General features: G+C 54.3%; 4 protein-coding genes across 8 annotated transcripts; 2 read left to right on the top strand and 2 right to left on the bottom strand.

Annotated features, from left to right (window-relative positions):
* The first annotated feature begins 2,284 nt into the window (after positions 1–2,284).
* CDX1 (caudal type homeobox 1) lies at positions 2,285–18,091 on the top strand. The gene is made up of 3 exons (XM_036315265.1): positions 2,285–2,723; positions 16,398–16,543; positions 17,103–18,091. Exons 1-3 carry the CDS (start codon positions 2,285–2,287, stop codon positions 17,328–17,330), a joined length of 813 nt encoding a protein of 270 aa, XP_036171158.1. The 3' UTR covers positions 17,331–18,091.
* A 5,567-nt stretch (positions 18,092–23,658) lies between these two features.
* On the top strand, positions 23,659–42,419 carry SLC6A7 (solute carrier family 6 member 7). The gene is made up of 14 exons (XM_036315489.1): positions 23,659–24,023; positions 28,571–28,754; positions 30,627–30,758; positions 30,916–31,150; positions 32,634–32,772; positions 34,281–34,415; positions 35,300–35,403; positions 35,541–35,665; positions 36,236–36,348; positions 36,766–36,897; positions 37,362–37,461; positions 37,668–37,768; positions 38,331–38,498; positions 40,949–42,419. The coding sequence occupies exons 1-14, from the start codon at positions 23,991–23,993 to the stop codon at positions 41,156–41,158; spliced, it is 1,911 nt and encodes a 636-aa protein (XP_036171382.1). The 5' UTR covers positions 23,659–23,990; the 3' UTR covers positions 41,159–42,419.
* A 7,127-nt stretch (positions 42,420–49,546) lies between these two features.
* CAMK2A (calcium/calmodulin dependent protein kinase II alpha) lies at positions 49,547–109,945 on the bottom strand. 5 transcript variants are annotated; one of them, XM_036314292.1, is made up of 19 exons: positions 109,710–109,942; positions 95,591–95,685; positions 88,694–88,753; positions 83,379–83,433; positions 82,556–82,621; positions 82,390–82,462; positions 79,397–79,499; positions 78,083–78,166; positions 77,854–77,948; positions 76,503–76,625; positions 76,090–76,173; positions 74,697–74,739; positions 72,196–72,236; positions 67,528–67,560; positions 66,503–66,551; positions 59,426–59,501; positions 56,784–56,878; positions 52,875–53,103; positions 49,547–52,641 (listed from the first exon to the last, which is right to left on the bottom strand). In XM_036314292.1, exons 1-19 carry the CDS (start codon positions 109,769–109,771, stop codon positions 52,638–52,640), a joined length of 1,470 nt encoding a protein of 489 aa, XP_036170185.1. In that variant the 5' UTR covers positions 109,772–109,942; the 3' UTR covers positions 49,547–52,637. The 5 variants fall into 5 exon arrangements, with proteins under 5 accessions (XP_036170185.1, XP_036170186.1, XP_036170188.1 ...); XM_036314293.1 differs by lacking the exon at positions 67,528–67,560 and having other exon boundaries at positions 109,710–109,940; XM_036314295.1 differs by lacking the exons at positions 56,784–56,878; positions 59,426–59,501 and having other exon boundaries at positions 109,710–109,945.
* A 7,532-nt stretch (positions 109,946–117,477) lies between these two features.
* ARSI (arylsulfatase family member I) lies at positions 117,478–123,798 on the bottom strand. The gene is made up of 2 exons (XM_036315082.1): positions 122,905–123,798; positions 117,478–119,084 (listed from the first exon to the last, which is right to left on the bottom strand). The coding sequence occupies exons 1-2, from the start codon at positions 123,213–123,215 to the stop codon at positions 117,680–117,682; spliced, it is 1,716 nt and encodes a 571-aa protein (XP_036170975.1). The 5' UTR covers positions 123,216–123,798; the 3' UTR covers positions 117,478–117,679.
* Between the last annotated feature and the right edge of the window lie 15,679 nt (positions 123,799–139,477).

The following is a 139,477-nucleotide window of genomic DNA, read 5'->3' as shown; positions in this document are numbered from 1 at the left end:
CCATTTCCTGATGGATGGCCCTTTAGAGAGCACTTTATTATGGGTGGGTTGAAATCTATTTCTGTGCCTGCAGCTTTCCCTTTCTTTCTTTCTCTCTTTCTTTCTTTCTTTCTTCTTTCTTAGGTCCCAGTTCTGCCCTGTCCCATTCCCCACACTCAGACCTTCAAGTCCCACTCCAGGTTTTCTCTTCCTCCAGCCGCAGCAGTCCCAGTTACCTCAGATCAGAGAGGAGAGCCCAGTCCTCCTTTCTCTGTACCTTTCCAGTTTCTCACTGACCCTGTGAAAGATTTTACATGACTTCTGAGTAAAATGTTACCAACACGTCCAATTCCTGACACGGGAAGGGGGCCTTCCCTGCTGAGGCAGCCATGTCTGCATCCATGTCAGCCACAACCCAGGCAGTCTCTGCTCCCCTCTCCAAGAGCAACCTTCATTTTAGCACATAAACTTGGGCACAGCCTCTTTCCTTTCTAGACCTCAGTGTTTCCACCTGTATAATGGAAAGAGTTCCTCTGAGCAGGAAGGGGAGCCCTGGGCCTACTGTCCCTGCTCTGTGTCCATCAGAGCCCCAGAACAAGATCCTGACTGGGGCCAGCTTCATGGGTGGGTCACCTGTGCAGTCATACAGGGCCCGGTGTTTAGAAGGGCCCTGTGCTTGGTTGAACGCTCTGCTTTTGCCATCTTGAAATTCTTAATACTTTTCTTTCTTTGTTTTAAATAATACTTTTTTTCTTTATTGATTAAGGTATTACATATGTGTCCTTATCCCCCCATTGCCTCCCCCTGACTCATGCCCTCACCGCCCTGGTGTCTGTGTCCATTGGTTAGGCTTATATGCCTGCATACAAGTCCTTTGGTTGATCTTTCCCCCTTAATAATTTTTGAATGAGGGATCTCACGTTGTCACTTTTCACTGGGCCCCGTCAATGGTGTCCTGATCCTGACACATCTGTCTAGCCCTGAGGTATGCCGACCTGCCCCAGGCCCATGTGGCGACTCAGGGGAGAGACAGGCTGCATAGATAAGACTCTGTCTCATTCTGTTTAATTCTGGGGGCCACATGTCCCTGCACATTTGGGGGCCCCAAGAAATGTCAGAGGTCAAACCCCATAGGGGGCTTCTCAGCAGCTCCTTGGCTCTGACCCTCCTTCTGCAGCCTTTCCCACCCAAAGCCCTGCCCTTCAGGAGTTCTTCCTCCACTCCCTCAGCCTTGTTCCCCACTCCCAGCTCACTCATGGCCCCTCAACCGCCCACCCGCCCCTCCACTTGGGTTGCGGTGAAATGCTCGCCAGTCTGGGAGTGGTGGGTGCTAGATAATACCCAGCAGTTTGTGTTAATTTTATTAGATGTGACAATGGCAAATTATGTAAGAAAATGCCCATGTGTTGCAGCTGAAGTATGTGGGGGTAAAATGACAGGCTGTTTAAAATTTGTTTTAAAATACGTTAGCAAAAAAAAAAAAAGAAGGGGAGGAGATGAAAGGAATCTTGATAATGGCTGGAGCTGGGTGACGGGTATCTAGCGGTTCACTATACCATTCTACATTCGCATAACCTCTCATTAAAACAAAGGGGGCAGGGGATCGCCAAGAGAATTGTGAGAAGTTCCTTAGAACGTCCCTCCCGAAGATGCCCCTACCCCACCTCTTGAAAGAACTTGTGTATGTGCATATGTGCATTTTCCCCGGCAAAAACATCCACAGCTTTCATCGGAGACTCAGAAGGGTCGTGACCCTTGCCCCCCAAAGATGAAGAATTCCACTACCTTCCAGACAGGAGCCCTGTTTGAAGTCAGGTTGCGCCCTCCCCTCGGGCTGGTCACTGCGGAGTGTGCCGCAGGCCTGGTGGCTGTGTGCCCCGGGCCTGGAGTCCCGGTGCGGCCCCGGATCCCTGTCCTCCTCGGGGAGATGGAGGTGCCAGGCCAGCCGCTGGGCCGCCGGCCTCTCCGGAGGCTCCTCCACTTCGCGCGCCTCGACGCGGGCCCGGGAGGCGCCTCCGCGTCCCCACCTCTTCAGGCCCCGGCCCGTCCGCCTCCCGCTTGGGGTGGCAATTTGTCTCCTTTTGAACCCCCCGCCCCCGACGGGTTTCCCCCTTTGATTCGCGGCCCTGAGGCTCCCCCCGCTTTGAAATGCAAACCCGCCCCAGCTGGGGCCGCGGGCCCGGGGCTATAAAAGGCTGGGTGGGGCGCCGGCCGCGGGCGGCGAGTTCAGGTGAGCTGTGCTCGCCGGGGCGGCCCGCAGCCGCGGCTCCCGGGCCCAGCATGCGCGGGGGTCCCTGCGGCCACCATGTACGTGGGCTATGTGCTGGACAAGGACTCGCCCGTGTATCCCGGCCCCGCCAGGCCCCCGAGCCTCGGCCTGGGCCCGCAAGCCTACGGGCCGCCACCCCCGGGGCCCCCGCAGTACCCCGACTTCACCGGCTACTCGCATGTGGAACCGGCCCCCGCGCCTCCTGCGGCCTGGAGCGCGCCCTTTTCGGTGCCCAAGGACGACTGGGCCGCCGCCTATGGCCCGGGCCCCGCGGCCCCGGCTGCCAGCCCGGTCCCGCTGGCTTTCGGGCCCCCTCCGGACTTTAGCGCGGTGCCCGCGCCCCCTGGGCCTGGCCCGGGCCTCCTGGCGCAGCCCCTTGGCGGCCCGGGCGCACCGTCCTCGCCCGGAGCGCAAAGGCGGACTCCCTACGAGTGGATGCGGCGCAGCGTGGCGGCCGGAGGCAGCGGTGGCAGCGGTAAGGACCCCTCCCTGGCCGTGCGCCTCCAACAAACGGCTCTGCTGGGCACCGGCAGGTGCTAGGGCGAGGCCCGGCTGCCCCCTGCCTGACCCCCTGTCTGCCCCCAGCTGACCTCTGTTCTGGCCCTGCTGGGGTCCCTGGAGTGCAGCCTCCGACCACTCTGGCCCTGGCGACTGCTCTCTCAGCTCCCCCTTCCCATCCCAGCCTGCGGAAGCACAGCCTGTCTGTCTAGATAGGGAAACTGAGCCCTGAGAAGCGGAGATGCGTGCAGTGTGGGTGCTGGCAAGGCTGGAACTAGAACGCTGCCCAGACTTTTATCCCAGGGCTCTGTTAGCCACACCGGTTTCTTCTACTCCCATCCCAACCCCAAGCGGAGGCTGCACACCCACCCCAGAAGGGAAGGTGCCCTGCTGGTAAGGATGCGGCCAGGCACTTCCCTTTCCCGGTCTCAATCCCCCCGACAGTGAAGAGATGGGTGAGTCATATCATCTGGACTGAAAAAGAGTCTCTTTGGTTAGATTGGCGCTTGGGGGGCTCCCTACCTTCCCATCCAGGGTCCTTCCTGAACTCTTGACCCTGGGGGAGGGGAAAGCAGGAGCAGTTGGGAAGGTGGCTGCTGTTTGGCTCCTGAGCCTGTGAACCTCCTGCCCCCAGGCAGGCCTCTCTGATCCACCCTCTTCAAAGGCAGGGGAGGGGGCAGGACAAAGGCCCAGCTTTAATGAGGGGCGGCCTGACCTCCTTTATAGGCCCCCCCTTTGTCATGTAACAGGCTGCGCCTTGGCTCGGTAGTGACTCCTGTTGGCCGGAAAGTGAACACGATACCCCATTGTCCTGACTGTGTCGGGCCTGTCCTGACAAAGGCCACCTGGCCTGGTGGGCGGGAAGTTGGCCTGCCCACCCTTTGATGTCCAGCCCCTCCTCCCCTTCCCCCAGCTGGGAGGGAGCCTGGGACTTCCCCACCTCCTCTCTCTCTTCACCCCCAAGTCTCCACACATGCCCAGCTCACCCAGGGGGCAGATGCTGGGGAAGGCTTGATCGGTAGCTACAGGTCTGGCTGCAATCAGACCACCTTCTTGGGAGGCTCAGGGACACATAACCTCCTAGCTGCCTCCAGAGGCCTCCGAGGACTGGGACTGGAGGCCCAGCTTTGCCCCTTGTCTCAGTGACCTTGGCTAACATTTATAGACACTTACTAATGGACCAGGCACTGACCCAAGGTCTTGCATGTGTTAACTCATTTAATTCTTACACTATTGTAGGTACTGTTATCACCCCCAGTGTTAAGATGAAGAAAGGATGCCATAGAGAGGTTAAATACTTGGACAAAGCGGTACAACCAGCAAATGGTGAGGCTGGGGCTTGAAACCTGGCAGACTGACCACCAAGCCTCTGGGCTAATTCTCTAAACAGCTTCTCTTAAGTCAGTCATCTTTTTCTGAGTCTCAGTTTTACCATTGACAGGAAAGGGAAGGGCCTTGTATCTTTGTTTGAGTTACAAAAGGACCTCTTTGAAAAATTAATGGAAAGCACAATTCTTCTCTCTAGAAAAGAGTGTTGCCTAATTTGGTAGACAGTTTCAGGAGTTCTAGGGGCCCCAGAAGCTTTATCCATAAACCCCTGTTGAGATCCTCGCATTAGATTATATGAGAGAGGGTTGTGGGGCCACACCCTCAGGGTCCTGCAGTTCTGTGTGTGTTCCCTGGAGAAGGAAGCCTGCATTTCCTGTTCCACTATTCCAGTTGTTGCTTCCTGCTGATTGGGTGGCTTTGGAGATGGATGGGGAGGTTCTGTAGGGGCGGGACTTGCAGAGAGGCCCTCACTGTGTGAAGCGGAGAGAGTGAGCCAGTGGGGGTCAGAGGCCTGGGGAGCTTGCAGGCCCTGTGATGTCAGTCAGGTAAATCACCTCTTCTCTCGCACAGGAGCTGAGAGCCCAACCCAGCCTCTGGTCTCAAAAGTCATTTGGACACAGTTGTTCTCAGGCATAAAAGGGCCTAGGAATAACTCTGCTGTTCTCCCTTTGCTCCCAGACAGTAGAAGGAAGGGCTAAGGGAGGCAAGGGGGCTCCCGAGGAAAGTGGCTGCCCCGAGGAGTCAGGTAGGACCCATTCTGCCAAGGAGGCAAGAGCTGTGGCCTTCTGAAAGCTAGACACTCTGCCTGACGGCCCAGTGGGCATCTGGCTCTTGACCAGTGCTCCTGAGATTCAGGCAGAATTGGGGTGGGGTTACAGATCCTCCCTGAGAAAGAGGCCGAGTCCCTCCCCTATTTGGCCTCAGTTTTTCCTTCTGGGCAAGGAAGATACAGGCTCTCTCAGGGGTGTTCGCTGTGTCCATGCTGTTGTCTCAGATGGCAGAGGGAAGGTCATGCATGCTTCCCCTCCCCCCCCCCCCCCCGCCATTCCCCCCCGCCCTCCCGCACCACCTCCACCCCCCCTCCCTACCTCCCCTGCTGGATCTCCTGCAAATGTGGCTCCCTGGTCACCATGTCTCCCGGTCCATTTGGGCCAGCCCATTTTCCCTCCCTTGTGAGGCTCTAGCATTTTACAATATCTGAACTGGACATTTAGAGACCAGACATACAGATGGAGAACTGAAGCCCAGAGTCTGGAAGGAATGTTCTAGTTTCACACAAGTGGAAGTTGGACTAGAATAGATGCTGGATGAGTCAGTTAAAAATTTTCCAAAGGTTTTCCATCATTTTTAGGGCAAAATCTTCACTCCTTCCTGAGAGCTCTGAGACTGTAGAGCATCAGCACCTGGTCCCTTCCTGCCATCCTGACCTCAACCTAGGCCACTCTCCCTTCAGCCACCAAACTAGCCGCTCCAGCCTTCCTTTAGCTTTTCAGACATGCCATGTCCTACTGCAGGTCTTGTGCATGTGTTGTTCTTTCTTTCCAGAAACCTCTTTTCCTTGACTTTTTGCAGGCCTATCTCCTTCTCACCCTTCCAGTCTCAGCTTAATGGTCACCTCCTCAGAGATGCCCTCCATGATTTCTCAAGGAAGCCTCCTCCTATACCAGTGATGGCGAACCTTTTGAGCTCAGCGTGTCAGCATTTTGAAAAACCCTAACTTAACTCTGGTGCCGTGTCACATATAGAAATTTTTTGATATTTGCAATCATAGTAAAACAAAGATTTATATTTTTGATATTTATTTTATATAGTTAAATGCCATTTAACAAAGAAAAATCAACCAAAAAAATGAGTTCGCGTGTCATAGGTTCGCCATCACTGTCCTGTACCCACCAATAATCTTTACCATGTTTCCTTTAGAGCATTAACCCCAACTGCAGTGTATTCACTTATTGGTGTGTTTGTGTGTGGTCTGTTCCCCTACCCAGCCACCAAAGTAAACACCTATGAGGTCTAGAGCCATGTCTATTTGGCCTGTCACTACATTCCAGACACCCAGCTCTGTGTATGGCATTTAACAGGTGCTCAATACATTTTGTTGAATGAATGAACAGGGCAAGTGTGAAATCTTGGCTTTGACATAGATTTCTGAGGTCCCGACCCTGGAGATGGGACCTATGACTGTCCAGGCAAGCAGCTCATGCCAATGGTTGCTCTTCTCTCCCTGCTGGGACTAAGTCCTGGCCTTATTCTAAGGAGGTGCCAGTGAAAATGGGGAAGCTAAGGGAGAGGCTGTTGGCCTTCATTCCACAATCAAAATATTAAACAGTTCCAAGTGATTATTGTCACCCGATTGAGGCCAGGGTAGGAAGTGACTACAAGGGGTTCTATTTGTTTGCCTTCCCCCTTGGCATCTATAAATACCAGCGTTTTCGCCAAGAGGGTCCTACTTCAGCCTTCTGTCAAATAAACAGGGCTTCACGGGTTAACGGCCCATGAGGGTGGCTGAGGTCCCACACAACCAGGGAGATGTTCACTAAGATGATGAGACGGCTGCAACAGGGTGTAGATCTTGGTCCAACCCCTTCAGCTTTCCGATGGAGAAACTGAGGTCCATGGAGGGATGAGCCACTCCTTTCCCCACCACATTCCAGACCCTCCCCCTGGGCCCATTGCCACAGCCACCACACTGGCCTCGCAACTCCAGCCTCTCTGATGCCCCAGCTGCCTTCTAAACCATTAACAGATTTACCTCTTCCAGACACATCCCCTGCTCAAGAGCATTGCATAGCTCCCCACTGCCATGGAATCGCCATTGCATTTTATGCCATTTCGTTGCTGTAAAATCCAGCTCCATTTTTGTGCCATTTGAAGCCCTTTTGAGAACTGGCCCCCAACCCACTATTGAAGCTACTCTCCCACTGGTTTGCCCAGAGAAGAGATGCTTATTTGCAACAGTTAAGATCTGGGCCTTAACTGTGAATGAATTTCTGTTAGAAGCTGTGTGAGCATCAGGAAAGCTAATTTGGATCATTTCTCCGAGCTTCCTATGCTTCCACTTAACATAAGGATAACAATAGGATTGCACCTTGAAGCAATGGTACCTAGATCCCTGAGCCTGGCAGAGTAGGTGCTCACTGACCATCGGTACCTCTGACCATCTCTTCTCGTCCTTAGCAGGTGCATTCAAGCACACACCCTGCCTCCCCAGTCTGGGTCTCTCAACTGGAACTACCCTCCCTTTCCTCTTCTACATTTTCAACCTGTTCAAATGCTGCTCCTTCTCCCAGGTCACCTCCTCTAGTAAGCCCTCCTTGGTTCCCCCCTCCTGGCACTCCATCAGGCCCTTGTATTAACAACATTTACCACTGGCTGTATTTATCTCTATCAGTTCCGTCCTTCTCACCGTCCCTTGCCCATAGTAGGAGCTCATGATAAACCTGATAACTGTGGTTTTGGCTGAGTCCTTACCGTGTGCCAGGCACTGCGCCAAGAACTTTGCCTGAGTGATTCCACCTAAGCCTCATAACAACCCTCAGAGGTGTGAGGTTCTATTATTAGCCTCATTTTACAGATAAAGTTAATGAGGCTCAGAGAGGGTAAGGTGGCTGGCCAAGCTCACACAGCTGAGACACAGGGTTCCAGTCTGGACACTACGGCCTAAGGAGCGCCTATCGGATAAAGCAACACCCTGGGCACAGGAGCCCAAGCCTCCTTCATGTGTGTCCTGGCCCAGGTGGGGAAAAAGGAGGCCGGTCAGGGAGGAGCTATAGGAGGCTGGAGGGGGAGGGTGGGCACAGCAGGGGCCGAGCTGTTTAAAACTGGTTCTCAAGGCAGGAGCTCCATGTGACACCTCATCTCTCAGATGTAGCTGGGAAGGGGGATGACCCAGTTAGGAGGTGGCAGAAAGCTGTTTTTGGTCGAGTGTTTTCTCGCCCCCGTTTTGGCAGATACTGCTGCTGAGAGCCGAGGGAGTCTTTCTGAAGGTCCAAAACGGCTTTGTTAGCAGTCGTGTCTGGCTTGTCAGGAGGAAGTTATCTTAATGGGCTGACCCCTCAGATGTCTGTCTGGGAGCTCCTGGGACTTGGAAACAATTGCATCTGGCGTCAGGTCCATCATTGTGTTAACAAGCTAAGCCCTCTTTCCACACTCACCCCTTCAGTTTGTGAAGGGGCGGCTAGATCCCTCCGCATGACAGAGAGGGAGCAGGTGTTCCTGAAAGTCCAGGCTGATGCTCTAAGGCTCAACACCCTCCGGTGACTTCCCATTGCTCTTGAAATCAAATCCAAACCCCTTATCCCAGGGCTCAGCTCTGCTAGCCTCTCCAGACTCATTATGTGCCTCATTCATTCATTCATTCAGGCAGGCAGGCTGGCCTGTGGGCAATAATCTTCTCCAAGTGTCTCTTCTGTGCCAAACATTCTTCTAGGTGCTGGGGGTTCCATCCAGAACAAGGCAGACAGGGTCCCCTCAGAGAGCTGGCACTGTCTGCCCCCGACTCTGCTTACTTCTGCGTTGGGGCCTTTGTAGATGCTCTTCTCCCTTCCCAGAATATTCGTCCCCATCAGTGACATGGAAACCTCCTTCTCAACCTTTAAGTCTTGGCTTAAATGCTGCCTCCTCCAGGAGACCTCACCCAAACTAAACGAAGTGTGCCTCCCACCTCCCACCACTGAACCCAGCTCTCAGCTCTGTGCTCGCTTTCCTTCATACTAATCGCAGTTTGTAATTATTTCATTTGTTTGTTTTTAATCAGTGCCGCCCCCCAGTGAGAGAGGGGAATGAATTATTTAACAAATGAATACCAAGCATCTACCATAGTAATAAAGGCACTAGCATCTATTGACTGCTCAGCTTTTTTTCAAATGCAGGTATTTCTGACCCCAGAACCGGCATTTGTGCATTAGATTAGCGGCTTTGAGGACTGCTGTGGGAGCAGTGCAGGTGGACAGAGAGGAGGTTGAGCTGCCCAGCTGATGGATTGGATGTGGGGAGTGGGGAAGTGCCAGCAAGGCCTTTGGCCTGAGTGGCTGAAGAATGGGGCTATTCCCTTAGGTCAGGAAGACCAGGACAGCAGGTTTGTGTTAGGTACTCAACGAGATCCAGCAAGTACTTGCAGGGTACGGACTGGGCGAACAAGGTGGCATGGTGCCTGCCCTCACAGAGCATAGGAGGGGCCGGGCACGGGGGAAGCGGGTTGCCATGGGCACACAGTGAGCTAGAAAAGGGCAGGGTTGTCCAATAGAACTTCCTGTGCGATGAGCATGCTGTCTCTCTGTGCTGTCCAGAATGCTAGCCACTCGCTGCGTGTGTCTTTCCAGCACTTGAAATATGGCTGATGTGACTAAAGACCTGGCTTTCAATTCTGTTTTATTACTTTAAGTATGAAATAGCCACGTGTGGCTGGTAGCTGTCCCAGGGGACAGTGCAGGAAAGCCCCTCTCAAGAGTTCTGAGGGCGGTAATCCACTCCAGATGGGCCCCTTGCTCTCCGTTGCGGAATCTCTCCGGCCTCTTCCGTCTCGAAGTGCTCTTCATCGTTATCTTCCTCGTCACAGCTAGCTTTCAGTAATTGCCTGTTAAGTAGATTGTCACATCTAATCTCCGCAACTACGGTGTATAAGGAGGAACTCATGTCCCCGCTTCACAGATGAGTAAACTGGGGTTCAAAGCGGTTCAGTGACTTGCCTGGGTTCACACAGCCGGCCCGTGGCCGGGCGGGTGAGAGCCACCGGGTCTGTCTGACCCTGAAGGCTCTGTCCTCTTCGCTGCCTCCCAGAGCCAAGCCAGGCTGTGGACTGCCAGGAAGAAGATAGGGCAGGGGATGGCACACAGGTGGCCTGGGGGGAGGAGGGTGACAGTGGGGAGGAGAGCCTTGCCCGAGGCTGCAAGGATCCTGGTGTGGCTGGCCAGGCCATTTCCCCCCATCCCATGCCAGCCTCACCCCTGCTCCGGGGCTTGAATGAGGAACTATGATAGAGCATCAGCAGGAACAAGGACCCAGTCGAGAGCCCAAAAGAAAGCTTCACGGCCCACGAGACACGTCTGTCCATCATGGAACTGGCCGGGTCAGGGCTGCCACAGCAGAGGTCCCGCCCCTGGCAGCACAGATGAGGAAACGGACCCAAACCGAACATCACATGTGCAGTCGGTGACCCAGCCAGATCTCCCCACACCCAGGCCAGCGTGTTCTTTGCCCTGCTGCTCCCCATCAGGCGGCATTCCTCCGGCTCCCAGGGGAGCCTCCAACATCCGCTTCTACAAATAGCTCAGTTCTCCTGGTCGTCTCCATAGCTCTTTGCCCTTTACAAACTGCTTTCACATCCATCTGTTCCCCAGGGGGAAGGAAGCCCAAAGAGGTTCAGCCACTTGTCAGCTCCTGCAGCTAAGGGTGGTCAGACAGCGGCCAGCCAGGTCTGGGGACCACTCCCCTTAGGCCCTCCCTCCTCCCCCCTGTGTAGCGAGCCTTCCCCAAATCTCAGGACAGTGGCAAAGCTGCTAGGATCAGGCCTCAGCAGAAGCGCCACCACCTCAGGGCTACCCTGCCACCTTTGCAGCCTTCTTATATATGTTATCTGGGTAGCACCTCACATGTTTTATATTAAAGTTTTTTGCATGCTCAACATATATGTAATTCTTTCCTCCTCCTCAGTATACCTTCCCCACTCCAGTTTCAGGACTCCTAGTGGTTCGATTCCATGGCCACTCCGTCCTTCCCCCTTCCCCGAGCTCCCTCCTGCCAAAGGTCCCTAAGCTTGCATTTCTCTTTGTCCTCCCCAGACCAGCGCTACAGACAGGTGCCTCTTGCCCCTCATGTGTCTGAGGCACTTGGCTGGAGGATGTGCAGGCCATGCCCTCCCTGTGGGTGCTGCCCGGGTAGTGGACAGTGAGGGGGTGAGGGCGATGTGTGTCTGGTTCTTATGGGAGGGCTCAGAGCTGCACAGAACTTCGGAAACTACAGGGCCCTGAAAGGGGACACCCCAACCCTCTTCTGATGCACAAGAGAAACTGAGGCCCAGAGAGGGAAAGGGACTCACTCAAGGCCATACAGATGACACAGAACTGGGCCGAGGTCCTGCTGACTCCCACTGACAGGCCAGATGCAGTAGATCAGGGGTGGAGCGCCTGTGTGTTGGGGGAATTAGGTGCACAGCCAGGGCTGGACCACACAGGGAGGGGTGACAGAGGGTCCAGGGCTGGATTTGTGTCCCAGGCTCTGAGAGCCAGAGCCGGCAGTGTCATCCCTCAGGGCCACAAGAGGGCAAAGGAAGTGCTGACCCAGAGTCCACTCGGTTTTCCTGGCGCTACCCACCCCGCCCTTGAGGCAGAGTCTGGACTCTGTCCTCCCCTGGCCCAGGCTGGATGGGGAGGCCCCGCTGAAGGCTGTGTGGCTCTTGCCCCCTGTCCTCCAGCTGGGCAGGCTCTGCATCTAGACTCTCAGACAGGGAAATCAGTCTTAGAATTCTTTCAGCAACAATAACAAACACAATCAGAGAATCAACAAACATTGGGAGCTTCGCATTTCCAAGTTGGAAGGGACCTTATAAATAAACAGTCTCGTCTAACACACCACCCATTGCACAAATCATTCCACAACATTCCTGCCATATGGTTGTCCTGCCACTATTGGAAATGAATGCGATCTACCCTTCCCCACACACCCACTGCATGCCAGGGACTGTGCGAGGCGTCCTCCATCCATCTCCAGTGATCCCCTGGACATACCACGGTTGGGTGGTTGCAGGAGAACTTACACTTTGTGGTAGGTGCTAGTGCTGATCTGAGGCTGGACAGACCTGGGTTTAAATCCCACCTGCCAGATGTGTGGACTTCTCTGAGCCTCATTTCCCCGTCTATAAAATAGGGATAATAGTTGCACAACTTCATAGGTTGTTGAGAGGTATATACAAGCTGCCTGACCTGTGGACATGTTGGCCCTTATTAGAATAATAATGATCCCCATTTTATAGTAAAGAAAGTAAGGCTCAGAGAGGTGGGGTGACGGTTGTGGGTCCCGCAGCCAGTGAGAAGCTGTACTGCACAGCCACGTGTCAGGGTCACCAGAGAGCTCTTCAACTATCAAATCCCTGAGCCCTATTCCAACCCCACTGAGTCTGAATGTCTGGGCTAGAATCTGTGCTTTCTAAAAAGCTCCAGCCAGTTCTGAGGCTGCTGGCCAGGCGTTTGTGCCATTCGCCTGTAGCTTCCAGGGCCTCTGCTGTGCACACTGAGGGGATGGGGAACTTGACCTCCACGGTGGTCTGGTGCACAGGGGTGGCCATTCCTCAAGTCCCAAAGCCAGAGCAGAGAGAGAGCCTCTCAGTTGGGTGAGTTACCCAAGGCTCTCCCTGCCATGCTCACCCCTGAAGATCTGGGGGCTCCCCACCCTCCCCCTGCCCACTCACACTGGCATCTGGCCCAGAGAGTTATTTATTAGGTGGCTGGGCGCGGAGGCCCCCCATCAGACACCTGTTACTGGAGCCTGGACTTCCCCCTCAGCCCCAGCATCCCAGCGGCCTGTAAATCATTGATCCTGGGCCCTCTCCCCGCCCCGCCACTCTCACGCACCTCCCTGTTCCCTCCCTCCTGGGCTTCAGGGTGGCACAGGTGCTCCTAGGAGGGGGGAGGGAGGGAGGGTAGCTTCGGGCATTCGGGAGTTCTGGCCCAGAGCTGTGACTGGAGCCCAGGGATCCTGTCATTAAAAACAAGTTCACATCTGCACATGGTAAAAAATGTAAGCACCCCTAAAACTCCCTCCTACCTGGGGCTCCCCAGTTCTCTCTCCAGAGGCAGTTCCTGCTAATGGCTTCTTGTATATTCTTTCAGAAAGAGCCCTATGGGTGCACAAACATGTGATGGGGTATATGTGAGTGTGTACCCCCTTTTTTATACCAAAACCAGTAACATTATTCACAGCATTCAATATCTTGCTTTTATTTTTGCTCAACAAAATATCTTAGGCATTGCTCCATGTTGGTACAGATGGAGCTTTACAGTCTCTTCCGAATGATTGCATAAAGCTCGTCTCCATGGATGTGCCATCTTTTATTTAACATGTTCCCTACCTGTAGCATATACAGTGATTTTAGTCTTATGTCGCCTCAAACAGCTGCAGCTTTGGACATTTCTCTGTGGGACCTGCTCCTGGAGGTGAGATGATTTGGTGAGGGCGATGTGGTGCTCAATGAGGCGACGCATCACTGAGCTGGGCTCCTGTGGAACTCCCTGGCTCCTGGACCACACGGTGTGAGAGCAAACATTCTGTTCTTTAGCAGAGCCAGTCCTAGCAATGAAACTCTGTTTTGATCTCTATCAGTGGACGTTGGTCAGTAGGTTCCTGAGCCCACCAGCCCCTCTCCTGGGCCCAGAGGGGAAAGGGGGATGGGGAAGACCAGGTCTATGGGCTGTGTCTTCACTGGCAGCCTTGCTAGAACAGAGAGGACTAATTATGCAGATAGAGTCCTACCTCCCAACTGGTCTCACCCCCTACCCCCAACCCGGACTCTGGGAAGAGCTGGGCTAGAGGTCAGGAACCTGAGCCCGGGTTCATACCACTACCAGGCAGAATAGCCCTAAGCAAGGGCCCCTTTTTAAGCCTTAATTTCCCCCATCTATGAAATGGGTGTGATGGATCCCTGCTTGCTCCTGAGAAAGGATGGGAGTGAGAGCTGGGTGTCTTGGGGGACAGGTAACTGCATAACCACTGCTTGGAATCTCAGGCTGAGGTTTGGGTGGGCAGGGAGCCTCATTCCCCACCTCAGGCTGTGAGTCTTCTGGGCATTTCCAAGGCCCCCAGAAGTACCAGTAGATGGGTGGTCTGCTGTTTGAGCTTCTGCTGTCAATGCTGAGGTGGGCTCCATGGTGAGTCCTGCAGCCCCTAAACCTGGTGGGTGGGGAGTCGTGAATGAGAACGGAGAGTGAGAGCTCTAGGCCACGGGACGTGGTCTTGGGCGAGTCTGACTGCCAGGGCCTTCAGTGACCCTGACCACACAGGGAGGCTGGACTGGAAGGACCCACCAGGCCTCTTTTATTTGGATCTCTGGCAGCTGTATAACCATCCTGAACCGTGGTCTCTTCATTTATAAAACGGGAGGAGATGAAACTCCCATGACCCCTTCTGGGTTTAGCCCTGCGAGCCCAGTGGGCTGTGGGTGCAGAGCTCTGGGCTCTGGGGGTGGTGGCATTAGGCAGAACTGATTTTGAGCTGCGTTGAATTTTCTAGGCCAAGGAGGGGCTCTATCTGGACCAAAGCCTTAGCAGCCACTCCCTTGTCCCTTTCCTGGGCCAGGCCGGGCGGCGAGCCAAGGCTGTCCCGTGCTGCGTCGGGCAGTGAGCTGAGGGCAGTGGATGTGGGAGCGTCCAGCGCGGTTCCGCTGCTCTGGCAGGAAACCAGGGAAAAGAGCCCAGTAATATCTGTTGTCTCCCATTCTCCACAAAACCATTTGGCTCTGGAGGAGCCCAGTGCTGTCCTGCCAAGTTGCGTGGGCTTGGTGGAGGGGGTGGGGCCTGGATCGGGGTATGGGGTAGTTAGGACAGGGGTGCTGAAGGCAGGGGAGACCAGAGCTGTGACCCAGACAGAGGTGAAGGCTGGGGTGTTATGGGCGCACTTGCATGAGGGAGGGGGGATTGATGGAGATTCAGAGACCCACCGTGCCCTGGTGGGACGCATGTGTAGGTCTGAGTGCTTGCATGTGCCTCCTGTTTATAGCCATGTGCTCAGCTTTTTACAAAGAAAACTCATGTTTGGTCAGGCCTCCACACCAGCCCAGGCCAAGCATGACTCTTAATATTCTCTCCAGACAGACCTCTGATCCCAGCCCCAAAATAAGCCCTGACATTAACCCCAGTCAGTCCTCCTATCCAGTTCCTGGCCCCAGGCTGAGTCCCATGTAGAAGCCAACCCACCACCGTCTCTCTCCTGGGTTATTGCAGGTCTCTGTGTGCTTCCTGCTTCTTCTTGCCAATCTGTTCTCCATGCAGCAGCTATTGAAACGTACTTCAGACCTCGTGTCTCCTCTACGCAGAACCCTACAATGGTTCCCATCCCAGACACAGGAAAACCCGGAGTCCTTTCAATGGCCTGTAAGGCTCTGAGCAGCAACCCCTCCACCCTCCTTCAGTGCATTCCAGCCACGCCTCACTGTTTCTTACACACGTCAGATGTCAGGCATGTTTCTGCCTCAGGGCCTTTGCACTTGCTGTTCACTCTGCCTGGAGCCCTGAATCTTTCAGTTTTGCTTTTCCTGATGTACCCCAGTGCCTGGCTCACAGCAGGAGCTCAGTAAGTACTTGTGAGCTGAGCAGTCATTCCTGCTCTGTGCCCGGACACAGGCAGAAGGGTGGATGGCTTCAGGAAGATCAACCCCTATTCACCCCTAGCTCAGGGCTTGGTGTTCAGGGCTAGGGCCTCTTTTTTAAAAATATATATATATTTTTTTATTAATTTCAGAGAGGAAGGAAGAGGAAGAGAGAGATAGAAACATCAATGATGAGAGAGAATCATTGATTGGTATCTCATGTACGCCCCGCATTGGGGATCAAGCCGGCAACCTGGCCAATTGAACCGTGACCTCCTGGTTCATAGGTTGATGCTCAACCACTGAGCCACGCTGGCTGGGCAGGGCTAGGGCCTCTTAAGGTAACTTCTAGGTCCTCAAGGGTCACCAGCAGCCACGTTCAACAGGAATCGAGGTGCCTTACACCCAGGACAGTCCAGAAAGCGTCCGCCCTGCCTACAGTGGCTCTTCCCTGCTCTCCTCTGCACAGGAGAAAGGAACAGCTGCCATCATTAGCCTCCACCTGCCTTTGCCTGCCAGATGTCCCTCCAGCTCACTAGTGTTCACACCTGTGGTCTGAGGACCTGGAATGGAACCACCTGGGGAACATATTAAACATGCAGATTGTACGCCGAGGCTTTCTGACTCACATGGTCAGGGATGCCCTGGAAGCTGCTTTCCAAAGGCTCCCGGACTTCCTGTCATGCAGCCACGTCCAAAGCTGCTGGGTTAAAGCTGGAGGAGCTGGTGGTCAGAGTAGGGCTCTGGGTCAGGAGACCAGGATTGAAACCCACCTCCACCAGCAGCTTGCTGTGTAACCCTGAGAGGGTTGTTTTCCCTCTCTGTGCCTCAGCGCCTCCCCAAAGTTCTTGCCTCTCAGGAAGTCGTCAAGCCTGAGCCTGGGGGGAATGGTTGTCAACCCCAGGGCTGGGGTGTACCTCCCTCCCCACCTCAGGGTCCTTCTTCTAAGGGCTGGGGACCCTGCCTGTGCCTTTTGCAGGCTGCCCCTCCACACTCACCTCCCCTCCTGGTCCCTCTGCTTCTCAGGAAAGACCCGGACCAAAGACAAGTACCGCGTGGTCTACACCGACCACCAGCGCCTGGAGCTGGAAAAGGAGTTCCACTACAGCCGTTATATCACCATCCGGCGGAAATCAGAGCTGGCTGCCAACCTGGGGCTAACTGAACGGCAGGTGTGTGGGACCCCCCCCCCCCCTCAGCCACAGGAGCAGCACTGAGAGTCTGGCCTCCAGGCTGTCAGGCAGATTACGGAGCTCAGTCAAAGGAGGAGAACAGAGAGGTTGAGCCTCCTGACCATGGTCACACAGCACAGCAGAAACTGAGCCACTGCCAAATCCTCTCCTGCCTCAACAAAACCCAATATCCCTAACTCCCAATAGGGAAATAGGGGATCTGATTAGCTATAGACCAAAGCCGGCTATGATCAGTGCTGTTTAAATCCAGACAAGGGAGTAGTCACAGGCAGAACAGGGAGGGCTTCGTGGAAGAGGGGTGTTAGAGTATGGCCTTGGGAGATGGGGAGGAAGAAGGCTACAGGAGAGCTTGTCATGAGAGTAGGGGAGCACGTTTTAGAAAGGAGAATGTGCTCAGGGTCCACGAATGGTCTGGGTGTTGAGAGCAGGAGGGAGTCCACAAACGCCACATCAAGAAGTGAGAGCTCAGCTGTCCTCCCTCCCTTCCTCTCACTGTCACCGGGTCTCCGCACCACCCACCTCTGTTCTCCAACCACAGGTGAAAATCTGGTTCCAAAACCGGAGGGCAAAGGAGCGCAAAGTGAACAAGAAACAGCAGCAGCAGCAGCAGCAGCAGCAGCAGCAGCAGCCCCCACAGCCACCACTGCCAGCCCACGAAGTCACCCCCACTGCCGCTGGGCCGCCCCTGGGGGGCCTGTGCCCCAGCTCCGCTAGCCTCCTGGGTGCCTCCTCCCCAATGCCTGTCAAGGAGGAGTATCTGCCTTAGCCCCCCGCCCAGCCTTGTGGGCTGGGGGCCTGGGGACTCAGATGCTGGGAATGTGTCTCCCATTGGGGCTCAGGAGGCCTGGTCTGAGTCCCAGCCCTGTCACTGACCTTCTGAGTCACCTTGGACAAGTCACCCACCCAGCCCCTGTGTGCCCTTGGCCAATCTGTGCAGCGAGCTCTTTGGATAAGGACATTTTCCTTTTCTAGGCTTCAGGGGGATAAAGGAACCCAGGGTGGGAGGTCTCCATCCCTAGAGGGCTGGGTGAGGGAGTCAAGATAAGTCCCCATCCCGATCTCCTTCTCCGTAGGTTCAAGGGCAGAAGGCTGCTATAGGGACTAGACTGATCCTGGAGAAAGGAGATGGAGCTGAGGGAAGATGGAATGTTGGCCTGTGGGGAGGAATGTGACCAGCTCCTACCTGCCTGGTCCCGCAGCCTCGCCTCCACCTGCCCCCATCCAACACACCCTGAACCTCTCCAGGCTGACGCAGAGCAAAAGCCCACAGGAATGGGCCTGAGAGGCTCTGATGACTGTCCCCTCCGGGTTGCAGAGCCATGTCCCCTCACCAGTATTCTCAATGGGGCTCCAGGGTGGGGGAGGCCCTTGGAGGGGGACAGAGGTCAGAGCCCTCCCTGCCAAGTCCCACCTCACCAGGCTGTCCCTGGGCCCTGAGAGGACTTTTCTGGACCAAGTAGAGCTCACAGCTGGGCAAGTGTTGTACATAGAGTGGAACCTCTTGGATACAACTTTAAGAATAAACTTTGTTTCCTCTTTTTAAAGGTGTATAAAAATCATTTTACGTAGCATTAAAGGAAATGTTAAGTATAAATCACCCTCCCCCTTTCCTGACAGTTGCATAAGCCCTTACAGCCTCCGTCGGCCTACAACAAGGTCACCTTTAAATTTGAACGATTAAAACATGACATTGTTAGAGTAAGTCTATGAGACCCTGTAAAATTTTAAGTCCATTTTGTCAGCAGAATCATCAGACTCAATAGAGCAGTCTTTTGAATTTTTCAAACACTTTCAGCTCAGGATTTTACAAAATTCATTGGGCACCCTCATGTGCCCGGTATGGCCGTGTCCCCCAGAAGCCCCCAGTCTGAGTATGCTCTGGGCTTCAGAGAGCAGAGAATTCAGGGACTGCGCTTCTCCTGGAGGGCCTGGAAGGCTTCCTGGAGGAGGTGAGGTCTGAACAGGTGCCTAAAGGACTAGTGGGTGCTGTCAGGCCAAGAAGGGAGGAATGATAATAACGAATCTGAGCTGTATGAACGTAATGTATAATTTTTTTAACTCCTGAGAAAAGCTGCTGTTCTCAACTCCCTTTCAGAGGTGACCAGGAGTCTGCTACCTGGAGGGCTCCAGTGCCAGCTGCCTGCCCCTCTGTTTACTGTTCTGGGAGGTGGCCCAGCCATAAAAGGTGTGCACAGCCTGCCCTTTGCTCCTGGGGAACATGACAACAAGGCACGGGGTGGATCCCTCCCACACACAAGCCCCTGCAAGGCAGCAGGCACTCCTCTCTCTCCTCCTGGTGGTGACGTGGGAGAGGCGGCCTCACTGAAGGTGCTGGGCATCTAAAGCACGGGAACCAGGAGTACCAGGGGAAGGACCAGGGTTCCAGGAGCAGAAGACGGTTGGTGGGAGGGTGGCTGGCAGTGAATATAGTTTTCTGATCATCAAAAACATTTGCTGTGTGACCTGAGGTAACTACTTCCCTTCTCTGGGCCTTGTGCCTCATCTAAAACTGGGGAGCTGGTTTACCAAAAACAAATGGCTCTGGTCAGGTAAGTTCGGAAAGTCCTACAGACGCGACCCTTCTGGAGAGTCACGATGGAGCATCAGCACAGCAAAGGCTCTGACAAGTCCCACAGCAAAGACACCCCTTGAATCTTCTTTAGTCCAGCATTCCCCATGCTTCACTACCCAGGAGCCCCCTACTAGCACCTGCCGGCACCCCAGGTGTGTGGACACCCTGCGCTCTGGAGTGGGGGGTTCTGTGGGCTGGAGGGCCACACTTGAGCTGTGACTCAGTGTTTAGTAGCAGGTTTTGTCAGGTGCCCTGGGCTCCAGCCTAACTACGTCCAAGCTGTGAGAGTTCAGGTAAGTTAATTAGCTTCTCTGAGTCACAGCCTCCTCATTTGTCAAATGGGGGGAAAAAATACTCTAACCTATCTCCGAACAGGGCCCAGCACATAGTAAGTTCTGGGTTTCTGCCACCTGCTCATAGAGCTGCTGCATCCTCGTGTGACAGGCTGCCAGGCCTGACTGATGTTTCAACTACCCCACGCCCAATGCTGAGGACAGATGGTGGCTGGAAAGATCTGAGGCCGGACGAGCCTGTCCCCAGCTACCGGAAGACCTTCCTGGCAGGAGGTCAGTGGCCAGGCCTGGCAGGCTGGGTGAGCCGCAGCTGCTACCTACATGGGAGACCAGGGGTTGGGTGGGGCCCTCAGGTTGGGTTGGTGATCACCTGTCAAGTGAGGTGAACGCTGTGAAAAAGGAAACTTCTCTAAAACAACTTCCAAGCCGTGCCACGGACTGGCTTGTGAGGCAGTGAGTTCCCTGTCGCCTGGAGAGTTCCACCAGGTGCTGTAAGACTCAGGAAAGGGCCCTCTCATGTCCTCATAGACCCCAGTGCTGAGGGATGTTCCAGCTGGTTGGCAGGCTCATTGATACTGGAGACCCGGGGGCCAGACAAAAGTCAGATCTGGCCTCGCCTGAAGGCCGTGGGCCTGGTCACGGCCTCTACTGACCCAGAAACATGCCCATCAGCACCACGACTTCCCTTCTAGACCCTTCATGCCATGCTGAGAACATCAGTCTAGTGGAGGCCATCACTGACTGCCCAGAGGTTGGTGTGGGCTGAGCAGAGAGGGTCACTCCACTCCCAGCCCTGGGAGTGGAGTGTTCTCACACAGGAAGTCTCCAGCAGCCCGGCTGTGTGTGTGTGTGTGTGTGTGTGTGTGTGTGTGTGTGTGTGTGTAACAGGTTACAATGGGGGGAGAGAGGACTGTGGGGCTCCAAGAAAACCAGCCTGGCTCTGGGTGGCTGAGAGGCCCAGCTAATGGGATGCAGAGCCTGGGGCCCAGCAGGCCTGGGACAGGGCAATGTTGGAGGGCAAGCCTCTCCTAGCCTGGCTGCTCCAGAACCACTTCCTCGGAACCACACCAGATGGGCTAGCAATCTGGATCCCCATTCTTCACAGTCGCCACTCACGGGGATAACAAAACACATGCTCTGCAGCTATAAAGCCTGAACATTAAAGTAAATTAAAAATGTTTATTTATATGCATTTAAAAATATCTCCCTATATAATAACAGGAAGTGCATTTTCATCTGGCACTTTCCTTAAATTAGCACACATCTCCATCTCTCTTTTGATGTGAGACCAGAGGAGAGAGGAGGGGAGAAGGGGAGGAGATAGATTGAGCATTCCCCGGTTTGGTTTCCTCAGTAGTTCCTTTGCCAGGTAGTACCCCGACTTCCTCTGAGATGGTAGCAATGGTCCACCATGCTTGGTAGCTGACTGCGTGGTCAGTTGTATGATCATAAAACCGGGGCTTCAGTGGGTAGATTGACTTATGTGGACCATGTCTTCCGATGCTGGGGTTTTGTTTGTTTTATAAAGTACAGATTTCCCCCACAGCAGCTGTGGTGGGGAGAGGGAGGACAGCAGAAAGGTGTGATCTGAGGGCCCAGCCTGGGTGGGGTCGGACTCCTAGATTCCAGGCCTCACCCTGCCTCTACTCCACAGAGTGATTTTGCAAAGTCCTACCTCTTCTGGGCCTCAGTTTCCCCATATGGAAGGTGTGGGCCCAGGACCGTGTGCGCCCAGTGACTACGGCTGATGCTCGGGAGTCACCCCGTGATGCGTTTGCTGCAGGAAGGCTGAAGCCGCGGCCCTGTTCCTTCCCGGTCCCCCAGGGCTGGCTCCCTCCAGGGCTGGATCTAGAGAGAGCAGGTGCTGCTGGGAAGGGGCCATAAGAGGCTCTGGAGCTCGTGCCTTGCTACTGTTTCCTGTTCCTATGGTTCTCTGTGCCTTCCATGGGGTCTAATGAAACCAGGGTGCCAATGGGAGGGGGTGGTTCAGTGAAGCTGCCTCCAGGGAGGGGGAAGGAGGGTACTGGCTGGGCCTCCTTGGGATCCCCAGGCACAGCCCATGACACCCTTGTTTTATCTCAGAACTCAGAGATTCAGTGACATCACTCCTCTGAGACGGTGTCCTCAGGTGCCAAATGGGGCTGCACAAACCTGTCCTCCCAGGCTGCTAGAAAGAGTTGGAAATCAATATTGGATAGGAGTTCATCTAATACACACAGTAGGGCTGGGTGAATGCTCCTTCCCTTCACACTCATGGCCAAGGGGCTCCTTCCTCCTGGCCGGCCCTGGGAGGCCGGGTTCAAGGAAGGAGCAGCTGGTGGAACTGGGGGAAGAGAGGTGGCCCCGGGGTGGACCAGACTAGGCCTTTCCCCAAGCTTTCGCTTTGATTTAACTCTTCCCACCTCCTGCCGGCTCCAGGGTGTAAACAGCGGCTCCCATCTTCACTCTCCTCAAGGCCTCCCCATGCTGGCTGATGGCAGGATGACCCTGTGAAATAGTGTCTGAGCTGGGACACTTTTAAGAGTGAAAGGGGCCCAGCCAGCAAGGCTTAGTGGTTGAACATCGACCTACGTTTCCTCCCGGTCAGGGCACATGCCCAGGTTGCAGGCTCCATCCCCAGCACACTGGCGTATGCAGGAGGCAGCTGATCAATGATTCCCTCTCACAACTGATGTTTCTATATCTCTCTCTCCCTCTCCCTTCCTCTCTGAAATCAATAAAAAAAAAAAAAAAATTTTTTTTCAAGAGTGAAACGGGAACAATTTTTAATGCATATGCCGGGTTCACTAGCATATACTGGTTCAGTCCCACAAACCAATGCATATATTCACTCTAGCTAATAATTTTCCATCCTAGCCACAGGCTCTCTGGAACCTTATAACACTCTAAGTCAGCAATTTTCAACCGGTGTGCTGCAAGAATTTTTTAAACATGTAATACCTGACTGTTTAGTCAGGGGCACTGACCTCTTTTCCCTTAGATTGTCAAATAAAAAAAATGACAACAGCCAACACAACAATAGCCATCTTATGTGAATGTATCAAAATTATACTTATTTTTGGTCAGATTGGCAAAAAATAATATATTTTTTGGTGTGCCGCAGACTTTTAGTAATGCATTTATGTGTGCCATGAGATGAAGAAAGGTTGAAAATCGCTGCTGTATGAGGTCAGCCAGGCAAGGGCTGGTTGGTGGCCCATTTGAGTATTTGACAGATGTGCAATCATAACATTCTGCTGTTGGTGGACAGGAGCCCAGGTGCTCATGATCTAAGTCACAAACCATCACAATGACCTAGTGGCGCTTGCCCTGTTTCTTCTGGCCCAAACCTCCCTGTTTCACTTTCAGCTCAAGGGAAAAGGGAGTGTTCAGGACCACTACTCGCCTGGAATCTGCATGAGGCCTGACTCTGGCACTGGTGTCATTCACCAGCTGTGTGACCTTGAGTGAGAAATTTAGCCTCTCTGTGCTTCAGGTTCCTCATTTGTAAAATAGGGATAATACCATCTGCCTCCCCAGGTCACTGTGTTGATGAAATAAGACCTAGCCTAGGATCTGATACACGTTAGGTACTCAATAAATATTGGTGGATTGAATGATTGGGTAAATATCTGACTAATGGCTGTTTTTCTTTTGTTGGCAGGAGTGGTCAGTTAAACGTTACTGAGCCCTTACTATGTCCCTGGCCCCCTGCTAAATGTTTTCCATGCACCATCTCCCTGAGTTCCTCATAAGGGAAGTAAGATTCTTTTATTTTTTTATTTTTATTGATTTCAGAGAGGAAGGGAGAGAGAGATAGAAACATCAATGATGAGAGAGAATCATTGATCTGCTGCCTCCTGCACGCCCCCTACTGGGGATGGAGCCCACAATCCAAGCATGTGCCCTTGACAGGAATCGAACCCAGGACCCTTCAGTCCATAGCCTGGCGCTCTATCCACTGAGCCAAACCGGCTAGGGCAGGGAAGTAAGATTCTTATTCCCATTTTCCAGATGCAGAAGTGGCAGTGCAGGGAAGTTAAGCAATGTGGGAAGGTCACACAGCCAAAAGGAGGAGGCACTGGGATGCTGGAACCCACAACGGACTGTTAGTGCCCAGCTGAGGAAAGAGAGGCCCAGAGAGGGGAGGTTACTTGCCCAAGGTCACGCAGGAGACTGTGGCGGAGGCCTCCAGACCTCCTAGGATTTCCATCGCAGACACCCCCACCTTACGCGCTTGGCCCCGCCAATCCTAGCTCTGCGCGAGGGGACGCGCATCCCCCCATCCCTACCCCTCCGCGGTCTGTCCATTTGGGTGTCTACGCGGGCGCAGCCGTGCACCCCTCCCCAGCCTCCGGCCCTGCGTAGAGAGAGACTGGCGTTCGCAGCTCCGCTCTGCGCCCCACACCCGCAGCCGACAGACGGCAGCGCCTGCGCTCGCGCCCCCAAAGCCGGTGCACGGAGCCGCCGGGGCAAAGGCGCGGCGCTGGCCGGCGGCGCATCTCCCGTTCTCCCGCTCGCTCCCTGCTCTCTGCGCTGAAGGGAAGGCAAGCCGGGAAGCTCCAACAACCTGCCCTCCAAGATGAAGAAGCTCCAGGAAGCTCAACTCCGAAAGGTAGGGCACGAGGGCGGGCTGGGGGCGCACCTGAGAGGGGAGTGCGGAGGCCCGCCCCCAGCGAGGCCGGGGAAGGCAGGGGGGCACCAGGACCCAGTTCAGAGCTCCGGGGAAGGCCGGGCTGAGTTGGATAGCAGGGAGGGACGGGTCACGGCCTGTGCCACCCCATACCACCCCACCCCCGGCTGAGGTTCGGGAGGTAGCGTGTTTAGGCCTGGGGTTCATTGGGCCAGGTCCTGGAACAGGTGTCTGCAGCCCAGGAGGCAGGAAGTAGGGGTGGCTAGGGCCAGGCACCCACCCCTCTCCAATCGCCCTACCCCGGGGAGGGGGTGGGGAGGGGGGATGATGGCGGAAGGTGGAGAGGAATTGCTGAGCACCAGCCTTGAACTTGACTAATTTCAGGGGTGGGGGTGGCGGGGAAGTGGCCTGGGCCTGGTCCTCCCCTGTGCACTCTAAGCGGAAGCAGCCTGTGCCATCCAGCCCCTGCTCCTGCCTGCCAGGCCCACCACCTGCTTCCTCCCGCTCCCTTCCTTCCCCAGGCAGTTTAGTGTCCCTGCTAAGACCCCATGCTGCCCCTCAGCAGGGCAGAAGGAGGCAAAGGCAAGGAGTGAGGAACGTGGAGATCCAAGGGATATGGGGGTGAGAGCTGGCATGAGAGAGGCAGCCAAATCTATGTGTTCCTGGGCCCTGGGCCCTGGGCCCTGGGCCCAGCCCTCAGCCCCTCCCCACCTTGTCCTATGGGATCAGACCTCCCAGCCAAGTGGCACAGGCCTGGGGAGGGAGAGTATTGGCCATGTTTCCTGGCTTTGGGCTTAAAACTACCAGTCCCAGCCAAGGCATCAGAACTCCAGGGCACTATTTCTGCAGATGCCCCTTACCCGGTGGCTTTGGGCAAGTCCATGCTCTCTAACCTAGACCATTGCCTGCCCATCCCCCATGTCAGCACCAAAGCAGGACCCTGGTCGAAGGTGCTAGTAGATGCGAGACAATTGCCCATCGGGGCCGGTGTTATTGACCACTCTCTTCCTCCAAGGGTCTCCCCTATTTTACAAGCTCTCTGCCCTTGGCCAGCAGCGTGGGACCACTGATAAATGGGTCCTTTTTCTTCCTGACATGAGTAACTTCTTTGGGCCATTTGAGGGTCTCTTGGGTCTTGAGTTCTGCCTGGCTATTTTCTATTCTCTTCTTCTCTTCCCTCCCCTCCCCTCCCCACAAGAATCCCTCCCCTCATTGCCCTAGGACCACACATTATGTAAATAGCCATGTTTTGTGAAGCCGTATCTCCTGTAATCCCCCAGCAATTCTGGGAGCTACGGCTTATTATCCCCATTTTATAGACAAGGAACCCAAGGCAGAGAGGGGTGTAGCTTAGTGCTTTCCTGAAGGTGGGCTAAGCAACCTAGGACCAGCAGAGCAGGGGTGGGGCCACCTAGCCGCAGGGTCCCCTCCCTTGGTCTGAAGGAGAAGGGGGCAGGGAGGCAGGAAATGCCAGGAGCAACAATGTTCAGAAATGAGTACTGAGCTGAGAGTCAGGGATCTGGGTCCTGGTCTTGCTCTGCCCTTAACTTGCTGTTTGACCTTGGGCTCATCCCTTCCCCTCCCTGAAACTCATCTGCACACTGATGAACGTGGGTTAAGGATTCCTATTGCCTCTCATCCTGAACAAGGTATGAGAACCTTGGCGTAGGCGGTCCTACCTCTCCCAGCCCCTGGCACTGCCGGTGACCTATACTGCTGGTCCCTAAAAGAGGAGGTGTAGGCCTGCCAAACTCAGGGGTGTTCCTTCTGACTCTGGGTGGGGAATTGGGGGGGGGGGGTGATCTGGAGAGGGAGCCTCACACGCAGTGGAAGTGTAAACGGACTCATTAAGCTTCCAGTCCTGCCCCATTGATGTGGTTGCTTCCCTCTGTCTCCCAACTGGTTCCATCCCCTGTTCCAGCCCCTGGGATTCACTCCATGGTGGAGTTGGGGGCTCCTCCAGCGATGGAGGACCCCATTCCCTGCCCCTGGAGCAGAAGCAGGCTTCCCTCTGATTGGGGGAAGAGAGGGATTGAGAGCTGGCAGCATCCAGCTCTTGGAACTCTTGTCACCATGGAAACAGAGAGCCGGGCCGCTCTGTGAACATAGAAAGGGCAGCAGCTTCTCAGAAGGGATCAGAGGAACCTCATTATCGGGCCTTCCTGCCAGCTGGCCGGGATGGGGCTGGGGGGCTCTCAGGGTGACAGGCCTGCCTCACCACTCAGTATCCGTCGGTGTCATCTGGCGTTACCCATCCCTCCTGGAGCTTACCTAGGAGGGCGTGGTTCCAGCTGGTGAGGGAGCCTTGAGGGGAAAGGCGTCCGGGGGAAGGGGCAGTTTTCAGATAGGTCTGAGAGCTGCTGCCCCCCTAACCCCAGCCGAGGTCGCAGCTAAAGAACCGCCAGGCATATATTTCAACCCTGGGAGCCCATTTTCTTAAAAAGCAGCTGTTCATGTTCTTCATTATTGTCACCATCACCCATAATCATGCCAGGCTGTCCCGGTCACCACTACCCTTCCTCAGGCAGGATCACCCCCATGCTCGTCACTATCACTGAGAGTCAACCCAACATTGTTACCCCATTTCTGCCACCTGAGCCTAATGCACCAACCCTGTCACCACAGCCGGACACATCCAGTCCTCTGACACGTGCACCCTTCATCCCAGCAATGCTCATGTGACAAATCCCCAGCAAAGCCTCCTCTGTCGCCAGCTGATTTGTGTGTAGACACTTTCTTGGTCTGGTGGCAGGAAGGGCAATTTTAGGGGAAAACACAACCCTGATTAGTAGGTCGTCCTGAGCCCCCGTGTGTGAATATGATATGATCCAGCGAAGAATCTTGCCTCACACATCAGAGCCAGAGACTGTTAGGTAGAGATTGTCTAGACCTGTATTTCCCCAAGTATATCGTGGCAGGCCAGCTCCTTGAAACCCTTTTCTTAAATAGGATTGGGAAATACTGTCTACTCCAGTCCCTATTTGACAAGTCCTGTGAAAAGAAACCTGTCTTGCCTGTGTTAACTCAGCTTTTCCCAAGTTCTTTGAAATCAAGAATCATTTTTCCACGGAATACCAAGGGATGTGTTTTTGGAAACATTCGCCTATCTAATCCTCCCAGTGTCCAGATGGGGAAACTGAGGACTGGAAGACCCTTTCCTAAAGTCATACAGTGAATTGGCACAGACCTGGGACTAGAATTGTGGTCTCCTGACTCCCAGTCCAGTGGCATCACTGTTTCCCCACAACCAGTCCTCAGTGGGAAGCAGGGGGTTCTTTCTCTCTGAGAACCATGGATGTCTTTCACAATTGGCCTTCTTTGCAGTTCCATCTTTTCTGCCATAAGGTGAGACTTTCACAGGCAAGCAGGAAAGGTAGGATTGCCCCCTTTCTCCTGACCCATTCCTGGAGTCACATATGGAAACTGCTCTCTGGATTTTAGGCGGCCATCCTGGTATCTTTGAGCTTACTTCCAGGCCCTAAGCCCAGGCAGTCCATGGACATGCTAACTCACATTCCTTGGAGCCAGGATTTCAAGCAGCTGATCCATCTCCTAGCCCCAGCCTGAAGGGAGAATGCCGGGTGGACTTCCCCGCCCTCCTTGAATCACAAGGGGAGCCCTTAGGGACAGCTGGCCTCCATTCCCTCTGTATACATCTGCCCTTCAGTGACAAGAAGATTATGACTTCTGAGACAGATTGGTGCCTAAATAGCAACTTCCTGCTGCTCGTGAACTAAAATTCACAGTCCTCTGTAGGCCCCCTTGAGCATAAATCTACTCCCTTCCTCAGGGGAGCTTGAGTCCCTCTGAGCCCTCTCCTTTCTATGCTCAGCTTTCCCAATTCCTTCCTCTTGTCCTCAAGTAACCGCTTTTCCTGAGCAACCTCCAGTCTGGCCACCCGCCCTTTGGACACCCTCCAAACTGTCTGTGTCTTTCTAAAATATGGTGCCCAGAATGGAGTAGCTAAACTTCAGCACTGTGTCTGAAGACATGGGCTTGAACTTCAGGAAGCTCTCCCACTCCCAGCCTTGTAAAAACCTCAGGTATGGCAGGACTCCCCTTTGACCTTCAGTTTTCCCCGTCATTGAAATGGAGCTTAGGTGAATACTTAGCTCACAGGGTTGCTTTGAGAATGAAATCCAGTAATGGGAGTAAAATGTTTATTGCATAATCATAGTAAGTGCTCAATGCATGGTGATTGTTGTAAGTTCACCATCATTATCATCGTTGTTGTCATCTTCAAAATAGGACCATCCCTTGATTTGACCGCTGTGTTAGCCAAGCGAAGACTGTGGTGGCTTTCTTAGTGCCTGAGAAACCCTGCTGGTCTCATAAGTTTGCAGTCACCCAAAACCTCGAGGAGCTCCTGCTTATGGGCCATGTTAGCCCAGATGAGAGGAATTGATCACCTGAACCAATAGAATGTCTTTCTTGCAGCCCTATTCAAGGCTATATTCTTGTATTGGTGGTCACAGATCCATCCTAGCCTCACCTTTCTCTTTCACCCTTTTGGTTTCTCTTATTGGCAGCCCGTCACTCCAGACCTGCTGATGACCCCCAGTGACCAGGGTGACGTAGACCTGGATGTGGACTTTGCCGCAGACCGGGGGAACTGGACAGGCAAACTGGACTTCCTGCTGTCCTGCATTGGCTACTGTGTGGGCCTGGGGAACGTCTGGCGTTTCCCCTATAGAGCCTACACCAACGGAGGAGGTATGGGCCTGAGCTCCTGCCTGAGGAGCAGCCGAGTGATGGGTCAAGGCTCCGGGTGGACTGAGGTTTGAAGTGGCCTTAGCTACCGTCTCCTATTGGACCCTGAGCAGAATTAGTTGAAAGTGGTTTTATAGCAACCTGGGACTGGAAAGAGGGAGTTGTCTGTCTTGTTCCTTTTCATCACCCAGGCCCCTCTTTCCTCTCTCTCGACCCCAGCATGGGTATGACACAGTAAGCCCTAAGCCTTGGCATTTCCTGGGCCCTGAGTGATGGGCAGAGGGCTGCCTCTACTTCATGAGGAAGAGCTGAATCTGCCTGTCAGTGGTCACTGCACTCTCAATATTCTCACCACACCACCGCCACACCTCCTCCAGAACCTTACCCTATCAATAATTCCTGCTCGTGAATCCTCTATCTCTCTTCCTCTCCTGGTTCCTTCCATTCTGACTGTGAACACAGAGTCTCTGCCATCTTAAACAAATTATCTGTTGTCCTTTCTTCTCCATCAAGTGACTGTTCTTAGTCTTTTTTTTTAAAATATATTTTATTGATTTTTTACCGAGAAGAAGGGAGAGGGATAGAGAGTTAGAAACATCAATGAGAGAAATCAATCAGCTGCCTCCTGCACACCCCTTACAGGGGATGTGCCCGCAACCAAGGTACATGCCCTTGACCGGAATCGAACCTGGGACCCTTCAGTCCGTAGGCCGACGCTCTATCCATTGAGCCAAACCGGTTCGGCCTGTTCTTAGTCTTATTACAATAGCTGGGGTTGAGCACTCACAATCTGCCAGCCCCAGGGCGGATGCTCTCCATGCCTGTCTCATCTAACCCTGATGACAGCCCTCCTGGGTGGGCACCTTTGTCCTGACGAGGACGCCTGGGCTTGGAGAGGCCAGTTCCTTGCCCAGGGTCCCACAGTGGCCGACCCAACATCCCACCCAGAACTATCTTCCGCAGAGCCAGTGCACGCCCACCAGCAATCCATATCTCCTCCCATCTCTACCAAACCCATTAAAGAAGCTCACATTGTCAGGGCGACAGAAATCCAAATAAACCTACACGAAGCAATGACAGATGAATGATATGACTGGGAAGAGGTCTGGAGCTGGGCTCTGAAGCTCCAGGAACTTCACAGTATCCACAGTTCTCTCTGCACCTTCCCTCCCCCCACCCCATCCCCCGGTTCCGACTCTTTTCCCCTCTGTATGCTGGCCTCCTTTTCTCCCGGGACAGGCTTCTTCCTTGCAGTTGGGTGGCCAGAGACAACTCTGGAATGACTTCCTCCTCAGAACTGCCATCCGAATGAATCTATATAGAATTGCAGAGAAGGTCTCTAATTGGCCTGGCTTGGGATATGTGCCCATGAGGAGGTGGGCAGGGGTTGGCTGCTGTCACTGGCAGCCCCTCCAGAGCCATATGGTGGTGGGAAGTTCTCTAAGGAGTTGGCTGCCAATATGTGAAGAAAGGGGGGAGAGATGTTGGGCACATGGGACCACAGGTGGCAGCCACGAGCATCTGAGGTGGCAAAGTGGGGGTTGGGGTGTGGGGACAGGTAAATGGGAGGCTTGATTTCGGCACTGAGGAGTTTGCCCTTTCTTCAGCAGGGAATTCACTCGTTTATTCATGTATTTGTTCATTCAGTGTCTGCTCTGAGCCCAGCCTTTAGGCACTGGGGCTATAGAGGTGAGTGAATCTCTGTCCAACCCTTGGCTCTCAGTGATTGATGGTAGAAAAGAAGACAGCCCCAAGCCACAGGAGAAGTGTTCCCTCAGGTCACAGGTGGTGTCCACTGGTCAGGGGTGGGGCAGGGCTAGAGCTGTGCTTTGGGGGAGCTGACCCCCTGCGACCTGCCCCCACCCCTCCCCACAGGTGCCTTCCTCGTGCCCTACTTCCTCATGCTGGCCATCTGCGGCATCCCTCTCTTCTTCCTTGAGCTTTCTCTGGGCCAGTTCTCCAGCCTGGGACCCCTGGCCGTCTGGAAAATCAGCCCCCTTTTCAAAGGTGAGGCCTCAGGGGTCCCCGGAGTGGTCTGGGCCTGAGGGAGGCCAGGTGATTGCCCCCTTACTCTTTAACCTCCAGAAAGGGAGGGCTTCCCGGAGGAAACACAGCCGGCCCCAAGGAGGGCATGGCCTAAGGGCAGCCCCTGTCGCCACGCCAGGTGCCGGCGCGGCCATGCTGCTCATTGTGGGCCTGGTGGCCATCTACTACAATATGATCATCGCCTACGTCCTCTTCTACCTCTTCGCCTCCCTCACCAGCGACCTGCCCTGGGAGCACTGCGGCAACTGGTGGAACACAGACCTCTGCCTTGAGCACAGAGGCTCCAAGGATGGCAACGGGGCCCTGCCCCTCAACCTCACCAGCACCGTCAGCCCCAGCGAGGAGTACTGGAGGTCTGGGAGGGCCCATGCCCTGGGGGGTTGGGGGAGGGCAGGAATGAGCCTGAGTCCCCAAGGGGCCCAGTGTTCACTTCAGATGCTAGTATTAGGTGGACTCTAGGTTCTAATCTTAGATATTCACCTGACCGGCTATGTGACCTTAAACAACTTATTTGGCTTGTGATGCTTTATCTTTTATATATATATATATATATTGATTTCAGAGAGGAAGGGAGAGGGAGAGATAGAAACATCAATGATGAGAGAGAATCATTGATTGGCTGCCTCCTGCACGCTCCCTACTGGGGATCAAGCCCGCAATTCAGGCATGTGCCCTTGACTGGAATCGAACCCAGGACCCTTCAGTCCACAGGCCAACACTCTATCCACTGAGAAAAACCAGCTATGGCCTGATACTGTATCTTTAAGTGGGTGTAATAGTATTTCAGAGGGTTGCCATGAGGAGTAAAGGAAAGAGGGCATATAAATTTTGCCATCCAGTCTGGTGGATAGCAAGTGCTCAATAAATGCTAGCTGATCATACTGACAATGATGAAGGTACTAACAGTAATAGTAACCTTTTGGAGCCTTAGTTTCTGCCTCTGTAAAAGGGGATGAACATAGTCCCTCCTCCATAGGATGTCACCCATTGGCTGACCAGAGGACACAGACCAGGTACCCCCAACCCTTCATCTGCCGAGGGCTGCTCTTAGGAATCTGCCCCCAGATGGACCCCATGTCTGGAAATATTTTGGTCTCCAACCTACATGTATTATGCGGTTCCCCGTTTGTCCGTGTAAAGTCCACCCAGAGTGTGTGCACCTGCTGAGGAGTATGTCTGGTCAGTGGGAAAGGCGAAGCTTCAGTCTGCAGCTTAAAGCCAAAGAATGCGACATGGGGGTCCAGCAGCTGCTGGGGTCTCCATGGAAGCATTGGGAGGGGTGCAGGCAGAAAGCAGACAGCACTCTCCCAAGACGTTAGCAAAGGGAGTTCAGTGGAGGGAGGTGACAGTGTGAGGGAATCCACACAGAATAGTGAGGCACCAGGAACTAGCAAGGGGGCCGGCTGTAACACCCCTGAGCCAAGGAGCAAGAGGGGGGACCCAGTGAACTGGAGCCAGAGAGATTGGGAGCCTTGGAGGAAAGGCTGCCCACCAAAGCTTGCTATGGAAGAAGGCAGTCACAGCCCGGCCTTCTCATGCATGTGTACGTGCGTGCGTAAGCATGTGCACACGTGTGTGTGCAAGTACCCCAACCCCTCACTCCTCCCACCCTCCAGTCTCCTACTGTTGCCTCCCCTCACCAAATCCAAATGGCAATCAAAGGGGATGGCAGCCTGGGCGATGTGGCCTGTAGAGGCAGCCTCCAGGTGCAGAGCTGGTCTGGGGACAGACCAAATCAAGTGGACGCTAGCCAGGATCGCCTCGCAGGCTGGCCACGGCTTTCCTCCATGTCAGTGGAGCGTGACCAGCAGACACTCAGACCTTCGTCTCCCACAGCCGCTACGTTCTCCACATCCAAGGCAGCCAGGGCATCGGCAGCCCCGGGGGGATCCGCTGGAACCTCTGCCTCTGCCTGCTGCTCGCCTGGGTCATCGTGTTCCTCTGTATCCTCAAGGGTGTGAAGTCCTCAGGCAAGGTGAGGCCCGAGGGCCGGGAGGGGTGAGGGCTTCTGGGAGGAGGCAGGGCATGGACTGAACCTAAGAGGTGAGGGAGAGGGAAAGGGCACAGAGCTGGGGAAGATGTGGAGGCAAGGACGGGCTAGGAACTTGCCGAGGGCAGGACCTATTTGTTATTCAGGTTTGTGTCCTGACCGGCGCTGGCACTCTGAAGCGGCTAGGCAGGTGTTTCTTGGAAGCTCGGAGGGTGGCTGTGAATCAGAGCCCTTTGAGATGCAAGTGGCCAGAACCCAGTTGTCACAATTGGAAAATCCAGAGTGTGTGCTGGATTGACTGGGTCCAGGAGGCAAGTGGAGGGAACATCCCGCCCACAGGCCCCATAAGGCTGGAGAAATTATTTGGTCCGGCCCTGCCAAAGCACTAGGGGTGAGTTAATGAAATGTTTGACCAAGCAGAGCAGGCTCATTTTAAGTTGGTAATTTTGTGTGGCCTACAAATGATGTTATAAATAGCCAATGGGCCTCGGCAGAACAGAGGTCTAGGGGTTCAATTAGTGTTATCAGGACTGGTTCTCCCGTCTCTCAGCAGTCTTCTCGGGCTTCATTCCGTATGCGGTCGCCCAGAAGCTCTGGGCTACACTTTACATGCTTAGGGAAGGGTTCTCCCTTCCCCAGTTTGCAGAATCCTAGACGTGAGTCTTACTGGGTAAGCTGGGTCGCCATACCCATCCCTGAACCAGCCACTGTGGCCAGGAGGGGGGCGTGCTGGGCCCACCCCAGGAGCCAGGAATGGAGTCAGCCCCAGCTGGGGAGAGTCGGGGGCTGTTCTCTGAAGAAGGTCAATGAGATGCTGGTCAGACTAAGCCACAGGTGTCCACTTTAGGTGATGAAGGGCGAGAAGGCCGTAAAGCAGTTTGGAAGGACTTGGAAACCTGAACGGTTTACTTAATCATTTATAAATCAGAACTGGTCCCTCTGCAAAGTACTCAGAAGTGATGTCCATTTGGAAGAGAACCATTAAAAGAAACACTAGGAAGCCAGAGAAGGAAGCCTTTAGAAAGAGAGGAGAGGTCATCGGGTGCAAGCCAACACAGCGGGGAGCCTGGGACTCAATGGTGTCTGCTGAGGGCGGAGGCAGGGCAGCGGGGAGTCTGGGAATGTCCAGCTGATGATCATGCTGGCTGGGATGGGTTTGCCGGGGGGAGGGGACATGTGGGGCAGGAGGCTCTTCTGACCTTCAGGGGAGGGGTGATGGTGGCCTGGACTGGGCCACAGTAGACCTGGAGGGGGTGGATGGATTTGGGCAGCCTTGGGAAGCAGTGACAGGACTTTGCTGATGGTATCGGTGTGAGGAGAGAGGGAGGAAGGGAGAGGGGTAAAGAGGGAGGGAAGGAGGGAGAGAGGGAGAGGAAAAGAAGCATCATAGGTTGATGGCTGTTTCCCACCTTGGGATTAAGGTGGGGCTTTCTAGAAGAGGAGCAGGGCAGAGGAAGTCACCCTGCATTCCATTCCCACTTAACGCCTCTCAGGTGGTGTATTTCACGGCCACGTTCCCCTACCTCATTCTGGTCATGCTGCTGATCCGTGGAGTCACTCTCCCAGGGGCCTGGCAGGGCATCCAGTTCTATCTCACCCCCCAGTTCCACTACCTGTTGTCTTCCAAGGTGAGGCCATCGGGACTAGGGTGCGGAGGGAGGGGGCAGGCCTGACCTGGGAAGTGGAAATAGGGATCCCTGGGCAGGGGGTGGGAATCCCTCACGCGGTCAGCCTCCAGTACCAGGCACTGTGCTCAGTCCTGTCTTCTTCATTTATTGTTCTCGACAATTCTATGAAGTAGACATTATTCTCCCATTTCACAGATGAAAAAAACAGGCCTGAAAGAGTCAGTGATCAGCTTACGGTTACATAGGGAGTGGCAAAGCTGGGATTCTAACCTCGATCTGTTTGATTCCAAACCCCACGGAGGGCATTTTGTAATATTAGTCACAACAATGTTACTGATGGCTATCATTTCTTATTTATTGACAACTGACTGTGCCTAACCACGCTCTCAGCACTTTGCATATATGTAGTCATTTAATCCTCATCACCACCCTACTCCCATTACCTTATTGCAGAGGGACCTGAGGCCCAGAGAGGTGATGTGGCTTTCCCACGCGATACAGCCAGAGAGTGGTAGAGCTGGAGTCCAAACCCAGGTCCCTCTGGCTCCAGGAAGGAAGTTTAAGGGTTACATGGGCTTGTTGTCCACATGACTTTCCTGAAAATCTTACATGAAGAACTACTTCCTTCAGAACGAGGCCAAACTTAGAGGTTGCCTTCTAGATCCTGGATGGGGAAACTGGGGCCCTGAGAGGCACAGTGTGAGTGTTGGAGCTGGGTTTGCTCCCAGCCCAAGTCACTTGTGGGCCAGGCCCTTCCCCACGCCATCCCTGGACCTATTGGCTGGCTCTCTCCCCACCTCCTTCCTCCTGTTTCCCTGGCCCTCTGACACCACGGTGTGCCAGCTGCTTCTCCTTGTGCTCCGTCTGCATCCTTCTTGCCACAGGTGTGGATCGAAGCTGCCCTTCAGATCTTCTACTCTCTGGGTGTGGGCTTCGGGGGTCTCCTCACCTTTGCCTCCTATAACACATTTCACCAGAACATCTATCGGTCAGTGCAGCCTCCTGGACCCCAGGGCCGCAGCTGGGAGGAGGGGGCGGGGGGACGGGGGGGTGGGGAGCGGGGGGGCCAGGGAGGACTTCTCCGGGCGAGGTTCACCCGGCCTGCGCCTGGACTTCTCCTGGCAGAGACACCTTCATCGTCACTCTGGGCAACGCCATCACCAGCATCCTGGCCGGCTTCGCCATCTTCTCCGTGCTGGGCTACATGTCTCAGGAGCTGGATGTGCCTGTGGACCAAGTTGCCAAAGCAGGTGGGTAGGCTGCCCGGCCCTGGTAGGCAAGGGTGTGTGTTGGGCACAGCTGGGGCTGGAAAGTGAACCTGTGTGTGGACCAGCAAGGATGTGGATGGGCGTGTGGAGTGTGTGTACGCACATGCATGCATGTGCACAGAGATGAATGTGTCTCGGCTGGTCTCTGGGTAGCCATGTGCAAGTGAGTGTGCATTAACCTGTGTCCGGAGATATAGGAACTTCTGTATGAGACTGTCTTATATTTGTCACATTAGTAACTCTCCTTGCTTGTCCAAATGAGTGTTAGTGGGAATGTTTGTGCAAATGGTTGTGTACATAAGTGTATTCAAAGGAGGTATTACTAATTTATTCATTATTCATTACTAATTCATTTATTCTATCAACTTACGTTTACTGAGCACTGACAATGTGCTGGCATGTGTCCTAGGAGTTAATAGAGTATCAGAAGTGTGCAGTTAGTGGACATCTTTGGGTTTGCTCAGGTGGGTGTAAGCGACCATGAGTGTGTGAGTATGGATGTGGGGCCTGCCACGTGCCCCAGGCTGCTGACCCCGTGTGCCCTTGGCCCAGGCCCCGGCCTGGCCTTTGTCGTCTACCCACAGGCCATGACCATGCTGCCTCTGTCGCCCTTCTGGTCCTTTCTCTTCTTCTTCATGCTGCTGACTCTCGGTTTGGACAGTCAGGTGAGCCTTGTCCATACCACTAGGTGCCTCAGGGCACGTGCGCTGTGTGTATCTGTGTGTGCGTGAGATGTGTGACTGTGTGTGTGATCTGGGTGTGTCTGTGATGTCTGTGGGTGTGATATGTGTGTCTGTGTCTCTGTGTGTGTCTGTGATGCGTGTGATGTTTGTGTGTGTCTGTGTATTGTGTCTGTCTGTGTGTCTATGTGTAATGTGTCTGGAGTGTGATATATGTGTGTGTCTGTGATGTGTGTGATGTGTGTGTGTGTGTGTGTCTGTGTATTGTGTCTGTTTGTGTGTCTATGTGTAATGTGTCTGGAGTGTGATATATGTGTGTGTCTGTGTGGTGTGTGTCCGTGTCTGTGTGAGTGTATGTGTGTGGCGGAGACAGAACTCAGAAACCCCCCTCCTTCCCCGCAGTTTGCCTTTCTGGAGACCATTGTGACAGCTGTGACGGATGAGTTCCCCTACTACCTGCGACCCAAGAAGGTGGTGTTCTCAGGGCTCATCTGCGTGGCCATGTACCTGATGGGGCTGGTCCTCACCACTGACGTGAGTGGCTTTGGGGACAGGTGGCTGGTGGGAGAGGCTGGGAGGACACTCTGGCAGTGTCTGTGGCCAGGCTGTGCACTCCCTGAACCACCCACTTTCTTGACCTCTTTGGGAGGAGCCTAGACCACCTCAGACCCTCTCTCCCAAGGGGCACCTTGGCCTATGATGCAGGGTCGTGGCTTTGGAGTCTGAAAGACCTGGTTCAAGCCTCAATCCTGCACTTGCTGAGTGAGCTCAGGACAAGTGGCTTCACCTCCCTGAGTCTGTTTTCCCATCGGTTAAATGGGGGGCCTGCACCTAAGGCTGCTGCCAGACTCAAATAGGGCGTGGCGGGTGGACAGGGGGTGTGCTGACATCAGCTGGCTCTCCCCGCCGGCCTGGCTGCTTCCTGCCTAGAGAAGGGGCTGCAGCAGGGAGCCTGGCCGTGGTGAGGGGGGACCCCAGAGCTGTGACTTGTATTCCAGGGGGGCATGTACTGGCTGGTCCTTCTAGACGATTACAGCGCCAGCTTCGGGCTCATGGTGGTGGTGATCACCACATGCCTCGCTGTCACCCGGGTATATGGTGAGAGGGGCCGGGAGAGGTGGAGTTGAGGCTCCCCCTGTGGGAGAGGGGAGTCCCCCAGCAATTGGGTGCCTGTTCCCAAGTGCCCATGTTTTGGGTGGGGGCCACTGGGGTGGAGGAGGGGCTGCTGGCACTTGTGGGGCCTCTGGGAGGGACCTGTGGGAGGGACCTGTGGGTGGGGCCATGCTCCTCTCCTCCCGGTGCAGGCATCCAGAGGTTCTGCCGGGACATCCATATGATGCTGGGCTTCAAGCCGGGCCTCTACTTCAGGGCCTGCTGGCTGTTCCTGACCCCGGCCACCCTCTTGGTAATTGGGGTGGGTGGGAGGGCTGCTGGCTGGGGCCCAGGGCTGAAAGCAGGGCCCCTCTGGGCATTCAGTCTGGTAGGGCTGAGGGGGTGGGCTGGGCACCAGGATCGGGTCTACTCTCCTCCCCCAAGATGCCCCCAGCCTTTGTGTCTGTGCTGGGCCTAGTCCTCAGTTTGGTTGGCAAAATGAATGCGGCTTTCTCAGGCCTCTGGGTCTTAGGCTGGGCCTTGAGGCTCTCCTTTCTCAGCCATGGGGTGGGAGCAGGTCAGAGATAGACCATCTCAGCAATTGGGGTTCTTCAGAGCTGGGCTGTCTCAGGCCTGGGCATCGGTGAGCTTGAGCAGGGCTAGCTCAGGCTCCAAAACAAAGATGGACCATCGCAGGTTCTGGCACCACGTAGGACTGGGCTATCTCAGACACTGGGTGTCTCGGCTGGGCGGTCTCAGGCTTTGGGATGGCCCTGGGCTGGGCTTTCTCCGGCCTTAAGGTAGCTGAGACCCGGGCTATTCTAAGCCCTGGGGCCAGAAGGCGCACTGTGATGCTGGGAGCCCCCTCCCTGCAGGCCCTGCTGGTGTATAGCATCGTCAAGTACCAGCCCTCTGAGTACGGCAGCTACCGCTTCCCAGCCTGGGCGGAGCTGCTGGGCATCCTGATGGGCCTGCTGTCCTGCCTCCTGATCCCAGCCGGCATGCTGGTGGCTGTGCTTCGAGAGGAGGGCTCGCTCTGGGAGGTGAGTCGGCCGCCACCTTGCCTGCCCTCAGCCTCCTCGGCCTGTGGCCTGGCCCTGGATCACCTGCTAAAACAGAAAAGATTTGTACCAATACCTGCCCCAGGGCTTTGCAGGGTTCTTTTAAGAGCAGTTTTTCTAACCAGTACCCTGAGCTCTGAATCAGCTCAAACCTGTTTGGGTGGAGGTAGGCTTGCAGGCCTGCCCTGCGGCCCCTCATATCACACAGGGACTCAGGGGGCCACAATCCTAAGACCACCAATGTCAGCCAACGACTGCTTGTCTTGGGGAGAGGACAAGGGACTTACCCCACAGTGAGTCAGGCAGGGTCAGGACGTGAACTCTGGTCGCCAGCCCAGAGCTTCCCTAAGGGACTCAGGGGCAGAAGGCAACACTGAGGGACCCCAGAGGGGGGCTGTCTCCCTCCTCCTGTGTCCAGGAGCCCTGCTGTGGGGCTCCTGGGAAAGGGAGGATGGCGTGAGCCCTCCTCATGGCCAGGGCTTTGTGGAGAGACCCACGGGGATCTGCAAACTGCAGAAGAGGGGGGTAGTGACCCTTTGTGGGCGCATGGGCTTGCTGTGATGCTGTGTGGTCACGGAGAGATCCCACCCCCCTCTGAGCCTCAGGGTGCCCTCTTTATACTGAGCCCTTCACCGCTGAGGCCATGGGCGCAGAGTCCTCTGGTGGCAAGAGGCTGTCATAGAGAGCAGAGCTGAATGAGCCTGCAGGCCAGCAGAGAGAGCCTGGGAACCCCACCTCCTACCCCCGCACCCCATCAGAGATGTGTGGGTCCAGCTAGTACTGCCTCATGAGAGCCAATTGTGAAATATTCGGGAATGTCGTTAGCCACTTGTCAAAGCATTGATAGCTTGAGGACACTGGTGGGAATATTTGCACCACTGAACTTGACTACACATCAGGCCTTCTGTACCCTCACCCTCCTCCCCAGCCTGCTTACCAGCACACTACTCCCCACTCCCCAAACAGCTGCACTGCCCTTCAGCTGTCCCTCAGGGGGCTCAGAGCCCTTTCCTGGCAGAAGGGGGTTGTGGCCGCTCTGCCCAGACCACAGGGGTCCTGGAGTCCAGCCACTGCTCTGCCTCCAGCTGCTGTGTGACTGGAAGCAAACCCCTTGCCTTCTCTGAACCTCAGGAGCCCCACTTGTGCTACTACAGAAAATGCGTCTCCTTGCTTGAGAGCCAGGGTGTCTGTAAAGGGAAGGAGGAAGAGGGGTTGCTCAGGTGAAGGGCTCCAGTCCCCCTGGAAGGTTATGGTTCCCAAGCCTTGCTCTGCTGCCCCAGCTGCCCACAGCCGGTTGGAGAGGCATGTCGTTGGGGGGTGGGGGTGGGGCAGCAGAAGAGTCATTGTCCAGCTCCAGAGTGAGGCCTTCAAAGACCAGGGCTTCTGGCCCTGACAGACACCTGCCTAACTTGACAAGGTGATCGGGATGGAAGATAAGGGGAGATCGTTCCAGGCAGAAAAACCATTAGTGCAGAGGCCAGAGGCAGGAGGGGCAAGGAGGTCAGTGTGACTGGACCAGAGAGGGTAGAGGGAGAGTGGCAGGAGGAAGTCAGGGAGGAAGACAGGGGCCAGGACACGGAGGCCGTGACGAGCACTTAGGATTTCATTCCAAGTGAGGTGCCAAGCCATTGGCAGGTTTCTGAGCAGCGGGGTGACATGCTCTTCCTAGATTTTAATAAGTGTCGCCATGTTTGAGTGCAGAGCCGTGCTAGGCCCTGGGCTGAGGGCATGGTGTACATTCTAGCCCCTGACCTGAATCCCCTGGGCTCCACTTACTGTCGGCTGTCTTTCCGTCTTGGAGAGTCTGGGGCCCTTTTTCCTGGCAGGGCAGTGGGCTTCCGAAATGTGGTTTGAGGAAGAAGGAACCTAGAATGTCCAGGCTTACTCATCCCTGTAGTCAGCTTCCTCCTTCTATGGAAATGGGGCCTCAGAGAGGGAAAGGTCGGACACCAGAGTCGGAATGAGGCCGAGTGGAAGGTCAGAGCTAATTCCTGCCTCAGTTCTCCAAGTCCACGGCTCTTTCCCCAAAGCTGCCAGCTCCTTAGGTCGGAGCATTTTAGGGAAAGGGACCCAGAATGGGCTCCTGTATTGGCTGCCACACAGCCATAACCAGAGCCACCGTTTCCTGGGCCTTACCCTGCACAGCAACCCTAACCGGCATCCTGAGTCCCAGTTACGAGGAAACAGCTTACATTCTGTGCCCAAAGGCCACCCAGCCTGAAAGTGGCAGGCAGCGCACGAGTCTCATCCAGGCATGTGACTCAGTCCCCAGGGCGGGTAACAGTTCCCCCACCCCCGGGCTGTTGCAAGGACTAACCCAGGGGATGTGGAAGGTCTTTGCTGGGTGCTGGGTGCCGGGTGCCGGGTGCTGGGCCCCAGGACGCACTGCTTGAGCTCGGGCTGTTCCCACCGCTGTCTTTGGTCCGCTGCAGAGGCTCCAGCAGGCCAGCCGGCCGGCCATGGACTGGGGCCCGTCGTTGGAGGAGAACCGGACAGGCATGTACGTGGCCACGCTGCCAGGTAGCCAGTCGCCCAAGCCGCTGATGGTGCACATGCGCAAGTACGGGGGCATCACCAGCTTCGAGAACACCGCCATCGAGGTGGACCGAGAGATTGCCGAGGAGGAGGAATCTATCATGTGAGGCAGGAAGCAGGTGGACAGGAGGTCCTGCCCCAGTGCAAAGGCAGCCGCGACCTCTGGGGTTCTGGGAGGCCTGAGGCTGTGGGAGGTTGCCATGGTGTTGCCAGTCCTCAATGCAAGTCCTTCTTTGTGGTCTCTGCCTCCCCTGAAACCTCCATCTACCCCCTACACACACACACACACACACACACACACACACACACACACACTCCAAGCTGAGAATGATCTAGCTCAGCCCTCACTTCACAGATGGATAAACCAAGGCCAGGGAGGAGGACTTGCCTGAGGTCTCATGGCAGAGGGGACTGAACTCCAGGCCTCCCGACCAGCCAGCTCCCTTTCTCTTGTGGCAGCTGGCACTACCCTCTCATCTGTGTCCAGGGCACAGGCCCCTCCCTTTTCTCAGGGAGCCTGCCCCCAAGCCTTCCACACAGCCAGAACCTTGAGCAGGTAGACACTCAGAGTGTCTGGAGGCCCATCGGGCCCCGGGCATTGAGGGTTAACAAGTCGAGTAGGAGAAAGATCCTTCCTGGTTCGTGTGTGCAGGTCAGGTTTCCTGGAGGGTGGGCAAGTTGGAAAGAGAGGAAGAGGAAGGCAGGGTGGGGAAGGCCTCTGGGCAAGGGGCTGACCCTGCCGAAGTAGAGATCAGCCTGTAGCCTCTTCCTCCTGCCCTGGGTCCAAGAGGACGTCAAGAGCTGAGGAGCAGGAAGAGTGGTGGGAGAAGAAGGTACTAGGTAACAACAAGGTCTAAGTAAGGATGAGGAATATTGGGGAGGGGATACGGGGTGGGCATGGGATTGGCACGATCTGTGTGTGCTTTAGAAAGAATGTTGTTCTGGGTCAGTGTGCAGAGTGGTTAGAGGGGACGGGGTGGAGGTGAGAGGCCTGTGGAGGACAGGCAAGAGGGGCTGGTGGCCACAGGCAAGGGTGATGGAGGTCACCCGAGCATGAGGGTGGAGATAGCAGAAGGCAGCTGACACCCCAGGCCTGGGGCCAGAAGCCTTGGTATCTTCAATCCCCAGGCACGGAGGGGCTGCCCTGGGTCCCTCCTTCCCTGAGAGAGGAGGGTGGGGGGTGAAAACGCCTGAGCAGGTCTGCACACGGCGAGCTCCCCACCAGCGGGGCACGGCCCCCACGTGCAGCTACACCAGCCTCCGCGCCCGTCTCTCTCCCGGTGTCTCCCCGACCCATCTGTGTTCTGTTGGTTACTTGTTAATAAAACCCAATGAGGTCACCCTCCTTACCCTGCCTCCTTATTGCAGAGCCAGGAGGTGGGCAGCACAGGCCTTCCAGCTCCATTGCTCAGATGAGGAGACGGACGCCCAGCTGCCTCCTGCCCTGGCTCTCCTGGCTTCTCTCCTGACACACAGTTTCTCTATGGCAGTGGTGGGTGGGTGGGGCTGACGAAGGATGATGAAAAAGGTGAGGAAAGCCCCGAAAGACCACTTGGCTCCCCATTATACACACGAACAAGCCCAGCCCCCGGTCAGGGTTACTCAGCTGAGGCCGGCAGAGCTGGGGCCGAACCAGGGCCTGCTGCATGCCCTCTCCCTCCAGCTGCTCTGCCTTCCCGGCAGAGGAAGCTGGAGCTGGGAGACCAGGGTCAGAAGGAGCCAAGAGTTTCCCAGGCTGGAAGAATGTCCTGGCTCCCCCCCACCCCCCACCCCTGGCGGGACCTGCCATATAAAAGAGCCCAAAGCCTTTCAAATGCGAGGCCCAGGTGTTCTCAAAGACTTTGATTGGGGTGGACAGGAAGGGCTTGCATGCTGCATGTTTCGGATATTAATAAATTTCCCCTAACAAAGGGCCAGGCCCCCCTCCCACTCCTCTTTGTTTGGGGCTTTAGGTGGGGGAGAGAGATGGGTTTGCTAATTTGCAGAGGATGTAAGAGTGGACTTCACAATTCAGCGGGCTTCTCCCCACACCCAGGGGGTAGGCTCCGGCCTTGCTGACAGAGCCCCTGGCGTCAGCCCTGAGAGCGACCCTGTCCCGGTGCCTGTCCCAGGCCCTCCCCACCAGCTCTCAGACAGACTCTCGGCTGCCACGGCCTTGCTTGTACTCCTTACACAGATGCATATTGGGAGTCAGGAACGGAAGCTCCTAGAAGTCTAGGCTTCACCCTGGATTCTGAGTCTGCAATTGGAGCACCCTAGGCGTCTGGACCACTCCCAGCTTCACCTCCCCCTGCCTCATCTCCCTGCCTCGCTTCCTCCTGCCTCCCTTCCCCCTGCTCACTACCCTGTGCTGGGCCTGTGGTTCCTGGACTGCCCTCCCTGGCCCAGTCCTCCAGGCCGTCCTGCTTTTCCCATTTCCGCTGCTCCCAGACAGCCCGGCCTACCGCACTACCCTTCCCTCCCTCTGCCGCCCGCACCATCTCCCAGCTGCACCCCTCCCAGTCCTCAGTGGGAGCTGACTAGGGACCAGGGACCCGCAGCTAGGGGACTCCATGCAGCATAGTGGGCACCTGAAAGGAAACACAGCCCTGTCTGGAGTGGAAGCTCAGCCAGGGATCCTGGACGGTCCTAACGGGATGAAACCCAGTGCCTTCGGGGCCAGGCGGGGAGCCCAGGGGAGCAAGGCTCTAGGTGTGAGCACGTGAGGGAGGCCTGCCTCTCTTAAGAGAGAGGTTACCCTCAGAAGTGTGGGCCCAGGTTGTAAGATATCAAGGCTTTTAAAGGGAAGTTGGAAGTCTGAAGTTTTATGAGAAATTTCCCATCTTTAAACAGGAGCAACTGATCCAAAAGATGTACAGCGGCATGGCTCAGCTAGAGCCTGCTGTCGGCCACTCTGCAGTCTTGGGGGATCAGCAGCCAGAGGGGCGGGGCTTGTGCCAGGGCTCCCCACCCAATTCAGTGCTCCGGTCTCCTCGGCTAATCTCTGCGATCATAGTCCCTTGACTTTGAGAGGCTGGTGGGGCCCTGTGAGGCAGCGTCTGGGCCTGCTGGGTGTGGTGGAGGGTGCCCTGGGCCCTTCATTCCTGTTCTGGGGCTCGTCAGAGAAGGTGGTCTCTTGGACGGTGTTGGAAAGCGCTGAGATCCGAAATCACTTCCAGCCCATGATCTGAGAGCAACGTGGGGGGAGGGGAGAGAGGGGAGGAGCACCTTATCATTAGGGCCAGCCACATTCCCAAGATCAAGTGAGGGTCAACAGACAAAACCAGGGGTCACAAGGGTTAGTGTTTGATCCTCAGTAGGCTCTGCCCCAGGTGTTCCTCTCCACGGCCTGGCCAAGTTCATCTGCATGGTGTCCTGAGCAGGCCTAGGCTCCTGACCCAGGGTCTTCCCCATCCACCCATGGGAATCCTACCATTCTTGTAGGTCTTGAGTCCATATACCCTCCATTCCCACCAGTTGTGAGCATGGACTCCTAGAGTCTTGGGCTGGGGCAGGGGGAGCGGGCTGGCTCAGTCCTCCCTCTGGTGAGCCCTGACAGCCCCGCCAGCCTGCACAGGGCGCTGGAACTCACCACCTTCTGAGACGACCCATTTTATTTCCAGGCAGTTAAGGCTCTTATCATGCTCCTTGGACCCCACAGGGCTTGGGGGCAGGGAGCGCAGGCTGCTCAGCCACACAGACCCCGGTTCATTCCCGCTCTGCCCCTCCCTGCCTGTGTGTCCTTGGAGACCCACAATGCCAGTTCACAGCTTCGCACACAGCCCCATCACGCTGAAAGCAGCTTGCTGGTGGCTCTAGAGACAGCCAGCAAAGAGTTAAGATGTTCCCAGTCCCTCCGAATTCCACGTGACCCTGGGTTGCTGAGCCTTCAGGTCTGCGGTGGACGCTCTTCTCCAGACTCATTTTTTGCTGGTGGCTCATGGAAAGTTTGGCTCCTTGAGCTTCAGGCCACTCCCTCTGGGGCTGAGGCCTCGCTGACGCTGGCCCTGCCCTGGGAGGGCGTCCATGGCCGCCCTCCCGCCCTCCCTCCAGCACCCCCTTGCTCATCTCCGCCTGACCTTCTCCCCCAGGACAGAGCAGCAGCCTGCCCCACTGGCCACTCGAAGGCCTCCTCCCAACACCCCCTCCAAGATTACTTTTATCTGGGGGAAAGGATGCCTTTTCCCATAAAGTCCACAGTATCTCTGAGCTGCATCTCTTCGAGAGTTGTAGCAGGTAGGTGCCGAGGCAACTTGGACATCGCCTGTCTGGGATCCACTGCTCAAAAACTGATCAGAGTGCTGAGAGAAAAACACGGCATATAGAAACCCTCCGGGTGGGTTTCTCATCAGCCTGCTGGCCCTTGTTTAGATAAGGAAACGATCACAGCCCATTTTGCTCAGTGGTTAGAGTGGCAACTCTCGGACTGAAGGGTCGAGGGTTCCATTCCGGCTGAGGGTACATACCTCCATTGCCGGCTCCATCCCCGGCTCCTATCGGGGTGTGTGTGGGAGGCAGCCAGTCGATGTGTCTGTCTCACATCAATGTTTCTCTCTCCCTGTCTCTTCTCCTCCCTTCCACTTTCTCTAAAAATCAATGGGGAAAAATATATATCTTTGGGTGAGGATTAACAACAAGAAAGAAGAAGAAGAAAAAAGTAAGAAACAGGTCCACCTCCTGCCTCCAGCCAACCCAGCAGAAGGAGGTTGAGCCAGAAACAGCCAAGATAGAGAGGCCCAGGGCTTGCCGGCACCTTTCGGTTCCATGACAAGGAAGCAGGGCCTCAGTGTGTCCATCTGTAATGAATGGACAGAAACAGTGTGCCCCATAGAGGTGCCTGGGCGGAGAGCCGTGGACAGAGGGAGCCGCCTGCCCAATTCAGCCTTCTGCTAGAGCCCACCATGGAGGGCTGCAAGGGGAGCAGAGCCCCTTCTCTGAAGCTGGACTCGGGGCTTGGCTCCTCTTGCCAGATGAAGTTAATGGTTAGGGGCCCCGTGGTTTCTCCAGGGAGCCTGGACGTCCTGCCAAACCAGGAGGAGATGGGAGTGGGACAGCAATAAAACCCTCTGGGCCCCAAGCGTTACTTTGACCTTGACTCTGCTGACCTGAGGTCAGGGTCTCAGCTATGGGGCTTTGGGGTGACTCAGGAGTCAGAGGCAGGGGAGGGGCCTATGGTCAATATTGACCCAGCTGAGTCAGGAGAGCGCCATGGGGAAGAGGGAAGGCTGGGGTGGGGCTTGCCGATAACTGGATCTTCCAGCTCCAGTGTGACTGTGGGAACTGGGGAAGGGGGTGCTTAGAATTCCCAAACAGGGTGCTTACTAAAACTACAGCTGCCTGGAGTCCTGCCCAGCCGTCACATAGCCTACTCTCTAAGGGTAGGGCCTAAAACATCTGTATTTTTAGCAAACTCCTGGGACAACTCTGTGGCAGCCAGCCCAGTTCCCGTATTTGGGGACACAGGTTCAACCCCATTGTAGTAATAATGAGGAAACTGAGATGCAGAGAGGGAAAGTGACTCACCCAAGGGCACACGGTGGGGGGCGGGGGTTGGTGATAATTCCCCCCTTTTCTTGAGGGGAAGGAATAGTCTACCTCTAGACAGCTCTATCCACCCCCAGCTGTGGCGCAGGGCCCAGGAAGGGATGGCGGGCCAGGCTGCCCAGGGGGAAGTGGCCTCTGAGACCTTGGCAGGCCCAGGTGGAGAAGGAAGGGTGGGGCTTGGCCCCAGGGAAGGACAGGAGAGGAGGCCATTCCCACAGGACTGGGCCTGCTCGGCCTTGCCCTGTGCAAACACTCCCAGAACCTGCTGGGGGGTGTTTCCTAAAAGATTTACTAGGGCCTCAGGGTGGGGAAGGCCGTCTCCATTGCTGGGGACCCACCTGTGCCCTGGAAAGGCATGCCCTCAGCACAGTAGGTTGGGCACACTTCTGGCCTTCCTCAGCCTCCTCCCCAGCCCCTTCTCCCTGACCCCTCAGCCTTTGCCTCCACTCTCCCCCACATGCCAACCTATCCAGCACCTGCACCAAGCCCCCCCAGGACCCCCAGCTGCTGCCACGCGCTTCCTGCTGCTTCTGGCTTCCACACACTTTGCACCTCCAGGTCCAGCCCCCGTCCCTACCTGCCCTGAGTTCTGGGCTCTGCATGGCTCATGCTTACTGGGGTGGGGTCAGGGATTTCTGGGACAGGGGCCCAGTTGGCTGCAGCCCGGAACTTAGAGTGGCCAAGAGTCAGAATCTCACTTCCCTCCCTCACATGTGGGGCCATCTTGGGCTGGTTCCTTCACCGTCTGCACCACAGGCTCCTCATTCATGGGGTGAAGAGAAAAGTCACGCCCAGTAGAGGGTGAGGGCTCACATAAAGGAGGGAGGGTGTGCAGATGTTATTGCAGAGGTGGGTGTAAAGCTCAAGCCCCCACAGCAGCCAGTTCTCCTTCATTCCAGCAGCAGAGATCTGCCAGGGCTCTCCTCCGTGTAAGAGTGACGACACCTGCTGCATGTGGCCTGAGCCTGGATGAGACGCTGTCAAGACTTCAAGGAGTGCATAGGTTTGCAGATGCTTGCTAAGGTGACTTCAAACCAGAGGGCTGTGCCCTAACCGGTTTGGCTCAGTGGATAGAGCGTCGGCCTGCGGACTGAAGGGTCCCAGGTTCGATTCCGGTCAAGGGCATGTACCTTGGCTGCGGGCACATCCCCAGTAGGAGGTGTGAGGAGGCAGCTGATCGATGTTTCTCTCTCATCGATGTTTTTGGCTCTCTATCCCTCTCCCTTCCTCTCTGTAAAAAGTCAATAAAATATTAAAAACAAACAAACAAAAATACAGAGGGCTGTGTGAGGTGGTAGAGGAGCCATGGAAGCCCATAGAAGGACCTACCCTGGTGTGTGCTGGGAGAGAAGGGGAGACTTCCCCAAGGAGATACCAGAGCTGTGTCCTGAGGGCAAGAAGGTGTTGGGCTGAGCAGGAGAACGAGGGGTAACCAGCCATCCGCAGTGGGTTTTGGAGCACATGGGCAGTGAGGAGGTGGAGACGGCGAGTGTAGACAACTGAGACATGAGGCAATAGCTGGAAGGGACAAATGAGTTCCTAAGAACCCAGTCAGTATGTGCTGGCTGCCCGGAGACGAGCCCAGGAAACGGGCCAGGGCAGGGAGATCCTGGAGGAAGCGGAACCCAGCCCTGGAGCCCTGACGGTCTTGAGAGAAGCCTTTGCCTCTGAGTCTCATTGTCTTCATCTTCAGAACAGGGCTGTTGTGGCTGGGACAAGAGGTGTGGTGAGAGGCCTGTGAACTATAAAAGGTCATGCTCCATTAGCTAATAATAGTGTTTTAAGTGGAGCTGGCACTGTCGGAGAGTTAAAGGTCAACTGGGAGCGCCCAGAGCACAGTAGCCCCATGGGGCCCAGGACATCCTGTAACCTGCTCCTGTGCTTCCACCTGCTGGCAAGTGTCTGCAATGGCAGCCCCAGACTCAAGCCCTGCCTTCTGCCCAGGCGGCAGATGCAGGGCTCATGAAGGCAGAGCTGGGCAGCCTGGCACTAAGATTTGCAGGCTCCAGGACAAGAGTGTCAGTAGAAGCCCCCAGGCCCCTCTGCAATCAGCCTTGGCCTCTGCTCTCACTGAGAAGGTCCTCACGTGTGTGCTGGGGGCACATGCCCATGACACGCCCCCTGGCCACCCCACATAGCAGCAGTGAGGATAGACCCAGAAAGTGGCTGGTGCAAACATTCTGGAACCCCAGGACACCAGGAGCAAGATCAAGAGGGGACTTTGGGCTCCAGAAGGCACATTCCCTGGTCCTGTGGAATCTACACCTCTTAGGGGACATGGCTTAGAGCTACCAACCCATCTGGTTTGCCCAAGACTGTCCCAGGCTTAGCACTGAAAATCCCTGCCTGCAAACCAGGATGGTGGGTCACCAAAGCCTCTGCATTACCCCCTGGCTCAGTCTGGGCATCTTGGGCTCAAGAAACCGAACTGGCCTCAAATGTGGCTTCAAATGGGCCAGTGGAACCTCTCACGCCTTCCCTCTGTCCAGCCCCAAGGCCCCTGTCCCCATGCACTCTTTCCACAGATAGTTTGTGGGTAAAAAGACCCTTGTCCAATTCAGTCTCCAGGGGCTCTGAGGTCTGGGGCTTGTCTGTGAAGTTGGGCTGAGGGAACAGAATGGGTGGGGAGGGACTTCTGGAACAACCTCCTCGTTATACAAAGAACCAAGGAACCCAGGCCTGGAAGAGAAGAGCCTCGCCCCAGGGCCCCGAGGGAGACTTCGCTGTTGGCTCCTTAGAGCAACCCCTTTGCTTTTGTTAAGGGCCCCCAGGTGCCTGAGAGCCCCATCCCTGTCTCTAAGGGTGTGGCAGGTGGTCCAGGCATAATGTCACAGTGATTGGCTCAGCCTTGAGTATGTGACCAAGTTGGTCCAATCACAATGAAGGCCTGGGCTTTCATTTTGCATCTAGGAAGATCCAGAACAGGAAACAACCTGCCGGCGTGTGCTTGACTCAGACAGGGAGACAGCCTGCACAGAAGTTTGTAGCTATTTATTGCACTGAAAACACCAAGAATAAAACAGACGCCCCTCCTTTCCCCCCTCCCCCCAGTAGCAGAAAGTTTGAGCAGTGGTCATTCAAGTTCACAGCCACATATTTTTTAAAAACAGAAAAGAAAAAAGAAAGAACTGAAACAAAACCCCAAACAAATAGTAACAAAGAAACCAGCATGGGGAGCCTGGCAAACACATCCCCCCAGAGGGTCTTCCCGTGAAGGGTGACGGGAGGCCATGGTCAGGGTTAGCGCCACGTGGGCACCAACCCGGGAGAATGCTTTCCTGTAAACGTGTTTGCATGCTGGGACCTAGGCCTTGTCTTAGGTCTGGATTTTTTGCATCTATAGGATGTTTGGAAGGAGCACAGAGTTGACTGTGTTTGGGGGAGGGAGGGGCATGGGCTCTGGGCTGCGTGGTCCGTCCGTCTCCCCTGCCTGCTGCCTCAGGATCACACGGGTGCCAGTGCCGGTGCCTTGCAGTCCACACCGGCTGGCTGCCCGCCCACCCGCAGGCGAGGCCTTCACACTGGGGCCATCTCAGCCTGGGGTAGGGACCTGCCTCCACTTCCCTGATACTTGGAGAGGGACATGGTGGGCAGGAAGTGTGTCAGCAAATGGGAGGCAGGACCTGGGCGTCCTCCAGCTCAGTTTCCTCTGCTGGGAAAGTGAGGACCAGAACGGGGAAAGGGTTTGCCCGGGGTCACACAGCAAGTCTGGCCAGAGCTGGGCATGGAATCCCAATGACCCCCAAACCACAGCTCTTGCCCCAGTTGACAGGCACGAACGAGGAGAATGAGCGGGCAGGCGGGGGAGGGGACCGGCCAGGCTCAGAACGAAACGGGAGTCCAGCCAGTGCCTAACCCCGTCAATTGTGCTACCCCATTTGATTCTCCCATCAGCCCTTGCAACACAGGCCGGGCAGGAATACTTAACTCCTATCACTGATGGGGAAACCAAGCCTGAGGAAGGGACCAGACTTGGCCTTGTTGGCTGCAGCACCCCCGGGGAAGGCCACACCTCTGGCTTGGGCATGGCTGTGGGAGCTGGCAGCTCACAGGGAGGCAGGCCTCTTTGCTGCTGGGATGCTGGGATCAGCGGGCCTTACTGGGAAACCCTCTGGGCCTGGGGCAAGCCAGTGCCCACCCCTGGGCCTCGGCAGCAGGGTCTCTACCAAGAATAGAGGCTAGTGATCGACCAGTTTGGAAACCAGGAGGCCTGGGCAGCCTCTTGACTGGCCTGTGGCCCCAGCCTGCCTGCCTCACCTGTCCCCAGGGCGTCAGCAACTGAGAGAAGAGCCCACCATTGGGGAAAATGCAGAAAGGTCTGGATCAAATATCCCCATCAGTCCTGCTCCACCCACCACCCAGGACTCCCGGGAGGTTTGGGGGAATCAGTGCCTCCGCCAAGCCTTGGGGATGCGGCTCTTCCTCCCCTAAATCCTCCAGAGGGGACAATATCTCATGCTGGCAAAACACGGCCACACAGAGGCCAGAAGCACAGAGAGGCAGCAACATATTTCCGAGTCGGACACTGAGAATACAACCTCTATTTTTTTTTTTTTTGTCCAAAACATGTAGATTGGTTTTGCTGTGATTTTTTCTTCTTTTCTGTTTTTTTTTTCAACATACTTACTGCATATAAAGTCATGCAAAGAAAATAGTGCAGACAGTAGATCCTAGTGGGTGTGCCAAGGCCTTCCACATCAGAGTCAGTCCCAGGGAAGAGGGCAAGAGCAAGGAAAAGAAAAAAGGAGGGAGCGATGCGAACCCGCGGCTGCAGGATGAGGCGTGGAGAGTAGACATTCCGGTGCCCTGCGTGGACCAGCAGACACCGAGGGGGTGGGTGATGAAGACACGTGCTCAGGGTCCTCCGCCAGAGACGGGTGAGGACGCTGGGGATGGCACACAGATGAGCTGGGATGAAAGCTTGGGAATCGTGGTCATGAGGACTCCCGTTTGGGAGGCAAGCAAAGAAAAGTCCAGCTATTTCCATCCTGAAAACCTCCCCCAGGCTCTCGGCCCCCATTCACCGTGTCTTAGCACTGACATCTGATTCCATCTTGAAAAGAACCTTGGGACCAAAACCTGGGGAACCACTGGTGACAAAGTCCATCTCAGAGGTGACATTGAAAAATAAATAAATAAACGAATAGGAAAAAAGCTACCCCTCTGTCCTCTTCCCACCTCCCTTCCCAACCCAACCCAACCCTCTTACAATAATGGAGAGGTCTAGTTATTACATAAATATCAGTGAACGTGAGATCCATTTATGAAACACACGGGAGTTTGGCTATAAAAAGGCATGCGGTCCAAGTAGAAGTGATAACCTAGATGTTGCTTTCTTTTGCCCCCAAGAAGCAATCAGGTTTTCTCCCTCAGCTATGATGGAGCTGGAATCCCCCGGGCCGATGGAGGGTGGAATGAGTGGTGAGCGATGGAGGTAAACATCAGAGAAGGAAGAAGGAGAGAGTGGGGGCACCCTGAGAGGATCGCGCTCCCCACACTGAGGGTAAGTGTCAGGCGGGGGCCTGGAGGCCGGGACGGGAGGCGAGTTAGGGAGGCAGTCTGAGGCCGGAGGCTCCTGGCATCGGCTCCTCTCTCACTCTCTCCCATGGGGCAGGAGTGGGCAGGGGTGGCGGGTTCATCTGCCTTTCCCAGAGGAATCCTGGAAGAGGAGAGATCAGGGATCTCCTGACTCCCCAGCCCCTGGGTGAACACACAGCTGGGCACTCTGCAGCCAAGGTAAGTCAGGCCAATGGCAGCCGGGGGGGCGGGGGGGGGGGGAGGGGCTGGGGTGTCCTCAGGGCCAGCACCCAAGGCACCCGGGCCTGAGGAAGCTCCACCCTGGCTGGGGACAGGCGGCAGGGAGATGTGGCCGTTTGCTCTGAAGACGCGATGGCTTTGTGGGTAGGTTTTCTTGATGCAGGTATGAAAGTGACGGTGGTGGTGGTGGGATGATGTGAGTGGGGGAATTCCAGCAAAATCCAAGGTGGGAGAACCAGCAGCGACATTCCACGGACAGACGAACGAGGAGCAGATATCTGCAGTACAGCGCCCCCGCCTGGCCCTTCAACTGTAAGACACAACAATGCCGTGGGTCATGCAGGTGCATCTGAGGTGCCCCATTCTCCTCCGGCACCCGCCCTGGCCTACCTCCTCAGATGGAGGTAGCTACCACCTAAGGGACCCGCCCAGCTCTTCCCCTGGGACCTGCAGGCCTGGTCTCCTCCCACGGTCCACCCGCCCCCATCCCATGGCCTCCCTTTAGATGGTCCTAATGACGAGGCAGGAAGGAGGGGCTCTTACTGGGGCAGGACAGAGGGCGCCCCAGATCTGTGGAAGTGGACAATCTGCCATTTGCCATCCCGGCGGTGCCAGACGCGGGTCTCCTCCGACTGGGCCGTGCGCGGGATGCCGCCGGCGTCCAGGTACTGAGTGATACGGATGTAGGCGATGCAGGCTGACTCGTCGCCCATCAGATGGATGTGGGGGTTCAAAATGGTGGTGTGCACAGGCTTACTGTTCCGGGACCACACTGCAGGCGGGGACGGGAGTGAGCAGAGCAGATGCAACTGAGGGACTTCTGCTTCGTGTCCTTCTCTCCCCCAACTCCCAGCACATTCCCAGGGGAGCCCCTCTGCCTGCCTCATCTCTGTGACAGGGCGCAGCCACCTGGGTGTCGAGGCAGAACTCCTAGGTGACTAGGCCACATCCCCGCTTAGGGATGATGGATTTCAGACACCCTGACGTCTTCAAGCACAGGGAAATGGAATTTTAGAATCACAGTGTCTCAGACACAGAAAAAGAGAACTTAGATGATTATAGAATCAAATCATCTGAGACCAGAGTCTCGAACCCAGATCCCTACAGAGGCCAGGCAAGTACATAAGTGAGGGGCTGAGCTGGGTACAAAATGCTAAATGACAACTGACCCCTTGCCTCTGGGTGAGGGAGACAATAGCGAGTGGTGGACACTGGTGAATGGCTGACCACATTCCATCCACAGGGGGCGCCCTGTACACAGCTCCCCTAGTGGTTGCTATGTGAGTAACTGGGACCCCTGGTGCCACACTTTCTGACTTTTCAAGAGAATCAGGAAATCTGGATTTTTATGTGGAAATGTCTCCTTTTTAATTATTGGCATCTAATTCAAGTTTAAAACATCATGCAGGCCACATAAAACATGTGTGCAGTCCAGGTATGGCTTGTGGGCCCCTCATTGGACACCACTGCTCTCAACATGTAGAATGAAGGAAACTTGGGGAATATTAAGATTGTAGAACCTTAGACTCTTGGGGTTGTAAGGATGGTATTTGCGGTTCATAGGGTGAGGTCACGGAGCTTTCCAGAGTTAGGGAGAAATGCATAGCTCTTACAATCATAGGACTGACAAATGCATCGTTTGAAAGATCTGAAACATCTTTCTCTATGGAAAATATTAGCTATCATAATTATTATTATTATTATTATTATTTATTTTGATTCTAGGAATTCTTAATTTTTTTCCAGCAAAACAAAAGCACAGAAAGATGATGATGACCCAGGGAGGGACTGGACAGGGTCTCGGGAATAACCCTTAGCTTTCCCTTCGTATAGCCCAAAGGTAGGCCCAAACCCCACAGAAAGCACACGTCCACCCTTGGAGATGCCAGTTCAAGAATCTGTAGTATTAAGAAGCCCCTGTCCCCTTCCCCACCCTCTCTGATTCTGAAGCCCAGCCAGGTTTGTGAGTCACTGATTTCTGGAAAAATGCCTCCCTCCCCCCCCTCCCGCCCCCGTGACTGTAGAAAGCCTCCAATAGTATCCACCCCTAATATTATAATCACACGCTACCCAGGCTTTGGATAAAGGACTCAAAATCACTGAGTCTTAGGTATGTAGACTAATGTAGTTTTACAATTCTGGGCTCGTAGAGAGAATGTACAGCTTTTGTGTTGTAGGCTTGGGAGTGACTTCAGAGGTCAGAGGTCACCAGTGGCCCTCCTCCAAATGCAAGGAAGCTTCTGTAAGCATCCTTGACAGCATCCAGAGCTGAAGGCAGTCCATTGCACAGATCTGGAAACTGAGGTCCAGAGAAGCAACCTGACTTGTTCTAAGCTGGGCCAGGTTTTGAAAGAAAAGCAGTAGAACCTAAAAGAAGTCCGTGTCTCTGTGGGACTGAATTAGAGCAATCTAGAACAATCCCAGGGGGGCAGACAGGGCTTCGCATTGCTGAGGGCACTGGGCCTTGCTGTTGGTGACGAGGGCAGGGGTCCTGAGGGGCCTTTCTGAAGCAGACACCCGATGTGGTGTCTCTTGAACAGACTGGAGGCTTTCAACATCTGCCGTGGTGGAGAGCATGGGAGAAAGCCGCCGGGGCCTCCAGCAGGAAAAGGCAGGGAGTACAGTGGGGCTCGGCCACAAGCAGGCAGATACTCTGGGTCTTGCTCTCAGGGGTCCTGTGACGTGACCAGATGGTCAAGCTTAGAGTTTAGGGGGCTGGGGCGATGCCGCAGGCCAAGGGCTAGCACGAGCTTCTCTCTGTGTTCTTTTCCCTTGGCTCCCCAAGCCCTTAGAGTCAGCTCAGCCTGGTCTCTGCTCTGTGAAGGCTGGAGTACACACTGGGGAACCAGCACCCCCAGAGGACACACCAGTAGAGAGATGGCCTCAGTGACCAGCCAGGGAGCTCTAGGGTGATGGGGACCGATTGGAGGGGGAGGGCAGGGTCCAGCCACCTCTCTTTACATGAAAATTAAACTGCCATTGCTAGCCTTAAAGAATCAGAGTTTGACTGATCACGGAAAATGCAACTTTTCTTCACAGCTTTCTGGGGTGCTCTTGAGCCCCTGTACCCTGTAAGACTCAGTCGGAGTGGGTGCAGGCAGCAGTGTCCAGCTGATGGCCACTGGTGCACAGAGGAGAGGGGCAGCACGTGGAAGGGAAGGGAAGGGAAGGGAAGGGAAGGGAAGGGAAGGGAAGGGAAGGGAAGGGAAGGGAAGAGAAGGGCGCTGCAGTGAGTCGGGACTGGGGTCTGCCACCGACTTTCTGGGTTCCTTTGGACACGTCACTTCCCCTCTCTGAGCCTCAGTTTCCCCTTCTGTGTGATGAAGAGCTGGACTAGCTCCTACTTCAGCCACTTAAATACCTCCTTTATTTTAACCTACAACTGCCACCTTAAAGTATTTCCTTAAATCGATTCCCTTTAGTAATGGATATTTTAAAAGAAAACTTTCTAGCGCAGCCATTCGTGACAACAGTATCACAGAACACAATTTTAATAAGTCCAGCGGAAATGAAATGAAGCGCTGTAATCCTAGCTCCGCACTCCTGCCTGCAAGAGATCTGAGCCACTCTCTTTGATGAAGAGGGAAATTAGAAAGTGTTACGGGGCGTTCAAGACAGACTAGCACCCAACTGAGCCTTTCCCCTTGATGGAGCCAGATGTACTGAAGGAGAATTTAGAATGGGACCAACTTTCTCACTGTGAGGACCAATGTGGCTTGGAGCGGTGCCCACGTGCCCCGGAAATCATCTGGTGAAGCCTCAGTGGTCCCTGCCTTCCCTTTGGAAGACCCTGGACATGTCACCTCCAAGGCCTTCCTCCGAGCCCCGAGCTGCGTGATCCTAGCCTGCATGCGCTTTGGTTCATCCCTGTCTGACCCCTGGCCAAGGTGAGACACGGACACAGGCAGAAAGCACCCTGGGTCAGGCCCAGCCTCAGCCCCGACAGCCCCTGGTTGCAAAGCTGCCGGGTCTCTCCTGCAGGGGAGAGGCCCAGAGAGGACAGACATGCGGACAGAGACCCAGACAAACAGGCAGGGCACAGCAGTGTGAGCTCGGGGCCTCTCCGCTTCCCCACCCAGAGGGGGCACCTGCATAACAACCCACAAGCCAGCTTGTGACCAGGTGGGCAGCTGGGGTGGTCCCAGGTGTCAAGATGACTCTCAGTTGGATGTGTGCCCTCATGGGAAGGGTTGCGGGCAGGAGAGGGCTGGGAGGGCTTGCCATGCTTTTCCCAGATCCCCATCCTCAGCCACAGGAGGGGCAGCTGGCAGTCGGGCGGACCAGGGTTAGGAGAGGGAACCAAGGTGGTACCCACCCCTGTCCACACGGGATCTTCCTCTTCGCTGGCTCCTGAGCCGCCCCGGGGGCCCTGCCCGTCACCCTGCTGTGCCATCCGGCAGGACACGGAACGAGAGCAGACAACAGGCACCCCAGACAGAAGGAATTGCTCACGGTTTTCAAAATAGAATCGATGGAAGTCCAGGCCCTCGACCAGGTTCCCCAGGGCCTCGGGTTCGAAGGCTGTCATCCCGGGGTCACACATCTTCCTGGGGGGAGGAAGTCAGAGGAAAGAGGGGCTGGGGCGGCCTCCCAGAGCCACCCTCTCATCCAGGGGCCTGGACCCACAGAGGGTGAGCCTGTCAAATTGGAGTAATTGCACCCGCCTCGCAAGATCAGTGAGGCTGATGGATGGGGAAGGGGCTTGCGAACTGTGTGGTGTGGGGGCATCACTGACTGGCTGGTGCCATTTAGAACTGGGCAGCCTGGGTTTAGGTCCTGGCTCTGCCATTTTACCAGCAGGCAGCTTAACCTCTCCAAGCAAGAGCCCCATGAATGCGTGCAGAGCTGTGCCCTGCACAGCCCAGCCTGGAGGCTACTCTCCAAATTGCACCCCAGGCAGTAGATCCACAGGGTGGGGAGTTCCTACTTTGTCCTGGGTTCCTGGGAAGGGGACCTTTCCACTCACATTAAAGTGACTTGCGCTCACCAAGCAGGTCTGCCCTGGAGAGGGTGCGTTTTGCTACTTTAAACAGAGGTGTCCTGTTGAACAGCAGCCCTCACTATGAGATGAGGAAAACAGCATTCCACAAAGCAATGCCTGGGAGGAGGGCGCCCGGGGCATGGCCAGGGAGGCCCTCACTGTGTATTTTCAGGGCAATGCTCCCTGCCTGTTCTCAGTTTTCTGAGAGACCCTGACAGCTGGGAGGTGTGTGTGTGGGGGGGGGGGGGGGGCGGGTAATGGTCTCTCCCACCCCCAGGTCTCTGCGGCATAACATGGACTCCTGTGACAATGACAGTGAAGCCAGGGACAGAAAGTACCCCAGGAAAAGCAGAGGTCCCAGTGGGGGGTGGGGAGGGACAGGCGGGACTGAAGACAACTGGAGGAGGGGGTCAGGTCCAGCATTTTCCAGCAAGTGCAGGGCGCTCTGTCCCTGGCTGCCCTGACTGCCCTGTTGCTGTGACCCCAGGCAACTGGCTTTTCCACTCAGAACCTCAGATTCTTCAGGTGGATTAACCAGGGGCCAGGGGCTGTGCTCAGACCACATGGGAGTCTGAGCTGTAAACATCGGGGAGACTGAGCACCTTTGGGGCAGCCCCTCTCCAGGAGGTCTCTGGGCATCCCTGCCTCTGAAGGAGACCATCTGCTTCAGCCTCATTGTACATGTAGAGAAACCAAGGCTCACGACATGAAGGGACTTATCCAGGGGCACACAGGGCCAGACTCAGGGCCCCACGGGCACCAAAGGGCATGGCACGGGGTCAAAACCTAGAGTACACTACAGATGCCAGAGAAAGTGACAGTGACATCACAGAGTGGGGGAGTCCCAGAAATGGCACTGAGAGACTTGGGGTCCACAGGTGCCACCTCTCTTTCCCCCCTTTCCTGGCTGTGTCCTCCCGGCGCCATTCTCTGGCTCTCCCATGGCTGACTGAATTCTTTCTAGGGCCGCTGCAAAACCGATTTAACAGCGCATTTCCATGCTTTTGTGCAACACCCCTGTGCACACAATCGCAAACCTACATGCATGAACAAGTGCATGCACACACATGTACCTGTGGCCTCAGTCTAACACCTGCACCTTCCAAGGTCCTGTTCCTCCAGAGATAACCAATATATTTCTGAGGCTTTGCCACCTGTCGCTGTGGAAACCCCCTCCCCCCCCCCCCCCCCCCCCACAGCGACTGCCAGGCCTTTGGGAAACCTACTTCAGCTCCTGGGCACAGTGGAAACCAAGAACAGGCTGCCCAAGGAGCAAACCTAGCCAGGTTGCTCTCCCCTCACTGAACCCAACAGGCAAGGGTTTTTCTGCCTTAGCTGGCAGTTTCTGTCCACTGAAAGCATATGTGGGGTCTCCGGGCCCAGGCCTTAACAATCCTTGCCAAGAGATTGAGTCCTCAGCCTGGAATCCTGGCTCTCCCTGGAGCAGCTGAAGACAGGCTCAGGGCCGGCTTCTGGGCCAGACCAGGAAGGGTGTCTGGGTGACCACCAGGGGGCGCATCAGCTCAGCTTTTGCACACAGCTGCCCCTCTGAGGGCTGGCCGTGACAGGTAGGTGTGCAGAGAACATCTTATACCACCTGTTTCCTTTCATGTTATTTTTGCACACTGCCTTATTCCCTAGAGAGTTTTAGGTTCCGTTTTGAGGTTCTTTTGCTCACCCTTGCTCACTGGAGGTACACACCCTGTGGATTCCTGCCCACTCCTGCCCAGCTGAGAAGGTCCAGGGTGAAGACCCAGGCCCACAAGGCAAGACTAAGGAGGGACCTGCCTCCCTCTCCTCCTTCCCAGCGCATTTCCTGAGGAGGCCCGTGCTGCAGTGGAGATCACCCCCTCTTTCCTCAGGGAAGCAAAAGAGTCCTGGGGAACGAGAATGAGGAGCAGGAGGAGCAGGACTAAGGTATAGAGAAGCATTTTGGACAGAAAGCTTAATAAAAGCATAAAGTCTGAACGCAAAACAGAAACTCGAGTTCATTCTGATTCACAGCACATGCAGAGTGAGTGACTGAGGGTCAGAGACGAGACCCCAAAGTTAGCCATCAGCCCCCCGAACAACAATCCAGGCAGGACATGCAGGATGGGCCCAGCCGACTCACGTGTAGGACTCAAAATCTCCATTGCTTATGGCTTCAATCAGCTGCTCTGTCACTTTTATAATTTCCTGTTTCCGCACTGTAAGGCAGGAGGGGACACAGAAATAGTAGCAATTGTGACAGTAATGAAGCACCAACTACCATTTCCTGAGTCCTCATCATGTGCCAGACCCTGTACTGGGACCTGAGGGCCTCATATACATCGTCTCATTTATCCTCACAGTAGCCATGACAGGTAGGTATCATTACTCCCATTTCACAGAGGAAGAAACTGAGGCCCAGAAAGGTGGGAATGGTATGAAAGTTCCCTCAGCTACAAAAGACAGAGCCAGTGTCTTAGCTGCCAGCCTTTGCCTCCAAAAAGCAGCCATGGAGGGCATTCCGACCCTAGGCCTGTTTTGACTCCAAATACAATTTCCTGTCAAAACAAGGTCAACTGTCATGGTTGTCACTAGCAGCCATGCCCAAACTGGGGCCGCTAACAAATGTCTCAGGGCTTATTCATCCCTTAGGTATGGGGAGCTTTATGCTCCATTTGGGTGCCTGTAGGGAACAGGTTCTGAGCTTTCCAGAACTTTCTAGGCATAATGAGACTCGGCCTCCCCTGCCGCCACCGAAACAATACAAACAGCTGCTGTCTTTCTGGTAGAGGCTTAGACATCACTTTTCTTATATGTGTGATTTCTGAGCTCCAGTTTTCCCATCTGTAAAATGGGGACAACACCGCTCATTCATTCAGTGCCAAAAGTATCGTGGAAAGAACCCAGGCTTCAGTACCAGACAGGCTTCATCTAAATTCCAACCCAGGCCCTGGCCAGTGTGGCTCAGTTAATTGGGCATCATCCCATGCACCGAAAGGTTGCCAGTTCGATTCCCTGTCAGGGCACATGCCTGGGTTGTGGGCTCGATTCCCGGTCGGGTGTGTGAGGGAGGACACCAATCAATGTTTCGCTCTCTCTCCTTCTCCCTTCCTCTCTCTCCAAAAATTGATAAAGAAAAAAAAAAAGCTTGGGAGCAATTATAGGTAGAAGGACCTTTCATTCTAGGCTGTATTCTTTTAAAAAAGAAAATAAATACATTCCAACCAAGGCCCTTACAAGGTGTGCAAATGTGGGCCACAGGCAGTTCTCTGGTCTGTGCGATGAGATAGTGCTCCCCTCCTCGGCATGAAGCTGGGAGGAGGCGATGAGCACGAAGCACTCAAACCAAAGCCTGGCACACAGTAGGTACACGGTGTAAGTACCCTTTCCTGCATCCTCCCACATGGTTGCCACATCTGCTCCTCACAGACACCCTGGGAGCTTGGCGGGGCCGGTTTCCCCCAGCCGACACCTGAGGAGACTAAGCCTCAGTAATGCAGGACTTTGAGGCCAGGTCTCTTGGTCCCAGAAGGACAGCTCTAGCAGAAGCTTTGCATGGTTTCCCAAAGGTACGCCCTCTCCCACTCCTCCCCCAGGTTCAAGCTCAGCTCCAAATCCGGTCAGTTCATTGGCCTATGGAGCAGCCTCAGGTGAGGTAGATGGACACGCAGCCCATTTCTCAGTTTGGAATGTGGGAGGGAGAGAGAGAGAGAGAGAGAGAGAGAGAGAGAGAGAGAGAGAGAGAGACCATGCCTGGCTGAGGCTGTCCCTGCCCTTTTCCTCATCACTGCCCAAGTCACCCCACCCCATCTCACACCAGATGCTCACCTCAGAGCCAGAGGACACAGAGTCACAGAACAGCCAGGCTGGAAGAACCCCTGGAGACAGGGACTCAGCCTTCTTATCACGCTACTGGGGAAACGGAGGCCCGGGAGGGGTTGCGACTTGCCCAGGGACATAGAGCAGACAGGGTGCAGTTTGGCTCCCAGGCCAGGACCCTTCCACCGGGCCCCAGCACCCCACCATGTTTCCTGACGCTCGGGGCCTGTATGCCGTCTATTCCCCAACTCAAATACAAGTTCATGGAGGCTGGGCTGTGGCTGCCCTTAGCTGCTAGATCCCAGGAGCTTGGAGCAGGCCTGCCCCCAGGGGAACTCATTATTAAATAAATGAGCGCACCAGGCCTTGTGCTGTGTGCTCAACCTACAGGATCTTGAAAGCTCACAGCACAGCTTCATGTGGCTATCACTTCCACATCACAGGTAAGCAATCTGGAGGTGAGAGAAGTTAAATTGTCTGCACCATGGACCAACGGCCCAGAGTTTGCAGCTCCAAAGCCCATCACACTCTCCCCCACAACACATGCCCCTCAGGGCAGAGGCCCCTGCCCAGCACAGCTCTTGGCACATGGTGGGTGCTCAGCAGATATAGCAATGTTCATCTTCAAAGTCTGTTACCACCATGAACAACAAATTAGTTTTGAATAATCACCAGGGCTGGGAATGAGTCCATCTGAGACCATGAGCTCTGTCAGGTCACTCTGGGGCCTTGCCTGAGGTTGGGGCAGAGGCAGTAAGAATGAATGAATGAGTGGATGGCACCAAACCAGGGTCTAGGGCTGCTGTTTTTGCCCTGTTTCCTGGAATTGCCCAAGTCGCCTAGTGGCCTGTCTCTGGGAGTCCAAGAGCCTGGCCTCCTGGTCAACTTTGCCCTCTTGCATAGAAGCTGGAGACTGAGGGTGGAAAAAAGCCACTGCTGCCAGGAGACACCTCATCCCAGCCTCTCCCACGCGGAACCAAGGTGATGACCCAGAGCGAGTCCATGTGCTCACGGCAGGCATGGGGCCAGTGCCACCTCCCTTGCCTCCTCCATCTGGACTTTAAGAATGCATCCAGCTTGACATCCCAGGAGCCTGTGCTTAATGCCCTGTCCCTGTGGGCTGCTTCTCATGCCATCTCAGAGAGGCTAGCAAAGTGGTCAAAGGCATGAATTCTATAGCCAGAATCCCAGTGTTTGGATCCTGGCTCTGGGACCTTGGGCAAGGGACTTCCCCATGCCTCAGTTTCCCCATATGTATAATGGAGCTACCAATAGCACTTACCTTATAGGGTGGTTCTAAGGATTATGTGAGTTAAGACTATATAAAAAAAAAAAAATAGCTGATACATATGTGGTCCTCACTAGGAACCAGCTACTGTTCCCAGCCCTTTATAACAACTTCTTTATGTAAATAATGATGCAATATGTAAAGCACTTAGAGCAGAACCTGGCACTCCCTACATGAGAGCTGTGGTTAGTTTCTTTTTTAAAACATAAATTTATTTTTATTGATTTCAGAGAGGAAGGGAGAGGGAGAGAGAGATTGAAACATCAATGATGAGAGAGAATCATCGATTGTCTGCCTCCTCCACGCCCCCCAGTGGGGATCAAGCCCACAACCCAGGAATGTGCCCTGATCGGGAATCGAACTGTGACCTCCTGGCTCAGGGGTCGATGCTCAACCACCGAGCCACACCAGCCGGGCCTGTGGTTATTATCGTGTGCAAGTCTCTGAATTGGAAGCTGCTCCTGAGGATGGTCTCTAAACTCAGCGAGGACGCCTCCCAGCAGCCTATATGTGAGGCTTTCGTCTTGGTTGACATTTTGGGGCTTGCAGCCTACTGGGCAGCCCACTGCACTGTGGGACAGCTCTCACCATTGGTGCCAGCTTCCCTCTTCTTTCAAGTTGAAATCTGTCGCCCTGAAGGCCCCTAGCTATAGTTCTGGTTCCTTTCTGCCGTCTGGGGCCCTGCACTGAGTTGTCTGCTGCCTGGATTTATGCCTTTTCCCTTGACAGTCTTCTCTCCTTGGGGCTGAAGGCCTCCAGGATATGGTTTGCAGGATCTGACTCAAGCGGGCCATCTACTCATCAACGCCTCACTGAGTGTAAGCATATAATCCCAGGTGTGGCTTGGATTTTACACAATGTCAAGTCTGGAGTAGCATTCTCTCTCCCCTCCCCATTTTGGACACTATACCTCTATTAATGTAGCCTGAGATAGTACCTAACTTGGTTTTGCCTCCAGCCACTCAGGACACCAATTATACCAACAGCCAATGCCTAGTGGGCAGGAATCTCCCTAGCTTCATTCTCTGGGACAAAAAAATCTGGGAGTCTAGTGTTCCTTAAATCTGGATAAATTCACTCTGGTTCTGGCCCCTCTCGTGCCCTCAGCAATCCCATTGCTGTGTGAGGGGTTCATTCAGCAGCTGCTCAGGAGCAAGCTGTGCACTTCCACCTGCCAGGTATTCACCCAGACAGTCAGGAGTGCTCCCCTACAGATGGGAAAGCTGGGGCCCCAGAGAGGCTAAGGCACTCTCTCAAGGTCACACAGCATGCCAAGGCTGAGATGGGATCAGCATTCCTGGCTGATATTCCCCAGAATGTCTCTGCTGAGATTCTGAGGCAGCTCTTTGGGCTGTAGAGGAAATTAATTTTTCATGGAGCTGACCAGGAGGAGGTAGGGGAATGAGGAGAAAGCCTGGCAGAGCCCAGTGAAATTTGGAGGGTGAGAGTCCTGTGCATGAGGCCTGAGGTGCTCTGAAATATTAATGTCCCTTCCTTTGCTCATGGGAAAATGTTCCCTGGAGGATGACATTTCTAATTAATTTTAATGTTAGGTCGGAATCCACCCCACCAGCTGCTATTCTCACTTAGGAAGAAGACTTAGCAGATCAACACCAGGAAATGGTTCTCTGGAAAGTTTCTCTGAGGCCTGGAGAAGCTGTGGGAGGCACAGGGCTCCTCTTTCCTGCCAAACGCGGGAGAAGCTCCTGGCTGAGCCAGTGTCTCTCCCATCAGACAGGGCCTTCTGCGTGTGGGGAAATGAGGCAGGGGATGGGTCCCAGTTCTGCCATCAATACCCCGATGTGCCCTTCCTCCTCCTTGAGCTCAGACTTCCTCCTGTAAGAGGGCCTAGCCCTGGCTGGGGTTTCTCAGTTGGTTGGAGCACTGTCGGGTGCACTGGAAGGTCACAGGTTCGATTCCCGGTCAGGGCACATACCTAAGTTGCAGTTTCGATCCTCTGTCAGGGCATATACGGGAGGCAACCAATCAACATCTCTCTCTCACATTGATGTTTCTTTCTCTCCCCCTTCTTCCCTCTCTAAAATCAATAACATTTGTAAAAAAGAAGGGGGAAAAAAGTGGGGACTAGATGAACTAAATAAAATTCAAGGCTTCACAAAATTTCCCATGGTGCTCTAAAGCAGAGAATGATGACTGTAAATGTGGGGCCTTGGGGGTGCAACCCAGAGCCATTCCCCCACGTGGGAAATGTCTTTGGCAGCTCATATTTTACATGTACAGCGCACACGAATTTTGCATTCTCTTCCAAATATTTCTCTGTCTGTTTAATATATAAATATTTGCCTTAAAATAATCTTTCAATAAAATTGATGTTCCAAAAATGGCATGTGGCTTCCTGTCAACCACAAGCTCTAGCTTCACAAAGAATTTAAGATTCACTAAACAATTTCCATGTGCCAAGCACCATGTAAGCACTTTACATGCAGCCTCTCATTTCACCTTTACAGCAGTCCTCTGAGGTTGGAACTATTATCATCAACTCTTTATTTTTAAGGAGACTCAGAGAGGTTGAGTAAGTTGTCCAAGGTCCACCAGCAAATGGACCCCAGTGAAGAAGCACAGAGCTAGCTCGCCTCCATGGTCCCTAACTGCTCTGAGACCAGAATTATGAGGCCACGGCAAGTCTCCTGAAAAATCCCAATCTTACTATCAGGACAGTGAGCCCTCAACTATGGGGCTGGTCACAGAAACACCATGTCTCAGCCCAATGCAAAACCATAGAATCGGAATCCACAGGGGCAGGGCCAGGCATGGGTGGAGAATTATACTTGAGGGACTTAGAAGGCTGATTTGACCCTAACGAGGAATTCTTCTTCAAGATCATATATTTTTAAAGGTTGGCACTAGTGCCATCATGGAAAACGGATTTGCTCTAGTGCCAGGCTATGGCGTTAGTGAGTCCCTCCCCACCCACCCCCGGCGCCCCCACAGCTGGGACCTATCAGAGAGGGCCATACACGGGTGGGGCTGATCTTCCAGGGTATCCTGGCAGAGTCAAGAGCTAGTCATGGCATTTATTGTATCAAAGCTGTCTTAAAACCTGAATTACAATTGTGCAAAAATATTTATTGCATAATGAAATGCTCTTTTCCCCATCATTATATTCTTTTAGAGGAAAATCACCTAAACTACTGAAAAATGGCTAAACTGGTCCAGCTGCGATCTCTCCAGGTCAACGGTGTTTTCCTAGATTTCAAGGGCTCCCAGGCGTCTCTGACACGTGCCCAAGTGTGGGAACCCTGAGCTCTCTGGTCTCCCTGTCCCAGGGGGATGAGGAGGGCCAGGTGCAGACAGCACAGAACGTCACCAACTCATCCAACAATTTGGTGTCCCCTGGCCAGAAGATGCACGCTTTCCACACACCAAGGCCCCCAGCGTGGTGGTTACGAGCCAGGCCCTGGAGTCACACCGCCTGGATTCAAATCCTGACTTCACCCTTGGGAGCTATAGGACCTGAAGACACTCCTCTGTTTCTGGGGCTGTGGAACGAATGGGGTTAATTACAGCACCTCCCCAGAGGGTTGTGATGAAGTTCAGGTCAATATAAAGCACTTCCAGGTTAGCCCACAGCACAGCCATTGTTTCTGTTACTGTCCTTAATACTTCCTCTCTTACTATCCGATCACAATTATATGCGGTTTGCTCCCTCCCTGCTAGTTGCTTCTGGGCAGGGATTCCCATACTTCCCATACAAATGCTTCCCATTCTGCACTTTTGCTTTCCCTTTCCTTACAATTATTCATGTTTTAAAAATCAGCACACTTAAAAAAATTCAAAAATGCTTATTTCAAAAGGCAAATGCATACCACTGTGATACATTTATGACATGAATGTGTTACATTGATTTTTTCTAACACATATGAGAGTTAATGCATAACCCCTACAATAAGAAAAGTCCAGCTGTGTACCACCAGTGGGCTGAGTATCCCACACCGGGAACAGTGTACTCAGCCTGGAAGGAACCAAAGGGAGGTTCGTTGCAGAGCAGTAGGATACCAGGTTGGCACTGGGGTCCTTTCAAACCAGGGGCTGTCAGTGAAGGGGGTCTGAGGAGGCCTTGGGGCCCAGACGCCAAAGGCAAGGCCCCCCTACCTTTGGTGTCTTCGTCCTCAATGGTGGTGTTGGTGCTCTCTGAAGATTCCTGCCAGAGAGAACAGGGAGGCATTGAGGCCTGCCTGGCCAGCAGGAGGGGGCACGGCCAGTGGGGGGCTGCCCCGGCTGCCTGATGCTGCGGCCCGGTTTCTGTAAGCCTCATTGGCTCTGCCATCCGGATGCTCCCCTGAAAACCTGTCAGTCTTCTGAACCTAACGGGGGGAAGGGCCCAGCTAAGCAGGTGGCTGGTGGTTGGGGCATGGATGGAGGGATGGATGCAAGGAGAACCCTGGACTTTTTGGAGGGGCTGGGAGGGGTTCCTGGGCCCTTTCTGCTTAAGGGATCATAGAGGGGGTGTAGAGGGGCAGAGAGGCACATGGTGGCCACAGAATGGGGAAGGAATACACACATTGGCAGGAGAGGAAGAGAGAGAGAGAGGGAGGCCCAGTGTGAGAGAGCTGGGCTTTTCAGGGAGAGAAAAACCACACAACTGAGGGAGATAACAATGGAATCAGAAGAAGAGGGACATGGGCCACCATGCCACCACTGGAACGTTTAGACAGAGGCAGGGCTGGTGGCTCCTCTGCCACCGGCAGGCCCTGTATAGCCTTGCTCAAGAAGGGCCTCTACGGCGCCCACTATATTGGCCAAACCAAGCCCCTCCACCCTTCGTCACAACTGGCACAAACCAAGCCCTGAGATGAGTTCCAGAGCAGAGGGTGGGAAGAAGCGAGAAGCCAAGGGCTGGATGTGGTATGGGGTTCAAATCAACCTTCATACCCAACAGAGTTCTCAGGTCTACTGTCAGGCTACTGGTCTGGTTCATGGAGTTGGAGGTGTCAACAGAAACACGCCAACAACACGCACACGCAACACACATATTTGTCACACGAGGCACACGTACCAAGCACGCCCTGAGCACCCTCTCCCCGCCCCGGGTTCCCAGTGCAGCCTGCAGGAGGGAGGCAGGAGCAAGGGGTCGAGGCCCAGCATTTACCGGCGTTGGGGAGACGGCAGACACTCACCATTAACTGAACGCTGGAACTGGACTTTCTTTTCTGGAAAAACAAGGAGAAGAGATGGGACAGGAAAAGACACAGCGTGAAAACGGCAGAGAGCAGAGGGATGGACGACAGGGGAGGTTCGGAAGGAGGATGGGCCTCAGGGTCATCCTCAGTGGGCCTGTGCCGGCAGGGCATGGGGGCAAGGAGTCAGGGCCACCAACAACAGCTGACCTGGTGGGACCAGTCCTCTCTCAGCCTAAAGTTCTGGGGCCTCACGCACAGCTGCCTGGGTCTCACAGTCTAATCACCAAGCTCCAGGCCAGGCCTCCCCTGGACCAGGGCTCCTTCTACGCTCCGCTCTGCTGGGGGAAGTCAACCTGGGTCTCGGATGCCAGTTGCCTAAGGCCTCCAGAATCCACAGCTCTTGAAGGACAAAGGGGTGCTCGGGTCTCAGGATGAGGCCCAATCTCTCCTCCTAGACTCCCATGCATCTCTGCTGAAAGGCTCCCAAGTGTCCTAGTCACACATAGCCAGGCCCCTTCGAGGAGTCTGGGAACTCAGCCTAGGGTGGGACCAAGGGATCTCCGTTTAAAACAATATCTCCAGGAGATTCCAGAGCAGGGCCCAGCGTGGGAACCAGTCCTCTCAAATGGCCTTCGAACTTCCGCTTGTGTTCACAGCTTCCCAGCGACTGGCCTAGCCAACTCCTTTATGCTGAGAGAGAAACTGAGGCACAGCCAGAGATAGAGCGGAGCCCAGAATTTGAGCCGTCGGGCCCTGCCATTCAGCCTACTCTACCTTGTGGGAGTTTGTAGCTTTCCCTGTATTACTGGCTATGGAACCAAGGGAAGGAAGGAGAAAGTTCAAAGGTAGATTATCTTCTTCTCTCAGCTCTAAGCCAAGAGTCCTAAAGACTCATACAGAGGGTTGCAGCTCAAGACTGACACTGGATTGCACAGATGAGAAACTGGGGCCCAAAGATGGGCAGTGATCTGCCCGGGTCTCTCAGCTGGCCGCTAGCAGAGCAGAGGCCAGAACCCCTGAGTGCCACTCTCTCCTCTGTCCAGACCTCAGGCACCCACAGCCTGGCCACTCTTCAAAGGTTTATCCTTCCCAAACCATTCACTTCTGAGGCCATGAGGCTGCTCTCCTCGCTGCACTGCAGGGGGTGGGAGGGGGAGCTGAGGAGGGAATACAGATGCCCTTAGGGTGGGTCCTCCAGGGAGAAGCACAATGTTCTGAGGGTCTAATTCTGGGCTGAGATCCTGTGCTCTCTCTCCAGGGCTTCTGCAGACATGGCAGGGGTGGCTCACTGGGCACAGCCCCTGCACCTGCTCCAGCTGGGCTGGACAGCATGACTTCCAAAGCCAGCAGCCTACAAACAGCCCTTCCTCTCCTCTCCTCTCCTCTCCTCTCCTCTCCTCTCCTCTCCTCTCCTCTCCTCTCCTCTCCTCTCCTCTCTTCTCCTCTCCCCTCCTCTCCTCCTAGAGTCAGCCTCACTCCTGGATGGAGCCAAGCCAGGCACAGTGTTTGTGGGAGGGCACAGGCCCTCTCAGCTTGGCTGACAGCAGAAACCTGAGGACTGGCCCGGGGGGCCAGGAGGTTCCAGGCAGGACACGAGGAGGGAACACAGAGCAGAGACTGCATCAGATTCGGACGTACAGTGACAGGATGGGACATGGGAGAGAGAAGTCACAACGGCACGGATGGGACACCAACAGGGGCAGTGAGTGGACTAAGGGGTGGGAGCAGGCGGCTCCTCCTCATAGCAGTGGAGGCCTCGGGGTGGTTGGAGGGGGGCATCGCTTCTTGATAATAGGAAGACTCAGTTTCCCTGAGTCACAAATGATGATACTAACAATAATCCCACACTGACCGGCACGTTAGCGTCTAATTTACAAGTCTTTCACCAAAAGTAGAGTCACATCTCTTAGAACCACCTGGAAGAAAGCATGGTTCTAAGGTTAGCAAGGATGATAGAAATGAGAAGTGTGGTCGAAATTAGCCTCAAAAGCCCTTAAAAGCCCTTACAGTACAGTATTGTGCCATGTCTCTAACTCCAGCTGGCCGGCTGGCCTCCAGCGGCAGGACCAATCCCTGCTTCTTCGTCAAAGCCCCGGGTGGAACCGGTGGTTTGTCTCTAGGACAGTGTTGTAGGAAGATTTCCTCACTTGGGCTGAACGTGTGTCAGTGGAAGAAGCACAGGATGACCACCAGGCTCGCAAGCCACTGCCATCTTCCTTTGCACGGATGACAGAAGCGATGGCCCAGGTCCCCAAGGGAGGGACAGCGGGGCCCAGAGTCAAACCCTTGGCTTCTTGAGTAGAGCCAGTTTCACTCACGGTGAAAACATGACTGGACCCCGGAGAGACACACGGCAGGCAGGGTGCCCCGAATCCTGGGCGAGGCCCCGGGAGACTTGTCTTCCAGCTGGACCTCCCCCTTGGCCAACCCCCAGGAGGGGAAGGAGGCTGCACTACAGAGGGACGGTCGGGCCAGGAATAGCCTTTGAGCTTCTGTTCAACCACCCAGGCTGCCCTGAGAAGTCACTCAGGGTCTGTCTTAGCTGCCAGGAGGAGGGGCACTTTCCTCAGCTGCACCCACTGTGACTAGCGAGAGCCCCACCATGCCATGGCCTTGCCCTCCGGCAGGCTCCGCCTCCTGGCTTTGCCTGGGAAGAGCCAGACCAGAGCTTTGTCCCAAGACCCTGCCTGAGGGAGGCCTTGACTTCACAGCAGTGGCTCTGAGCTAGCCTTTGCCAGGGCCACACCAGGAGCCAAGCAGACCCTCCCTCTGCTGCCGCCTCCTCCTCCACTGACCTGGGCCACAGCATGCCAGCACCTGTGGCCTCTGCCCCCTATCTCCCAAATACAATTTTCCCCAGGGAACCCCGTGCCCCAGTGTCTACCAACCAGGGCCAGTGAGAGCTCCAGCGGCTCCAAACCGGCCACCCCCACATTGTACATCCCCCCATTTCCCTCTCAAATGGTGAGCCAAACAGCAGGTGAGCCAAAACTCAATTCTGAGTTCCACTACGGGACTCGGGATGCGTGCATGACAACTTTAGAAATGGTGCCGGCTTTAGGTCTGTGGATTACCAAATATTCTCTTGAGCAAACTCTGTTTTCAAGACAAATCTGAACCCGGAAGTCCAATAGATAAAACAGAAAAGATAATAACTCTGGCCGGCACCTCATGAACATGTGTCGCACGCCCTGCACCGTGCTAAGCCCTCGACACACGTGATCTTGGCTCATCCTCACAAACAGCCCTGCGAGGTGGACACCCCTGTGAGCCTCTCTGCTTGAACGAGGAAACACAGGCTCAGGGGACTCAAATAGCCAGCCAAGGTCTGCGGCTGCTAAGCCCGCCCAGGCTCTCTTAACCACGGTGCTGGCTGTAACATGGAGCCGTTCCGGCTGAAGTGGGCATGGGAAGCCCAGAACCTTCTCTGCTTGCCGCTTCCAATCCCACCCCACCCCATCTGCTGCTGGAGGTGCTTCCCCAGAACCTTTGGGTTCCAAGGACTTCAGTTTGAAAACCACGGACTTCAACTGATAACCAAATACTTAGGTATCCCTCAAGCACCCAAGACGAGAGGGAGAGTGATTAGATAGGGTTTTGTCGGTTTGTTTTGTTTGTTTGTTTGTTTGCTGGTATGTTTTTAAAGCTGAAATCCTGGAAATCATGGAGTCCACACCCTTCCACCTGCCCATTGTACCTATGGGAAAACTCAAGCCTGCAGAGGGCTAAGAGCAGAGGGGAGGCCCGAACGCTGGCCTCTGAGAGCCAGCCCAGATCCCTCCCATGTAACCGTGACAGACCAAAACCTGCGACCTGAGACTGTAAATGCCACTACAAATGAAGCCACAGAGCCACCAGCCTGCCTGGTGGCTGTGCTTGGACAACATCCCACACCTTCCAGTGTCCTGGGCACAGCCCAGCCCTGGGGCCCTGGCCAGGCAGGGCTCTGAGCCCAGAGAAAGGCAGGGTCTCAAGAAAGGAGAACCCACAAGGCGAGCCAGTGGCAGGGAGAAGGGGGCTGCAGAGAGTGGGACCAGGCCCCAGAGAGCAGAGGGAGAAGAGAGAGGAGGGGAGCGGGGTCAGGGGTGTGTGTGGAAGTAGCTCAGGCTTCAGGACTGGGAGGGAGGACAGAGGGCAGGCCTGGGTCGGGGGAGGCCGGGATGCTTAGCATTGAACCGCAGGTCTTCAGGGGGAAAGGGCACCTCTGGACCCCAAAGTGGAGAGAAATTGCTGTCCATCCTCTTGGACTGCGGTGTATTGGGTCAGGGATCCATTCCTGCCAGCCCACACTTGGGAAAAGGGAAGTTACTCCTCATGGTCATCTCTATCCCTTCCTGGTACCCCCTGCTCACCAGTCCTCCAGCCCCAGAGAACCCCAGAAACCTCCTTCTGATCTGCCCCTTTCCTTGTGCCCACTCCAACCCCAGGCCATCTGCGTCTCCCACCGGCTTTCAACACCCCCCCCCCCAGCTTCCTCCCCTGATCCTGGTGAGAGGTGGGCACCGAAGCCCAGGTCTCTGGGTCTGGGGATGGCCCGGCTGCAGGAGAGACCGCATCTGCCCAGAACACCACCAGCAGGGCCTGGGTCTTCGCCAGGCCTGAAAGCCGGGCCTTCCTGAAGGAAACGCTGCCAGAGCAGGCCCTGGTGTCTCCCGGGGGGCTTACCTTCACACCATCGTTCTTCTTGTTTCCTCCACTCTTCCCTCCTATGGAGGAGAGAAAGTAGAGGGTTACCAACACCAGGCAGGGCACCAGGGCCCAGAGGGCAAGGAAGAGCAGCATCCACGGGCAGCCGGAGGGCAGGGAGCCGGCTCAGCGATCTGGGAGACCTCCTCCTGCTTCTCCTCCCTCCTTGGAGCCTGGGACTGCCAGTGGCCCCCTAGGTGGGCCTGGGCTCCCACAGTTCTCAGCGATCGCAAGTGTGACCCCCCAGCCCCATGGGTTGAGGTTGAGGAAGGTATCCAGTGCGTCCCAGGACTGTGAGTTACTGTTTGAGCCCGGGGATTCCCTCTGGATCCTGGTCACCACCCGTGCTGGTGTGGCCAACCCGGAGGCTCGGCTGCCCGGCCGGGGCAGGATGCTCCCTCCCCAACCCAGCCCGCTCTAATTTTAGCCCCATGCTGCTGCAGAGGTCATGTGTCAGCCCTGCCTACTCACGCCGGACAGCTGCGAGCCGTGTTTTGCCAGTGACAAGAAGCAGATGCCCCCTTGTGGGGCCCACCGCTGCCAGAGCACCCATCCTGGCGGAGGCCTCCCACCCTCAAACTCCAGAGCTCCAGGCTGGGGCTGGCTCTGCCCCCGGTAGCCAGGAAAAGCAGAGCAACAGATCTCAGGGCGGCTCCACCTCTGTCACTTCCCTTTCCCTCCCCCTCACCTCCTGGCCAGAGCCCAGGGAGAGGGAGGGCATCAGCCAGGAAGTGGCATGAGTGCCCAGCCTTGCCCAACCCGACAACCGGCTGCTCAGACCTCAAGCGAATGCGTTACGTTGAAGGAGATGGGGTGTCTATAAAGAGCTTACTTAGCACTGCGCTTGACCTCTGTGCAGTAGATGCTCAATAAATGGTGCCACTTGTGCGTCTCCTGGTGGCCTGCAGAGTGAGCCGGCCACAAGGGGCGTACAAGACGTTGCAGCCCCAGAGGCTTTGAAGGATGGGGCTCCTGGTCTGTCCAGCTTCCCAATCACCCTCACATTTCCAATGACCCCTACCTGGCTCTCGTCCAAAATTTACCCTCTTGTAAGCAAGTGGGTACCGCTGGATCCGAAGCCGAAAGGAATGGCTGTCCCTGCCCCACAGGCCTGTGGCCTGAACCAGGGGCCGGGAGTGCTTGCCCCTCCAGCCTCCAGGGGGCCCTCTCAGCTCCAGCCACTATGGCAAGACTGTGGGGGTCTGTGAGGCCACATATTCTGATTTTCAAGAGAAGACAGAGATCTGGGCTTTTCTGGGAAATCTCCTGATGTTTAAGTGCTGGGAACACTTTGCAAAAAATTTTTAAACACCCTTGCCCCCACCCCACCCCCACCCCCAAGCACACCTAGAGATTGGAAGTAACCCCATGGGCACCATCTTTTAAGTTCTGGATTAGAGTTCTCTAGGGGCACCTCAGTTGTTAAAAAAAGACTCTGTTTGGGTGGCTCATGTTTCAGTTTGAGGAGCTGCAGGATCCTTGTCTGGGGAGAGGATGGGAAGGCAGTTCAGGCAGTGGCAAAAGCTCAGACCCGAAGTCCCAGGTTTTCCCACGCTGGGTCTCATTCTCCCAGCTCATGAAATGGGCAGGGGGACCCTCTCGCGAGGCCTGGGCTGTAGCCGCCCAGAGTTGACCCCTTGCTGCGGAGCCAGCCACGTGACCACAGCAACCTTCTCAGGCTGGCTCCAGCCCCAGGCAGAGGGCCCCTCGGGTGAGCTTTGCCATATCTGCTCGGCTGCCCACTCAGCCTCCGGGCTCCCAGAGAGAAGCCTCTGGCAGCCCTGGTCCTAGAACTCTCCAGTGTGCCAGGGGGAGCTTCTTGTTAAACCCTGACACTAATCCCTTCCCCTTCTCTCTTCGGGGGCCACATGCCACAGGTCAGCGGGCACTCCCTGCCCTAACCAGCCTGGCTCTGGCCAAGGCCGAAGGCTCCTGCCCTGGCTACGGGCACTTGCACTGAGGTTGGTCAAACCTGTGCTGATCACAGGCTCTGCCTCCCCCTAGTGATGCCACCGGGGCCTCCCACGTCCAGCCCCCTGAGCTTCAGTTTCCTCCTTCAGAAAGCAGGGATGGCGATGGCCCCCACTGCCTTGTCATAAAGGCCATGGAGACTGCTCAGCACAGGGCTCTGTAACCACGGGGAGCAGGAATACTGCTCAGTCCCACCCGGACCTGGACCCACCTTTGAGAGGCCTTCCCTCTGGCTGGCCCAGCCTGAGAACCCAGCACTCCTGTGAGGCAGGGGACACAGGCTGAACCGCTGACCCTTCCCTTCCTCGTGGGCCCATAGCTTGCCAACCTCTGACCCTTCTCCACTTCTGGGTGCAGGTTTGCACCACGTGAGCAAAGCCCCCAGTCACGGGGTCCTCTGCAGCTCCCGCTCTCCCAAGCCCCCGGGCCTGTGGGTACCCAGGTATCCGACATGGCAATGTTCCCACTCCTACAGGATGTGTTTGGGGCTTTGAGGTCCTACTACCTACCAGAGAAGTTCCTGGTGGCCAGCATCGTGGTGAGGATGGCTCCCTGCACAGGTTAGAGGAGAGGGTGTGGTGGGGAGAGAAGCCAGAGGTGAGTGGGGAGAGGAGAGACAGAGAAATGGGTGATGAGTGGGGAAGGAGAGGCAGGTGTTCCACTCATACACAAAGCCAAAGCCGCTGCCCCTCATTAGTCCCCCATTCCACAGCCCAGGGACCAACCCCCACCTCCCTGGAGAAACCAGGGTGAACTCAACCTTAGCTGGCACCACTCCAGGGACAGGGCCATTCTAGAAGCAGATATTAATAGGTCCCACCGGCCTGGCCAGAGCTGGTGGATGGGCCCAGGGACACCTGTCAGGGGGCTGCTAAAGGCCACGGAGGTGTCCTGCCTGGGCAAGGACAGTAGACCCTGCACCCCAGGGCCCCTCCTGTGTCCACCCTCCACCCGGGGCACTCAGCACCCACTCTAGTACTAGTACATCCCTGGGCTTGAAACCCTGGAAGGTTAATACAGAAAAGCCCTTTCTGTCAGCAAGGGGGCTGGGGGGCAGTGGCCCTTCTAGTCTGATGCTCTCTGACTTGGACACTCTCTGAGTCCGACAGCCCCTGGTTTTAAGAATCCCTGATTCTGACACTTTGAGACTTCTTCTGTGACAGCTCCCACTAGAGGCTGGGGGTGATACTCAGTTTTCCTGGCATCATGCTGGCCGCCTTGGACCCTTGGCCCAGGTCCCCATCCTGAGCCACCGTGCCAAGCTTGGGAGCAGTTGGTGAGAAGGTTCCCAATGAGCCGGGGCCTCAGTATCTGTCACTCAGCATGCTGATGGCTTCTCTCCTCCGACCAGATGGGGACCCCTCGGTCACTCTTCCTACCTGCTCATGGGGTCCCTGGCAAGGTCTAGGCCATTGTCATGGCCCCGAGAACACACAGGACCTGCTGAGAGGCTGCAGCTCAGGGCCCACCTGGGTCTCCATGTAATTTCCTTGGGGTCACGACCCCTACCCAAGTCTCTGGGCCATTCCTCACCAGTGGTTGGCAGCTGGGGCCTCACCCCCATCGTGGCTTAATGCCTGCTTCTCCTCTGGGGCCTCAGCTCATATGCTGCTTGCCCAGGCAGGCTTCCTGGGTCCTTCCCTGGTCCTTCTAGACCTGGCTCATGGCCCTGCTGTGTACACCCACAGCCTCAGGGCGTGCAAGCACAGCACTCACCACGGCCCCATCATGTCCTGGTTATGTGTCTGTCTCCACTGCTCACCGCCCTGCCCAGACAGCAGGTGTTCAATAAATGTTTGTTGACTCAGTGAAGGAAAGAACAGTGAGTGATTTCCTGGGCACTGTTACTCCCAGGCCACGCTACTCCCATGTCTGGGGGCATGGAGGGTGAGGACCTGTTACCTTCAGTTTTCTCCTGGCGTTGAACTTCTTCAGGCAGTCCACGGTCTCCTGTCTGTGCATGCAGGAGGCCACGGTGGACCGGTGCTGGGGGGAGTAGGGAAGAGGTCTATGAGTAGAAGGCAGGCCTACCCAAGGGCCCCTCAGCAGGGTGTCTTATGGGTGTGGTTGGCATCTTGGGGGAATAATTCTTTGTTCTAGGGGATGTTGTAAACATTCTGTTGTAGCATTTGGTGCACTAGACATTCAATGCCAATAGCACCCCCGTCCTGATGCACTTTCCCCTGAGAACCACAGCAGGGTCAGTATCTCTTGGATAAAGCCCCTCACTCCAGGGACAGGGACAGGACTCCATGAAGGCCTTAACCCTGAGGTCTGGCAGGGTCCTGGGGAGGGTCTTGCTGAGGAAGGCTCACCGAGATCCAGGGGTGCTTGAGGGCCTCAGCGGCCGTGATTCGTTTGGACGGGTTGATGGTCAACATCTTATTGATGAGATCCTTGGCTTCTGGGGTGACGGTGTCCCATTCTGGTGATGGGAACTGAAAGGGGCAGAGGGGCCAGGTTTGCCCAGCCTACCCCAGGCCACCCCTGCGATCCCCCAGCCCCTGACTGGCAGGGGAGCAGGCAGGGGTCCTACTGCCCATCCACTTGGGTATCCATAACCAGGAGGAGTTGGGGCAGGGTGCCCTCACCCAGGAAAAATCAGAACTATGGGCATAGGAAAAGGGGGCCTCCCTCTGCTATTCTGAGGATGTGCCTTATCTGGAAAGCAGCAGGCCTGTGGTTATAGCCCAGACTTCAGGATCACCAGGCTGGGTTCAAGTCTGCTTCCTGGGCTGAGTGACCCTGGGCGAGTCATGTGACCTGGAGGTGTTGTGAGGATTAAGTATGTATAAAACACAGGGCTGATAGAAATCAGCCATGTAAGAAAGCAGTATAGTTTGTAGTTAGAAGCTTAGACACGAGAGCCAGACTGCCTGAGTTCAAATCCCAGCTCTACCATTTCTTAGCTATAGGATCTGGACAGTTATTGAACCTCTCAGTGCCTATACCAGCCGTGGGCAAACTACAGCCCACGGGCCGGATCCGGCCCGTTTGAAATGAATAAAACTAAAAAAAAAAAAAAAAAAGACTGTACCCTTTTATGTAATGATGTTTACTTTGAATTTATATTAGTTCACACAAACACTCCATCCATGCTTTTGTTCCGGCCCTCCGGTCCAGTTTAAGAACCCATTGTGGCCCTCGAGTCAAAAAGTTTGCCCACCCCTAGCCTATACCATAGATTGGTGTGAGGACTAACTATAATAATATATAGAAAGCATTAGAAGAGTGCTATATAGGTGTCAGCTATCATTATTTGTGTGTATATAGATCTATCTATCTATCTATCTATCTCTATAAATCTATACCTAGAAAGAGAAAGAGAAGTTGGATCTAAGGCCTGCCCCCGCCCCCACCCCCGCCCCCCAGCCTCTCGCCTCATTTTGCTGCTGCTTCTGCCTTCTGGAGCCCCATGGGCTAGACCCCATCCCTTAGAGGCCCCCAGTCGTTAGACACAGGCAGCTCATCGCCTGGCCTCAGTCAGCCCTCGAGCTCCACCTGCCATTCACCCCCTGGCCCACAGCTAGAGAGTGGCAAGGAGACCTAGAAGGACTGGGAGGCCAGGAGGGGGGCATCCTCGGGTCCTGGCCTCACTGGCCATTGGCTCTCACTGGAAGGGGCTCAGGGGAAGGCAGGGAGGCTGGAGAGAAGAGTGACACTCACATCATAGGCGCCGGCTTTGATCTGCTGGTACAAGCGGTGCTGGTCCTCATCCCAGAACGGGGGATAGCCCACGAGCAGGATGTACAGGATGACTCCTGGGGAGAGTGCCAGGAGGAACTTCAGCCCCTTGTGAGGAGAAGCAATGGGGAGGGGAATGATGGGAAAGAGGAGAGCGGGCACCAGAGGTGCCAGTGACCAGGGGGATAGAGGGGCCTTTGGAAGGACTCACCGCAGGCCCACAGGTCCACGGGCTTCCCGTACGGGTCCTTCCGCAGCACTTCTGGAGAGAGGTATCCAGGTGTCCCGGCAAACCCTGCTCCCCAGACACACAGACAGGCAGACACACAGAGGGTGCACATAAGTAAACCAATGCAAGGTCCTGCTGGAGGAGGGATGAGGGCTGCCCTGGAGATGGCAACAGCACCTCCTGCCCTCAGATGGGGCCAGCAACACCTCTAGACCAGGGGGGACAAGTACAAAGGACACTGGGCACCGCCCCCACTCCAGAGCCTAGAGCAGAAGTCACTGATCAACCCCAGAGCCCTTCCCATGGGCTCCTGACTCAGCTCCATGAACTAGCACACCCTCCCAGCAGCCACTACCAATCAATTGCTGGTGGCACTCAAGATAAAATGTCCTTGCCAGTCAGCCCCATGCTGAGCTGGGGCCCACTTCTACCCTGTGAGGAGCTGGTCCTGGGATGGCAGGAGGCTGTCCCTCACTCTGCCTTTACCCTCAGTCCCTTGGGTAGGTCTCTTTTCTAGGCTTCATTTTCCTCATCTGTCAAATGAGGGCTTAGGGATTCCTATTTTAAATACCTTCCAGCATTGTTGGGAGGATCGATTGAAATAATGGACAAGTAATCATAAGAATGGTTCCTATTTATTGAGTAGTGTGCTAAGCAGGGCTGAACACTTTCTATGCCTGATCACATTTAACCCTCACCCAACCCTGAGGAACATTCTATTATTGTCCCCATTTTCCAGATGAGAAAATAGGCTAGGAGAGGTGCAAGGAGGCCCAATCACACACCCCATATGTAGCAGAAGCGGAACTGGAACCTGGAGCTCTGGCTCTTAACCACTGGGCAATATTGCCCACTAAAAAGGGTCCCCGGATAGCGGGAAAGACTCAGTTATGCCCAAATCTCAGAGCATGCTGGATCATCTGAGCTTAAAACCTTGCTCTGCCCCTTGTAATCTCCTTTGACCTTTTCCAGGTTTCGTAGCCTGTTTCTCATCTGTAACGTCAGGATAATAATCTCCAGCACTCAGGATGTGGGGGAAAACCCTGGAAGCCTCTAGCCAACAGTGTAGGTATTTATGCATGTGAAGAAGCTATGTTCTGTTTGATTGGTAACCATGTCCCTGTGCCTAGCCCTACCCACTGACCCAGAGCCTGGGTGGGGAGGGACCTCTAACTCTGCTACCTGAGCCCTGGCTGGTCCAACACCTTCTCCAACCTGCCCCTGTTCGGGCGGAGGTTCCTAGAGGCCAACATATCAACACAAGGCTGACCCCCAACACCCCCTGCCCCCACTCACCGAACCATGCCTGCTGCTCCCCCTCCACCTCTATGGCCAGGCCAAAGTCTGCCAGTTTCACCGCAGCGCCCTTGAGCTTGGAGGCCAGCAGCAGGTTCTCCGGCTTCCCAGGACCAGAGAGAAGAGGGGACGGTGGGGAAGAAAGGGCCAGAGGACATGAGCAGGTTCGGGACCTCATCTCCAGGGGCCTACGCTTACAGGCGGAGCAACTGGATAATCCAGAGGCACCCTGCCCCCACCTCCAGCTCCACCCCCAGGGCCCTGAGTTTAGTCCCCAGAGAAAGGACTACCCCACTGCAAGTCTGCAACAGTAAGAACCTTCCTCCACCAGCCATCCATCCCCTCCTTCCCCTCCCCTCAGGGTCTGGACCTGGGGCTGAGGGGAGGGCAGGAGGTGGGGGGAGGGGACAGCCACCACCACAATAAGAAAAAAGAAGCAACATCTACTGTGTTCCTACAATGTGCCAGCCACTAGGTGAAGGGCTTTGCACACATAACCTCATTTGTCATCTCAACAACTCTTTGGGATAGGCATAATTATTCCTATTCTTATAGCCCTGAAATAGTCAGCTAGTTGTCATGTCAGGGCCTTTGCACTTCCTGTTCCCCCTGCCTAATTTGTTCTCCCTCTGAGCTTCACAGGGCTGGCCTCTTCTCTTCATCTGGCTCTACCTTCATGCCACCCCTTCCAGGAAGCCCTCCATGACTACTCTATGAGGAGCCCCCAGGTATCTTCTATCTTAGCTTCTTGTTACCTTCATAGATCTCATTGTGATTTGTACTGTTTTTCCCCATCTGTCTATGTGCTTGTACATTATCTGTCGCCCTGTAGTATGTGAATTATCTGTTTTGTCCACCACAGCATCGCCAGCACCTAAGACAGGCCCGCACATATCAGGTACTTAGTAAGCATTTGTCGTAGAAAGAGGAGGAAACTGAGGCTCAGAGAGGTAAAGTGACTTGACAAAGATCACAGAGCTGATAAGAGACAGATCCAGAATCACGGCACAGTCTGGCTCCCAAGCCAGGCTCTTAACCACTCTAAGCTGAGAGACAGGGATGGGGAACGGAGGTCATGGGGGCCTCAGACAGGCCTCCTGGCCTCTGGGGTGTTGAGGCTGCTGTCTCCTGCTGGGTCTAGAAGAAAGGAAATCGCCCTAGTTAGGACGGAGAGGAGTTAAGAGCGTGGACTTTCCAGTTAGATAGCCCTAGCTTCTGATCCCAGCTGTGGAATTTGGATAATTATTTCACCTCTCTAAGCTTTACTTGCCTCCCAGAACATGGGGCTAGTGCCTATCATTGGGTGGCAGGCGAGTTAATTTCAATCATCCTCGTAAAGTACTTCACAGTGGCAACAGCAAGTGCCTGATAAGCATCAGTACTCATTTCCTGCATGGGGAGGGGCTGGGCTCCAAGTCTCTGGGGACAGCTGGCTTCCTCTGACCCCTTCTCCACTTGGATTTCCAAGAGGGTCCCACAGCTGACCTTTCACTGCCCACAGCTAGATGGGCCACAAACAAATATAGCTCATTACGGCCCCTTTTGTCCTCTGGGGACTGTGTTCCCAACATGTCCTGGGTCTCAGCAGCCGTCCTGCCCTGATTTGATGAATGTGCCACTAATTATTCCATCCAGAGTGGCCTAAATTTGTGCTGCCTCTCCCCCCCACCTCCTCCCGTGCAGGGGCTGCAGCTATAATGGGAACAGGCCTTCGGGGAGAGCCACCCGGCCGTCTGGCCAGAGACCTTCCTACCTATGAGTCTCTGAGCCGCAGGGAGCTCACCTGCGTTCAGGTGAGGAGCCATGGACTACTCATGGCAGTCAGAGGTGGGCAGGGGTTCTGCTCAGAGCATTTCAGCCCAAAGAGGAACCTGGCCTGACTAGAGAGTGCCCAGGGTGAGAAGGGCCTAGAAGTCCTATCCTGAGTGGGAGGACAGCCTGCGGTGACTCAGGAGCTACCACAACGCCACCCAAGTGCCTCCAGGGCTGCTCTGAGCTGGAGGCTTGATCTGTGTGGCCCCAGAGGGTAGAACTGGGGAAACCCCCATAGCAGGGAAGAATGAAGGAGCATTTCCCAATGGTACAGGGGCTACTCTGTAAGAAGTGACTTTGTAGTCACTGAAGACCAAAAAGCAGAAGTTTGATGGATATCCAGAAGTTTGATGGTCGCCTAGAAGGGGCTACTGCAGAAGCAGGAGCTGGATTGAGTGGTTTTTGGCCTTAGAACACCCAGGGCCTGGGATCTAAGGCCAGGGTTCCAGTCTTAGCTCAGACACGACTGAACTGCATGTTCTCAGGCAAAGCCCTGGGACTCTTTAGGCCTAGTTTCCTGCTCTGCACAAAAGGAGTGATGTTATGAGCTACCAGCTGCTGAGGCCATGAGGTCCAGCAGAGGAGAGCTGTGAAGTCTGTGCTGACCCAGCAAGACCGTGCGCTGATGCCACCCCAGGACTCCGCATCTGCTTGTCCTGCCCATCTCCTTCTTCAGGTGGGAAAAGAGAGAGGGCCCGAGGGCCTCAAGACCTGTTTTCATTCTCCTTCCCGCCCCCCTTCCCCCAGCTGCCAGAGACCTGGAAAGAGTAACCGCATCTGTGTACCAGGCACTGTGCTCTCTCCTTTGACATTCTCGCCAACCTGTGCAGAGGTTGCTATGGCAACACCCACTATAAAGAAGCTGACACTGTGAAGCTAGAAAGTGGCCCAGCTGGGATTTGGACCAGGCCATCGCCACGCTTGGCATTCTAGCCATGTCTCACCTGCTTGGCACAAAGCACGCGGGGCTGGGAGCCGGGAGGCCTGGGTCCCGAGCCCAGATGCTCCACCTCCCTAAGCCCAGTTTCCTTATCTGAACAGTGAGGGGAATATTCTCCCTCCAGCCCAACAAGGGGAAATTAAAGGGAACCTGACACCACCGGTGGCTCTGCAGGTGGAAGGAAGGACAGGGGGCGGAGGAGCAGTCCCTGGGGAGCTGCACCCTCGGGCTAGGGGCTCACCTTCAGGTCCCGGTGCACCACCCCCATCTGGTGGCAGTGCAGCACGGCCTCCAGGATCTGCTGGATACAGTGACTGGGGAGAGAAAGGCAGGCGTCACCACGTGAAGACGGGCCCCCCCTGGGAAGCTGGCAGGCGAGATGCCCTGTCAGGCCACATGGAACTCACCTGGCATCAGCCTCGCTGTAATACTCCCGGGCCACGATGTCCTCAAACAGCTCCCCGCCGGTGACCCTGGGGACACAGGCGCCGTCACCCTCCCACAGAGGCCCCAGGTGCCGCCTCTGCTGGAAGAGTCTCCAGGGAGCTAAGGGCGGGGCCTGGGGACTTCAGAACCTCAGCCCCAAAGGGAGGGACTCACAGGGATGTCCCCTGCTGCAACCCCCTTCCTGGCTTCCAGCCCACCCTTCCACTAACTTCCCTCCCTCCCACTCCTGGCTCTTCCCCGACCAAGCCCAGGTGGGCGCTAGGGTGGGGCCCTCAGAACACATCACTAGGATTCATTAGGTTCCTAGAAGCCCAAGGGCCAGGTCTTGGTTTTGTTGTTCAATAGACTTTATTTTTAGAGTAGAGTTAGGTTCCCAGCAAAGCTGAGAGGAAGGCGCTGTCCCTGCCACATGCACAGTCTCCTCCATTATCAACATCTCAAGGGCTGCTGGGGTTTTTTACAAATGAGACCAGTGTCATCACAGAGTCGCTGCCAGCCCGGGAACCACCAGGCCTCTCATTTAATTATGGTTTTTCACTCAATCGACTGGCATTCAAAACTTTAACATTATTCCAAAAGAGAACTTTCTATCGCCGGTAGCCACAAATAGAGACAAAGCTAATATGCTGGCGTTTCAGGATCACCAACTTGCAGCCACTTCTAGGAAAGTCTATCAGGAGAGGGAGTTCAGCCCAGTCTGGGGGCATTTGAGACCCAGAGAAGTCCTCCCTGCTCGGGCCGCCCTGATGTGCCCTGTACATCCCAGAATGGGCCCAAACTCACAGGTCGAAGATCAGGTAATGGTGCCCCTCCTCGGAGATGCTGTCGTGGAGCCGGACTGTGGGAGGAGCCAAGGAAGCCGGTTACAGGAGAGCACACTGCTCCCTACCCCTGCCCCCCCTCCGGCAGCAACACTGCTATTTCTCAGTCACTGAGCACAGTGAGGTACGAGATGCTTTGACAAATGCAGGTGAACAGGGGCTCCCTCACTTCAGGCACTGCCAAGAGGGCCTGGGCTTAAGGACAACAGATTCCCCCCCCCCCTTTTTAATATAATATATTTTGATTGATTTCGGAGAAGAAGGGAGAGGGAGAGAGATATAGAAACATCAATAATGAGAGAGAATCATTGATTGGCTGCCTCCTGCACCCCAAACGGAGGATCAAGCCCACAACCCTGCATGTGCCCTGACTGGGAATTGAATCGTGACCTCCTGGTTCATAGGTCGACACACTCAACTGCTGAGCCACACTGGCTGGGCCAGACCCCTTTTTGGGTCAAAGTTTGGTTTCCTCCACGCCCTACCTCTCCATTTCCTTTCTGGGCAGACAAGCATCATGGAATGATCCTATAGCTCCAACCTCTGCCACTTGCTGGCTGTGTGCCTTTGGGCAAATTTGCTACACCTTTCTGAGCCTCTCGTTCCTTGCCTGGACAATGAGAATGAGACTCTTGGGCTTGGAAGCATACAGTCGGTGCTCGCTCAGCGCTGGCCCTGGCCAAGTGAATATCCCCAATCTGCTTCCAGGTCTGAGCAGATGATAGAGTATGTGGAGGCGGCAGTGACAGCAGTCCCCGAGTTCTGGCATGCTGAAAAACTGTCCTCCCTTCATACCTCATTTACCAAGAACAGAGCCAGGCTCCCAGAAGCCCAGAGCTCCTGAAAATAACGCCTGGGCCCGAAGCCTGGGGCTGACTCCGGGGCCTGCACCCTGCCAGCCAAGTGCAGGTTCTCCCCAGACAGGTTCACACCCTCCCCTGTGCCACAACCTAGAAATGTGCACCGAGCGGGTGTGGGCCGGAGGATTATGATGGATCGCACGATGGGAAATTACACAGCTGTGAAGATCACGCGGTGGTTATCTATTCACTCGTTTGGAATCAGCTCTCAATTATGTTGTTTGGTGAAAAGCAAAATGCAAAACTGTGTGCGTTGTCCTTTTCTCAAGGATACATTTAAGCTTGTATATGTCATACGTCTTCCTGGAGGAGATGGAGATGTGGGCATTGGGGTGCCCTGGGGAGGGGAATTGGAGGAACAAGGGTCATGGATAGGTGAGACTTACTGTTCACTGTTCCTAATGCCATTGGAATTTTTGCTATGTGCATGAATTTCTGACTCAATACTGAATCCCCTAAATTCTTTATGGCTCTCATATCTGCACATAAAAGTTTGGAGAAACACGCATCAAATACCCCAGACTGGGTGCCTACTCCGGGGAAAGGGAAGATGGGGACCAGAGATGGAGGAGGAGGAAAGGGACACAAGATTAAATTTTAAAAATGTTTAATTCTTAAATGATGATATATGTTTATAAATAATGCCTGAAAGATGTTTTAAATCTATTTCAAAACAAAGCTAAAAAGCAGGTTGCCTCCGAGGACATATAATATAATCCTGTTTTGATTTTTTAATCAACATTTTATTATAAAAATTTTAAATGTATAGTCAAGTTGACACCCATGTGCCTACCACCTGGGTTCTACCATTAATGTTTCCTTATACTTGCCAAACTACATTTATATCCCTTCCTCCATCCATTCACTGATTTTAATTTTTGAATGCACGTCAAAGCAAACGCAGGCTTCATTTTTAGAAGGTAAATGTGTTTTTAACTAAGCATTCTGCATTTTTTGTGTGCAGACTGTAGCAACCCTGCACTGGAGCTCTGCCCGGCCCCCCTCGGTAAGAGGGTGCAGCCACCTGCCGCTGCTGGGAAGGCGGCCTGCTCACAGCTGCCTTTCCTTTCTGGAGAACTGCCCACTGCTGAGGGAGCCACCTTGCCCAGCAGGTGACCTGCAGCTTCCAGCCAATGACTGAGGAACGTGAGGAGGCAAGGTCGCTGCAAAGGTCCAGTCTCCTTGCCTTAAGGAGGGACAACTCCAAGATGGAACTTATGCTCCGGAGGCCCCACTGCACCCCTCACCTGGGATTAAGTCAGTTAGACTTGACCTCAGGCCATTCCTTCCCCTTCTCCTTCCTGCTCCCCCATCCCCATCCCTTACAGGTCTCTGCTGGGAGTACAAGTACCCAAATCCCTGCCTCGGGCTATGCTTCAAGGAAACCAGACCCAAGGAGAGATGTATAGGTGACCTTGAGAGGTACAGGCATTAGCTATCATATGGAAGCATAATCATACAGTCTTAGCCCTAGCTGCTGAGGTTATAGGAGATACTTTTAAAATTATTTGTCTTCTCACTTATGGACAATAAACTTGCATTGTTAGTGTATCAAGGCCAAGGATGGGAAAAGACCCTTTTCACCCTGGCCAGTGTGCTCAGTTGTTAAAGTGTCAGCTCACACACCAAAGGGTTTCCGGTTCGATTCCCAGTCAAGGGCATGTACCTAAGTTGCGGGTTCCATCCCTGGCCCCATCAAGGCGAGAGACAACCAATTGATGTGCCTCTCTCACATCAATATTTCTCTTTCTCTCTCTCCCCCCCTCCCACCCCTCCTCTCCACTCTCTCTAAAAATCAATGGAAAAAATATCCTCAGGTGAGGATTAACAACCAAAAAAAAGACCCTTTTCTCTCCCACCTTCCTCTGGGTAGACCAGAATCACCTGGGAATCTTTTTAATCCCAGGTGATTCTAATGTGCAGCCAAGGTTGCGAACCACTGGGGTAGACTCTCGGCGATAGACTCCTTCCTACCTCCTCTGCTCCAGCAGGTGGGAGACGTTTTGACTTTCCTTTCCTGAGCGTGAGAAGCTCTAAGAAGCCAAGTTGCAGCCAGAACCATCTCAGAAAGGCCTTCTGGGGCCTGCCCCACAGCCATTTGCGGGGAGCTCCAAAGAGACGGGGTTCCAGGTCCACCCTCTCACTAGGAGCCTCAGCCCCTTGAGAGAGGGTCCTCGAGGTTCGAGGGAACGGACAGAGCTGGATGGGGGTGTTGTTCCTGAAGAGCTGACTTCAGCTCAGACGGTGCCTTTGTGCTGATTGTAAAAGGCTGCCCCTCTGAGCAGCCAGGCGAGCAGTGGGGGCTGGACTCCAGCCCGATCCAGGGAGAACTCTGGAGTCAGCTTCGGTCCCTGGGGGGTGGCCGACACTGCTCGGAGCCCAGCAGACAGGGCCTCTTCTCACTGCGGTTCTCACATCCAAAACCTCCCCTCCACCTCCCCTCCCATTGGAAGAGGCCTCCCTGACGACAAGCTCAGCCCAGCGCCCAGGAGGACAGCAGAATCCAAGGACCACGGGCTACATGTCAGTCCCACCCCCGGTGCGGAGATCGGCATGTCTGTGCCCAGTGAATTTTGCTGTCACTTTTTTGAATTTTTAAAACACTGTCATAGAACAAACATTCTGTAACCTAGTTTTCATTTATGTGGCTGAACTCACGAATCTCTGACATTCCTGTCATAGTTCTAACAGTTATCATTTTTCTCTTAGAAGTTGAAGGGAAGTCCTTTTCCCCCTATCCACATGCCCCCCTTGACAGCACACCCCTGAGGTCCACTTGGGACGCTAAATAGAATGATTGAGAAGGGCCCTGGAGTCGGACTTGCTGGGTTCACCTCCCAGCAACACCTCTTACAAGCTGTGTAACTTCGGGTGAATTCCATAACCTCTCTGAGCCTCCTCTCCTAACAGAAAGGGAGCTGGCAAGGTATTCAACCCAGTGCCTGGCATCCCAAATGACCTGCTAAACCCTCAGGGTGTCCCCTGCTCCTTGGGGTGGTCTTCTGGGGTCTGCAGGTGGTCATGATACAGAGAGCTACAGTCTGTCAACCCCAGAACCCATACTTACTGCTCCCCGTTATAGCTAGGAATGAGAGGGAGATGGGGTGCAAATCTGAGGAGGCAGCATTGACCTGAGACGGCGGCAATGAAGTAGCAAAACACATACGCGCGTGTACACACACACTCACACCTCCTTTATAGGAACTGTGGGATGTTGTAGTCGGAGATCACTCACAACCTCCTCCGAGATACCGCTGGGGAGTTGGAGCCTGGGAGGGCGCCGCACCGTGAGGCCCGGAGCAGACCAGGGACCAGAGTCCAATCAGAGTTCCTCCCACCGGCCGCCCCTTCTCTGGTTCTGGCGCTGGAGCCTCCACGCTGCTGCTGTTTGTGCTTGTGCGGCCCTGCTCCCCTTCCCAGGCCCAGGGAAGGGGAAGTGCTTTCTGGGTATAAATAGCAGATGGAGATGCTTCTCTCCAGCAGAAGAGTTAACCCTTGGGGCCCTGGGCACAGAGAAACACTTCCCTGGAGGGAGAAGGTGTGGTGGCTGTCAGAATGGGAATAGTCCTTAGAGGGCACCAAGGCCTTGCTCCTCAGCGTGTGGTCTGAACCAGCAGCCTTGGCATTGCCTCCGAGCACGTTAGAAATGCTAAGTGTTGGGCCCCACCCAGACCCAGATCTGCCGAACCAGAATCTACTTGTTAACACGATGCTCAGGTGGGTCCGACAGCACTCTCCTTGTGAAGGTGAGAGAAAGTGGCTCAGAGAGGGTAGTGCTCCTACCCAAGGTCACACAGCCATTTCCTGCAGAACTATATCTAGAATCTGTACTTCTTTCCCTCAGGACTCCGAACCCTGATGGGCAGGGACACAACCCCTCAGACTGTGCAGGGGTGGGGAGGCGAGTCCGGCCTGCCCTGGGCCCCGCCCCTCCACACAGCCTCTGCATGCATTCTATCCCTGGGCAGGGGCCACCTTGCTGCTAGCCTTGAAGGGGCAGGCCAGCCACAGGGCTAGGCAGGTGGGCAGGACCACCGTGCCAGGCTGACTCAGCATGGGGGTGGGTTAGGGAAGTGGGCTGCACTGGCCAAGGCCAAGCTCGGCCTATTTTTGTCTCTCTGGAGAGATGAAAGGCTTCGGGAGTTTTCCTGAAACAGCTTTTCTGAAGGAGGCTGCCGGCAGCGTGGGCTGCAAGGAAGGGCCCCTTCTTCACCTTCCCCCCAACCAAGCTGGTCTCTGAAGAATGTGGAAACCATCAAAGACACCCCTTTTTCCCATCTCCCTTGCCGCCATCCCCAGAAAAGAGAGCAGCTGCCTCCTCACCCTATCAGCAAAACACACACACACACACCAAGATGGGCAGGGGAGCAGGGCCAAGCCCCACCCTGAACCCCTCACTTGTCCCCCAAGAACTTACCGATGTTGGGGTGCTTCAGCAGGCGGCAGATGCGGGCTTCACGCTCCAGCTTCTGATGGTCTGAAACAGGGATAGAGAGACGCCCAGGTGAGTCCCAGGTGAGGAGGAGCCTCCACCCTCTCCATGTCTCCCTCCTACAGCCTCTTATGATCACCATCTCCCAGGGCAGCCCCGGGCCCTTCCAGGCACGGCTCTGGGTTATCTGGGCAGTGAGAGGCAGCAGAAGACGGAGAGGCTGGGTTGCAATGATGCAGAAGTCCCTTCCCTTCTGTGGGCCTCAGGCTCTAGGGCCTCAAAGGAAGAGTGTCCTTGAGCCCCTCCCTGTATTGGACCCAAACTCCATGAAGCCAGGCCAGGCTCCTGCTGCCCCTTCTCCAGCGCTGCCCCTCACACTACGCTCCCTCCAGACGAACCAACCGCTGAGGTTCCCTTCTCTGGGCACATTCTGTTCAGTCCTCTCACTTTCCGGCCCTCACACAGCGATTCTCTTGGCTTGGAACACTCCCCCTCAACCTCCCACTGGTCCTTCACTGGCCATCACTCACTCCTACCCGCCCTTAATGTCGCCCTCTCCTGGCAGCCTGCCCTGATTGCCAGGCTGGTGGGCCCCTCCTCTGTGCTCTCCGGGCCCCTGGATAGCACATCTCACTCTGTCTCGTTGATATCTCTACCCTTGAGTGCGGGGACTTGGTCTCTGTTGCACTCCTGGCATCTACCCAAATGCCTGGCACATAGTAGGTGCTCAAAAAATAACTGAGTGAAAAAACAAATGATGAAATGAGTGAACCTTTCTGAGGGAGTGGGTATTCTCTGCAGAAGAGCTGTATTAATTTGCAGAAGACACCTCCTGAGCAGAGGACACAGAGAGCCCCCCAAAAAATGCAGGGTAGAACTTGTATGTGGCTGAGCCAGAGCTCTCACACCTGCCTTCTAGGACTTTTGTCCAAACCCCTGGGTCTCCCCACTCACCTGGGAGAGAGGCCTGGTTCAGGATCTGCCCCCTGAGGCTGCTGGGCAAGTCATACCCCATTCAGTCCTCCCAACACCCTGGCCGTGGGCATCACTGACCCCACTTTACAGATGAGGAAACTGCAGCCCGAGAAGCCGGGGCCTCATCAGTGGCAGAACTGGGACTGGAAATGTATTTTCTAATTCCTTTCCCGGTGCTTTACGCACAATTCGGTCGTTAATGCCTTAATTAAAAAAACACCACCAATAAAACGGAGCCAATTACAAATGTAGAATATTTACCATGTGCTAGGCACTGTGCAGAGAGCTTTATATGCTTGTCAAGCCCTCACTGCAACCCTTTGAGGGGGTGTAATTACTATTCTGCCTTTTAAGGGGAAGAAACAGAGGTTCAGAGAGGTAAGGACCTGCCCAAAGTCACACCCGTGGTGAGTGGTGGAGCCATGTGTGGTACCCGGGCAGCCAGACTCCAGGAGGGAGCTTTAAAGCCCTGCGCCATACTGTTCTCCACGCCCTGACAAATCCCCACCACCTCTGCCTGCCCCCCAATCTCAAAGGGGAAAATCGAGCCCCACAGGAGGGCTCTCACAAAGACACTCAGAGGTGGAGCCAGGACTAGAACCCTGGTCTCCCAAGGGCCTCTTCAGAGCAGGTAAGCACCAGGGAGGGTGATGAGGATGGAGTCCCAGCCCTTGCCCCCTGGCAGCCAGCCCCCCTTTCCCCGCCCCCTCCATGAGAACAATCACTGGCCATCCTCCAAGGGCTGCAGAAGCCAAGATCAATACTGAAATGTGGCTTTTCCATCAGCAAAGCAATTAAATCCAATCAAGTTTTCATAGAGTATAAGCTCAACTCCCCAGCTAACGACCAGCTGCAGGCTAAGGAGGGGAGGTGGACCCAGGGGCATCGCCCCAACTCCCCTTCCCTCCCAGCCTCCTTCTTTACCCTTTAGGGTGGGGGAAGGGCAATGCCAAGGCAAAGGAGGGGAATCCCCATCTACCCAGGAGGGCTGGGCCCACCCCCTGCTCCATACTCTGTCCCTTCATCCCTCCATCTCCAGCAGAACCAGAAATCAGACAGGTCAACGCTGGGCCTATCAGAGGGGCTGGGGGCCTTCTGGCTCAGGCTACACATGGGGAGGGGCAATTCAGAATTCCGGTGTTTCCTCCATGTGAGCTTAGCCAGGAACAGAATCATACCCAGGGATGAAGAAGAAACGGTTGGTCAGGCAGCTAACTTGTGCCTGGTCACCAGACCTCACTGCAGGAAATGCTAGGGACTAATCGTTTTTATAAATCTTGTAATCATCTTGTGTGTAGGACAGTTACACTGCATTGCCACTTGCTAAAAGCATTAACTTGAATAGAAACACACATGTTACACAATAATTTTTGTAACTCTGTTGGAAAATGTTCTCATTTTCTAATGCTATACAGAAAACTTCAAGAAATGTAGGGATTGTATGTCTCTTGACCTCTGAGGCCTCATTCTGTTATGTAGATGGGGAAACTGAGGCACAGTGATAAAGAAGCAGTCACTTTATCAAACTCACTCAGCTAGATGGTCCAGCCTTATTAGAACTCAGAGCTCTGAGAATCCGCTCCTGGACACACCCTCTAACCCTAACCTGTCAAAAGTCCTTAGCAGCCAAGGAGCTCTTACCTATATATATAAAAGCCAAGTGACCGGAATGACCAGAACGACCAGAACCCAGAACAAGTGGCTGCTATGACATGCACTGTGGCCAGCCAACTGGCCCGATCAGGGCTGGAGCAGGCTGGCCAACCTCCTCTGGCCCCTCCCCCTCACTGTCCTGGCCCCAATTGGCCTCGATCAGGGCGGGCCAGCCGGACCCCACCCATGCACAAATCTGTGCACCCGGCCTCTAGTTAAAATATAAAACAGATCCTGTCATTGCCAGGCTTCAAACTCCCCAACAGCTTCCTAATGTCCTTATAATACAGTCCAAACTCCTCACTACAGCCAAGACCCTGCTGGGTCCTGCCTCATCTTGGCCTTGAAGTTCCAGCCACCTTGGTCTCCTTTTGAGCCTCAAGCACACCAAACCCTTCCCACCTCAGGGCCTTTGCACTTGCTGTGCCCTCTGCCTGGAATGCTCGTATCCTGGGCCTTCTCGTGGCTACATCCTTCTTTTTTTCTGAGTGTCCCTCCTGCCCCATCACTTCCCCGTTACCTTGTCTTATTTTCTTCACAACACTCGTAGCTTCCTGAGATTGCCCAGCTTATCTGTCTGTGTTTAATGCTCTTTTCGGTCCCCCTTCCTGAAAACAGGTGCCATGAAAGCAAGAGCTTGTCCGTCAGTCACTACCGCGTTCCCAGGGCTTAGAGCCCAGCTGGCCGAAGATTCCAGAACTAAGAATTGGCCGAACTCGGACCTCAATCCATGTTCACAAAGACTACACCATCTTGCCTCCCATGCTAATAATTAATTCAGTGCTAAATCTACTCATCCAGCTCAGTAGAGTCCCACGATGGTGAGAGGTCTGAGGGAAGCAAGTCTGCAGCCCTGGAAGGGTCGCCCCCCAATGCCCACAACATGCCTTGTGAACCTTCCCCCTCCCTCCCTGGGGGAAGGCCTCCAGGATGTTGGGGTTGTGGGGACCAGCCCTGCGCAGAGCTCAGCAGGCAGGGGTGGGTGGGGGCAGGTTACGGGGGCCAGCAGGGTGCGGTGGGACAGAGCAGAGGTGGGGGGGCTGCGGGGATACAATCAGGCAGCTCCAGGCTCTCTGCCTGCAGAGGGGCAGGTTCCTGCTGAGGTGGGCTCCAGGGGTAGATGGGCTCCAGAGGCAGGTGGGTGGCAGGATTGGGACCAGAGGCACGGGCACCAGGAGGAAAATAGGCCTCGGAGTCTGGGACAGGACGTGTCCCACCCGCCATGGGCCTCAGCAGGGCTCCTGATCCTGGGAGGTTGGAGAAATAATCCCCAGGACTGAGTGCCAGGCAGGGTGGGAGGAAGATGAGGAGGACAGGAGAGATGCTCCCTCACGTGGGCCTGCAGCTCTGGGGCAGCTGAATGAGCACAGGCCCTGCTTCCCACCCCATGTCCGGAGGCTGGTCACCAGGGAGCTGACAAGTGGCCCCTCAGTGCCAAGGTGGACAGTGAGGCCTATGGAGGTCGCTGTGCCCAGGCCAGTCACCTCTGGCTGCACCAGCCGGGCCCACGTGCCCAGCCATGGTAATGAACCCTTTCTGGGTGTGCCCGGCAAGCTGGGGCTGGAAAGCACACAGAGCCCCTGGCAGGGACTTCGCCGAGCAGATACTCGCTGACAGGGTTTTGTCAACGCGGAGCCCGGGCCTCACCTACTGAATCCAAGTCCGGGGGTGGAACCGCCCAGGGCAGCTGCAATTTTATAAAGGCTCCCAGGGGATTTGGCAGGGGGCCGGACAGGCAACATTTTTACTTCTCATTTCATGTCTATATGGTTTCTTGGAATTGTCTGTCCTATGAGCATTTTATTGAAAAAACTAGTTTAAAAATACATACAACAAATATCTCCTGAGTTTTGGAACCACTGGATGGAAGAGGCTGCCCCAGTGAAGGGGAAGCCGTAGCTCCATGGGGGTTGGACAGACACCCCAGGTGGACACAGTCCCCTGCCGGGAGCTGCCAAGGAGAAGCTTAGCGTGCATTGCCGAATAGTCTCAAACCGTTGCCGGCTCCAGGCACCTTGAGTAGCAAACAAAGAAATCAGCAAAAAGGAGCCCTGCTCTCCTCCCGCTGGGGAGAAAGCATTGGCAGCTGGCAGGCTCCTTTGGAAAGGTTCCCCCAAGAACATCCCCACTCCCACCCTCCATGCTCCCTCAGACCTGGGCCACCTTCCTCCCAGGAGGTCAAAGGTTCAACAAATCAAAAGAGGGGGCATGGAGGTTACTGCCTGGCACAGCCCATTGCATACACTGCCCAGGAATGTTTAGTCACCTTCTAAAAAAGAGGCAATTTCTCTTTATTCTCCCCCATACGTGTGTGTGTGTGTGTGTGTGTGTGTGTGTGTGTGTGTGTGTGCACGCATATGTTGAACCCACTCAAGACCCCCAGCATCCAGGAAGGACCTTGGTTCCTGATCCTCCCTTGTTTCAAGGCAACGTCAACCTGTCACCCCAAGTCATAACTCTGGTCCTGCCTCCACTATTTTTCAGGGATTGGGACAGCTCCCTTGATTGTCAGAGACACAAAACACAGGGGGCACCAACCAGGTTGCCACTAGTCACCCAGCAACAGCAAGGCCAGTTCCACCATCTGGACAGGAGGCAGCGCTCTGGCTGGCCCTCCTGCCTGTCCTGGCCCCTCCCCCCCGCTCTGGCTACAGACCTTCCATTGGACAGGTCTCTCCCTTCCTTCCACATGGGCTTTCATGCTGACCATGTGCCACCGGGGGCCCTGGGCTTCCAAAGAATGCCGCCCACCCCACCCCCAGCCTCTTCTCCCTGCAGGACACTGGTTTGCCTATAGGAGAGCTTGGTAACTAGGAGAAAGTGCTGGGCTCTCAAGCACACTGAGTCGGAGAGATGAAAAGCAGCAACACGAGGTCTAACACGGGCCTGCTGGAAGGCCTGCGGGGGACTGCGGGAACATCCTGATCCAGCCTCCATGACCCCCACACCTGCTGGGCCCCAGCCCAGACACAGCTGCCGCCTGCGCCAGGCAAACACCTGGACTCTGCCAGCCCTAACCCAGCACACGGTGTCTCCCACACCACACAAGCCATGGCTGCACAGCCCACACCTGCACCGTGCCACCCGCCAGAATTCCCTCCACCACCCAGTGATCCCCCCCAGGTAGCTGTTCAGACCAGGGATGGAATCTTTGAAGGGAACCCTCACCAACACCCAACACCCAACACCCTGACCGTGGCCACCACCATGACTGCCCTAGTCACCTGCTACAGTGAAGAAGCAAGACTTCTAGGCAGGCTCCCCAAGTTTTACCATCTACGTGAATCGCCCAGATGTTAAAATGCAGACTCTGATTGCTTAAGTCTGGAATCAAGAATTTGCATTTTTAACAATCTCCTAGTGATGCTGCTGCTGGTCTAGGATCGCTTCCAAATTAGAATTACCTGGGGGTCTTTCCCAGGTCACACATCCCAAGCTAATTAAATCACGACCCCCCCCCCCCCCCCGGGAGTGCCCAGGCATCAGGAGTGTTTGAAACTCTCCAGGAGATTCCATGGTGAGCACAGGTTTGGAAGCCACTGTCCCGGGGAGCATCAGGGACCGGAGATCAGACTGGTGTGGTTGACGCCCAGCACCTGGAATTTGATGGACACTAGCGGAGCACCTTGGCTGTACAGGGCGCTGTCCTAGGTACTGAGCATGTCACAGGGAATGAGACCCGTCCTTACCCTCTTAGAACTTAGAGTCAGGAGGAAAGATGGATGTTAAACAAGGAACCAAGACAGTAAATGGATTAAGTCCAGGTGTGTGTTGGGGGGTGGGGGAAGCCACAGAAAAGTAAACAGTAATGAGAGATATAAAATGGGGGAGACGCCCTCAGATTTGGGGGTCAGGGAAGTCTCTCAAAGTATGTGACCTGAAGCCAACCTTGTAAGGAGCCAGGTAAGGGCATCCGGGCAGAGGAAACAGTGGGTGCAGAGGTCTGGAGGTGAGAATGGAGGCGAGAGGCAGAAAAGAAGGGAAAGGAAGTCCCGCTTGGCATCGTCGCCTTCACCTGGATGTTCAGGCAGAGAGCTTGGCCTATCAGAAAGGCTGCGGCCTCCAGCCTAGACCCCATAAGGATGGAAAACGGAAGGATCTGTTTTCATAGCACCCACCAGAAGAGCTCTCATCCCTGCCCGCAGCATTGCCCCTGGGGACAGACTGCGGTCCTGGTTCTAAGCCAAGGGGTAGAGGGAGGGGTGAAGGGAAGGAGACCCCCCCAACGTGGGAAGGCGTGGATCTCCCACCTACCTCTGGCCGAGAGTTTCTTGGTGTTGATGATCTTGGCAGCATACTCCTGGCCAGCCAGCACCTTCACACACCTGCGCACCACCGAGAAGGCTCCCCTAGGAGGACAGAGAAGCCAAAGGGGGTGAGGGAAGGCCCAGGAGATGCTGGTGTTGTTGCAGCTTCACCGTGGTGGGTAAGGAGCCCTCCTTCGGGACTGCTCGAGCTCAGAGGGGATGCTGTGGCCGCTCCAGGGACATAGCAGGGACAGAGACCCAGGAGAACCATGGCTGATGAGCCTTTTAGAGGCCTAGTAAGTTAGACTCACCAAATTATAAAACATTAGAATCACGTAGTGTTAGAATCACAGAATCTAGGTTCCTGAAAGTATTTAGTGTGTTTTTTTTTTCTTTGAATAGGTAACACATTGACATGCTTCAAAGCTCAAAAAATACAAAAGTGTAGATAGTGAAAAGACTCCCTCTCACCCCTGGACCCAACTCCGAGGTCCCCTCCCCAGAGACAGCCAGTGTTACCAGAGCATCTTTCCAAACACTCTCCCCCATGCAAATGCTACTGGGTCTTGCAAGCTGTTCTGCATCCTCCATTTTCCATTAGATGGTTAGGTGAGCCTCCTTTCATATCACAAAGAGCTCCTCACGAGATTGTATTTAATCATATGGCTGTAGTTTACCTAGCCAATCTCTGCTGACGGGCCATCAGGTTAGCTCCAACCTGTAGCGATTACAAACACCGCTGCAACCACTAACCTTCCACGTGTGTGTTATAATTACTTTTCCCATGTGTGCAAGTGTTTGTGGTTAAATTTCTAGAACCTGTGTTGTTTGGTCAAAGGGTGGGTGTTGTTTGGTAATTCTGATAATAATGAGGGATTTTTCCGTCTTAGAGATTGTACCGACTTATGGTGAGGGGCCCATTTTCCTCCACTCTTGCCCACGTGGTGTGCTATCAAACTTTCTTATCTTTGTTCACGAGACCGGTAACAAACGGCAACTCAATGTAGATCTGATTGGTAATTCTCATACTAAGAGTAAAGCTGGGCATCTTTTTCTATGTTTTAGGAGGTTCCTGGGATTTTATCTTCTAAGTATTGGTGGTTTGAAGAGAACTTGAAGTATTTATGTGAAATCTCAATTTTTAAATACTGGTACCTTATTCTTTTTAAGTGTAAACATAGTCTCTGGCCAAACAAAACTAGTTGGAAGCTAGAGCTGGCACCTCGGTGCCGTGTTGCACCCTCCACCACAAAGGTCATCTGCCCCAACCCCTTCCCATCACAGAGGCGGCGGCTGGGGGGCTGGGACGGACAGTGGTCACCAGCATTACCACCCTGAACACAGGCTGACTAACGGCAAGAAGCCAGTCTGCGGGCCAGGCTTCCCCATTTTTAAGGTTCATACAAAGGACCCGGGTGTGTTGCTAAAATGCAGATTCTGATGCCTTCAGTCTGGAGTGGGACTCAGAGCTTCAGCTTCCGTGCAGCTCAGTGTAGATTGCACGAGGTCACACAGCGAGTGCCAGGCAGGGCCGCATCAAGAACTCAGCTATTTGCGTTCCCAGGTTTTTGGCTTTTCCCCCATCACTGAGCCTGCCGCTTCCTGGCCTGCATGTCCAGGCTCCTGCCATGGGCGCACCCCGTCATATCCTCCAAATGTTGATCCCCCTCCTAAGCATACGAGCAGGTCCCAGCCACCAAGGTGTGGCTGGCGGGGACAGAGAAGGACGCTGCAGGCACCGAGGAAGCCAGCAGGCCAGTACAGATGCCCTCTCTGCACAGACCCTGGGCATTGTGTCACTGGCTTTGTGTCTGGGCAGCATGAGGGAGCCTGCAGGGAGTGGTGGGACGCTGTGGAGAAAGATGGGAAGAAAGAGCTGGGAGGGAACTGGAGACTAGGGCGCATGACCTGGGAGGGAGCTGGAGAAAGCCAGAACTCACGGGCAGATGGAGAGTCTCGCACAGCAACAGGCCCTCCCCGGGGTGTGCAGCCCCTGCCTGTCCTGCACCCAGAGTAAAGCAGCAGGACCCAGTCACCCTCCCTGGGAAGCCTCCTGTGACAGAGCCTCTGGTTTGCTCTCCCAGACACCGAGACCCCTGCCCCCCTACTTCCCCTCTAGCTCAGGTGTGTGGCTGCTGGTCAGGTTGTCTTCCCCAGCTGACAGTGAGCTCCCGCGGGCCAGGGCCTGAATGAGCTTTTCCACACCCCCATGCCCAGGTACCCAGTGGCTGCTACCCAAAGATGTCACTTGCAGGAACAGGAGGTAGATTTGAGCAACAGTGAGACGGACTGGAATGCGCTAGGGAGAGGATTCTCAGTCACGGGTGTCAGGACTAGGAACAGGCGCCTGAGGAACATAGGGCCCAACGTGCCTCCCAAAGGTACCCATGCTCCCCAGGCAGGGGCTGGACTCATAGACCTTCAGGTCCCTTCTCGGGTCCCCTGCTCAGCCACCATTTTCAAAGGCCCCAGGAGAGAGACTGGTGCAAATGGCCACTTCTGGGAAAGGTTCTGAGATCTCCAGGGGGAGACAGGGCCGTGAGGGAGGAGGCTCTAAGCTCCCAAGCAGGGCCGGGTTCAGTGCTGCTCACCAGCACGCAGGCCCTGCGTGGTCCGAGCGGGAGTTCAGTTCCTATGGGAGGGAGGGAGGGAATTTCCCCACCAGAGAAAGAAAGCCCCATTCTAGATAAAGACCTGAAATCAGTGGTCCTCCAACTGGCTGCTTCAGAACCCCTTGGGGGTGTTTTAAAAATGTGTATTCTAAGGCCCCGTTCAGACCTCTGAGTGGGGCCCCAGGAATCTGTATTTTATTCTAACATGTTGTCCCAGCCAGCTTGGCACTGTCTTGCCCACCTTCTGGGGAAGTTCCGCCTGATGCCCGCCCCGTCCTGGAAACGAGCATTGGTGGGCGTCACAGGGGGCTCTGAGCACGGAGGCCCCAAAGAACCTGCGTCCAGAGTGGGAAGGCTCCTCCGTGCCTGCCCAGGGGCTGGGGCCAGGAAGAGGAGGGGCAGGGGAAAATCTGTAGGAAGAATGAGAGCGGGGGCAGCGAGCCTGCTGCCCTAACCTCCTCCTCTTTTATCTTCTGCATCAGAAGGGTATGCTTCTGCATTCTGGTCCAGCCTGAGAGAGTGGCCACAGCGCAGCTGCCTTGGCAAACAGAAGAGCCAGCCCACTCCTCCCCCAGGCCTGAGCTGAGCAGGTGGCCAGCAAGTGGGTGGGCAGGAGCTTGGAAACAGGACAGAGAGGGAGAGAGGGGAGGAGGCCTAGGTGGGGAGGGCAGGGTAGAGGAAGTGACCAGGGCTCCCAAGAGGAAGGGATGAGGCCTGCACGTGAGGGCTCTGTGTGAGTGCAGGGTGTCATGGGAGGGTCCTGGGAGTGCCTGGGAACGTGTCCTGGGTGTAAAAGGGTCGAGGAAACGTGTCTGCTCACAGGTGTGTGTCGGCAGCCCTGTCAGTGCCCTGATGTCCGTGATGCCATGTGGCTCTGGGTGGGACAGAGCACAGATGCATCACCCTTGGGTCTGAAGTGTGTATCCACGTTATTAAGAGGGTCACAGAATGTGGGCAGGGAGGGGTGCGTGTGAGACAGAGAGACACTGGGGGTCAGAATCTCAGGCCTCCGTCGTGCTGGGAGGTCTTGGGCAGGGGAATGGCATCAATGGGCCTCAGTGTCTTCATCTGCAGCATGGGGGTGGGGTCTGGAGGAGGCGAACTAGCAGAGGCCTTTCCATCTTTAATATTCCACACCAGCGCCGCCCAGCAGAACGTGCTGTGTGTGATGATGGAATGAGTCTGCGTTGTCCGATGGGCAGTCGCTAGCTTCCTATGACTGTGGCACCTGCCATGGGGCTAGAGGACTGAAGATCTGAGTGTTTCATTCTATCTCACAGAAATAACTGTATGTGGCGAATGATCCCGTGTTGGGTAGTGAAGTTCTATGTGGATGACAGGCTCTTCAGAACCAGAGCAAGCAGAGTTCAAATCGTGCTTCAGCTGCTTACTGGCAAGCGCCTTAACCTCGGTGAGCCCCTTTCTGCCCTGTGAAATTCGCTGAGAGCAGTGCCCACCCTGTGCAGCTTTCTCAATGACTCATGGTAATAAGGTATGCGATGGGTTAGCACAGTCCCTGGAGTACAGTAAATGCTCAGGAAACAACGCCTTTTATAGGCATCATTACCTATGAGGTGCTGCGAACAGCTGGCATCATCAGAAACAAAATGGACCTTGTTTGCCAGGCCCAGGGAAGAAGCAAGCTAGGAGAGGAGGTGGGGGCCATGGTGAGGAGGGGCTGCTCCCCAAAACACAGCAGCCTGCCCCGGGGTGGGGGGTGTGGGCATGAATGTGCGCGGGAAGGAGGCCGTGCCGGGCTGCCCAACCTCTCCCACTGACAGATGGAGAAGGCGTGCGGTGAGAGTGGGTCCAGCATGGCCGAGAATGTGGGAACGTGCTAATGGGCTGTGAAAAGCAAGAATCACACTGGGAAATTGCTTTCTGGCTGCCTGGCAGGCGTGTGTCCTGGGACTCGCTGGCTGCCAGCCCACAGGGGCTCATCACCCTCTCCGGCCTGAAACACCCTGAAATGCTCACATGGCAGTTAGGTGCAGCACCAGGAGCATTGCATGGGGAGTGGAAAGACCTGGGTCCTCACACAGCTCAGTTACCAGCTCGCTTATCCTTCTGGGCCTCAGTTTCCCTGTTTGAAAGATGGAGACGAGGAGCCCCAGCCCCACTTCCTTCTGAGCCATTTGTGGGAGCCTCTACTCCGCAGGGATGGGGAGAGATGCCTGCTACCCAAGACTGGTCACTGCCAACACCCTCTAGAGCAGCGGTTCTCAACCTGTGGGTCGCGACCCCTTGGGGGTCGAACGACCCTTTCACAGGGGTCGCCTAAGACCATCGGAAAACACATATATAATTACATATTGTTTTTGTGATTAATCACTATGCTTTAATTATGTTCAATTTGTACCACTGAAAATACATCCTGCATAACAGGTACTTACATTATGATTCATAACAGAAGCAAAATTACAGTTATGAAGTAGCAATGAAAATAATTTTATGGTTGGGGGTCACCACAACATGAGGAACTATTAAAGGGTCACGTCATTAGAAAGGTTGAGAACCACTGCTCTAGAGGACCCACCCGTCCCCCCCCCCCCGACCTTCCCCCAAGTACTCAGAGCCTGCAGGTCTCAGCAGACAGGGACACTGTTAATGAGCCTGTGGAGACCACACAGTCACCAACCCCTCCCTCCACTCTGTACTCCTTGGAGGTCTGGTTGCCAGGGGTCCTGACAATCTTTAGGGTCTTCACTTCACTGGCTACTTCCTCCAACACACCCAGGTCTCCCTCATTCTGGAAAAATAAACAACCACCCTGCCCCCAATATTTAAAAATAAATAAATTTAAAACGAAGAACCTTTCTCTCGACTCAGCAGCCTGGGCCACTTCCTTCCTCCCTTCCTTGCTGCCAAACTTCCAGAACAAGTGTCCGACATCCGCCGCCTCCTCTTCCCACCTCCCACACTCCGTGAACCCACCACAATCTGGCTCCCACCCCCGGGCTCCCTGGGAGAAAAGCTGTGCCAGGCCCGCCCACCCAGTGCCCCCCCAGCCTCAGCCCCACTGCTGCTGATCGGCCTTGCCTGCCCATATCAGGTGGTTGGCCCCATTGACCACCCAGCTTCAAGCCCCCCTCTACTTTTGGTTTCTGGGTCACGGCATCTCCCTGGCACCCCCCTCGCTGACATTGTGTTCACTTCATCCTCTTCCTCCCAACATCGCTGTTGCCCATTCTCTCTCCATCATTCTCTTACCATTTCCCCTTCATCCCATCAACCCAGGCCATTAGCTGGGGTCTCTGGGGAGGCTCTGGGCAATCGTGAACACACGTGCAATTTTAATAAAATTATTCTGTGTCTGTGCATTGTTCCGAGCAGAGGATGCATATTTTTCATCAGCTTCACAAAGGATTCTGTGAGCCCCTTCGCCCCCCAAAAAATGGTGGAAGCCATTGGCCATCATCCAAGATGGAAAGTTGCTTCTAGCTAGCCCCCCTCTCTCCAGAATTCTAGTCCTAGATTCCTAGCTACTCCATCTTGTCTGGATGTTGGTGACAGGCACTGGACAATCGAAGTCCAGTCTTCTCCCCAAAGGCCTCCCCACTGTCAGTGAAGACACCTAAGCATTCTCCCTGAGATGAGGGTGGTTTCAGAAGTGCCTGGTCAAATGCAGACAGACCTACTATCTGTGGGAGGATTCGCATCCAAAACCTCTTGGTGGCCAGCAACTCATAGCCCAAGTCAGCGGATCTGATCACTCAGCACAGAGCACGGCCTGGGCATGTGGAACCCAGAGCAGACAGGGTTAGAATGTCTGGGGAAAGGGACAGAGCTAGGGTAGGCCATGGGAGCAGCTCCTCAGGAGCCAGTGTGGGCCACATGTGGCTGCATCAGAAGCTTGTATGCCTTGTAATATCTTACCATAGAGGTCTACCATCTCCCCATTCCACAGATGGAGAAACTGAGGCCAAGACCTTGAACCCAGTATTCCTGCTTCATCTTCCAGTGCTCTTTCCAAGACCCATACTCTCAGATCAGAAGGGCCCCTCCCTTGGGGGTCCACAGGTAGGCTTTAGACTAGGGGGACCTGTGAGACGTAATATACAACATTCTGTGTGAGTCACAGTGAGGTGCATTTTTCTGGGGAGAGTGGCCGTGGCTCATAGGAGATTCTGTGAGGGCTCCTAGATTCCCAAAACAATTAAAAAACTGGTGTCAGATTTGTTCGGAAACAAAAGGATTACCCTGTTCCCACAACATCCACCTCTATGTATTTTAAGCAAATCCCTTCACCTCTGTGGGTCTCAGCTTACTCATCTGTGAAATCACCTGTTGATCAGTCATTTTTAAGCCCCCTCTCTTTTTATTTCTTTTTAAGCAATAGTACCCTTTCTTTATAACAAACAAAACATAGCTGTGCAAGTCCCCGAATGCCAACAGAGCAGAGGAAATAGGTGTTGGGGGCTCAGGATCCCCTCTGCTTGGTTTTCTCTCTCTTCTCCCCAGCTCACCACAGCAGCTCTGCCCAGAACTCCATAAATGACAGCATTTTACAGCCAGAAAATCCTAGGCCCTGTTACAGAAACCGCGCATCCCTCCTCCCAGCCGGGCTGCAGCCGCCCACTCTCAGACGCCAGAAGATGCCGCAGGGACATTGTGTGTTGGAGCTGTCCCGCACCCCCGGGCCTGCCCCACGCCAACCCAGCAGAAGTCTTGTGGGGGACACAGAAGGCCTGGGGACCGGAAGATTCTGTTTGCTGCAGGGAACATTGAACCAACAGAAGTTCCTTGTTTGGGCTGTGCCTGGGTTTTCTTGAATGGGTTACCAAAAGGGAACTGAAAAATTATTCACAGAACTTGGAGACAGGGCCAGAGCGGGCAAAGCAGGGAGGTGCTGAGGGGCTGTTTGCTCCTCAGCCTCAGCTGGCCTCCTGGCTGGCTCTGTCCACCTGCACACCCCCAAGGCTCCCAGAGGCTCAGAGAGGTGCCCCAAGGGCCAAACACCAGACTGGAAAGAGGCGAATAATGTGCCCAAGTCTCCTGTGTTACTGGCTTGTGTGACCTCAGGCAAGCATCTGGCCCTCTCTGGGCCTCAGTTTTCCATCCGTAAGTCAGGGCGCACTCCTCACTCCACTATTCTGAGTGGGACCGAGGATATTCTGGCCCCTAAACCATCTCCACATCACACATGCAGCAAAACATCTCACTGGGCGAGGGCAGGGAGGTGAGCATGAGGGGACAGAGGCACGGGGGTGGGACAGGGCTATGAGTGTGCATATCCCTGCTGCCAGAGTGCCCACTGTCTCCTGAGGGCATGTCCATCCAGGGGGCAGAGGAGCAGTTCTGACCATTAGAAGGTTCTTTGTTTCGTTGAGCTGAAATCCACCTCCCTGTTCCTCTACACATTTGGTCCTGCTCTGCCTTCCTGGGCCACATGGAGCAGTCTGCTCTCTGCCCTAGGGCCCCAGGACATCCCTGCAGAGATGAGGGAAAAGGACACCCCCCACCTCAGGGTCCCTTCTTCCTGCTGAAGTCCCCCAGCTCCTTAGCCCTCTCTCACTTGATGTGGCTTTCAGACCTTCGACGCCCTGCCTGCCCTCTCTTCTAGACAATCAACAGGCTTTTCACATTCCTTCTAGGCTCCCGGAATCCAAAGGTTGGGGGCAGGCTGAGCAGGTCTAAGAAGAGGGAGACCCTCCATTCCCCCAGGACTGACATGTTCCATCAAAATACACACCTCAGAGCCTTTGCCTGTGCTGTTCCCACTCTGAGGAACACTCTTCCACCTCTGCCCTCTGATGAACTCTTATTCAGCCTCCAGCTTCCCAATGTCACCTCCTCAGGGAGCCCTCCCTAATACCTTCCTTACCCCAACTAGTTGGGGTCTCTTCGTAGCTCATAGCTCCATGTTTGTGCTCATAGTCCTTGTCCGGTTGCATTTAAATAACTTCTGGGGTAATTAATTAATGTCAGCTTCCCATTGAGTCCTAAGTCTTGCATGTGGCACCTGCTGGGAGCAGAGTATGGGCTCAGGAAACACTTGTTGAATAGATGCCAGAGTCATAGACGCTCCTCCTTTTATGCGATCCCCAAGACACCAGGCCTTCAACCTTCTCCAGCACAGAACATCCCACTGGCCTTACAGTCCCACCTGCCATCTTGGTGGGCAGCCACGCCCCACGAGCACCCAGAGAGCCTGGGCTGTGCTTCAGCCGGTTTCGACATCCTCTGGGGGCTGCCCCAGGCTGGCCTGGGATAGGAGGCTTCCTACTGGCCACAGAGGGGCTCCAAGGAGAACGTGACATGGGCAACATGCACACAGGAGGGTGAACTGTGGCCAGGAGACCCACACACACAAAGACAGGACAGGGGAGAGAAAGAAAAAGAGATAGAGGAGACAGAGACCAGAGAGACACAGAGAAAGGAAGAGAGGGAAGGGGAGATAGAGATATAGAGACAGAGATGAGAGAGAGAGAGAGAGAGAAAGAGAGAGAGAGAGAGCGAGCCCAGAAGCCCGGCCAGGTATCATGTTGCTCTCTCTGCACTGGGAGATAAACTTGTACTTAAAGCCCAGTTGGAGCCAGTGTGTGTGTGTCCTCATGCATATGTATGCACGTGTGTGCATGCGTGTGCATGTGCATGTACGTGTGTGCGCGCACTAGCAAAAGGATGCTGGTGTTGCATCCCAGGGCTCTGCCCTCACCCCGCTGAGAGAGCCGGGGCCCCAGCCTGCAGGGGTGCTGGCAGCAGTGTCACTGTGTGCCTGTGCAGGAGGCGGGCAGGCGGGCGGCTCGGCAGAGTGTCAGTGTGTCTCAGCCTGTGTGGGGGCGGCTGCGTGGGGGCGGAGGGCTGCCGCATGCACCAGAACATGTGCGTGCCTGCCGCTCTGATGGCTTGCAGGGGGAGGGAGAAAGGCTGTATCCTCCCTGTCCCTGCCACCCCCTCCTGAGGACCTACTCCCCAACTTTTCATCCTTGGCCTCTGGCCCCTGCACATCATCGGGCCCCCTCCCCTGGCTTGGCACTGCCTCTCCCTGTGGCCTTGGGCAAACCATTTCATTTCTCTGTGGGTATTGACTTCACCATCTGTGCTATAAGTAGAGACGTGCCCATGGTCCTTTCAGTCCTGAGGTTCTGGGAGCGTGTGCCTCCCCCAGAGGGAGCCTAAAGAGGACAGCAACTCTAATGGGGGCGTTTTAGCATCTGCAAAGTTATTCCGATCCCATTATACAGATGGCAAAGTTGAGGGACACCGAGGACAGGGGATCCATCCAGGGTGGCCCAGTAAATGAGAGGCAGAATCGTTATTGGAAAACAAGCCACAGCTCAGAGTCCCTTCGCCCACCAGACCACCGCCCCTCTTCCTAGTAGTGTTCCCCAGACACAGCACCAGGAGGGGACCCTCTCATCAACGTTCCCCCATATGCAGGTGCTGGAGACCTACATGCAAGTCTAAGCCCTGTCCCCAGTCCCCCGAGCCAGTCATCCCACCTGCTCAAGCATCAGTCTGCTCATCTGTGAGATGGATAAGTAAGCCCCCGGCCTCCAGCCAGATGAGCTCATCGGGGGAGAACAGCCCCGTCGGCCCCACAGTGCTGTGAATGTAATAGGTTATTAGAAGCAAAATAAACACACAACACCCATCTCCAGGCGGTGCGTCCATGCCCAGGTGCCCTCTCTCCCCAGTGTTACATCATCGAGCCTCCTAACAGCTCAGGAAGGACCAGAGAGCTACACACATTGGGCAGACATTAGAGTTTGGATCCCCAGAGGGGCACCCAGGACCCTGGACACCCAAGTGCAGGGAGCTGCCTCTGGACCCCAATATGGACCCCTGATCAGCCCAGCCCACGGCCGGTTCACCACACAAAGCAGAGGGAGCAGCGGTTCCAGAGCCAGCTCTCCGCCCGCCCTCTGCCAACCTCGCTGGCCCTTGAAAGCCCTCCCCCAACCCCCCACGCCCTTGAGACAATTTCAGATCCCTGTGTCTCGGGAGAAAAGAGTGGGCTGCACCCGCTCTCCGGTCTCCCTCCCTCTCCTTCTCTCAAGCACTGTCTCCTTCCGAGGCTCCTTCTTATGCCTGGTGATTACACAGGCTGCAGGGCAGTTCTCGGCTCCCTAACCTCCCCGGGCAGTGGGAGCCAAAGCCCAGAGAACGTCAGAGGCTGGAGGAGGCACCCCCTGCTCCACCTGCTGGAAACTAACCCCTTCCCCTGATCCCAGTCTCCGGAGAACGGAGAACGCCTGTCTGGTCTGCCGGGAGCGATGGCCCGACTGCCCAGGCCCACCCTGACCCTGAGCTGGTGTCGCTGCAGCCTGCCTCCCAGTGAGCTTTTGTGCTCCTGAGGTCCGGCTTTCATTTCTCTCATTCCCTGGGAGGAAGGAGGATTGGGGTCAAGGGAGGGGAGAGTGAGTGAGGCTCTGGGTCCAAGAGACAGCCCCACCTCACCCCTCTCAGGAACCTGGAATCAATTCCTGGTTTATCTGACTCACATCTGCAGTGGGACCTTCCTCCAGTGGCATCGAGAGGCCCTTAGAAGCCCCTGCCCAGGGCACTGACTCCAGCCCACACCCCCAGCTGGCTGCCCACCAGGAGGGAGACGGGCAGCTTCGGTCCCATCCACAGCCAGCCCTACCCCTGGGCTCCTTGAAAGAAGGCCTGCAGTCACCAGCCAGACCTCATCGGGCAGGACACCAAGAAGCCCTCAAGAGGCATGTGCCCTCCTCTCCAGCTGGGCAGCCCAGGGCCATGCCGAAGGAGGTCTAAAGGCTCCCATGTCCCCTTGTAGGGCCCACGCAGCTGTCTCTGCCAGTCACCCTGCCAGTGATCTGAAGTGGGCTCCTGGAACAGGGGCTCAGCTTTGGGTGGTGACTGCAGTGTCCCGGCTGGCAGGGACCTTGAGTCACCAAACTGAAGGATGGGCCCTGCACACATCTTTGGTGCATCAGTCCCCAGAAGCAACGCTGTCTGGAAGGCCCACTGTGTGCCGGGCTTGTCACTACGTCTTCATGTGCGCCATCTCATCTCATCCTCACAGCCCTTTTTTATCTCCAGATTGGGGGGGGGGGGGGAGAGAAGTGCCATAGCCCGTCCAACATCACTGTGGGTGGTGAGGTCCAGAGCCTATACCCTGTGCTGGGCACTGTTCCTACTGGCCTCTTGGGCTGAAGCTGTCATGCAGAGGAGAAGACCCCCTCCCAGCGGTACCCTGGCCTTTTTAAACTAGGATCAGAGGGGTGGGTCCTCATCCCCTTTTTTCCAATGCAAGCATCCTTAACCTGAGGCCCAGCTGCAGCCTTCCTGGGGCCCTGCAAGCTCCTGACATTGCATGCAACACATCTTAGTTTTGCGCATTTTCCTGAGGAATGTAGACTTAGCCTCTCGTCAGATTCCTGGAGGAATATGTGACCTAGAAAAGGTTAAGAGCACTGATGATTCTGGAAGGGAGAGATCTGAAATGGATTAGACAAGGCCTGGCCACGCCTGCCACCCTCAGCGTTCCTGCCATGGACACACCAGGGCTCCCTGTCTCCTGAAGTGCTGCCATGGCCCAGGTCCCTCCAAGCACCCTGGCAGGCAATGGGGCTGAGAAGGCTCTCTGCCAAGTCGCCCCCACAGCACCCGGTCTTCATGAGCTCCATCTCCTCATGGGGTAAAACATCACTTTTATTGTCATTTTGAGCACCTGAGTCACATTTTAACTACATTTCACTGCGCTCTGTGACGCAGTCCTGCCAGCGCACCCTGAAAGGCAGCTCCCAGCTCATTAGGGAATCCTGCCTTCCAGTGGGCCCTGGAAACCAGCTGAGAAGGGGGTCCCCACACAAGCTTGGCAGACAGCCTCAGCCCTCCAGGGAAGCCCTAAACATGTTGTTCCTGCTGCCTCCCCAGCACAAAACACACTCAGAAAGACAGGGAGTCTGCAGACAAGAGTGAGCACACGTCTGCACAGGGGTGTCTGTACGAAGGAACTGGCGTGTGCCTGTAGGTGTCAGGCTTGCCCAGTGTGCAAGTGTGTGTGTGTGTGTGTGTGTGTGTGTGTGTGTGCAGGCAGCCTACTTGTACACAGCCACAGGCCCACCTCCTACACATATGCAGACACCAGCAAGAGCTCAAAACACCCACACTCCCACCCTAGCCTGTGGGCTCAGGCCTCACACGCACACACATAAACCTTCCTGTGTGCATGTTCCCAGGTCCTCACACGGAAATGCATATCCAGACCTCATAGGGACACCACTGTGCCTAAGTCTCAGATGTGCATCCTTACACAAACATATATTTGCACATGCCCAGACCTCACACATATTTGCCTGCTGATGTGCACACAGCTGACTTGCCATACATGTAACGCACGCTCACACCTTCACTTCCATGCAAACCAGCCAACAGCACTCCTTGTGCCACTTGCACACATCCATGCTTGCAGGGCACACTTGCATTTTCAGGCTTCACACACTAGCACCTCCTCCTGGTGCACACACTTGGACACTCGCACACCCTTTCGGTGCACAGAGTGTACGCCAGAGTCAGTCCTTATACAACACACATCAAATGAACACTTGTGTGTGCACTTCCTGACCTCCCAGCAGCCCAGACCTGCTTACAGAGCCCCCCTCCCTGCACTCCTGCCGCTACACTGAGGGCATTGGAGTGGTTTTGCCCAAAAGGCAAACTGCCTCCAAATTGTACCCTTACCCTGGATCCATTCCTGCATCTTCCACAAATTCTACTGGGGGCATCCAGGAATGCTTCCTTAACACTCCATAGCCTTAGGGCTACCCCAAGGGGCTCTTCGTCCCCCATCCTCCCACCCTTCTCTCCACACCAGTCATCAGAGGCAGAAAATGAGCTCTGGGCTGGACAACTTTGCCAAGGACCAGTGCTGGTGCACCTCACACCACTAGCCCCTGCAAGTGCAGTGCCCCCTCCCAACTTGCCTGGCTGCCCTTCCCCTCCTCCCAACCCCCCCCCCCTCCAAGCCTCAGCCTTTGCTCAGTTATTAACCCCTGCTGTGCCGATGCCCTCGCTCCTACAGGAGCTGGGAGGGGAGAGTTGGGGGAGGATGAGCTTCCAGGGAGAAGTTGGCTGTTCTGCCATCGTGGAAGCTGCCTAGCGTCAGGGAGGACTTCCCGGGAGGTGCTGAACTCTCTGTCACCAGAGGCACCCACATGGATGCCAGTTGGCCACCTCCAGAGAAACTCACAGGGAATTCCAGCCTTGGACTCAGCTGACAGGAAAATCCCTTTTTAACGCTGAGTTTCTACGAATCCGTGTGCACCCAGGTCATGGATGTGTGTGTGCACATACATGTGTGTGCACTCACTGGCCTGCATCATCAATCCTTCACCTCTATACTCACACTCGCCCAGCTGGTTTTGGCACATCTGTGTACCCACAAACATGCCCGTGCCAGTTCTGGACACTCTGCACATGCAAGTGCCCCCAAACACATACAGCCTTCCTCCCTCCGTGAGCACGGGAAACACCGCAGGTGCACACCCCCACCCATGGCACGGAGTCCCTGGGCCCTCCAGGACTCTCTAAGGTGTAACTCACTTTCCCAATTCCTCGAAGAGCTGGTACTCTTCCGTGAAGCGGGTGCAGGTGATGGTGGCCATCCTGGTGCCGTGCGGGCAGGCGAGGCTCAGGGCTGGAGGACCAGGGCTGGGGCACTGCTGTTCTGCTCCCGGAACCAGGAGCCACTCGCCTGCCCGTGCTGCCGAGTGAGAACCTAGAACCGGCTTGACTGAGGAGCCCCCAGCTTCTGAGCAGGGCACTGTGGCTGCTCACAGCCTCGCGAGCCTTCGTCAGCATCCAGGTCCCCATGGCAACCAACTCGGAAACGCCCTGTTCCCGTTGCCCCGGTAACTGCCTCCCCAACACCTGCCTGCCTTCCACTGCGAAACCTGCTCCTCCAGGACGCCCTGGTCTGACCGCACACAATACTGCAGGCATGTGTGGGCTGGGGGCAGGTGGATAAAGCACCCTGAAGGTGGGGGCGGCGGGGCCGGGGGGAGGACTGCAGGAGGGGGAGGAGAACAAACTTCATCCACAAGTGATCTGCTCTCTTCCCACCTCCCCCACTTCCAACTGTGGGGCCCTCAGATGGGATTAAATGGGGCAAAAAGGCAGTTGCCATGGTAATGGTGGATGCCACATTCCAGGATGGTCCCCAGGAAAGACAGGATGCAGTTACCCTGGCAACTTCAGTTCCTCTGGAGAGACAGGTATTGCCCCGTTGTCCTGGCAACAGCGGGGTTCTAAGGTTTATAGGGAAATGATGGCTAATTCATTGGGATCTCTCTCTCTCTCTCTCTCTCTCTCTCTCTCTCTCTCTCTCTCTCTCTCTCTCTCTCTCTCTCTCTCTGTAGTCTCTATAACTGTCTCTCTGCTCCCCTCTGTATTTTTTTCTTCTGCTTTTTTTTCTTATCTCTGCTCTTTCCCACTTTGCCCATCACAAGGGTGCTCTAGCTTGGGGAAGAAGTCCCCCTTTCACAGCTGTAACAGTTGATCCCTCCTGAGGTTCTTCCATAACCTCTCCCCTGGCCCATGCCCCCGAGGGACCTTGGAGAGTTGGTCTCCTGGGGCTCGTGTCCCAGTTTCTGCTGGCGCTTCAACTCAAGGTGAAAGAGGTCGAGGAGGCAGTGGGGAGGGGAGCATGGCCTGGCATGGAGAGAAGCGGCCACAGACCTGCCCTGAAGCCCTCATTCCCAAATCCTGTGGGTACTTTCCCAGCCAACTTCAACTCTTCAGAGCAAGAGCCATATATGTGGCCCCAAAATCTCACCCTAAGGCCTGGGGGGTTAAGAAGGAAGAAGACTGGACTCTGAGGATCTGGGCTCACTTGGAGCTCTGACATTTGTTGGCTGTGTGACCCTTGGAAAGTCAATGTTCCCCTCTGAGCCTTCAGCTCCTTTTCTGCAAAACAGAGCAAAGCTGCCCCTCAGAGGAGGGTGTGAAGATGGAGTAGGCTAATGGTTGCAGAGGCCTCTTGTTAGTTTCTAGAAAAGGAAAGGGAAGGTCTAAGGCAGGACCATGACCACCTGCATCACTCCCAGCTTGCACTTAGAATCTCAGACCCTTCGCACCCTCTCCCTCCATTCAAGCCCATTTTACAGCCCACCAGGCTGAGGTCTCAGGCCAGCATTTGCCCATAATGAGCACAGGTTGGATAATGGGATCCGAACCCTCTGGGTTTCTAGTCCAGCCCCTGAGAACCTCTAAGTTGCCTTACTGGTCACTTCATTTTCTGACATGGTGTCTGCTTGTTGGTAATCCCCAACCCCAGCAGGTCCCCGACTCACATCCCTAGGTCCAGGGGTCCCTGGAGACATCAGGTACCCCATCCCCCAAATTCTACCCCTATTCCTGGAAGTCGAGGGTGGGAACGATGCAGCCACTTCTTCCCAGGAGAGAAACAGGAGGGAGGCAGAGGGGAAGGAGGAGAAGCAAGCAAGGGAGGAGGGGTGATGGCTTAGCCACTAATTGTACCATTGCCACCTTCAGAAAAAGGAAAAACCACTCAGTTTTGTTTCTGTGCACAATATGCTTCCCGCTTCTGCCGCCAACGTTGCAATTCAGAGGCAAAGAAGAGACGCCTGTGCTCTGGGCTCACAGCCGGTGGGCAGCAGGCAGGGCACGGAACACCGCTAGAGGCTAGCTATGTAAATGGGGACGTGGGGGAAGGGCCGCACCACCGCTCCCTGCCCCAACCTTGGAACCGGTTCCCAGGAGGGATCGCTTCCACACATGAAATTGCTGGAACAGCCCTTAGTGACCACTGAGGACACCCCGGTTATTGTCCAGGAGAGAGGGAACTGTGCAGTGGTTAGAGCAACTCCACGACCTACAGGCTGTGTGATTTTGGGTAGGTATCCTAACGTCTCTGTGCCTCAGTTTCTTGTCTGCAGAGTTAAAAATATTCCCTACCTCCAGGGCTATTCTATGGCTTAAATGAGATGAGCCCAGTGGCTGACCTTGTAAGTACTCAATAGATAAGAACTGCTATTATTAAGGGACTCCGAAGATTTCCCGATGCATTGCTCTCTCTGCACCATGGAAGCTCACACCACTACCTTCAAGTCCCAGCACTGTAGGGTGTCATTCTCTGAGGCCCCACTGGAGTAGAGCTCATGATTTGAACATCACCTTGCCCAGGCCTGGTTTGCAGCAGTTCCTGCAGAACAAAGGACTTGGAGCTAGAGCGAGAGGGCTCACAAGGCCTGAGGCCATAGTCATGGGAATCTAATGTTCTGAACAAAGGAGGTGATGGCTTGGCCTGACCACCCTGTTTCTCCTCCTCGCCTTCCCCCATGAAATGGAGCATGTCAGAAGAGAGCAGAGCCCATGGGGGAGGTCCCAGGTCATCCCAGGAATAGCCAGCAGTGACTCAGGGACATGAGGGAGGGAGGCATAGAGGACCAGCTTTCACCCAGACTCTGACAGGGTCCATGGAGATGGTTTCAGGGGGCAGGGCCAATCCAGCCCCACTCCAGCCCATCACCCCCATCACCAAATCCGCCTGTTCTTCCGCTTCCATTTCTCCTTTCAGCTCTCCTTTTTTCTTTCTTGCTTTTCCCCCGTTTTCTTCCTTCCCTCCCTAGAGCCCTTCTTCCTCAGTGCCACCTATCTCCCCTCCCATTCCTTTGCACCTCCCTTCTTGTCTCCATCTTCCTTTCCTTCTGTCAGTCTCCATCACTCTTCTCTCCATCCCAGCACTGGCCGGACGCAGTGCACAGGATCCTGGGGGATGGGCTGGACCCAGACTGCAGGATCCTGATGGTAGAGAGATGTCTGGAGAGGAGCTTGGGGGGGGGGGGGGAAGAAGCTAAAAAGGTCTCCTTGGCAACTCTCTCTCTCTCTCTCTCACACACACACACACACACACACACACACACACACACACACACCTCCGAACCTTTGAGAACCTAGCACAGGCGTGCGGACACTGCCTTGGACGAGCACCCCCATCCAGAGTGTAACTGCCACCTGCTAAAGAGGCCCTGCTAATTCACTGCCTCCCGTGTGCCAGAAAGGCTGCCAGCTGTGCCCAGTGGTTGCAGGGAGCAAGGAGCCGGCCCTGCCTCCGTGGCGCTGAGAGAATGAGTTGATGATTGCATCAGGGGAGACTGTTCCTACCAGACTCTCCACTCCCCAGGGCCAAGGCAGGCATGCGAGCCGGCACGTGTGCCCCAATCCGCAGCATGTGTGCGGTACTCAAGAGCAGGACTGCATGACATAGGCTGGTGGCCAGCGATGGGAGCTCTCCAGGGCACTGAGCACAGCACAGCTCTGACATGCTAGGATAGGGAATGTGAATATGAATACAGGCTGTACCCCTTGTATATGGGGAGGGACAACTGGGGACCAGGGCCAAGTTCCTAGGCCAGGGGTGGGCAAACTTTTTTTTTTTTTTTAACTTTTTTAAAAATATTTTATTGATTTTTTACAGAGAGGAAGGGAGAGAGAGAGAGAGTTAGAAACACTGATGAGAGAGACACATCAATCAGCTGCCTCCTGCACATCTCCTATTGGGGATGTGCCCGCAACCCAGGTACATGCCCTTGACTGGAATCGAACCTGGGACCTTTCAGTCCGCAGGCCGACGCTCTATCCCTGGGCAAACTTTTTGACTCGAGGGCCACAATGGGTTCTTAAACTGGACCGGAGGGCCGGAACAAAAGCATGGATGGAGTGTTTGTGTGAACTAATATAAATTCAAAGTAAACATCATTACATAAAAGGGTACGGTCTTTTTTTTTTTTTTAGTTTTATTCATTTCAAACGGGCCGGATCCGGCCCGCGGGCCATAGTTTGCCTGCAGCTGTCCTAGGCCATGGTAAGGATGGGGGGTGGGGGAGATTGGAGTCCCAGTAGCATCGTAACAGCTGACTCTAGGTCCACAGCCCTCTCAGGTGCTCATGTGCACATGCCCAAGTGCCTCGGGGCCCTGCAGGACCTGGACAGGCACCACGGGAAACGTGCCAGCAAAAGGGTCCCCATGAGGCCTGTCCCACTAAGGGCAGTGAGCGTAAGGGGCAGAACCAGTGGAAAGTGGGCCAAGAGAGAAATGCTCCCGCAGAGGGTCTAGGCAGAGGGTGATGTGGTGAATTCGTTGTAGTAATGCCAGGCTTGACTCGGAAGGGAGAGAAGTCGGGGGTCAGGGAGCAGCACCCTCCTCTGAAATGTCCCCCACAGGAGGCATCCCTGCAGGGGAGAGGGAGCAGGGAGTCACGGGACAGAGGACAACAGCTGCCGGGCCAATGTCTGCACAGCACGACCTGCCGTTAGATGACCCAAGTTCAAGTCCTCCTGTAGGCTGTGAGTACTCGTGGCACATCTTTTCCCCAATGGGGCCTTCACTCCCTCCTGAAAAGTATGGGGACAAGATGTTCCTTCACAGACTTCAAGGATATGAAAAATAGCTATTTCCACTTTAAAGCCAGGCCCTGTGCTAAGCACTTGACATATTGCACTATTTGTACCTCACAATGAATGTCCATGAGACAGGTACAGTCATTGTCTGTTTTGCAGAGATGAGACGTGATTTACCCATCTGGGGTTTGTGTGACTTCAGCACCCGGCCCTGAGCTCTTTGGCCTCCACTAGGATTGGAAGGGCCCTGAGGGAGCCCATGTCCCCTACAGATCGGTGGCCGAGGCACAGAGGAAGGAAGCTGCCCTCCCGCAGTCACACAAGTCAGGGGCAGAGCCTGGGCCACAATCTGAAGCCCTGACTCCCAGGTCCTTCCCTTACCCTGCTCTGCCTTTCCCCTTTCTGACACTGCAGGGCTGCTTGCCCAGGTCCCAAGAGAGACAACAGGCACTGAGGAGAGGAGGAAATGGTGCCAAGGCCCAGGGTGGGGCTCAAGCCCCTCCAGCCAGGTCTGGGGCTCTCTCCTGGTTTCTAGGAGACTGGCCGTCACTGTTCAGGATTCTATAAGTGGGGCCCAGCTCAGATAGGGCTGCCCCTGGCTCAAACCCATCAGGCTGGCAGACCTGCTGCCATCTGGTCCAGCCAAGGGGAAAACGGGGCTTGTCTGGCATCCCTGGGCTGCACTCCCCCAGATCAATGACCCAAGAGGTCAGAGCTGCCTCTGGTCTACCTGCCGCCCATCCCTCCCATGGTGCAAGCATCTGCCTGCTAATACCAGTCAGAGGCTTGACACAGAGTCCAGACCAAGGTGCCCTGGCTGGAGGGAATGCAGGGGCCATGAGAGGCAAGACAGGGGGCAGAGGGAGCATGCTGACTGCTGGGCTGAGCAGAAGCCACAGCAAGCAGACTGAGCCTCTTGTCAGAATGTCCTAGGTCCTGGTCACTTCTCATCTCAAGCCCTCCCTCAATCTCAGGTCAGGGCCAGCTGCCAGCACCCCTGTTAGGCGGGCTTGGGGGCTGCTGGGCTGTGGATCAGATGGCAAGCTGAAGCTTGAGGGGGGGGCTTCTGGGCTGCTGCTGGGCTCTGAATTAGGTAGGACTCCGCCAGGTGAGCTCTAGGCTGAGTTGGAGATTAGACCAAACCTCCTTCTCAGGAATCAGAATGGAGCCAGCCCCCAACCCCACCTGGGCTCCCTGTTTGGGGCCAGGTTGACCAAACGGTGGGCCTTGGTGTGTAGGAAAGAGCAGAAAGGACTTTTTATGGCTCTGCACTTGTGCAGAGAAGCAGGGCTGGAGATGGAGGCTGGGCCACCTTGGGCAGAGCCAACTCAGCAGGCATGGGCAAGCCTATTACTCAACTGGTACAAGCCTAGAGCCACGGGGGAGCCCGGTTCCACGTCACTCTGGCATGGCCCAGCCCACAAAGCTGGGACGAGCCTCCAACAGAGCAGGGGTATCCTGGGTAATGGGCAGACTATGGACAACCCCCTCCCCACGCCCCCCACCCCCGTGGTACACTGGGCCTGGGACACATCCCAATGGGTGATTTCTTCCAAGTCTCCCTCCTGAGCAGGCAGAAGCTGGGGCTGGCTGGAATCAGAGGCCTCAGCCACTCCTGGTCCCTGCCCACCATGGCCCTGGCACCAACATCCTGGGAAATGGGAAAGGTTTCAGTTGGGGGACCAGGGTTGGGAGTAAGGAGCCCAGGACATGAATGGTCGCCTCTGCCCTGCAGCCCCAGAACAGACCCTCCCTCCTGGGTTGAGCCACCTCTGCAGTGGGGATGCAGCTCTTAAAACCCAAACCCTCTCCACTGCACCGCACCCACCGCACCCCACCCCATCCACAAGCTGACGAGTCCTAACAGGCCTCCTTTGCCAGTGACAAAAATAACTATTTTCAAAATTCACAGCAGGGCTTTCGCCTACACACGGTGCCGACTGGAACCTGAAGGGAGATCTGCAGAACGCAGTGTGCGGATGAGGCACGCTGTGCAGCAAGGAGGCTCTGAAACCCCCATGCCCCTCCTCCCACCACTCAGCCCATGTCCCGCAACACACACACATACACAGGGGAACCCAGAACAGCCAGGTAGGAAGGGCTCTTAGATCATCCACTACACACAGGGGACACCGAGGCCCAGAGCGGGTCTGGGATTTACCTGAGGTTACATAGTGGATTTGTGCCAGGATGTGACCAGAACCCACACATTCCACCTCCAGGCCAGGCTGCCCACCTCCTCTCCCATTCACTTGGCCAGTGGTGAGCTCACACCTGGATGCACGTGCACACACCCACCTGTGCTCATAAACAGCACTACAGCCCTTGCTTCTGTGTTACTGCATTTTAATCAAGTTCATGGGCTCCTCCACAACCACTAGCTGGGCCAGTCCTCCACAGCCCTGTGAGGTAGGCAGAGCCAGAGATAGCATCCCCATTCGCAAGTGGGGAAATCGAAGCCCAGAGGGAAAGGACTGGGCTCAAGGTCAAAGCAGAACCCAGATGTCCTGAGTGTTGGTCCTGCAGCAGCTGACAGCCAGGCCAATTCCTCTGGGTGCTGGGGACAGGAAGGAGAGCTCTCTACCACAGCCACCCCCACCCAACAGTCTGGCCCCAGGCCATGTGAAGAACCAGGAGGGCCACCTCCCTGGACCCCTGCTCTTGCACCCAGCACTCAGGGGAGAATGGCCAGATTGCCATGCCTCGGCTGGGGTCCAAGCCTGGACTTGCCTCCATGTGGCCCCTCGCCCAAGCAGTACCGCAGAGGGCAGGGTATGAGCTGGGAGGTGGTGAGGTCCCGGGAACTGCACCATGGCACCGGCACCGGGTCCACACCACAAAGCCACAATATCATCAGAGATCATTTCACAGATGAGGAAAGTGAGGCCCAGAGAGCTTGTGCAGGTCACCCGAGGTCACAGAGTAAGTCAATGGAGAGGCAGGACTGGGATTCAGGCATCCATCCCATCTAGTTTATTCTACCCCTACGCCCAAGCCAAACTCCCTACCCTTCAACTGAGCGGCTATATACCCTACATTTCCCTGCAGATGGAGCCGTGACCTCAGGCCCCTCCCTGGTTGAGGAGCAGGACCAGGCTTGAGAGGAGGAATACATTTAGGGGGACAGAGATCCTCCCCCCACTCCTCCTACATCAGATCCGGTGAGACATCAGTCTGGTGTTGAGTTTACGGAAAAAGGATCGCAGCTTGCAAATCTTGCATTTTTTCTTGCGGCGCCCCCGGGAGAGGCTTCGAGACCTGGCTTCCTCCTCCTCCTCCTCTTCTTCCTCATCACTGGCCCAAGGCCCCCAAGCACCCCCATTAAAGTCAGGATGGGCCCGGGGATTCTCAGCCGGGTAGCGCACAGGGATGGCTGTGCGGTTATAGTCCACCAGGCGGGCCAGCAGGGCGCGGACCACGTCTGGCCGCTGGCCAGCGAGGTCCTCCCGTTCGTAGGGGTCAGCACTGATGTTGAAGAGCCACACAGCCTGGCGGGCACTGGCCATCCGCTCCAGGTTCCACCAGCTGCCTGGGAAGGCGGCCAGTGTCTGCGGTGGGATCCAGTCGCCATAGCCCGGGTCTCCCGTCAGCAGCTTCCACTCGCCCACACGGATGGCAGCCTGCACAGCGGTGTTCCAGATGCCGAAGCCACCCTCCAGGGAGCCGTGCCGGGCGTGGTTGTAGAGCGGGTCAATGTTGTGCAGGATCTCCGTGCGTGGCGAGGCCCGGCCCTCGCTGATGGCTGGCCACACGTCATAGCCATCTAGCCCATCGGCCACAGAGACAGTGCCACCTGCCAGACCCACCAGGGTCGGGTACCAGTCAGTGATGTGCACCAGTGCCCGGCTGGTCCGTCGCTTTCGCTTGAGCAGAGGGCTATGGACAAAGCCCAGGCCCCGCACACCACCTTCCCAGTAAGTGCCCTTGCGTCCTCGCAGCGGCCAGTTGCTGCCCCCGGAGAAGGTCTGGCCGCCATTGTCACTGGAGAAGATGATGACACTGTTGTTGTAGAAACCATAGCGCTTCAGGGCCCAGGTGATATTGCGCACGGCCTCGTCCATGCAGGTCACCATGGCTGCGTATTTCCGCCGGGCCACGTTGCCCATGGAGCGGTAGCGGTACAGGTACTCACGAGGGGACTGCAGGGGCGTGTGTACCGCCTGGAAGGCCACGTAGAGGAAGAGGGGCTGCCGGGGGCTGTGGCTGGCTAGGATGTGGCTGACGCGCTGGGCATAGAGCATGGTGGAATACTGGCCACTGAGCCCCCAGGCCACATTCTCGCCCTCGTGCAGGTCAAAGCCACACACCCCAGGGCCATCGCAGTTGTCGTAGGTGTAGTAGTCCACATTGCCCGTGAGCGAGCCCAGGAAGGTGTCGAAGCCCCGGCGGGTGGGCAGGCACTCCTTCCGGTAGAAGCCCAGGTGCCACTTACCCACCATGTGGGTAGAGTAACCTGCCCCCTGCAGCTTCTGGGGCAGCGTCACCTGGTCCAAGGGCAGGCAGTTGGGCTGCCGAGGGCGGATGATGGAGTGCTGAAGTCCCGTGTGGATCTGGTACCTGGTGACAAGAGCAGAGGGCACAGAAGGCACAAAGTAAGCTACAAACCACTGCCCTGGCCACCCAACCCCAATACTCACCCTGAAGTGGGCTCTGGTCCCAGCGTTACGAGCATGCATAGTAATAGTAACCAGCAGGTAGTATCCAATGTGCTGAGCACTTCAAATGCATTATCTCTTTGAATCATCAAACTCAACCGAAGTGGATATTATTACCACTTGAGGAGACTGAAGCTCAGAATGGTTAAGCCACTCTCCCAAGATAGCACAGCTAGGAAGCTGGGGAGTTAAGCGTCAAACCCAGGTTCATCTTAACAACAAAATAATAATAGCTAACACAAGTACTCACTATGTGCTCAGTACTGAACGAAGCCCCTGTATGAATTATCTCACCAAATCCTAACTGCAACCTAGGAGGTATAGATCATTATTTTCCCATTTCCCAAATAAGGAAACTGAGGCTCAGTAAAATAAATCACTTACCCAGTGATTCATACAATTAGTAACTGGCATTGGGATTTGTATCCCTGGCAGTCTTTAGAGACTTCGGAGTCCCTAAGTTCTAAGCCACTAACTTGCTATGGGGCCTAGAGAAGTCCTGCTCTCTTGGGCATACTCCTACTCACTCTTCAAAGCCCAGCCCAAAGTCTCCCACTGTAAAGTCTCTCACAAATCTTTCAAAAACTGAGTCACTTTTGCTTCTGAGTTCCCTCAGCATTTATTACCCATGACCACTGTCACACTTGGCCATGAGATTCTACTCAGTGTACATACTCAACTCTGTATTCCTAGCACTCAGGTGGTATTTATATTTATTTATTTATTTTTGGTGCCTGTGACTGGAATCGAACCTGGGACCCTTCAGTCCACAGGCCAACGCTCTATCCACTGAGCCAAACCAGTCAGAGCTCAGGTGGTATTTAAAGAAACGCTCAATTACTTATGGAATAAAAGAATGATACTCACAGGATTTAGAGTCAGAAGGTACCTAAGTCATCTTCTAGCTCAGTCACCTTGTCTTTAAAAGGAACTAAGATCTAGAATAGGGGAAGGGCCTTCCCAAGGTCGTTCATTAGTCAGGGGCAGAACAAGGACTTGAACATAAATACAAACAGAGTCCAAACACAGACTCTTTTCCAGCAAACTAGGCTGCCACTTGCCTGCCCTGTTTGCTCATGTGCAGGAATGAGTTGGTTGAAATGGAAGATCTTTACAAGTCTTTCCAGCCCTTCCCAGGTAGCTCAGTTGGTTAGAGCATCGTCCTGATATGCCAAGGTTGTGGGTTTCATCCCTTGGGCAGGAACATACAAGAATCAACCAATGAATGTATAAACAAGTGGAACAACAGATCCATGCCTCTTTCACTCTCTCTCCCTTCCTCTCTCTTTTAAAATCAATGAAAAAAATCAATAAATAAAAACATTTCAGTTCCCAAACTCTATGAGACTAGTTCTTCTGTGCCTGCCTGTAAATTCATGTGGCCTCCCTGGATCTGGGTCACTTACAAAGGCTAACACCCTGAGGCAAAAGCAAATGGTTAGCCTGCATTCCTCATTGCTCATTCATTCATTCAAATCTGTGGTAAAGGCCCTCATGTGATCTGCATATGGGGTCTTGCCTTTACTCAAGTCTTAAAAGTCCAGAGTAAATAAGAAGCCTGGAACTTCACAGGAGTATTAGAAGCCCACACCTCTCACCCCCTTTTCCCTGGGGTATCCAAACTAAGTCAAGACTTGAATAATTGACACTTTTAACCCAGGTACTGGGGGAGTGGGGGAGGGATCTGTTTTGGTTTCCTTATCTTATAGCTGTTATTATTAGCTATCATTAGCTACTACTGCCATTTTTTATTTTAAAGAGAAAGGAAGAGGGAGAGAAAGAGAGAAACATTGATGTGAGAGAGAAACACCAATCAGCTGCCTCCAGTACGCACCACAACTGGGGATCAAACCTGAAATCCGGGCATGTGCCCTGACTGGGAAGCAAACCTGTGACCTTTCAGTTTATGGGACGGCACTCCAACCCACCAAGCCACACCAGCCAGGGCTACTGCCATTTTTAATACTATATGCCACATACATTATTTCACTTAATCCTCAAAAAATCCTACAGGAAAGACTATTATGACCTTCATTCTACAAATGATAAGACTGAAGCTCCCAAAAGTGCAGCCACGGGCCCAGACAGCTGGCAGTGGAGCTGAGCTTTGAACCCAGTGTATGCAATTCATGCTCAAAATTTCTCGGCGATGCGGCCTCTGCAGACCTCAGCCGAGCTAATGAATGATTAGAGTGGGTTAGAGGCCAAGCCTCTCTTTCTAGGGGCTGAGCACCATGGAGCACTGTTGTATAAAGTGGGTGGGCCGGCTCAGAGTCCCTGAAGCCCGTGTGCAAGTGAGTAACATGAGAAACCTTGGCTCTCTCCAGCTTCACCAGACACGACTGGACTTATTAACAAACACTAATGAGAGTCGTCAGCATCAGTCAGATGGAGCCAGCTGCAAGGGGCGGAGGGCGCTGCCCAGCCACGCTCAGCTAACTTCACCGATCAGGGGGCTGGAACGCTGCCCTGCTGGCTGCTCATTCCCCTGCTTACACCAACGTCACCTCTTGGGACAGAAACGCTAACTTGTGCACAACTCCCGAGAACACAGATTCCTCCTCCCTCTGCTGGAAGTTAGTCACCATTTGGTCTTCTCCACCACTGCCACGCGCACCACATACAGTGGCCCCTCTTCCTCCCGTTCTCTCTCTCTGTTCTTGGATGGAAATGCTGAGTGCCAGGAAGAAAAGGCAGCTATCGGCCTCTCAGCCCCTCTCATACAGACCCCAAAGTCGGTACAAGCATGAACGAGTGGGGTCTTGCCTGACTCCATGCCTCAGTTTCCCCCATCCAGGAATCAGGGAGATTACCGCTCTGGTTCCCGAGTTCACGCTAGTGGCTTTTGGGTGGAACTTGGGAGAAAGCAGGCTTTGGACCCCATCCAGGGAGGATTAGCTTCAGCCTTGCCAAAGGATTTTCTCTTAAGTGGCCAGAGTTTGCTTTCCACACCCCCACGTCCTGTTCCCCTGCTCTTTTAATCCTGTAATCCTGCCACCTTGCCTGTGGACAACTCCTTAAGAGAAAGCAGCAGGTCTCCTTGGGACCCCCAGCCAAAGTGGGAGGCTTTTGCATATGAAAAAACAGATGTTTGGAGAAATTAAGTAACTAGCCTAAGGCTACTTAGGTCCTGGCATCCTGTGTGTGTCTTTCACCTCCACCTATCAATTCTTTGGTTTCTTCCCAATATAGTCATCAGTTTGGGGATTCGAATCCCTCCAGTGACATAGAGGCTGCCATACACTGACAGCCAAGCAGGTTACACGAAATCCATTCCATCCTTAGCACTGTTTCTCCCGATAAAAACTGTTCTTCACCCCATTTTATGGGCAAGAAAACTGAGGCTTAGAGATATTAAGTAATTTGTTCAGGGCCTCAGGGCATGTAAACAGGAGCACCATTCAGACCTAAGTGTCAGAGGCTGTCACTCTCCTCTAACGAAGGGTTACCAGATGTCCCCTTCACATGGTGTGGAGTGTAAGTGTCCTAGAACACCGGAGGGAGAAGACCTCAAAGATGATCCAACCCCGTCAGTGTACAGACAGGGAAACTGAGGCCCAGAGAGGGCAAAGGATTTACTAATGATCACACAGCTAGTTGGAGACAGAATTGACCAGGAGCCCTGGTTTCTTGGGTCCCAGAGGGGCGACTGTAAATGCCGGGGAAATCTCCGACTGGGTTTATTTGGGACTTGGATGGCCGCCGGCCTGAGCCATGCCTACCTGCCCGTGAGAAGTTGGCTCCGCGAAGGCGTGCAGATGGGCTGGATGTAGTAATTCTCCAACTTGACACCCTCGGCGGCCAGACGGTCCAGTGTAGGGGTCTCAATATCTGAGCCATGGTAGCCCACGTCGTGGTAGCCCTGGTCGTCGGTAAGGATGAAGATAATGTGGGGAGGCTGGGGTGGAGCGACGGAGGGCTGCTCGCTGGCCTCACTGGGGCCGTCAGCCACCAGACTCGGCTTGGTCCAGTCCCAGGACAGGTAGCCGAAGCTGAGCAGGCTGACCAGCGAGAAGCCAGTAAGGGCGTGCATCGCCAGGCCGGCCCGTGCGTCCCGGCGCGCAGGGCTCCCCAGGCCTCACCGCCGAGCGCGCCCAGGGCGCACGGCCCGCACGCCCGCCGGCCGCCGGCCCGGACGATGCAAAGCGCTTAGCGCCCCCGGGGGCGGCCCGGCGAATTTTCTGGGACTGGAGACCGGACGGCAAGGCCGGACCTGCGCGGCCGCAGCCGGGCGCTCTGGGGAGGTCAGACCCGCGCCCAGCTGTCTCCTGCCGCCCTCTCGCCCGCCCTGTGCCGCCCTCGTTCCCTCTCCCCCAGCTCAGCCAGGCCAGCCTGAGACGCGGCGTGGTGACTTCCAAAATGTGCTCTCCACCATCCTCGGACTCTCCTCTCCTTCTAGCCCTCGATTTCTCCCGCCTCCTAATTTCTCTCGCCTCTGCTTTCCCTTTCTCCTCCCCCCGACCCTCCAGCCCCAGGCCCGGCCTCTCGCCCCGCCCGGAGTCTCGAGAACAGTTGGCCTCCCCGCAGGAAGGTGGGCAGGACCCCAGCGGGGAAGGGGAGGGAGGCACGGGTAGGGCGGGTCTGGGGTTGACACCGCCAGAGAGAATGAGAAAAAGTTGTAACATCTGCCGGCGGAGCTCCAGGTGGAGGGGCGGACGCCGGGAGGCGGCTCCGCCCCCGGGCGGGAAGCCCAGGCCCGCTCGGCCCTCCAGCTTCAGCGCCCGCCCTCGCCCCGGGGCTGGGGAAAGGAGGGAGGGGGCTTCTTGGAATTCGATGGAACCGCCCCGGCATGGCCCGGTCTGACATTCCTCGATTATGGAGTCTTGGCGTCTCTGAATTGCCAGCCCTAGAAGGACGCGCCTAATTTTCTGTTCCAACCGGGTCATCCACAGTGAGAGAAACTGAGGCCCTGCGATGGGTGGGAACTCTTCTAAGTGACGGAACAAGTTAGTGGCTTCTTCCCTGGGGCTCACCGTGGCTGTTTGAGTGGCAGTAGAGAGAGCAGTGGAAAATAGGAGATGACTTTGGCAAGCACCAGGGGCTGGAAATCAGGAAACTAGGTTCTGGCCTTGCCAGCTTCCCTCTCCTCAACCCCTCCCCCTCCTCATTCTGCAATCCACAACTGGAATCTTAGAATGCCCAGGCGCTAGAATCCAGAGGGCAGGGGTTGTTGTATACATCTTGTACCCACAGGATCTAGATAGAAGCTCCATCAGTATATGTAACATGCGTGAATGAATGGATGAATGGGCCTCAAGGGTCGCCCATGCCAACTCCCACCCAAGAAAATCCCCACTGCGTGGAAAGCAGGGGGCCCGCTGTATGGCGGAGAAAGGCAGTGGAAGAACGTGAACCAGCGCGTCTGGATCTTCTGATTTTTTTTTTTTTTAAAGGAAACCCAACTGTAGTCTATTATGAGAAATATTCCAGGTGTTACGTGCTAGTACCTGATTTCAAGCCAAATTTAAACACCATGCAGGCCAAATCAAACCTATTTGAGGACTATTTTAGGCCATTGGGTGCCCGATTGCAACTTTTGGATTGTTTTCCAAATGTTTACTCAACTACATTTTTAAATGAGAGAACTGAATTAAACAACACCAGTTAGGCTTCTTTACCACCAGGACTGCAAAGGTTTAACATGCTAATCTCCAGGAGGGAGGCTGGTGAAGCTGTATTTCTCAGTCTCATGTGACCGAAGACCCCCTTTTTCACAGAGCTCTCTCCAAGAGCCAGTGTCTTGTGAACTCTGGGAAACAAAGACTGCCCAGGTGTGTGTCTTCTCTTCTAGCGCCTTCCCCCTGCCAGTGTTCTGTCGAGATCCCTCCCACTTCCTTAGAACCACGGTGTGTGGGGAGAGACACCATTCCTCCAAAATAGTCGATCTGCATTTGGAAATGAGGGCTGCGTGGGGCCGCTGCTCCTGTTTGCTCAAAGGCCCATATTTAGGGTGACCAGATTTATCAAAAGGGAAAACTGAGCCTGTTCCTGCACAAGAAATGTCGAGGACAGACGGGGAAAGTGCAGCCTCCTGAGGAGAAGGCTGCTAAAACGGGGCTTCGGCAGAGGCAATCCTGGAGGTCAAAGTGGGACAAGTCACAGGGGGGGTCAATGGGCTTGGGTTTTGCACTCTTTGCATTGTCCCAGACCTTGGCCAGGAGGAACTGGAGAAATGGCACAAGGATAAATGGCAAGGGAGAGGGGGTGAGGACTCAGCCTAAAAGAAAAGCAGTCTCGGAGGCTGACAGGCCGCAGATCTCTATAAGGCTATCGAAAGGACAAGACAAGGCAGGACAAGCAGAATTTCTGCAAGTTCATGACTGTGGCCTCTGACATCAGACTGCGTGAGTTCGAATCTTGCCACTTAATTGGGCAAATTATTTTACTTCCATCAGCCTCAATTCCTCCATCTGTAAAATGGGATGATAATATTAATGAGATACAATACAGTGCTCAGTACAGTGGCCGGCACATAGTAAGCACTCAGTGAATGTGAGTGGTTTTCACGATTGTCCTCCTGGGTTCTGAGAGAGAAAACTACGTCTTATGAGTGAAAGGGACTACAAAACAGATTTCAGGCCAATTTAGGGAATTACTTTTGTAAGTAATCTGGCAGCTTGCTTAATAAAAGGATGACAGTGATAGATGAATCACCATGTGGAGAAGAGTGGGTGGAGCTCTTGGGCCTAACTCTTGTTCCCTAATAGTCACATTTCTTTTAAGAGCCCCTCAGTAATCACCCAAACCCACGGTGGCCTCAGAGGACACCATTCCCCCTCTAATGTTCTAGGGAGATAAATACTGAACCTCAGTTCTTCTTTTAGTGCCATTACACAATGAGACCAGGCTGGAACGTTTAAACCAGACATTTTCAAAGGCTCAGAGTTGACAAGGGGAAAATAACTGCAAAGAGTAATGTGAATTCAGGTCATATCTTTTTCAAGGTGTGACTCAGTCATCTTCCCTTTGTGTCCGCTACAGGATGCCTGCCTGCCTTCTCTCCTGGGTCAATGACCATCAGCCCTGCTCCCACCTAGGTAGACTCTCAACAACTCCAAGGTCTCAGAGAAACACAAGCTAGCCTTTGCAGTCTCTAACTCAGGGCCTACCAGCTTCCAAGACGATCGACAGCTGGAGTATCTACCCCATATAGGTAAGATCTGTCCATCCATTCACTCAGGTGAGCACTCACCCCATTAACCCCCAAAGGACAGCTGGGAGAAGCCTAACATCTGCACACGAAATGCAGATCAGATGTGGGAGGGATCCAGTGTGGTTACTTCCTGACAGAAATTTCCATTGATGAAATCAGACTTCAGAAAGCACTGAGCTCCTCCTTACTGGTATTATGCAAGAAGGGGATAGAGTGCCCATCTGTCCAGGAAGTAACAGGAAAGATTCCTGAACTAAAAAGGGGAGCAAAACTCAAGGACTTTAAAAGTTCTTTCCAACTTGAAAATGTTATGATTCTAATTATTTATCCTCATAAAGCTTTTTAGGGCACAGAGATATAGAAGTGAAAAACTGGGTGAGTCTGTTTTGTGGCTTTGTCTTTCATTGCTATGCATGACATGTATGTTAGTGAGTGTGTGTATGTGTGTGTATGTATATGTAGTTGTGTGTGTGTGTATGTATAGGTATGTTTGACCACCTTTAAACTGAAATTATTTCAGTGTAGATATTATTTCCTTCTGACTTCATTGACCTTGGCAAAGATCTTATGTCCAGATTATGCCTGCTGTCACCCTGAGGTCCATTTGTCTTAGGCTGGACCAAATCAAGGACCTGAAAGAAAATACAGAAGGCCTCTGAGCAGTCAAAAATGTCAGAGCTCAGTCCCTTAACTCAGAGGAGTGCTCCTCAGGCTCTCTTCACTCCAAGCCCGTGGCTCTTATGAGGCCTATGGTTTCTTGTGCACAGTTCTTATGAGGCCTATGGTTTCATTTCCTAGCCCAAGAATATGGGAAGCAGCTCAGAAAAAAATATATAAGGTGGGCGTGAGGAAACTGTCAGCTTTATACTAATACAGTTTCAAAGTGAAACATTAGGGAGAAACAAAAGAATAAAAATCAGACTGATGAATGTCGAAAGGCTGGGAGTTGGGGGCCATTTATACAGGAGAAACAAGCCATATCTACCTGAACAGACCCAAGGGCATCACCAAATCACGCCCCAGCACAGAAGTGAATGATGGGTTGCCCCCAGAGTTTAAATTTAGTTCAGGATCCTCTCTCTAAGGAGGACGGGGAGGGCATGGGCTATTTTTTATTTCCATCCAAAAGTGGTTACTATGACATTCATGGTATAAGCTTAGCTTCAGTTCTAGAGCATCCTCCCTGAAGATGCAGGCCTAGGAGGCAGCAACGTCTGCAATGGGTTCCATGGTGATGAGGATGCTAGAGGTCAGGCTCAGAAACCCAATAGCATGCTCCTCCCCAGTGGCAGGCCTGGCTCGTCCACCTCCTGCCTCCTCTCCGCAGCTCTCAGATGCCAGCATGATGTTCCCTGCACTTCGAGCCCCAAAGCCTCTGTATCTTGAAAGGGCGAGTGGCCCTGGGTAAGAAGCACGCTGAGTGGAGCACAGAGTTCCAGCTCCGGTGCCCTGCCCGACAGTTAAGCCATATCCTCCGAATGAGCAACTTCTCACTCTGAAAAAGACCTCCACAGGGGAAATTCCGCAGGTTCCCTTGGACACCTAGTCTAGTGACCGCTGGCTCTCACGTTGGCTCCCATGATCTTGACTAAGGCATCATTAATTAGAATTATTTGTGATTCATTGAAAGCTTGGGGGTGTTTAAGAAAGCCATGCTGGCTACATCATGGAGAATGTATTGCAAAGGCCCCCATTAAGAGTCCACGTAAGAAGGCCCAGTGGAGACAGGCCTGCCCAGACGAGCTGTTCTCCCCAGTGGGCAGGCTGCGGGGCACCTGAGGCCCAGTTCTTCCTGAATATTACTTTGGGAAAATGATTCTTAGAGGAAAAGTGTTTTCTTTGATGCTGGGGCACCCCCGTTAGCATTTCCGGGAGAGACACACATGCCCCCTGACCCTTGCTTCTGGTCCTCTCTGTGGTCTCATTGAGTGTCCCTTGGTGTCGAAATCCCCATATCAGACATTGGAGCCAGGAGTGGCAAGAGCCCGGGCACTCGCAGCCCCTTGCCTTTAACCCTTCACGGGGCCCCGGCCGGGGCATTTCAATGGCTCCTTTCTCTGGCGCTCAATGAAACATTCTTCCAAGTAGATTATTGAAAGCAGAGCTCTGAGTACACAATGGGTGCTCTGTGCTCACAGCCGCTGCCCAATCTGTTTGCCCAGCCTGACTGCGGCCTCGCCTCTCCGCACACTCCCCACCCTCCACCCACCCGACCCCGGCCCCACGCCCCATCTCCAGGCCAGCTCAAAGGGAGGCCATCTGAAAGGACTTGTTCTCCGTCTTCTCAGAAGTTCCCGCCGTGGCTCTGCCAGCCTCAGAAGGAATTAGCCTAACGGGACCCAGGTCTGCCTCCAGCCCATCCATCCGGGGCTCTGCCCACTTTAATGTCCAGAGGCTTCTCTCCTCGCTGGTCAGCTGACATGTCTCTCTCTCTCTCATACACACATGCACCCACGAACACACACACATGGAGTGGAGCTGCTGAGATCAAGGTAAATGGAGGGGCTCCTAAAAGTGAGAATGACAGGCTGCCCACCAGCACCCCCTCCTTCCAGATTCAGAGAAGGCAAAAGTGTGTCCTGGTCAAATGTGAGACGCCGGGAGCCAGATTGCCTGTGTTCCAGCCCAGCTCCTCCATTTGCTAGCTGTGTGACTTAGCGACCTGAGTTAGCCTCTCAGTACCCTGTCTGTAAAATGGGAATAACAGCAGTACCCGCCTCATGAGGTTGTTGTGAGGATTACAACAGACAAGGCATGGAAAGCTTTTAGCCCAGTGCCTGGTGCATAATGGGCTCTCAAGAAATGATCACCATTGTTATTATTGTTCCTATATTTAGATTCTATTGTCATTGCCCTAGGAGTCTGTTCCTGCAAATATATAGCTTCCTCGGGAACAAAAGTCTGTATTCCCCTGATCAAGTCAGTCCTCTCCTCCAAAATTTCCAGTGGCTGCCAGCTGCCTGCAGTAGCAAGCTCAAGCATCGTGGCTTGGCATTCAGAGATAGAACTTTAAGTTCCTTCTTTATAATAGCCACTGGCTATCTGGAAGGTAAATGGTCGCATCACTGCTATTACTGTTGTTCCTATCATCTACTGTATTTGGAGAAACTGGCTAGTAGCACAGCTATAAGGAGACCCTGCCTAGGTGCAAAACCCTGAATCAACACCGAATTGACATTCGAAAGTAATAATAAGAATATAATAGCTTGTATTGATTGAACATCCACTACGTGTTAGGCACCCTGCAGGACTCTGCTTAATTCTCACACAGTCCAGTGGCGCGGGTAAAATTATTATCACTACCGGAATCTTACAGATGGAGAAACCAAGAAGCCAAGAAAGAGTAAATAATTTGCCGAAAGTCACACAGCTAGACAGTGTCGGAGATGGGATTTGAACCCAGGTCTGGAGTCTAATGCCTGCTGTATTAGATACCCAACCTTCCATTCTCCTCTTAGAGACAGCCAGCCTGTCAGGGGCTCTTCACTTACAGCCTCCCCTCGGCACTTGAGTGGTTAGATGCCAACTCTGTTCCCAGTGCATTGGAATAGCCTGGAAGTCTACAGGGGCCCTGGGAGGTCTGAGTGGGCCTAGAAATGACACAGATACACAGTTTGGGAGGCTCCCTTCCTCTCCGACATCCAGTGACTTTTGCATTGCTCCACCCTCGGGCTCCAAGTGGGAATGGAACCACCTGGCAAGCCTGCTCTCAGGCCTGTTCCCTGCCCTTCACATTCCTTCCCTGAGCCCCCCGGTGCTTCCTTCTAGTAGCTTCTGTATGTCCCAAAGCCCTGCACGGCAGAGGCTTCCCCTAGCTGTCTATCTTCTCAGACCCAGATGTCACCTGTCAGCTCAGCCTCCCCGTGAAACAAGAGTCAGCCTCCCAGAGCAGCAATCCTGCTGGGCTTTTCTTGTAAGGGATGTAGCACAACCCTCCACCCCCTTCCCCACTGTTCCTGGCCTTGACTAGACAGCTTGAAGCCAGGGAGACTCGCTAATGACAGGGACTGAGGCGTGCTTCTGTTCCCATGGTTACTGCTGTGCTCCACTTAGTCGATCACTTTTTTGAAGCTCTTGCTGGTGTGAAAGTTGTTTTGCATAGAAGTGCTTAACTCTTATCCAGGAACTCTACTCTGGGTCTTTAGATCCTTCCAGGTTCCTTATAAAGTTGATTTTCTCTTTCCTCCCTTTGTGGAATTCCTTTCATCTTTAACGCTCAGCTCAAATCCCACCTCTTCTAAGAGACCTTTCCAGACCCCCGCTCCCCTCCCCTCCCCACGTGGAGTCAATCTCTTGCTCCCCACACTCCCTTGGGGAGTGTTTATGGCTCTATTAGATCACAGCCTGCCTGTTTCACAGTTATTTATGTGTCTCCTTCTGAGCCCCTGGTGAGTGATCAGCCCATAGTAGGTGCTAAACAAACATTTGTTTGAATTTATTTGAATTTCCCGTTCAGAGTCTTTTTTTAAACAACTATTATGAACAGTACAGGCCATTACTAATAATCCCTTATGCTTGTAAAATTATTTACAGTTTATATATAGCTTCATGCTTGAGGGCACTGCTTTAAACCCCAGCTCCACCCTTGCTAGCTGTGTGACAGTGTACAAGCCTTGTAACCGCTCATAACCTGCTTCTCATCAGTAATGGATTGTTGTAAATATAAAAATAAACGTGTAAAGAGTTTGCTTAGCTCAGGGCCAGATGCCTAGTGATGCCTCGACAAATGTTAGCTATTATTATGAGTCATGGCCTCATTTGGACCTCACAAAAGCTCTAGGATGTGAAGAAGGGCAGAGCTTTTGTTAGTGTCATCATCATCGACGACATATGAAGAGATGAAGCTCAGGGAGCGAGTGAAAGGTTTGCCGAAGTGTTCAGACTTCAGTCGAATGCTGTGGTGGGTCTGCAGGGGCAGGCTTGGATATTCGAGCATCACATGTCCCCGGACACCATGATTCGTTTGGGGATGGGCAGGTGACCCAAATCTGTCCAACGAGACTCGATTCCAAGATTTTGTTTGAATTTTTGAGGACGAAATTGCCTCTTTTCTGCTGGACTCTAAGCCTGGACCTGCCTGGGGCTCACTCTACCAGAGAGGACAGCGAAGCACAAAGGTGGAGACAGATTCATAATATTAGTTGAACACATGAGTCCTAGATGTAGAGCTACCCCTGGACTTCAGCGATATGAACTGAGAATAGTCTCCTTCTCATGCCAATTTGCACTGGTGTCTAACGCTTGCGACTAAGCCGGTACCAGCTATTATAAGTATGTTGTCTCCTCCATACAGAAGTCAAGGATCTCTTTGTTCCAGTCATTCACTCAGCAACGCTTCTTGAGCACCGACTATGTGACTTCCACTCACCTGGGCTGAGACTAGGGGCGTGGGAAAGACAAACGTGTCTGGCCCTCTGGAGTTGACAGTCCATCGTCATTCCCCTTGACATGAAGAGACTGAGGCTCAGAGAGGGGAATGTCCTTCCATGATTTAGAGTGCCACGGTCTTCACTGAGGCTGGGCAGGAGCTGGGGCCGGCAACTGGGACTGGTTGGCCCCTGGCAGGGAGGAAGGCTTGAGGCATTCATGAGTATCTGCTCATCCCAGGTCAAAGCAGGAAGGTTCTGGGCCAAGGTCAGAGGTTGGACTTGAAGGCTGGGTGAGGCTCTAGTCCTCCAGGACCAGGACTCCGGGCAGGGGAAGGTTCCTGGGAGCAGCATGGTTCCAAAGTCTGATTTCAGGGATTTGACTCCCATGCTCCTGGCTTCATGGATAACCCTGCCCTTGGGGCTGGAATTCTGATGGTTAAAGGCTCTGCAGCCTCCAGAGTATCCTGGGAGGAGGCTTCCTCTCACAGGATCTGTCACTACATTTCTTAAAGGGAAAGGCCCTGCTTTCCAGCCTCGGCTGAGCTAGTGTTTCTCCTGTAGCCAGTGACTCACCCCTGGGAAAGCACAGGCTCTCCGGGCTGAGCCCCTCGGGGAGGCTGTGATGTCTAGAAGTTGGATTTGCACTCGGCTTGCTTGTCTGTCTCTGCCTCATCCATATCTAGCACAGCATCTGATATGTAGGAGATGGATTAGTGTCGGGCACCATCCCAAGGCAGACTGACCATGAAACTAGTACAGCTTAAGCTTCAGGTCCTCTCCTGGCATGGGCCCCTCTCTCAATCCCAGGAGAGGCCCCAACAATATGTTCACATGGTCATGCGCTTCTGTGAAATTTGCACAAGTCATTTTAATTAAAAGCAGTTGAGATCACTGACTCTTCCCACTCTGACCTTCTTTCTCACTGTCATATTTTCCTCGTGTCAGCTGGCTTTGGAATAGCAGTGGCATTTTGGGGCTAAGGGGAAGTTGAATTCAGGATAGTTTGCATTTGGTGGCTGTCAGGGTTCCATGCATAGTTAGGTCGGCTGTCTTGGTACAGAAGCGTCTTGCTGTCCGCTGAGCTGACTCACCTGGCATGATGACACAAAGGTGCAGGCTCAGAGCTTCATGGTGATGTGAACGTGCCCTCCGGTACCTGGCAACAGGACTGTGTGTGTTGGAAATCTAAGGAGCCAGCAGCTAGGCTATGGAAAATTCTTCCAATTATGAGCCCTGCACAATTGTAAGCAGAGGACTTGCTGCTCAGAGATGCTTAGACTAGATGGAAGTTATTTCCTGTCAGGAATAGTCTCGGTAATACAATGGATACAATTATAAATGCACTGTAAACTTTTTGCCCCTTTTTGATGGTATCACGTTGTTAATGAGTTGAATCGTATCCCTCCAAAGAGATATGTGAAGCCCTAACCCACCACTACCTCAAAATGGGAACTTCTTTAGAAATAGGGTCTTTACAGAGGTCATCAGGTTAAAATGAGGTCATTAGGGAGGGCTCTACTCCAATGTGATTGGTGTCCTTATAAAAAGGAGAAGTTTGGACGCAGCTACAGACATACACGGGGGAAACTCCATGTAAAGATGTAAAGACGAAGGCAGAGATCAGGGTGATGCAGCTATAAGCCAGGGAACACCTACAATAGTCAGCAAAGCACCAGGAGCTGGGAGAGAGACCTGGGACAGAGTCTCCCCCACAGCCCCCAGAAGGAGCCAGCCTGGCTGATCTCAGACTTCTGGCTTCCAGAAATGGGCGATAATACATTTCTGCTGTTAAGCCACCCAGCCTGTGGCACTTGGTTATGGCAGCCCTAGAAAATGAATACACACGTGAAGTAGAATTTGTCAGAAGTCCTGTGTCTGCAGGGGCTGACCAGCAGACCCTGAGCAACCAATGAATGATTACTCTGACTCACAACTGCTATGAAAGAGAGGGCTAAGGGACTGCCTGGTTATAGGAACCAGAGAACCTCGTTTGCCTGTCTCTTCAGGCTTTTATTATAACAGCAGTTTGAGCTAAAGTTTAACTTTTAGATACAATCAGTAAGGTAAGCATTCTTGGGAGGACACAGGCAACAGCAGTGCTCTTTAAGCAAGGAAACATAAAGATGAAGCATAAAGATTCTGCTAAACACCTGAGGATCTGCACATACAGACTTGTTTGGAAAGGTCAAGGAACAATCAGGGCTGGTTGCCTTCAGCCAACTCCTCTAGGAAGTTCCAACCTTTTGGAATTTCCTCCTTACAGACTTTCCAACCAAGTCCTGTGCTCCCCCACAGTGTCTTTAGGGCACAAGCGAAGAGCAGGACAACGAACAGTGAGTGCATCCATGTGTGAACTGCTTATGCATTCAGACTATCAGAAATTAAGAAAAATTCAGTGAACTATGTAAGAGGGAAGAGTAGCTTATCTTTCCACTTTCTGTATAGAAAATGAGTACAAAATCGTTTTCCTACCAAGAGTATGCCTAAGGTAGCACCTGTGGCCTGCCCTCATCCTTCAAATACTATACTGCTCCTGTCATCCAGAACTTTCTTTCATTGTCCACAACTAGGACCTCCCTACCTCCACCCCTAGGGCCTTCGTCCTGGTGCCTAAGTGTGCTCCCCAGATCCTATTTAGAAAAACAACTGGCTGGGCTCTGCTCTGAAGGGCCCAGATCCCAGATTGGAGGTCCTCGAGAATTAAGGGGTCAGAATGGTTATGTCCAAATCTGCCCATCCCCATCAGTTTCCATTCCTTTCCCCAACCCAGAAAACAAAATCGGAGTTTCTTTTTCCTTTCAGAATCTGAAGGAACATTGCCTTCATGTTTGGCCCCGAAAGAGCTTTCTCAATTACCCTGGAAAGGCCATCTAAACATTGGCGATTCTGCAGGGTTTTTCTTTCCACCTTTCCCTCCTCCTCCCACCGGCCTGGCCTCCAGCCTCCCTTCCAATTTCCCTGCTCCAGTGTCCTCAGGGGAACCCCTGCCCTCTTCTCTCCTGTGACCTACTTCCCACCTGCCCTCACCACCAGCCTCTTTGACTGATTCTTTTATCAGATGACCAGCCAGGGTCCAGTCTTTCTCAGGGATCTGTCTGGGTGCCTTGGCTAATAACCTGAGAACTAAAGAGTGGTTCATCTGCAGGGTCCAGGTATGGATTTGGTGGCTCATAATGTAGAGGATTCTGCCTAGAGCACCTCAGACACAACCTAAGCCATCAAGATTCTGAACCCAGCACTCTTGGGGGCACAGAAACCCAACTTGCCAGCTTAGGCAAGAAGGGGGACTTTTCTGACTTGTATAACCACGAGGAAGAAGAGGAGATAGAGCAGAGCTTCAGGGATGACTTGAACTCCTCCCATTCTTCACCTTTTCTCCTCTTTGGGTATCATTTGCATTCTTCCAGACAAGTATCACCCAGAGTCACCAGGAAGAGACTCAGAGATACTCTTTTTTGGGTCTAAGTTACAAAGTCCCAGAGAGCTCATACATTGCTGATAAGCATGGTGCAGTCACTGTGGAAAACAAGTAAACATAGAATTACCATATGACCCAGCAATTCCACTCCTTGCTATACACCCAAAAGAATTGAAAACAGGGACACAAACATATACCTGTGCATGAATGGTCACAGCAACACTGTTTACAATAGCCCAAAGGTAGAAACAGCCCTAAAGTTCTTCAACAGATAAACGGATAAACTAATTGTAGTAAATACATACAATGGGATATTCACCTCCATACAAAAGAATGAAGTACTGATACATGCTACAATGTGGAGGAACCTCAAAACTAGTATGCTAAGTGAAAGAAGCCAGCTCGAACGGTGTGGTTCAATGGTTGAGCATCGACCCATGAGCCAGGAGGTCATGGTTGATTCCCAGTTGGGGTACATGCCCCAGTTGTGGCCTCGATCCCCAGTTGGGGATGTGTAGGAGGCAGCTGATCGATGATTCTCTCTCATCATTAATGTTTCGACTAGTATCTCTCTCTCCCTCTTCCTTCCTCTCTGTGAAATAAATAAAAACATATTTTTTTTAAAAAAAAAGAAGCCAGACACAAAAGCTCATATATTATATGATTCCATCAATGTGAAATGCCTAGAATAGGTAAATCCATCGAGACAGAATGCAGATTGGTAGTTGCTAAGGAAACTGGAAAGTTAAATAGCGGGAGCAACTGCTTAATTGGTATGAGATTCCTTTGGAGGCGATGTAAAGGTTTAGAACTACATAGAGGTGGTGGTTGTACAACATTGACTTGAATTACTCATTTGCTTTTAAAAGGTTACTTTTAGGTCATGTGAATTTCACCACAATAAATTTAGAAGTCCCAGAGAAGAGCTCTGATTGGCCTTGCTTGGGTCAGGTGCCTGCCCTGACCGATTAACAGGGACTAGGGTGGGATCTGCTAAGAGATAGCACCTCCCATTTGAGTCACCTTGTTGCAGTCAGGGGGAGTTACATTTCCCGAAGAGGTGAGAGACAGGGTGCTCTTTGGAGAAAATGAAATTCTAGTTTAATAAACAAAAGAACCATCAAACATCAGAGCCCAAAGGAAATTTAGAACTACACCATCCATTTCATGGCCCCTAGTTAAGTATGACTATTTCGATTTAAATGAATTCAGTTTCTAAATAGCATTAGCTCCTTTGAAGAGCTAGCGGCTACCATATTGGACAACGTAGATACAGAACTTCCCCATCGTTACAGAAAGTCCTATTGGAGAGCAGTAACTTGGAGACTGTAGAGTCCAAACCCTTCATTTTAGAGGTGAGGACAATGAGGCCTAGAGAGAGGAAGGGACTTGCATAAACACGCACAAGAATTAGGGCCACAGCGAGAACCAACACTCAGACCCCTTAACTCTTATTCCCATAGTCCTTTTCCCCTGTTAGCATAGCCTTTGGGGTGCTGTCTCTCTGCAGGGGGCTCTCAGTTTCACTGGAGAGCAGAAATGTCCACAAGAAGGATAAGGCAGCCCCCTCAATTCCATTCGCAAATGGAATTGATAGCTGTGGTGGGCCAAGCACCCAACCATACTGGGAAAACCAGTGTATGCCACGGAAAGGGTGACAGCCATAGGCCATATAGATATAGGAGAAGTGGAAATGAAGCTTTTAATCGGGAAGAAGCTCTAATTTTTCTGTTTATAAAGGCAACATGCTTATTGCATGCAGTTTAGAAAACCTCAAAAAATATTAAGAAAAAATCAATATCACCATAATTTTCATGACTTAGAGACTGTAGTATATATATATATATATATATATATATATATATATATATATATCCTACTAGGCCTTTTTTTTCTATGCATTTCCAATCATAGACACACATCTATGGATAAAAATGCATTTTATCCTATCTCTTGATTTTTTTTTTTCTGCTTAATATATTTTGGACTTTTTTATGTCATCAGATGTAGATTCATGCTGTCATTTAAATATCTTTGTGAGATAAACTTTGTTTTGTTTTTTAATATATTTTTATTGATTTCAGAGAGAAAGGGAGAAGGAGAGAGAAATAGAAACATCAATGATAAGAGAGAATTATTGATGGGCTGCCTCCTGCACGCCCCCTACTGGGGATTGAACCTGCAACCCAAGCATGTGCCCTTGACCAGAATTGAGCCCGGGGCCCTTCAGTCCACAGTCCGATGCTCTATCCACTGAGCCAAACCGGCTAGGGCGGTGTGAGATAAACTTTGAGTGGAAGGTTCCAAGAGGCTCCTTTAATGAAGTGGCATTTGAACAGGCCCTTCACAGATTAGGAGGCAGAGATGGTGGCCAGGGGATTCTCAGCAGAGGGAACAGTGTGGACAAAAGTCAAGTCAGCGATAGTCCACTCCGCCCACTAGTAGCTGGCCTTTGATAGAGGAGGGAACTGGGGCCCAGAGAGGGGAGGTAATTTTACCGAGGTCACACAGTGAGTTGGTGTTAAGGGTAAGACTTGAACCCAGGACCCACACCTCCCAGTCCAGGGCTTTGGCCTCTACAAAGTCCTGCCCAGAGTCTTCACATTGGCCCTCGAGGACCTGTATCAGCTGGTTCTCATCCGCTTCCACGCTCTGCCTCCGCTTCGTGCACAGGCAGGGAGATCGGGGCCCCAGGAGGGAAGGACTGTCTCAGTTCACTGAGCTAGAGGTTAGCAATAGCATGTGTGGAGAAGGTCCTCACAGGAGTCAGGCCGCGAGCTGGGGCTGGCCTGCATTCCACCTCGAGACCCTGTCTTCCTCTCCCACGGGCTGTGCCTCCACCACCCCTGAGTCACAGTCCACCCGCCTGCCTGCTGTGCGTCAGCAGCGTTCTTTGGGGCTGAGAGCACCACAGCGCGGCCACAAGGCCCTCCCATGCCTCAGTGAGTCTGGGGTAACCCAGCGAGGCTGCCAGATGAGTGGGCTCGGGTCACAGCCTGGGAGCTGACCTGTGGGGGCCTCGGGATCCAGATGACTCAGAGCAACCCAGCTGCGTCTGTGCTGCGGGGAAGTTGGACGCTGACCCTGTGCGCTTTCTGGGAAGGAGCCCGAGGCAGAAGGCACTAGCAACTGTCTGTGCTGGGAGAGAGTGGGGGAGGCAGTGAGACAGTTCGGTACACTCTCTCCACCCCTCTTCGGGCAAGTCACTCCCCACCTTTGGGTGCGGGGGGGCGGGTGTTAAGAGCACAGGCTTTGCCACAAGATAAACCCAGGTTGGGGCTGGAGCCCCAGCTTTGCCTGTTATTCGCATGTGACCTTGACAAGTGACTTAACCTCTCTGGGCTTCTGTACATGGGAAAACCTGTGTCTGTGTAAATGCGATAATATGATGCACTTTGCCCAGTGAACAGAGAGGACTCTTAGGGATTGGTAGCTATTCCCACGATAATAGTAACTATTGTCCAGGGCCTCTTCGGGCATTCTCCTTTTACTCATTCACCATTCACTCCTGCGTTCATGTAACCAGTATTTATTGAGTGTCCACCAGGTGGGCTCAGAGCTGGGACGGGGATCTCCAGGGACTGGAGGTCACCCAATTGCTGATGTCCATGGTTAAGACCTCAGTTGATCAGAGAAAACACAGATGTTGACAGTCATGGTTTCTGCGTCATGGGACTAAGATTCTAGTGGGGAAAAGTGAGACCGGGAAAAGGCAAATGGATAATAAGCTAGAAAATGACAGATATGTTAAGGCTGATGGAGGAGGCGACTTAGATGGAGTGCTGTTTTCTACTGAGAGGTGAGGGCTGAAGCATGAGAAGAAGCCAGCCTTCTAAGAGGCAGGAGGTGTCCTTCCCCCGGGGCCAGAGCAAGGTTAGGTACAGAGCCAGGAGAAGGTCTGCTGCGGAGGGAATGACAAGGGGGTAGGTGGGGCTGCCATGAACACAGTGACTACAGGGAGAAGGGAAGCGATGCAGGATGAAGACAGGGAATGCCCTGTTAAAACGTGTTCATTTCTCTCTAAATGCAATCCCATGCCCCCGTAGGCTGGAGCTCCAGGGCAACACCACCCCACCACACACACCCGGAATGCCTGAATCAGAACTAAGCTGGGAAGGGCTTGACCATTTTCCCAAGGGGGCAGCCTGTGTCCTGTCCAGACTGCTGTGACCCTCAGCTCTCCCAACACCAGCAGGGTCCCTGGAGGTGAGCACCTCCCTGGAGCAAGGAGACCACAGCAAAGCCACCCCACCGCTATTTCTGGCAGGGCCCGGGCCCTCCAGCGGCATTCCAGGAGCAAACCTGCCCAAATGGTTGGACCTGAGGAATGCAGAGCCCACCCCTACCCCAGACAC

This window comes from Myotis myotis, unplaced genomic scaffold, assembly GCF_014108235.1.
Source record: "Myotis myotis isolate mMyoMyo1 unplaced genomic scaffold, mMyoMyo1.p scaffold_m19_p_6, whole genome shotgun sequence".
Taxonomy (NCBI): Eukaryota; Metazoa; Chordata; class Mammalia; order Chiroptera; family Vespertilionidae; genus Myotis; species Myotis myotis.
This window is presented reverse-complemented; position numbering and strand designations above follow the sequence as displayed.

What these genes read in the sequence shown, in the direction of transcription:
- CDX1 (XM_036315265.1), top strand. Translation starts at nt 2,285, where the DNA reads ATGTACGTGGGCTATGTGCTGGACAAGGACTCGCCCGTGTATCCCGGC. An exon ending in CGGAGGCAGCGGTGGCAGCG is followed by an intron (nt 2,724 to 16,397) that starts GTAAGGACCCCT and finishes TCTGCTTCTCAG; the next exon opens with GAAAGACCCGGACCAAAGAC. An exon ending in TGGGGCTAACTGAACGGCAG is followed by an intron (nt 16,544 to 17,102) that starts GTGTGTGGGACC and finishes CTCCAACCACAG; the next exon opens with GTGAAAATCTGGTTCCAAAA.
- SLC6A7 (XM_036315489.1), top strand. Translation starts at nt 23,991, where the DNA reads ATGAAGAAGCTCCAGGAAGCTCAACTCCGAAAG. An exon ending in CTCTCGGTTTGGACAGTCAG is followed by an intron (nt 36,349 to 36,765) that starts GTGAGCCTTGTC and finishes CCTTCCCCGCAG; the next exon opens with TTTGCCTTTCTGGAGACCAT. An exon ending in CGCTGTCACCCGGGTATATG is followed by an intron (nt 37,462 to 37,667) that starts GTGAGAGGGGCC and finishes CTCCCGGTGCAG; the next exon opens with GCATCCAGAGGTTCTGCCGG.
- CAMK2A (XM_036314292.1), bottom strand. Translation starts at nt 109,771, where the DNA reads ATGGCCACCATCACCTGCACCCGCTTCACGGAAGAGTACCAGCTCTTC. An exon ending in CATTACCTGATCTTCGACCT is followed by an intron (nt 82,622 to 83,378) that starts GTGAGTTTGGGC and finishes CTGTGTCCCCAG; the next exon opens with GGTCACCGGCGGGGAGCTGT. An exon ending in TCGATTCTATTTTGAAAACC is followed by an intron (nt 53,104 to 56,783) that starts GTGAGCAATTCC and finishes CCCCGCCTGCAG; the next exon opens with TGTGGTCCCGGAACAGTAAG.
- ARSI (XM_036315082.1), bottom strand. Translation starts at nt 123,215, where the DNA reads ATGCACGCCCTTACTGGCTTCTCGCTGGTCAGCCTGCTCAGCTTCGGC. An exon ending in AGCCAACTTCTCACGGGCAG is followed by an intron (nt 119,085 to 122,904) that starts GTAGGCATGGCT and finishes TCTTGTCACCAG; the next exon opens with GTACCAGATCCACACGGGAC.